We start from the raw sequence: 102502 nt of genomic DNA, 5'->3' as shown, positions 1-102502 counted from the left end.
TCTCGGTCAAACAAGGGCGGTGCTTAACAACTGCAGAATTGTAGAGTGCCCAACCATCCCTTTAATACGATACTAATCCGAAGCATTTTCTTTTTCTTAAAAGATACGGGAGGATAAGCAGCGTATAACTTGGTGCTTTGGAAGATATCGCGCATAATAAGTATCGAAACATGCAACAGCAGCAGCTCTGCTCGTAATAATAATTATATATCCTGAAGATATATCAATCTATCAATAACACAACTGTTGTACGATAATAAGGACGAGCTAAGCAATGAATCTTTATAAGCCAACTAAGTGAGTTAACCAATCAACCGATAAAATGCCCTCTTCATCTTTAAACAGAATAAGAAAAAATTAATAACCCCTGAAGTGGGGAAAAGCAATCAACATTTTCGGAGGTTTATGATCTCTCTGTACGAGAGTGTTGTCTTGTTATTGTTTTCGCCTCCTCTTACTCGAGAGATCACTGAACTTGAAAAATGCGCCCTAATGAGCCCCTTTTATGTAACGATTAGCATCGGAATCGCATTAAGTAAGCGATCGCTTTTTTTGTAAATTCAATGAATTGTGTCATAAACTAAACTTTTGTCGATTACTTAATTAGCATTTCATTCGAATTTGACTACCGCCCAGGCATAATTGTGGTGAGCGAGGGAGCAGTGGAGGAAATATTAGCAGGGTTGAAAATGTTTAGTCAGTGTTCGAATTTAAGGTTCCTGATACTGTGGGGCCCCTGGGCGAATTTCCCATTTGCTAATGCAAATATCCGGGTCAGTCTAGAAACACAATTTTTCATTTCAATAAGCACATTCATATAAATCATACTATTACTTAACAGTGTATGCACATCGCACACATTCCTCCGCGGAATTTCTAACGAATCAGTACATGTCGAAACGTCAGAACCTTCAGCCGACCACCACTGTGCTGCCAACGAGGTTCGAACCTTTAACCTCACAATGAAAGTCCAGCACGATGCCCACATGACCGCATAGCGGCTACAAGACATACAGATTGAATTCAATTCAAATATTGGTTGAATACAGATTATTATTTTTTTAAATTACACGTCATTTTAAAACCTATGTTTCAAAGACCTATTCATTCTGCGCAACTGGGCAACATACCTGCCTGCAACATACCTTTATGATCAATTTCAAAGCCTAAAAATTGAGCATAATACTATTCATTCACTAACCATCTTGTGTCTCGTATGTATGCCGTAATTTCGAAGTTTTCCTCCTAAGGATTACACTATAAACGTTTGATAAAATATCTTTTACAAAACTTGAAAAAAAAAACCAACCATGTTACATTTACTCGAAGTAACTAATGCGCTTATTGGTTGCATTTTTCGTTTCATAAAATAACTTTCATAAACTTTTGTTAGTGTAATCCCGGCCTGATGCAGTAAAAAGTTTCATATAAAATGCGCAGGGCCGGCGCCAGGCATGAGGCAACGAGGCGGCTACCTAGGGCAGCATGTTTTACAGGGATGAAATTTTTTCTGTCAGATTTGTTATGGTGGTGCTTTTTTTTTTTCTTGCAGATTTGTTCACATTAGCCCCGTTTACATGTGCAATGTTGCGCTAGCATTGGGAGTTCTAGCACCCGCTTGACACTTTTTTCTTTCGTAAGAAAAGGAATGGAGAGCAGTCATTGGTGAAAGTTCTTGAAAGGCATAAAAGATTCTTCAAAAAATATTGTATTTTGAAATGATAATCAAACTCTTTTGCTATTCAATGCTCAATTCATCTCAATACATTCCTTTCCTGCACTTTTGAAAAGTGCTGCTCGTCTCTACAAGTAGGCCAGACAGAGATAGCCGGACTATATCTTTTTCAGTTGCATCCATCTTTCGGGGAAATTCGAAATCGCATTAAGCGATAAGAACCTTAGCGCATCTTATTCTTCAGGTTCAGGTCTATATAGAAGTTTATTTCTGAAAAATTAGGTTCCTTCTCTTTTTCGTAAAGGATCTTTTTACACTTTATAAAAAGTTTTCCAGTTCACTCTCATTTTGGCTAAATCTCTCAGCAAGTTTGGATTCCTTGTTCATCTTCCAACAAATGCCCCTTTCGGCCCTATACTATACTAGATATTGACCTATCACTAGTGTGGTGCTTTTTCGGCCCAGGAATGTTTTGACAGCTCATTTTTGTATACCAGTGGTTCTCAAACTGGACGTCTCCGACTTTTGTCTGAGGCGTCGCGGTGACCTTGAGCTATTCATATGTGTCTGTTCGTTGCTTTGAAGTAGTTCTTTGTTAGACTATCCTGGGGAACAGTAGATCAAAGCTGACGAGGACAAGAAAGCGCGGGTGAGGGAAGTTTGACAGCCACTGCCGTACACCTTCAGTCTGTTATCAGAATCGTCTGACAGACTCTTCTTATACAATACAAATGCAAGTAAAAAGTCATAACAGGCAAAATACCCAACGAGGTGGCTGAGAAAAAGATGCCCGTAGCAAATATGGCTGTCATATATTTGTAAAATACAGCAATCCCCAATTAAAAATAATTACAAAAACTAAAAACAATATATAGGCAAGGGGCCATAAAAAATCACTAGCTGTCATTTTTCTGCAGCGGTCTTCACGATGCTTCAAAAATATATTATATTTTGCTTGTTTTGACCCGACTCAGGGCGCTACTAAATGCTTGGTCAGCCGGGGCAAGCACGCATTTCGGCTTATAATGTTGAAGGAGAAGTTAAAGATCAAAGTTTTCACCCCCTCTCTGGACCAGGGGCACCAGACCTTAGAGGAGGTGTAAGGGTAATATATCTCCTCTAAGCACCAGATCCGCCTGTTCCCCCCCCCCCCTAGTTGCGGCCCTGACCAACACCATCTGTAGCAGAAGGCCACCGCGCGAGGCTTGCGACGTCACTGAAGAAGGTCATCTCACCAATAGCCATTGAACATACTACAAAAAAGAGTAATGATGGCGCATGAAATCGGCCTGCTACATCCAATGTCTATAGGTGAGATGACTTCCTTCAGTGACGTTACGAGCTTCGAGCGGAGGCCTTCTGCTATAGATAGTGGCCCTGACCCAACTTTTTTCCCCCACCGGAATTTGACGGCCCAAAATATCACCAGAAACATCGACACTGTATTAGTGCCAAGTTTGTCTCCGACAAAGAACACCTTAAATTGTTGAGTTATTTATTTTCCGTGTCTGTTGTATGAGATTGGACTGTTGACATTGATGATTGCCTATTTAGTTCTTTGAAGTAGCTCTTTTCTAGACTATACTGGGGGAGCCGCGGTCGGCAAAACTAGAGAACTGGTGCCCTAAACCGCCAGTGGAACCCGCTCCTCCCTTCGGGGTCACGACCCACACCTTGGGAACCGCTGTATTATGGTAACAGATGTGAAGAAAAAAACTATTTTTTCAGACAGACTTATTTAAAGAAATTATTCGCCTCAGAAGCAAAATTTCTAGTACTGGCCCTGTCAATGCGTATATATATATTGTGGAAAGCAATTGAAACTGATAAATTATTCCATCTTGCAATTACTAAGCAAAATTCTTCTCGTGTGGAAAAAGATGAAATTTATTTTATTTTTGGAGCTCAATCACGTTCATAAATATTCATTGGCAATGAGGCAACAAAGATGATGAAATACATCATTAAACTGATTTCAGTGTGTCCTAAATGCCTGATTTTTCCGAATGAATTCCAGTGTTCTGGTCGTTTCTGCTAAACATCCAATTCAAGTCGTTTTTTCCCCTTGCATTTTCGTTCTAATTTCCATCCGCTGTTGCTGCTGCTGCTCAGGAATGCTAACGGGCCTGTAACGCGATCCAGGGCTACTGGAGATGCCTCAGCTCGTTCTAGAGCTACTGGGCATGTCTTAGCTCGATTTTGAGCTACTAGAAATGTGTTAGATCGTTGTAGATCTATTGGAAGTGTCTTAGCTCGATCCAATGCCACTGGGAAAAAACAAGTAGCTCGACCTGCAGCAACTGGAAATGCCTTAGCTCGTCCTGCAGCTACTGGAAATGCCTTAGCTCGTCCTGCAGCTACTGGCAATGCCTTAGTTCGGCCTGCAGCTACTGGAAATGCCTTAGCTCGGCCTGCAGCTACTGGAAATGCCTTAGCTCGGCCTGCAGCTACTGGAAAAAAATCAGTAGCTCGACTTGCACCTACTGGAAACCCCTTAGCTCGTCCTGCAGCTACTGGAAAAAAATCAGTAGCTCGACCTGCACCTACTGGAAACCCCTTAGCTCGTCCTGCAGCTACTGGAAAAAAATCAGTAGCTCGACCTGCACCTACTGGAAACCCCTTAGCTCGTCCTGCAGCTACTGAACATGCCTTAGCTCGACCCGCAGCTACTGAAAATGCCTTGGCTCTATCTGGAACCACTGGAGATCGATCAAATGGCCAGATTGTTGGGCTACGCTGGAGGGTCGATGTATTCGGAGCAGTTTTTTGAGCCGACGCCGAAGAAGAGCCGCTGTCTAGATTTACCACTTCGCTCTTTTGTTCGTCGGAAGGGAGTTCGTTATTCTGCCTATGTCGCCTGATTGTAAAACAGATGCACACAGAGATCACAATGAGTGGTGCCACTACGAAGGTAGCCATCATTATACCCAGTAAGGGTGAACACCGAGGAACACTGTAAATAGCAGGCGTGGTTGGTTCCGTCTCCCAGGTAAAAGGATGCTGAGGAAGCGTCATCGAAAATGTTAATTTTCACGAAAAATACTTCAAAAAGATTTCTTCACTTTATATGAGTTTGCACTAAATAGTTTATTCTGATTTTTTTTTTTTTTCAAAATATCGGTCGAAACTCTCACTGTTACAGAAAATAACTCTGCGGGAGAAAAAAAATATGCATACGTTATTAGTTTTACATTCTGAGAGCCTTATTCTCCGAGAAATAACAATAAGGAAAAGCTCACCGAATTATCGACTTCCATTGCGAACGACCAGCACATCGATGTGATCCAAATAATTTTCTCGAAAAGCACATCAGCTATTGTTGGAGGGGGAAGAAACTACCACTTTGAGAATGTCTAAAACATGCTAAGAGATCATTGTTACCCAGGCCGCAATCACGGCCCCCATAAGGGCGGGGCTGACAGGGCTCTGGCACTGGGGCCCGGGAAAATTTTCATAATTTTTTACTTTTTACACTATAAATTAACTATAAAAGAGCCCGTGAAAACTGTGACCGTGGGGGGGGGGGGGCGCAACAGATCCCAGCCTATTGGCCCTGCTGCAGGTTGTGGGGAGCCATGGCCACAATTAGATGCTTGGTCGGCAGGAGCAAGAACGCATTTTGGTGCCCCCCTTGTAATGTTAAATTAAAGGGTGAAATTTGCTCTCCTTCCTGTCCAGTGCCCGGGGCAACACACTCAACTGTCCCCCCCCCCCCCACTTCTGGCCCTGTATATATAGGTATGGTTCTCTTGGTCCCTCTGCCATGAACACCTCGTGGTGGATATGATTCTCGTGGCTCCTCTCATAAGTACATGTCATGATGGATCCTTGTAATGTTGAAGGACAAATTAAAGTAAAATTTGCGCCTTTCCCACCTCTGGTACAGCGCATGGCCACCAAATCCGCCTGCTTCCCCACTCCCAGTTCTAGCCTGTGGGTATATTATGTATGGGTTCTCGTGGTCCCCTTCGCTAACATCGCGTGATGGATAGACAGAGTATGGTTCCCGTGGTCCCTTTGCAATGAAAAAAACCTGACATATAGATATTGTTCTCTTGGTCCTTCTGCTGTGCCGCTGTAGTGGTCAAATGACCATAGTGAAGGACCCACGCCGGCGCCTAGTGGTGATCTGCTGAAGTTGGTTTTCTGTGGTTCCCTACTACGAGACGCGATGTGAGCCGATCTCTCCTGAAAAGGGAGCAACAGGCCTACAACGATGCAAATATTCAAGTTAAAGATAGAAACTTGCGCCTTCCTTGAGTCCAGCACCATTTTTTTTTCATACTATAAATTCATTATAGACGGGTCCTTAAAAAGTCTGGTCTGGGGGCCCGCTAAAGGTCCTAGCCTAGGCACCCCCCCCCCCCGCCAGGTACTACTTAACCACACATGTTCCTCAAACACATTCTTCTGCGGGATTTATGGGACCCTGCTGCTGGATGTGGAGGCATGGGGCCGTCGGACAAATATAACCTTATGTAACCACTATTCTCGCTAACCGGAGATCCTGCCCTTGGTTACGAAATCTCAACTCCCGCGGTTGCTCAGCGGGAAAAAAAACGGTTGCTCGAGTTAAACATCGTGGTCAGCTGACAAAGAGACGTTGGATTCGTTTTTCATCTTCTGACATTACTGCGTATCCACGGCCCAGCTTTGATCTGGGGGGGGGGGGGGGGGATTCTTGGCAAAGCAAAAATTTCGGGGGGGGGGGGCTGATACCTAGGTCAAAGATATTTCAAAGTCAATGAATACATGTTGTTTAAATTTTTAAGACGTTAATATTATTTTAATGGTATTTCTTCCAGTGATACACGACGATTTCAGTAATCCGGCATAAGTAACAAAACCAGGTTAGGAAACTGAAAGATGAGGACGCCTGCACGCGTAACCCTGGTGACGTCACTTTTCCAAATTTTCACGGCAGATGGCACCACTGTACTGACAAAATAATAACCCTGCCACTGCATAGTTTTTCCCAACTAAAACAGAACCGCTTAAAAAAACACAGAAAAAAATAATGATCCTTCTCCTTTCACTTATAATGAATTATTCCCATTGTTTGGTCAGTTTTATTGCTTTGCCTGGAGCAAGAGGGTTTTTCTTGTCAAAAGTAGCCTTGCCTTTTGTTACATTTAATGGCATTTCTGAAAGCTTCCATTTTGGCTTATTAACGCCTCTATACTTCTTTTTTAATTCGGCAGCGTAGGTTTTATTTATTTATTTTTTCCAGAGGTGATTTCACCATCGGAATCAGCATTAAGTGCTGTTTGCATCCTATTTTCTTTATTTCTGAATGGAAGAGGTGTAACACCACCTCCCTCCGCACTTCAGTATACCGCATTTCCGGTTGGTTAGCAAACAACGAATCTGGGAATTTTGGTGGCGATTCGTCAAAGCATATAAAAATGTGTGGGGAAGAAAAAACACACAAGCACTCATATCAATGAAGAGATGTATGCTTTAGAGTGAAAAAAAAAATTCCCTCGGAGAAAAAGAAAAATAATGCCAGGAATCTCAATAGGGAGACAAAGGGGGTGAATTTTCTGAAACTTAGGAGGACGCATGAAATATGACATCAAAAAAGGAGAACGTCTTGTAACCCTATTCTTATACAGGGTGTTCTGTTAATGGGCGTTCCGACAAACGCAGAGGGTTGTTAGTAAGCATCAAGAGGAACAAAAATCGCAACGGAACGTGGTGTCGCAAACCACGTTGAGAAGGTGAAAATCGCGAAAAACGCACTCAGGCTCTGAGTCCAGAGGAGACGAAAGGTGGATGTCAGTCGATCGCTAAATGCGTTCGTGGGTTCGCTCATCATACCTGACGTAAGCAGCGTCGCGAAACGCATGAGCTGGGGTAGGGTCACGTGCTACAGACGACGTAAATTAGCGCTGTTGTGGTAGTAAGCACGTGTAGCAGTTAGTTGTCTGTTTCGATGAGTATCGTTATCACTGACTACACGAACGAGGAATACGCTGATGTGCATCTGATTTACGGTCGAGCAGATGGCAATGGGACACACTGGGGGATCTCATAGCGCGGATTGTCGTCGCCGTTGCGGCAGACATCAAAAGCATGTCTGGCGTCTTCGAACGCGTTCGTTTTTACGTCTTTGTAGACTGTGCAATGACGTCAGTGGTCGCCACTTCCAACAACTCTTGTAATAATTCTGTTGTGTTTGGTCAGAACATGATAACTCCAAAGTCACATTTTTGAGATGTAAGCATTTTCATTGTCATTTAAAAATCAAAAATAAAACATACACATAAATACAAATATCACATCAGAATGTTGTTTAAACGTACGCACGCATTTGTGCATTTATATCACTTCTAACTAGGTATAATTAGCAAGATCCAAAAGCCATTTTTTGGAGATATTATGTTCTGACCAAACACCACAATCAAATGTATCTTTTTGTACTAATTATTTTACTTTTTGTCATTCCAACGTGACGTCGAAACGCGCGTGCGTTTTCCGCGATTTTCACCCTCTCAACGTAGTTTACGACACCATGTTGTATTGCAATTTTTGTTTCTCTTGATGTCTACTAACAGAACAGAACACCCTTTATATACCCGATTACTGAGAGCCCACTGTGTTTTCTTTTGATGTATATATATTTTTTCACAAAAGATGTAATTGTTCGCCAATCTCCCGGTACTATAAGAGCAATGAAAGTTCAGTGACATCATGGTGGTGCCATCTTTTGCAGACAGAGGGAAAGATAATTTTCACGACCAATGAACACGATTCTGGGTGTTATAGTTCCGCCAACTATGTTTTAAAATAACAAATCTTGAAGAAATATGAATATTTTTTGAACTAGAAGCCTGGCAATCTTACGTGCTTTTTTTTGGAATTCTTTCCAAAAAAGAAAATTCAAAGCATTTTTTAATACAAATTGCTAAAATATATACAATCATTTTCCCAGCAAATGGCAGCGTCATAGTTACTAACACTTTCATTGTTGAATCAAACGAGCCAGGTGATAGCCTATTTTATAAAAGTACTGTATAAGTAAGTTCGAAACAAATCGGGGACTGAACTAGATCCTAAAGTATTATGAAAGAAGCGTAAATATTAGAATAAAATCGTGAGTTTGTTTGGACCACCGTAATTAAGATACGATAAAATTGTAAAAGATTGAGCTCTCTACAAAGTCAAAGTTTAGAAATTAGAACTTAAGAGTATTATTATACCTTTAATAACAATTAATTTGTGAAAATTAACACATAGTGATGCTTTATCGTATAACACGGGATTATGTTAATGAAGGATCCATTTAAGCTTTGCACGTGGTTTTCCTGATTTGTTTACATTGCTGATGTGGAAATTCTTGGGGAGGTGGCGTTGATAATTTCGCGAATATAATGTATAATAGAAACTTTGCTGTAGGAAATTGTTAAATGATGTGCTTCGTAAATGTGTAATGTTCCTTAGAAGTTGTTGAATGAAGCCTTGACGAGCTGTCATCTCCAGTAATGGCCATGGATGTCTTTGAAGGGCAAACAGTTCTTTCAATCGAGAAATCTTTCAAATGTGATCATTGCAAAGATTGTTTTGATGATGAAACTATGAGGGAAATGCATGTCAAATCCCATGAGGGAAATGGTTCGTGCAACACTGTATACAATTGCTTCAAATGCAAAGAGTCTTTTGCGAAAATGACAGATTTGAAATTGCATATGCCTAATTGTGGGAAACCATTTTCTTGCAGAGTATGTAACCGCCGTTTCTATCACAAATCAACTTTGGAAAGACACATGCAATCACATTCTCTGAGCAAGCTATATTTGTGTGATGCGTGCGGAAAAACGTTCATTTATAAGACTTGCTTCAACACGCACAAGTGTGGGAAGGCCAAAAATCTTGGGCATGACGCTAGTCAAAAGTTATCAAAGTTGACTCCAGAGCAAAGAAATGTTACGAACACTAGGGAGAAATTATTTCTTTGCGATGTGTGCGGGAAATTGTTCTCCAAGGCTCGGAGCATGAAGGAACACATGTTGTTACACGCTGAAAGAATTTTCTCATGCAAAATCTGCGAGAGACGCTTTCCTACTGCCAAGCATATGAAGAAGCATGTGTGTAGGAGAAAGCAGATCCATTCATGTGATACATGTAAAAAGTCATTTTCAAAAAAACGCTATTTGACAAAACATGTCTTGACGCATTCCGCTGAAAAAGATAGAAATTCTCTAAAGTGTAACGTTTGTGACAAACACTTCTCAAGACATTCTCAAATAGAAAGGCATGTTTTAATGCATTGTAGAGAAAAACCTGAGTGTAATTTATGTTCAAAATCTTTCGTTACTGAGAGAGGTTTAATGAAACATACAATAATGGTTCATCTGAAAAACCCAGAATTTGAGAAACCCATCGCGTGTGAAATGTGTAGCTACAGGTGTTCCTCGATGTCGAGATTGAAAGGTCATATGGTCACGCACACTGGAATCAAGCCTTTCAAATGTAGTAACTGTGATAAGAGTTTCAGCGACAAGAGTCATTTAAAGAAACATTTTGTTGTCCATACGGGCGAAAGGAAATACCCGTGTCTAGTCTGTTCAAAAAAGTTTCCTCGTAGCGAAACTTTAAAAACTCACATGCTAACACACAATGGTAAGAAAAAACACATTTGTGAAATTTGTGAAAGGGGCTTTGCTTATAAAAACTCCCTTCAGCGACATATGATGACCCATACCGGAGAGAAACCGTTTGCCTGTGATTTATGTGAAAAAACTTATTCCGATTATAGCAGTTTGAAAGAACATTACCATGTTCATAGTGGCGAAAGACCTTATTTGTGTCATCTTTGCAATAAAAGTTATTCCCGTAGATCGACGTTGAGAATACATTTGGCCATACACAGGAAGAACGAACTGAAAAAATTGGGAAAAGAACTTGACGAAGCAACCATTATTGGTACATAGTTTGTCTTGTTGCAAAGAAGTCATTGTACATGGGTGGATTTTTTTTATTGGTGGCAACAATGCTGTAGCGATACTGTCAAATGGAGCCAGGAGCCATTGAATGTTGTTCATATCACTAGTAACTTAAATGCCTACCCTACCTAATAGAACTGCCCCCGCCCCCCCCCCTTCATACACGTGTGCAGTGATAATAGTGGGGAAAAAAGCAATTGTGAACAAGGCATCACAAAATACAGTCCCAATGTTTTCAAAGCGAGTAGAGGAGCTAATTAAAAATTGAATGTGCTAGAGATAATAATGTAGGACAGGTGGTTGCAACGAATGACAGTAATCCTTGGTGACACTGTCCTGCATTGCGACCTGTAGCTTAATCCCTTTTCAACCAGCTCTTGTGTCTGAAACATTGCAACTGTATTCTGTGACACATTGTTCACAACTGCTCTTTTTTCTGTTATCACTGTTCATGCTCATGGTGGGGGAAGGGTGAGGTCTTTTGCTTTAAGAGAGGGTAGGCATTGCCTGGCTCTGTTTCACAGAGTCACTACAGCATTGTTGCCACTATTAATAAACTCAACCTATGTATTTTTATTGTATATCAAGAGATGTTATTAGATAGATGTTGATGTGAATCTGGTCATAATACTTCCTTGTCCTAGTATGTATTGTATCGAATGGAGGGGGGACTTACATTTTGTTTTGGGGAATATTATTTGTTATCGTTGATTCTGTTCTTGATTAGCAATAGACAATGGTTACTACGAAGCTTGTATTTCACTGCAAGATATTACGGTGTAATTTTGTCACTGTAAACATAACATTCCTGGTCATTGTTTTCTTGAATTTGCAATAAACAGAAAGGTAGATATCTGTTACACCATGAATTTGAATGTTATACTGTTTGAAAGCTACTGCCGCCACCTTTAGTAATATGCCCCAAAGCAGAATATGCCAAAATCTGTGACATATGTTGCATAACAATCAGTGCCACTGCTGAACAATCTGGAAGAATTTAAAAAAAAAATACTGTGGAAAAACACTATTTTTGGGCGTTTTCATGCCATAAAACATTTCCACTTGGCCGAGAGCTCGCTGCAGAACATTGTGGAGCATTATGCTTCGAAGGGGGGGGGGGGTGTTAATATGCTGTATATAGGCGCCGGCATGAAGAAAACATTGAAACCGAAAACTTACATTTTTAATCCAGTTTAGAAAAAAAGGTTTTCTCTCATCGATTAGCTATGAATAGTTATGAGGGCTGTCTTAAGGCTGCCTCATAAGTAACCCCTGGCATATGGGCACTCACATTGGTGTACGCAAGGGGGATTATAGTGGTATTTTGCTGGAAAAAAACGTAACACCCCCCCCCCCCCCCCGAGAAAATTCTGCGTATGCCTATGGGCACTCGCTCGTAATAATGAGTTTAAGTATAATGTGCAAGAATTTGTTAATTGGTAGATAGGTAGTCAGGTAGGGGGGCCCCAACATTGTGCTTTTATGATGGCTCTGTGAATGTACGCATAAAATTATAGCTTTGCAATTTTTTTTTTGCTACCAAGTAGCAAGAAGCGGCAACTATCACAAACCTGCATTTTGAGTTCATCCCAAAGACCCCCTATGACTGGTATGTAATCTCTAGTCGGTAAAATGGGAGCAACAGACCTACAACGGTTCAATTATTACACACCATAGTTCGAAAAATAGATGGCATCACTATAAAAAAAAAAAGCAGAACTCGGAAACAAACTTTGCGTTAAGTTCAAAATAAGTACACGCACATTCAGCATGTGCCAATTCGTTAAAAGTTCCGCACAGGTATATGGACGAAGTGCGTGTGCGGTTTAGTTGTAGAGGGTCTTCAAGCCTATGAACGCTTTATTTCCCGCGATTTGTCAATTTTTCCCGAGATTGTTGTCGTAGTTAGCGTCGGATTTTGGCGACGACGATCACCGGCGTTTGAAATCCCGAATTCCCGCTTTTTCCTGGGGCAATACGGTCAACCTATATAGTATGCAATTTGAAGTCCTGTCAAATACGTTAGCTGTTGCTGTCATCTATCTAGAAATTTTAGAACGTCCTTAATGAATCACAAACAAGAAAAAAATAGGACCTGTGCTGCTGTCTACTATTTGTATAGCAAACGAAAAACTATCAACTAGTACAACTTTTGGGCCATAGATAGCAGCAAATTCATGATGGATTCTTTTTTATTGTTAGTTAGAGCCGTCTACAATGTCAACAAATATGGCTGTCGGCCTGTATTGAAAAAATACTGCCATCGATTAACAAAATTTTTAAAAACACACCAATAGTTGCCAGATAACCGCCTTGTACAAAATAATAATTCCCAGGGGAATCGGGGTTGCCGGATGAAGCCAGTGATCGCTCTATTAAAGGGACCAAGTAAAGAGCCCAAACAAACCGTGGCTTCCCATACTTTCCTATGAGAAACATCCCCGTTTTTAAAAAAACATTTAAAAATTTACTGTTCACTTTAGGAACTCTATTTTTTTCGCTCAAATTTCTGTGGATATATTTCTACAATTGAATAAGAGAGCTTTTACAATTTTAGTTGTTATTCGTTTTCGAATATTAACTTCAACATCACGGAACCTTTTGCAAAAATAACCAAAATTTACCCATATCTTGTGCCACAAAATTTCTTCTCTCTCGGCATTTTAATTTTAAAAAATTATGCCAAAACATGTAACACCTCAGTGCTGAGAGAGAGAGAGAGAGAGAGAGACAATGTTTAAAGACACTTGAACAAGCGATGTTTGAAAAAATCTGACTTTTTTGCGAAAAATATTGAACACAGACAATTTTAGATTTCAAATTCAATTCGAAACTGTGTTTTTTGTCAAATTTTCGTACACATACCACTTTAAAAACAAAGTAATAGGTACAAAATGAAGAGGAAAAAAAAAAACAGCCCAAGTGATTATTTCCCTAAATACTATAGGCCAGACTCGTCGCGGCTAGTGAAGAAAGTTTTTTAATTTTTTCTCAATACTACATCTACATAGCGGAAGGTTCGGATGGGCGGCATATATTTTAGTAATACGTATTCAAGAATATGAGAGTGGAACGGAAGAAGGGTGGCGAAATTTGTACAGCCTACAGGCAGCAAAACCATAAATACACAGTGGCGGGGGACGCTCGAGCACTTCCAGTACTTTGAGCCATGGGGAGCGAAAAAATGCTGTTTGCCCCGGACGGCTGAATCATGTTTGCCCCGGGTGGCAAAAACCCTAGCTACGGCCCTGTCAGGAAGGTGCTCGAGCACCTCAGAATTGATTCAGAAATCAAAATTCCTCATGTAAAGCTTTTAACGAGCGCCCACGGGGCTGAAACACTTTCGAAATGTCCCGGATCTATGATAATGATGACGAAGCAAAAACGCAAAATAAACAGTTAAAAGAAAAAATTTCATTTCATTGGAGCTTCATATTATTTTAGTTAATCATATTCCCATAGGCATTGATGTGATACATCAAATTTTTAAAATAAATTGAAGCACTGAACTAAAAACTTATGACGAGTCGAAAGTGATCTTCCCCTTTCAAAAAAAATTAAAAATATAACAACCCCTTACATAAGGATAAGATTTTATTTTTCCCCATTATCGGATCATGTAGATTACCTGAAGACGCATCAGAGCTGACGAAATTTTGCTGAGAAGAGCAGGGGGGGGGGGGGTTAAACATGGCTAAAAATCTGCTGACGTGTAATACTTGAATGGCCCCCCCTTAAGCCGGGGTTTCCTAGGAGCAGGTTTAAAAAAAAACCTGAATTTCAAGTTTTTAACCAATCAGCGTTTTCACGCTGCACACGGCGCAAAAGTTCTACTCCCAGGAATAGGTTTGTTGCGCAGCGTGAACCAAATTAGACTATTTCGCGCCGAGAGAAACGTGTTACGTAATCACGCTACGCGTTTGTGTTTTCCTAGCGAGGCGCATCAGATCAGGGCGGCTATATAAAGTATATGGCTTTGGCATCAGCTACTCTGTCGTCTGCATGCTCCGGTTTGAAGGGAAGGAAAAGAAAACACACAAGAGTGAAGAGGATATCGGCAAAACCGCGCGCACGACGCATTTGACTCCTCCAGAAGCAGTCGGCCAATCACCCCGGACGTAAAGCGCTGTCGTCAGGCGTATTGTGCTCTGTAGGAAAACAGTCATGCTGCTTTTCTTACTGGTGAGTGGACGGCGTGTCGCGCTGGGCGAATCACGTTGCGCGCGGAATAGGAAACCTGCTCCTAGGAAAACCCGGCTTTATGGGCATAAAATGTACACTGATATCATACCGTATACCACGGAAGCCTGCCCTTCGTCCCGCGGATCAAGACACTGCCATCTTGAGTCACGGTGGCAATGATCAAAAGCGACCAGCCACAGGTTTCAATCCGACCCTCGGATTGTGACGTACCAAAAAGACGTACTAATCCACACAACACGATTGGTGAACTAGTTTCTGACCTGAGGACTGAAAAGGTTGCGCTCCATATCCTTCGTTCCTGTGCAGCCAGACGACAAAATTAAAAATAACCAAATTTTACTAACGAACTATATAGTTTCGTTTTTGTTTGGTAGTCGATAGATGGCGGTAAAAGCTTCTTTATTGTGTCGTTTTGAATTTGACCAGTGAAATTTTGCACATACATTTTCTTTTCCACGTAGACACATTGAGATAAGCGTTTAATTAACATATTGTCACTAGTTGAATAAAATTAGGCTTGTATAAAAATAGAAATGATTCAAAATGACAATTCCTGAGAAACCAGCTGACCATACGTCATGGAAAAAAATTGGGAATCCAAATTCGGGTTGTCCGGGTTGACGCAGGGCCGTCTCTATTCTACCGTAGAATAGAGACGGCCCTGGTTGACGCCATAAATGCCAAAAATGAACAAAGTTGCCAAAATTACCAGTGACGTGAATGAAGCACCACTGCAAACTGCAGCGGATAAAAATTTATTACGCCAAATAAAACGTTTAACACGACAAATATGTGAACTAAATATTTCTATTTACAGTTTTTAGAATCGTGATATAATTTGTGAGTTGAAAAATAATTTGAATTAATAAAAATTCAAGTAGCATTCGTTGAAAATACTTGAAAAATCAGGACAGCCAAAGTTATGTAAGAATACAGGACGCATGTTCATTTCTACAGTGAACATCTTTCCATTTTTGTATCTGGCAACGAAAGGAATGTTGTTTACCTGTTGGTATGGTAACAGAAAGTAATGTTTTTTTTTAAAGTATTATGTTATGGTAGACATGAAATAGTGAAGGGAATATTTATTTGCTGTTTGTTTTTTCCGGCGTCATGAAGTTGCCAGTCGAGCTCAAATTCATTTGTTAACGTTTGGTGATTTGTTTAGATTTTTTTTGCTTTGGCCTTCCCTACCAAAGAAAATCAAATAGATTATCATCGAAGAAACCTGCGATTTGAAGTGAGTCGACGTTTCGATTTCTTTTAGATTTTTTAATCAAATACTCACTCCACCCGTTGACATGATCATCCTTTCGGTACAACCCTTTTTTTGGTGATAAGTTGGCGATTTTTTTCTTTGGCAGAAAAAAACGTCCGAAAGCATGGCGGGAAGTCATCAAAGAGTGAAATGGAGTCATGGTTTGGGATGTCTTTTTTGGCAAGGAAAAAAAAAAATCGCCAAAAAGGACAAACAACAAAAACAATACCGAACAGACAACATTATTAGCGTAAATAAGAGATAAAAATTTAAAATGTAGCATCCTTAAACCAGGTGAGGGATTGAAAATGATAACAACCAGGAATCACTTTTACATAACACAACAGTCATGATAAAAAGAAAAAAAACTTTCTGTGATTGGTTAAAACCAGTCTCTGGTTCAATAAAAAACATGATTGCGGGATTCAAATCGTAGTGGCTATGCAAAAAAAATCAATAAAAATGGAAATATACAACCTGACCAAATAAGATGTTACAGCAGGCATCTTCAACCAGTTGATCACGAGCACCACAGTGCTCGATGCCTGTGTACGGTTTCGTATCCAGCCCGAGGTCCCACACATAGAGATTGTCCGTGTATTTGACCATCACACTTCACTCATAGTTTGAAAAATAGATGTCAATCATATATATTGCTGTCCCGCCCCTAGAGGCATACAGCGGGTTGAAAAATAGATGTAAGCGCTAAAATTCACACTCAACACTAGATATGCACTCAGAGTGTTAGATATTGTGTGGGCAAACTTCCTGCACAGATCCTTTGGGGCCATGGGCCATATAACAGGGAAGTTTGAAAATTTGACACCATGATTGTCTATTGACAGTAAGTGAGTTAGTAATGAAGCACTTCCATCTAGGCAGAGCCGCAACTGGGGGGTTCAGGCGGATTTCATGCCCCCCGGGGCCTAGACCAGAGTGGGGCGCGAATTTCATTCTGAAACCTCTCCTTCAACATTACAAGGGGGCGTTAAAATGCACGCTTCCCCCGGGTGACTAAGCATCTAGTTGCAGCCCTGCATCTAGGTAATAAAAGCCTCTAAAAATTTATTTGCAGGGGGGGGGGGGGTATTTTGCTGATAAGACAGCAACGTTTGAAATGCAAACTAGCAAATAATAAGTTCACCAGGGCCTGCCGGTCTAATTTGTGTCCCGAATGGTTTTTCTCTTACCAATATTTTATGCAGAGTTTGTGAAGGAAGAGATAGAAACCTTTGACATCAAGCTATTACATAAGCCCCGATTGCGGAAAGGGGTATAAACCGTAAACATGGGCTACAACAGTAATGGCTAGGCCTACATACTGCACTTTTCATTTGTAGATCATGTGTTCAATTGTAGTTTCAGTTCTTGTTGTAGTGCATGTTTTCTCTTCGTTGGCTATGTAGGGGGTGTGGGTTGTAGACTGTAAATTATTCAAAATATGTTTTTTTTTTCATTTTATATAAGATTTGTTTCTCTTAGTTTGTATGTTTATAACATTAGGTTGGTTTTTTTTGCAGAAATCAGAAAATTAATTCGTTTGGATGTATGGCTTCAAGCAGTAAAAATGATGACTTTGATGGTATGGAGATTCTGATTGTTTACCCATGTAGCATTTCAGACTTTTTCTTATTTACGCATTAAATTTTCATTTGTTAACCCTTTAAGCAGTTTATAAAATTTCACTGATCCACCGCAGGGGAAATCACTAAACCTGTAAAATGTCACGCTTTTTTTTTTTTCAAAAATAATTTTTTTTTCTGATTTTGTGCTGGTGATAGTACTTCCTCCTTAACTCTGATAACGATGAATAGAGAAAGTGAAATACTCGAGCTGTTTCTGTTGTTTTACTTTATGCATATTCCCATGCTATCCCAAAGTTAAAATCAAACTTTGAACAAATGCTGACTCCACTGACACGTGTGTTCGCAAAAAGGAAAACCTGCTTTACAGATATCTCTGGGTCTGGCATTGCAGAAATAAGAGGGTTTTAAGGAGGCGAGATATCTCATAATTGCCAAAATCCGCTGCGAGGATTGAATTAGGATTATAAAATCATAAGAAACTGCAAAATGTTGCATTGTTAGTGGTACATAGGAGCGCTGAATGAAAAGTGTTGAATGTTGTTAAGTGAATGCGTTATTTTTACTATAAAGTAGCTATAAATATATTTACAATTACTTCAAATCAGGCATACGTGGTGATATACCTAGAGGTATATCAACCTCTAGGGGTGGGCACGCATGATTCATAGGAGGCTACAAGAATATTTTTTGGAGAAATTTTGAGTTACTAATGTTATGAAAGAATTTTGAATTGAGAGAAGTTGATTGTTATAGGTATAAAAAGTGAAAAAAAAATATGACTGAAAGTCTCCGTTAGTTTATGTGGCTCTTTTCCCCATTCTCAGCAATTTTCAAATTCAAATATCTCAGTGAGTATGGCACTTAGAAATGTGGTATTTTTTTTTTGTTGACCTCAGGAGAGAGATACTATTAATACTACTACTACTTAACCGAACATGCACCTCGTACACATTCTTCCGGGGAATTTCTAATTAATCTGTACATGTTGGAACATGTTGTGTGAGTGTATGTATGTGCATGATCCTAACATATTTATGATGTTAGAGTTATGCTTGTTTTGTGTTTTTTCCAGAGCTGTCATCTGTGTTCCATATTTTGAAGTAAAGATGGTAAATGCTTGAATTTTTATGTTATTTAAGTATCACGTTGAGTTCTGCCTACTCTCCGTAGAGAGACTTTTTCAAATTGGAGACAGCTCTTATTTATGCTTTGAACTTGGAAAAACACAGAAAACCGAATTCAGCTGACCACCACGGTGTGCCAACAGGGTTTGAACCTGGATCTTCACGATGTGAGTCCAGCACGATTTCCACACTACTGCACAGCTCCTCAGGAGAGGTAGTGCAACAATTTTTCAAAGATTAACGTTTAATCAACATATTATCACTAGTTGAATAAAATTAGGCTAGTATAAAAATAGAGTGATTCAAAATGAACATTCCATTTTTTTCATCCCTGAGGAATCCGCTGACCATACTTCATGGAAAAAATTTGGGAATCCAAATACGGGTTGATGTCATAAATGCCAAAAATGAGAAAAGTTGAAATAACCAGTGACATGAATGAAGCACCACTGCAAATTGCAGTGGATAAAAATTTATTCCGCCAAATAAAACGTTTAACATAACAAATATGTGAGCTAAACTTTTTTTTTTTTGGTCACCCTGGCCTAAAAAAATCCTTTGAAAAATTGTTGCACTACCTCTCCTGAGGAGCTGTGCAGTAGTGTGGAAATCGTGCTGGACTCACATCGTGAGGATCCAGGTTCAAACCCTGTTGGCACACCATGGTGGTCAGCTGAATTCGGTTTTCTGTGTTTTTCCTAGATTTAGGAAACAATTCGAATCATGCAGTGTAAAAATCACTGGCGATCATTTGCTGAAAATTATTGAAGAGAAAGGTTATGCACCTCAGCAGGTGCTTAACGCTGACGAAACTACACTATTTTGTAATAAAATGCCGCAAAGAAGTTAAGCAAGAGCAAAAAAAGCAAGCTTCTGGTTTTTAGGCAAGTAGAGATATACTTACTATGTTGTTTTGCGCAAATGCATATGGGTACATGATAAAGCCCACTGTCATTTTCAAATCTATGAATTCGTGAGCATTGAAGGGAAGGATAAGCCAATGCTCCCAGTATTTTGGACAAACAATAAAAAGGCTTAGACTACATAAACACTTTTTTCTGGATTAGTTTGAACGATTTTTCATTCCAGAAGTCAGGAGGTACCTTGAGAGTGAATACATGCTATTCAAAGTTCTTTTGATACCGGATTGGCCGAGGAAGAATTAATGCAGCTGACTGGTCCTTAAACTGAAGCGGTACCAGATGAAGATGATCAAGATAAAGAAGTAGAAAACAAATTCACCACAAGTAACGTAGCGGAAGGGCTTCGCAAGCTCAAATCATCAATAGATTATTTTCATGACATAGATCCCTCTATTTTACGTTCTTCTTTCACATGTAGAAAAATTAGTAGAGGAAGCCTCATCAACATACTTAATGATATAAAGAAGAAACGGTAAACAGACAATGTTCTTTCAGAAAACATAGCCAACAATAGCTGCACCCTCTTTACATTCCCTTCTACTTCTGCGTCACCCTGCTCTTTCTCATGATGTTCAATAAACAAAATATACAAGAAAACCTATGGTTTCGGTTATTCACAGATTTTCGTATTTGCGGTCACTTCCCGGAACGTGACTCCCATAAATATGAGGGGCCAACTGTACTATCTTCTGTATTAAACTCAAAATTGTTTTATAAAAAAGGAATATTAATAATGTGTTTGTGCTGAAAGGGTAATTGAAATCATGTGCCTCAGACAGTGTTTTTTTAAATTTAAGATTTCGATGTTGACGATGATGATTTAGCCGATTTGTTATATGATGACGATAATGGGAATCCTGATAAAAACAAAAAAAGTGTTCATGGATCACCTTCAACTGCGAATGAGAAAGGTAATTTTTAAATTTTTATTCTTCATATTGTTCAGTAAAATGACAAACTTGCATCTCAGAATGTAATCGCTGTTTTTGAATTATTTTTGAATAATCTATCCATATGATTATAGATTCTGAGCTTTTTAAATACAACTTCAATGCATAGCTGCACTACTACACTACACTGTCCATGAACCTTGTGAAGAATTCCCTGGGGAATTTTCTAACAAATCAGCACATCCCTGAATGTGTGTTCTGAGTGTATATATGGCCCTAACATATTTATATTATCAGAGTTATGCATGCTTCGTGTTCTAGCTGTATGGGCTATCTTTCTTCCATATTTTGAAGTGAAAAATGCAGGCGTCTGAATTTTTGTGTTTTGTAAATATTGAAGGTCACCCCGCTCTCTGCTCAGTGGAGAGACTTTTTTTTTTCAAATCAGGGACTGGTTCGCATTCACGCTTTGAAATTGGAAAACCTTGAGGTTTGGGAAGTGCTGCCATACACTCATATATTATCATATTATCTGCATGAATATTACAGAATAATGCAACACAATCATATGTAGGAACAAATGTTAGTCTTCTATTGAATATCCGATGTGATTTGTTTGTTAAAACATTTTACTCTTCTTTTAGTTTTCAACCTATTAAAAAAAACCCTGTTCATATATCGTTCCCCTCATGCCAGAAGCATGAATGCACAAATTTCTAAAATGTGGGAAATGATGTTTGAGTGGTTACTCTACCCATGTTACTCTATGAGTGTCATTTCCCTAAAATGCTTTGTTTATTCCTTTTTGAAAAACACATGTTACATTCACGTTTCTGGCAAAACTTGTCAAAATAAGGGAGTGAACCAGCTGATAAACCCAAAAAGTGATAAATTTGCACATTCATGCTACTGACATGAGGGGAACCATATGAAAGTATAGGTTATTGTTATTGCTCCAATATTTTACATGGTGTTCAAAAATGGTTCAACACCTCCAATACTCAAAATATTTAAATTTGAAAGAAAAATCCCATGTTATGTTTAATTTGAGGCAGTGGGTCTTGTTTAATTGATGCTGTAATTACTTAATTTTAGAAAATTATTACACTCAAACTGTTCCTATTAAAACAAATTTTATCTTTCAGTCATTGTTAATACAGATATCACAAAAAAATCACCCGCAAAGAAAAAGTTCAATTTGAGGGAAAATTTCAGTCTTCTTGAAAAAAAGCTAGAGTCAAGTCAAAAAGACGACAAGCTCAGACAAGATGTCATCGATGAAAATGATTCACGAGAGAGTTCACTGTTGAAAAGTCCAAAAATTAGTGAAAGCAAACCGGTGACTCCAACTAACACAAGGCCCCAAACTACCACAAAATCAAGAAATTCTAAAAGTAAAATAGAGGATCTTCTAAATGAAGAATCAAAATATGCAGATGATATAGATCTCGATCAAATCACTGCAAAGCCTGTGAGCCCTTCTCAAAATGCCCAAAAGACCTCAAGTTCTTCAGCTCCCCCTTTTAGAAGGAAAGAAGATGTGTCATTTGATGATGATGACGGGGATGACATTCTCGACGCATTGGATGAACCAAAAGAAAAAAATTCACCTGAAAAGCAAAAGAGCACAAGTTTTATGGATGACTTGTTTGGTGGTCCTAAAATATCAAATAAATCACAACCAAAGAAACTTAGCTTTCTCTTTGAGGATAAACCAAATCCACCGACATCTGCTAAAACAGGTAAAATATTATATATGTGGTACCATTTTATTTTTATTCTATGCAATTTTTAATTTGTATAATAAAAAATAAAATCTTTAAAAACTATTTCAGTATGTGATCAAACTTTGATGTTTCAAAACAATTATCATATGCTAGTCCACCTTCAATAATAACCAATACATCTCTAGAAATTTAAAATATGAAGTATTCAATTAAGTATAAAATTATAGAGGCAATGTGCACAATTATTTTTTAAATTGCAGATTTCTTTTTCAGACGATGACACAAAATCTACTGACTCAAGTCTAGGTACCTATGTTCCATCAGCTGCGAGGAACAGAAGTGCCACACCACGACGCCAGAGTGTAATGTATGTGAAATTTTTATCTGAATGAACAAATAATTTCATTTTTATTCTGGATTATATTAATGATAATAGTTCAGAAATTTCATATACATAGACATTAATCAACAAGTATTTGAAGTGCCGTGGAACTTAGGTTAATGAGCATAATTCATTCCATGAGTGTGCTTATTATACAAATCACTAGTTTATCAAATCAAACTTCCCCATAGAAAATAATGGAAACTCTAATGATTTGTTCTACTATTATTCGTTCCCATAAAAAATGACTAATAAAAATGGCGTTCAAACAATACAACACAATATAATCAATAATACAATATAATAATAACTATTTGTGTAATAAATAAATGCATCAACAAAATAAATTAACATAAAATACAATTGATGTTTACAAACTTAGTTACTCTAAATGACGAGAGAGGAGTAATATCCTTTAGGATGACTTACAGACTCACTGTTGTCTGTAAATTTCTTCAATCTGTAATCGTCTGTAAATCCTTTTTGTGTGACAGAAAAAGAACCTATCCAATGACACTTGCTTTTGCTTCCTTTTTAGGATTTTAAGGAAATAGAAAATTGCATTGTCATTGACCAGATTTATTGCTTGCAGTATTAGAGCTTTATTTGAGTGGCTCTTTTCTACAAAGTTTGTGAAGATTCTCACATTTTACACGCATAGCATCTCTAATTTAATTTGAGGTGAGGGATTCACATTTATCTTTTCCTCCTCTTTAGAGGAGATCCTGTCTATAAGCTCTTGCTGTTGCACATGATGGAGATTCTTCAGTTTGTCTGCGGTCAACTCCTGACCATGTTCCTCTACCAGTTATTAAATGTCATTCTCATTCACTTCCAATCCATAGCTTTTTTTAAAGGACACAATGTCTTCTGCAACTGGTGGCTTTTGTTCGTAAGTTAGCCTCTCAAATAATTATTTTAAACCATCCCCTGCTTGTCTTCTTTGTTTTATTTTATCATACGTGACAGTTTGCTCACTGGATCAGCTTAGAAGTCCTTTTCCTTCTCTCTCGCAGATAACATTCTCAGTTACAGTATCACCAGCTAGTTGATTTTCGTTCATTCACATGAGCAGCAACGTTCCTACATCCTCCAGCACATGTTACTGCTGTGTTGATACTCTTGTTACTACTTTTGCTGTATTTAGCCCTCTTATTTATTCTTTAATATTGTGCAAATCGTGGATATATACTTCTTATAGAACCGTACGATGTGAACTACTCTCATACTTTTCAATGATTTCTTTCTTAAGTTCAAGAATAACTTCCTACCACTTTTTTTCTTCAACCTTCATCATGGAGGCAGACCATTGTTTCTGCACAGAAACTAAAACAACAGTCGTTTACACTTGGATGCAGAATAAAAAAAAATGCTTCAAGGGCACACATACACATGGTTACAATGCTACATCTTGTTTTGTATTGCAAATAGTTACGCTTACACTGTGTTCATTTTCTGAGTGAGGCACATTGACCGGAGACTGTAGGGGAGAATATTACCCACAATTCCATAGTACCTGTGTGGGCAAAAATGATAAACCATCAGCTCAATTGAAGTAAAACTAAATAAACAGAGCGCAAAATTTTTTCCCGGAAATGTGAATCTCTGCTTATGTATCAAATGAAAACTTATTGACCATTTTTGCTAGTTATGCAGGTTCCTCATTAACCAAAGTTCCACTGCACCGTATATACTTCTGCATAAGCCCAGTTTTTTTATTCGAAAATTTGTTCCTATATTTAGGGACCAGGTAACATCAGCTCATATATAGGTTAGTTTTTAGAAGAAAAACCCACTTCAGATCCACCATTTTTTTTTATCTTGAAGCGACTCATACATGAATATGATCAATTCGATGGGGTTTCATGAATGTTATGTCTTATTTATGATTTCCTTTGTGTGAGCAGTTCACATGATTCATGGTTGCATGTTATCGTTTTATTTAAAGGTTTGAAGATGAAAAATCATCACAAAGCTCTTTGAGTACAGCAAAAACTATTGAAAGTCCCAAAAAGCTATTAAACAATACTGTTGATACCAACACAGATGGAAACTACTCTTTTGAAAAGTCACCTGGGAGACGAACTCAGAGAGATAAGAGCAACAATAGCAATGATGACAGTTGGTTAAATCTGTTGAAAAGTAAAAAACCAGAAAACGTGCCCTCACCGAAAGTGTCTGATGTGGGTGTGAGTGAGGGTAACTCTCCAAAAAACACTAATTTGACCAACCGCAGGAAAAGTTCTGGTGCTGAATGGCTTGCTTTGAAACCACCTGAAGATAGAAGCAGCATTGAAGATGTTTCTGATAAACAGAAAAATATGAAACATTCTAGAGACTCAGAAACCAGAAACACCATTCAAGAACCTAGACGAACAAGCGACGCAACGGCTAAAGCACATTTACCATGGCTTCCGCAATCTGCTGATACAGGTGCCAAAGCCGAAATATCACCTAAGACAACGAAGCCTTCACAAAAGCATAGAACTGCTGCTAATCGAGAAAATATTGAATCCTTGACATCACCTGTATCACATAGTCAGAATGTTCAGACAACGAGAAAAATGAATCCAGTCTCTCCAACTCATGTGATTAGCCATCCTGTTGGTGATGGACAACAAGGAATGATTTATCATAACCACGAAACAGCATTCCCATCCGATGGCCACGATTTTGTCAACAGAACCCAATATCCTCCAAAGAACAATGCATTCCTTGCTGAACATGCTGCTATGCAATCGCTGGTTAGTCTTTTTTTTTTTCTTCCTCATCAAAGAGTTATTTGATTTATTAAAATTCTGATGCGCATATAGGATGTTAAAACGAATTAATGTACATGCATACAGAAACATTTGTATTGCTGAAAATATGATTACTAGGCTAGATTTTATGACCTAAAAATTAATATAAAATGCTTTATAAAATATGCAATCATGCGCTAAAAACCTAAAAATATGCCCTAAAAAACTGAAAGCATGTCTTAAAAATTTTTTAAATCTGCCTTATGTGGTGAAAAAAATACCACAAATTTTCCTTTTGTATTTCCATTATTAATTTTGGCAAAATAATATGCAAGAATAAGGAATATTGATTCAATTAATGCTATTTTAAAAAATAAAGTTGTTGCTTGGACTGAAATTCCTTGATTTACTAATGTCCATTTCACAAAATGAGTAAGTAACACCAGCTGACTCAACGAAAAGAATCTTAGGATGAATTTCCAGGTTTCTTTCCCCCAGGCTATTGCTTTGTCCGAAAACTGTGAAGGTTGTGAAAAATATTGAGGTTTTGTTATCTACGTGACCTGCCCAGAATCGATTGGATGACAAATAAATTTACAGGCACACTATTGAGAAGAGAACAGGGGGAAGGGATCTTGAGGACAAAATTAGATTACAGCAAGTACAGGGCCGTTTTAAAAGTATCACTGGACCCTGGGCAAAGTGATTTTTCTGAGGGCCTACGTGGCAAATTATCAAAAATTTCAATCAAATATTATTTTTGTGAGGCCCCTTTTCCCCCTTGGGCCCATGTGTTAAGATGGCACTGAGCAAGTCTCCTGCTGAACATTATCTCCAGCTTGAAGGAAGGAGGAATCGGTTATGTCAATAGGGTGAATGTACAGATGTCCAAAACACCAGGATCAACCTCCTTTTTATCTCATCCTGTATAAATCTTTCAATAGGGTGTTGAAATGACTGGGATGTTGAAATAAGTGTGGAGTGTTTGGATTTACAGTGAAACCTCCAAAACATTTCCATTGAAAATGCTAAAATATGATTAGACATCATGCTAAAAAATGAAAATATTCCTCAAAGTGACTAAAAATAGTGAAAAATCCTTAAAATGACTGAAAATCATGAAAAAAAAGCTCTGTCACGTAAAAATAGTGAAATAAGCAAAAACATAAAAATATGCAAAGTCACAGAAATCCTAGCCCCATTGATGACCCTACTGTATACCTTGTGATTTTATAAATAGCGTCAAATCAGATCAGCATTAAAAAAACCCCAGCACAAAAACAATATTTTTATTTCTTTATTTAAAACATAGTTTCTGCTGAGAACACCCTATGGACATTCTTTGGTGGAGAAACATTCTTTAGTTAAGATTTGAAATAAATGTGGAATGTTTGGATTTACAGTGAAACCTCCCATAAAAATTGCTTCAGAACAACGGTAACCTCTGAATAATGACCACATTTTCTTGGAACAGAACTCATCCCACTAGATTAACACTAAGAATTTTCAAATAATAGCCACATTTGGACATGAAAATAGATGAAAAATGGTGTATAAGATGGTATATAAGAATAGTCCTCAATATTTGCTCTGAGAGTTTTTCCTTTGAATCCCACAAGCATAAATATAAGCATAGAGTATGAATTCTTTCTTATGTCAGTGGTTTCCAAAATGTGGTCTGCAGCCCCAAGTGTTTCACAAATATAATGGTTGATGGGTGACTAAGATCTTCATGCAAAATTCATTTAAATTCTTCAATGCAAAATAAATGTCATCAGCTGCAAAACAGCTTATTTTGTAAGCACTAAATATAATGTGGATTGCTATATAATTTTACATGAAATGTAAGTAGGTTTTTATGTTTTCCCTTAGAAGTTCTGAACCTCTTGACAATGGAAACCTCTTAAACTAGGCACAAACAGCTCATTCATGACTGTTGTTGGCAGGTTTCACTGTATTTTAAAACAGGGAATGATCAACACAAAATCATAGTAAAACTTAGAAGGATAAAGTTTCTCAATTTAGATTTTTGATTAACCACCAAATTATAAACTTGAAAAAGAGAAGAAATCAAGAAAAATACTAAATTTTATAGTTCATATACATATATATATATATATATATGTTTATTATTTGACCATATTTGCTATTATTTGTGACATATAAATCTACTATATACCCAAAGACGTACAATTGTTTTACAGATTACATCCATGCAACTTGAACGTGAGCAGTTAGTGAAATCTGTTGAATTCTCAAAGAAAACTCATGAAGAGCAACTTTATGTTGTTGAAACTAGTTTAAAGTGAGTGCTCAAAAAATTCATCTTTTTGTTTCATTTGCGTCCACTTCTATTAACTAGTTTTACTTTTTCTTAATAGTCTTTTTGAATTATAATTTGTCATTCCAGTTTCTTTGTGACATTTCTTTACATTCTTAATTTTTTTTATTTTTTACTTCCACTTTTTATTTGATTTAATAAAATTCTTCCATAATTCACATTCATAACGAACAATTTAAATAATATCATATGCATAAAATAATGTAACTTCATTATAAACTCATTTGATGGTGAAAGCTTAATGTTTTTTGGTTGGTGAAGACAATTCTGGTTATCACAGGAGGAAACCAGCAAAAAAGGCAAATAAAGGAAAACACGAAAAAAAAATAATTTCTAACGTGCTTCCCACACAAAAAATTTACTCTCTCTCAATTTTGGTTATGCAAATATACATGTGTGTACATCCATTCACTTGAAAAATTTTAAACGATTGATATCATTAGCTATCTTAGCAAAATTTTCTCTTTCAAATTGCCTATTAACTTATTTATGCTATTATCATTTTGTGGCACTGTAACTATTTTTTAATTTTGTAACATTCTGCAAAAGTAGAAATGATATGCATATTTCGTGTTTCCATAACACTGATGAAAGTTAGATACATTTCATGTAATGGTATAGTACTACATACAATTATTCAGTTTCTAACAGATATTCATTGTATTACAGGTCTCAACAAAAGACTGTAGAAGATGCTTTGGAAACAAAGATGACTAGGTATTATATCATGAATTTGTGGGGGCTAGTTAATGTAGTCATTCAGATTTCATCAGAAATGTAAAAGGTTTTGTTTTGGTCAGAATTACACACTACTTTTCTTCTATGTCTGAAGCAAACAACATTATTGAACAAAATTTAAACCATAATTACATTTGTTTTTATAAGGATCATGAAGTATTAGTTTGGAATCCATTTACAATTATTTCCAAACGATTGAGAAGTTATTCAGCTTCACTCTACATTTTATTAACATTTGGCTCTAACCCATCCACTATTTGTGAAAAGCTGAAGAAAAAAAAAAAAAGAAAGAGTTGAGAGGTTTCCTTCTCTGTATTCATGTTTAGTTTGACTAAGCATGTATATTTCAAAATCTGCAGCATGAGGAAAGAGCACGAGGCCCAAGTGAAGAAGCTTGAAAGACAGATAGACTCTTTATTGAAAGAAAGAAAAGATGTAGCCGAGAACTACAGGCAGAAGGTTGAAATCTTAGATAAAGAATATCATAATGAGGTTGGAAAGCTGAGACAACTGCATGAGTGAGTAACAAAAACATATCATATATATTTCTATCAGTACAACCAAAAAATTCCAAGTATAAACCTTGCAAAAAAATGTGTCATGCATGAATTAATTTTTCTCTCTCTGATTGCATAGCTCCATATATTTATCGCTTGCATTTTCAAAATTAGGTCTGTTCCATTAGAATGCATGATAATTCCAGGTTTGGATTGCTTGACAAATTTTCAAATATAGATTGAGATAGGATTCATAAGAAAAGGTTCATCATGTATCGAATAGATAATGCATTGTAATTAAATAGTACTTCAGTCAATGAAAGTAGACACTACATTTCATTATCGTGGTTATTAGTACTGATGGTTTTCTAAGATATTACACATTATTTAATGCAGCATTTTTTTAAAGTACATATTACTTCTCATGCGTTTTCAACTCTGGGTTCAGTACTTGCAAGCATGGCACTTTGTCTAAGAATTCAGCGGAAGGGTTAAAAGTGATTGATTGAGTGGTGGTGACTTTATGACAGCAATTCATAATTTTTTTTACCAAATATATTTTTCAAATTTTCTAAGAATGCAGCTTCATACTTTATGGCTAAATAAATAGCAAAGACAAATTAGAGCTTTAAAATGTACAAAAATTGACAGAAAAATTTCCATAAGAAATAAACATCCATCATTCACAGTATTCATTAGTGAAAGTGTTTGATGCTTTTACTGAAAATTGCTGATGGGTGTGATAATAATGAATGAAGCTTCCGAGGAGATATTGCTCATTCACTTGATATAACCCTTTTCTTTAAACACCATATTTTCTGTGATCTTAGTTATCTATTAAGAAATATCACTGTATTTAGAATGTAAAAACAAAGATTAAATCAGGGATGGACAAATTGCAAAAAAATTTAGGTGGTAAAAACTTTTACCCGAAGAAAAAGGTCCGAAACAATGTTCTTTTTTTTTTTTACTTTTTCAGGGTAACCCTCTTTCATGTTGGCAATAGCAGATATGCTGCTATAAGTTCCAGACATTTTGTGCTACTCTCAGCCTGCAATTTTGTAACTACAGAAAGAAAATTTTAGGTGCCAATACCAATTTTCTAGTTGCCATGGCGTCTGAGATTCGACCAGCCCTGGATTAAACCATACATTAAATCATCACCATATCCGTGGGTCAACACTGCTTGTGCTATCCAATCTTGCACTCATCTAGTAACTAGTCTAGGTTTCGTTTTTATTCGTTAGTTATCTTTCTACACTACTTTGATTGCCCATTTGGCTTTTCTTTGGGATGATCTGGAAAGTCAAGTATCTGTAGGCATCTGCTGATTAGATCCTTCACCATATGACTCAGAAAACTTGCCTTGTGACTTATTATCACATCCCCATCACTCCTAAGTTCTGAAAATTATAGAAGTATATGTCAGAGCACAATTAGTACAGACCTATTTCAAAAAGTATCCTTGGAGCACTTGAATACCTATGTGAATTTGATGATAAAAGAAACAGTGGAAATGATCAAATGTGTTGTTTTTTTCACTTTTATGCCCAAACATACGCAATGTTTTCAGTGGTTTTGATTATAGTTAACTTGTCTAGTTCTAAAATTAGATATCATGACAAAAAGCAAATTAATGTTAAAAAGATTAATTAACTAAATATATTGAATTTTTTTAATTTTATCTTGAATAAAACAGCCTATAGTAAAACATGGATTCGTCTTTTTTATTGCATCGTACATTATGTCCTTTAACAAAATTTTGATTTTGTTGAAATGTTTCCAGTGAAGCTACCACTGCATTAAAGCAAGACCATGCTAGTGCTCTGGAGCGGCTGAAAAAATTGAAAGATCAAGAAGTAGAAGCCGTTTCAAGTGCTCATCAGCATTCAAAGCAAGTATTCGTTTTTCAAGTGATCAAACTATAACATTTACATTATTCCAGACAATGTAAATTGAAATTCATAGTTTAAATATTTTTGTTATGAGAATATTTCTTAAAAACTTTTTTATGATGTGTGTTTTCAATGGTTTTTTCTTTTCTTTTGCAATCAGCAAAAGTATAAAGTTGAAATAATTGACAGATATTATGCTTTTATAAAGTCTTTTAACTGTAGTGAATATATTATATCTTATATATTTAAAAAATCAGAGAGTTGGAAACACTTTAGCGAGAATCTACTTCATTGTATTAGGAATGAAATGTGTTTTATTTTACCCTTTCATTGGCACAGTAGAAATCCCTACCCCCTCCTCCTGTAAAATGTCATATATTTTTTAAAAATGTAGGCTCGTTTCAGATTTTTAGCAGGCGCAAAGTAAAGGGTATGGGAGAAAGTGTTTCTTTGAAAAATAAACTTTACAAAATATATGGTTTTGTTAATGCTAAAATATGAAGTTTTAAACAAGGTGAGATATTTTATCAATGCCACTCAGAGGGTGAGTTCTGTGCTGAGATGGCAAAATGTAGTGTCACTTTTTCAAAATTTTATGAGGGCGAATTTGTAAACAATGTCATGAGAAAATGTGATTCTGTGGCTTTTTGACTTATTGCAATTTACCTCTGTTGGTTCTTCATAAACCGAAAGAGATGGACAAAATTTTGTCAGCTTTCAAAATTTTGATGAACGAGACTCCATAACAACTCAATTTCTTGGGAAAAGTGACCTGTGACATTTTGCCATCTCATCACAGAGTTGATATTTTACTTAAAGAAAGCACTTGATTCGGTAGATCAGTGGTTCCCAAAGTGTGGGTCGCATGAATGAACTGGGAGGGTCATGAGATATCCTCCAAAATAGAAACGTCCAAATAAGAAATTTATTTTATTTTTTTCAACATAAATAAAAATATCTCAAAACAAAAAAAATTCCTTTACTCAATTGAGATAATTACCACGTATCATATAATTTTATCAAATTCTAGTTCAATATATCATATTAATGCTTGTATAGAGTGTCTTAGAATAACCATTCAGTTTCAAAATTACGTATTTTTGAAAATTAAAAACACAGAATGATAAGTAATATGTTAATATAAACGGTCAAATGTCTATATATAATGAAAAATATTATTAATGCTCGATTTCAATCGAATTTGAACCAAAAGAAAAAGGCATTCTGAAAAACACTTTCAAAACACATTCACTAATAAAAACCAGAGCACATGGTCACTGTATGTATAAAGTGGGGAGCGGGGTCGAGGTTCAAAAAGTTTGGGAACCACTGCGGTAGATTACCATAGAATATGGTTTACCTTTGAGTGTTTTCTATTTGGTCAGTGCCCGAATTACCCGCTAAATTTCCACCAATATAATTATTTTCTTTTTTTATAATTTCCTGAAAACAATTACCTTGTATTTTGGTACTGGTTGCCTTTTAATACTCATTTATCATGCAAATTAATTGCTATTTATAGAATTTTTACATTTTGTGTGCGATAGTTATGAATTTGATCTGATTGCAGTTTTTTTAATCCTTAGATCTTTGCAAGCACTCAGTGATGAATTGAAAGCAAGAGCAAGTGAATTGTCTGAGTTACAAGCTAAAATTGAATCTAAACACCAGTCAGCTTTGCAAGAAAAGATTGATTTATTACAAGCTAAAGAAAAAGACCTCAAAAGTAATTATAAAATAGTTTTATATAAATACATAAACATTACACTATCACTACGATTATTTTTAGCACATTGCAAGGTATTAATTACAAATTGGAAATCTTTTATGTATTATAATTTAATTGCTTCCACTACAACAGAATTCATTAATGCATACAAGAGCTGATTAGGAAAGCTGATCCAAAACAGCTGTTTAGACGAGGATTCAAACTCATGTCACATGAACTAAATATTGGTGTACTAATAATAATCTTCCAAGTGCTATAATATAATTTGATATCATAAATAAATCTAGTACTCTTGTATTGCAATGCATGTTTTTTTAAATATCACGGATGTACTCAAATAAAATCAATATCATATGTTTTAATCTGTCATTTATCAATTGTATTAATTTATTATTTCAAATGAAGGTTACTGATAAGGTGCAATGAAACAATTAGATTTTTGATCCACAAGCACTCCCCAACCGCTATGTGAAATCTGACAGAAGTACTGTCAGTCAGTCTCAAAACACTGCTACTTTTATACCTAATTCCATAGATGGTGTGTTTGATATCAACGAGCAGGAAATATATATCAAGACCGAATATCTTTGATAAGGAAAAACAAAAGATTTGAGATTTGTTTTTAGTATTATCTGGTTCAGAAGTCCACTACACAAAACATCTTTTTAATTTTCTGCACAATATAGTCTCAACTTTATTGTACTAAGATGACATCTTTGACTTCTTCCAGATACACCCATCCTCTGAGAATGCTTTGATATCTCCAAAAGCCCATTTACGCGAGTTAAAGGATTTAGTAGTTAACTAAATTTGAAGTAATCAAGTACTTTAAAATCTATACCAACATAAAAACCTGTTTTATCATCCAGCCCGCAAGCGGCAGCCTTCCAAGGAGCTGAGGGAGCCAAAGCAGATTTGTTGTTTGGTACTTTCTGAAATAATGGAGTTTTAGTCAGTCAGGCTTGTTCTCATGGGCTAAGTTGTTCAGTGATTACTCGATTTAATAGTTGAACAGATAAGTAGCATAAAATCTAGTTTATTTTTCCGATTAAGTAGGCACTATGCGCATGCGCCAGTGGGCATGGCTTCATATTATCCGGTGGCCATTCATTATTTGGTTATGTACGTTGGGACAGATTTTAGAGTACTTGATGACTTAAAATTTAGTTAACTACTAAATCACTTAACCTGTGTGAACAGGCCATAAGACATGCGAAGCAGAGGTTTGTCTAATACTTCATTATTAATGCATTGAGATGAGTCTGTGAAATGGATTTACGAAAAAGGAAAAATTGAGTAGCTTGCATTATGTTACGATATGAAATTTCTATTTCTTTGCATCAAATAGTACTTGGAGGTAAAGAAATTAAAGTTTTAATGCCTGTATTCTGTAGCTCTTGAAACTCGATTGAAATGGCAAATGGAAGAAGGAGACCAGGAAAGAGCCAGACTTCAACAATTGGTTCTTAGATTAGAAAACAGGCTTCAGCAGCAAACTAGGGATAGTGAGGAAGTAAGTACATTTTTAAGGGAAAAATAAACTGATTTTGGACTAGATTAACATGCATATTTAACAAATTAAAACAATTTTTTTAAAGAAAAACAAAAACACACATTCAAAAGATGAATGCATATTTTGAGCAATTATTTTTTAACAAAACAAAAGTTAATTGCTCATGAGTTACAGATCATAGAATGTGTGAGATGGTTTCAACATTTCTTTTCTCATAATAATATATTAATACATAATATTTATATAAAAATGTAAATATTTTTTCTGTTATTGTAGACTATAAATAATGTGGGCATGATTTATTTTCTTTGATATACATAATAGAATGAATTTTATGTAACAAATACTAAATTCTAGGAACAATTGCATTCTTATTGATAAATGCATATGAAAAAAAATTAGCAATTCATAGCATTAGCTTAAATCATAACAATTTAAGTATATGGTCTTCAGCTTCATGTGAAAAATGAATCACTATTTCATTTGCTTTCATATGCATCACATGTTTGTTATTGATGTGATTGATTTTTTTGAGTATCATATCAATAGTGGATAACACAAACAAGTAGGAGAGACTAATAATTATGACTAAGATTTTGGAAAAACAGTTGACTTCCATCAAGATATTTTTAAAATATACCGAAATTCTTCAAAGATGAATTTTCTTCATTTCTATAGTGAAATTGATACTGTAAATTTGGAGGAGCAGTGGTTTTAGAAATTTTGAAAATTTTTTTTACAATAAGGCAAAAAAAAATAATGTAAATTTTAACCGGAATGTTAGAGGTGACTGCCTGCCTTCAGGGCATTTTTTTTTTTTTTTAAAGTAATTTTGGATAAAAGGAATGTGATTTTGGTTTAGATGTAATATATAAAATTAAGAAAACAAATGTCATTTCATGAATATTTTGGCCAAGAAAAGAAAAAATGTACTGCCAATTTTACATGTGAAATCAGCATATCTTTAGTAATTCTGCTAGACACTCATCACTAAAACCTACTGCTTGTGTAAAAATGTTCTTCCACGCAGACTATTGCTTTGATATTTTTCTGTGCAATGAATTAAAAGTTTTAGAACACTGTGGGAAAACTTTTTGACTTATGATTGTTTAAATGAAAAAAATACACATTTTTCATTAAAAATACTCGGTATTCTGAATTAAAAAAAAATCATGTAGATCTAAAAGTTTCAAACTTATTGCTTGTCTTTTAGTTCATTGCACAGCCTGAACTGTCTAATATCCAGTGGGAAAGTTTGTAAGAAATATTTTTAAAAATGCTTCAGCTATGAAAGCATTTCGCAAAGTAAAAAAAGCCAAAAACATATCTTCAGAAAATTCATTCAAATATTTCATTACCAGATTTGATGATTATATTGATTTTACTTAATCGGCAATAACTTCTCTTTTAGTTATTGTAGAGACAAAAATGAAACATTTTTGGATTCTAGAATAACTGCACTTTCAAATGAGCACATAAAATCAATTTTGAAATTCATCATTTGAATGCAGGCAGTCACCTAAATGATATAGTTCCTATAATGATTATTCCTTTTAATGATATTAATTTCTATCTTAAATCATCCTATGTGGATCCCACAACAATTTTTTAGTCTTAAAACTTTTTTGTAAAATAATATTAAGTATCAATTGCAAGAATTAAGGAAATAACATTAATAATAAAAACAGTAATTTTTATGATCTCAAAGTTATAGGCATCACATCACTCAGCAGCAATGAATTATAATTTTTTATGCATTGGTTTCAAAGTAATATTGTAAACTCTACAAAGGTGGGGGACTTTAACTGTTTTTTCACAGCTTGATCTGAGTTCTCAAAATACAAATTTTATTGCTGTTTATTCCAGAGAGCCTGTTTTTTTTTTTTTTTAAAACTAGGATCATTGGGAAATGCAGCAGCAGAAAACAAAACTGGAATCAAAGCAGAAGTTTCTGGATGAAGAACGAAAAACGATGGTCGAAAACATTGAAAGAGAGAAAGATAAAATTCATAAAGCACAGGTTTTTGCCAATCAGTTTTTATTTAAATTAGTTATTATTTTTGACCTTTTCCATAGAATAAACACCTTCATACAATTACGATCAAATCAAACACAACTTCATTCCCAAAATTATTTATACCAACTCTTTATGTATTATTACAGTGAAAAACTCCCCCTCCCCTTTTCAATGGACACTCCTCTTTTATGAGAAATTTTTTTTCATCCCGCCAGTGATCACAAAAGAGAGGAATAATAATAATTTTGAACAATAATGACCTAACCCTTCCACAGTACTGTCAGTACAGTTGCCCCCCCTTTGTATTCACAGGTTTTTTTTCCTTTATTGGGAAATTTTTCTTGACATCACTCAGCAATTGCCATTCACCTGTTTTGTTTACAAAATTTGAGTTGTGCATGTTTAGGATGGCTCATTTTTCTAGTGCTACTGATAATGCTTTGAGAAGACAAAAAAAACTGAAAACTGCACAAGACAAATTGGATATATTGACTATGCTTGGCAAAAGTAAGTCAATACTTGTGATGTGGTCAGCCATTACGGAATCAAAGAATCTATGGTGATATATATCAAGAAAAAGGAATCTGAAATTCATTCAGCCATGTCTGTAGCTGCACCCGTGGCAGTGAAAACTTTTATGCACCTCAGCAGGTGTTTAACGCTGACGAAACTACACTATTTTGGAAGAAAATGCCGCAAAGAAGTTAAGCAAGAGAAAAAAAGCAAGCTCCTGGTTTTTAGGCAAGTAGAGATAGACTTACTATGTTGTTTTGCACAAATGCGTATGGGTACATGATGAAGCCCACCATCATTTTCAAATCTGTGAATTTGTGAGCATTGAAGGGAAGGATAAGCTCATACTCCCTCATACTCCCAGTATTTTGGACGAACAATAAAAAGGCTTGCTTGGACTACGAAAACACTTTTCCTGGATTGCTTTGAATGATGTTTCGTTCCAGAAGTCAGGAGGTACCTTGAGAGTGAATACATGCTATTCAAAGTTCTTTTGATACTGGATTGACCGAGGAGGAATTAATGCAGCTGACTGGTCCTTAAACTGAAGCGGTACCATATGAAGATGATCAAGATAAAGAACTAGAAGACAAATTCACACCACAAGTAACGTAGTGGAAGGGCTTTGCAAGTTCAAATCAGCAATAGAGTATTTTCATTCCTCTATTGTATGTTCTTCACATGTAGAAAAATTAGTAGAGGAAGCCTTGTCAACATACTCCACCGTACTTGATATGAAGAAGAAACACCAAGCAGAAATTACAATGTTCTTTCAGAAAACAACACCAACAATCGCTGCACCCTCGTTTACATTCCGTTCTACCTCTGTGTCACCCTGCTCTTTCTCATGATGTTCAATAAATGAGATATACAAAAAACCAATTTTTTCGGTTATTCATGGATTTTCGTATTTGTGGTCACCCCCAGAACGTAACCCTTGTGCATATTGGAGGGGGGGGGGGCAAACTGTACTTTAAAGTACTACCCTTTTTATTAAGCATATTTGAATTAGTATTTTTTATTTTTATTGTAAGCGAATAGAGCTGACAGAACTTTCATGTACCAGGTTAACTGGATCGTTGTGTACATAATAATTTTTCAAGATTTTTTGTTTTTAGGCCTTAATTAGAACTAAAATGACCTCTACCAAAACTTTTTCATGATAATTATTTCATTTTTTCATAATATGGTACTGAAAGGGTTAAGAAAAGACCCTTTGTCCATTTCTATTGATTGAGAATATCATTGGATAAATGAGTTGCAGAGAAGTGATTATCATTGAAAAACTTAATTTGCCAATCACCACATTTGAATTGCATTCACCTTCATAACTTATTTCATGTGTGTATTTTAGGAGGCTATGTTGTGCGAGCAGAAAGCCATTCTTCTTCAAATCACTCAAGAGAGGCAAATGATATCCTCTGAAAAAATGGAACTAGAATCATTGGCCAGAAGATCTAAAAGTGAAGAGGCTCGACTGTATGCCAAAAAATTGCAGGTTTGTTGCAGAATTTTTCCAGATTTTAAAACAGCTGTGCAGTTTTTTTTCAAACTTATATCTTGGAAGAAAAGTCCCAGCTTTTGTTATCAAATTTCCTAGTCTCAGGGCGGCTAAAATTTAAAGGTATATATCCACATACAAGAAAAGAATCAAGTTTTAGACATTATGCACAGATATTTATTTCTATTGTTATCAATGCATGTCAGTCATGTGCAAGAAAATGAACATAGTGCAACCAATAACCTAAAATCAACTGATAATCAATGATTCAACTTAATTGCCATAAAAAATATTTTCTTCTGTTCTAAATATGTTCTGTTCTACTATAATTTGTAGAAACTATAAATTATTATTTTTTAAACTAAAACATGGCAAATTTTAAGTAATAAAATAAACATTCATGTATTGAAGGGTTAAAACACGTAGTTGCAATTGATAATTTTGATCCTTGAAAATAATTCCCATACATTTGTGTGTTTCAAACTTGCAAGGAAGAAAGCTCATTTGAGAGCCACAGGCGAATGATCCAGCAAGAAGAAGAAAAATTACAGCTTGAGAAGGAACTATGCAAACAAGAATTAGAGCAGCTGCGTGTGGAAAAAGAAGCACTGCAGAGGGAGAAGAAACAGTTGAGAGAGGAGCGAGAGAATATCAAAGATATGAAGCTGGAACTCAAAAGAAAGAGTTTGGAAATCGATGACTTGACTCAGGTAAGTTGTTACTCTTGGCAAGTTATTGTATCTTTTATTTAAATGTTTATAAAATCTATTTCTGTGTACATGTTATGGTCAGTGTCCCAAGTCTGGGCACTTAAACATTGGCAAAGCTATTGGCTACTTTGAACACCATCCAAACTTTAGGTTTTGTCTGTAACGTTCATATTCATACTTTGATATCTCAGATTGTTTCCTGAAATTGACACTACTTTGAAATATTAAAAACTATACAAAAAAAAAAAAAAAAAAGTAAATAAATAGATAAAAAAAATATATTTTGAATAAGAAATTGATACTAGTTGAATTTCCCAAAGCAATTAGATTTTTGCTGTATATGAAGGTAAATTATCGGTATTGTTGCTATTTTGTCAATGTGAAATATTGAATTGTGATTTTGATACATTGAATTAACTAGGATTTTAATGATCACAAATGCATAGCTTTGCATATGTGCAAAGGGCCCTTCAAATGTTCATTACTGCAGCCAGTTTGCAGATGAAAATTCAGAATCGCCTTTGCACATAAGGTGAAGTTATATTCTTGCCATTTTATATTTTGAATTTGCTGATAAATGTCCCAATTAACGATAACAACTATTTGTTAGTTACAGAGCATGTGTGGTTGTGGTTTCATTAATTTGTTAAAATGAGGAGCATATTTTCAAAAGGGAACATTTCCACTTTTTTTTTTAAAATATCTTTTTTAATGGTTTCTGAATCTTTGGGATGAGCTCTGTTGAATTATGAAACAGGGTTTATTCAAACAGGAATATGTTTGCAGAAACTGCAATGTAAAGCCAATTGTTTCTACCAAAAAGGAACATATCCACCTTATTCATTCACTTTGATATTTTTCATTCGAAAGGAAACATAACAAAGCAACACAACAAATGTATGCTTCAAGGGAGAAATATTCTGTTTCCATAGCTTATTTGGTAGAGCACCCGTCTGGCAAACGAGAGATCAGGGCTTGTGTTCCTATGGTGGCAGAGAGAAATTTTCTTCCTTGTAATCATCATCTGCAGAAAGTAACCAGTCTTTCGAGGAATCTTGTAATAACAAAGCAGATGTCCTACTGAGGCGCATTAAGGGATTTTTTTTTTAAACTTCACATTTTTCAGAAGTACTTTCAAAGTCACATTTTACAGTAGAACTTCCCGATAATGGACACCCATGGATGCGAAAATTTTGTCCACTAATGAGGAGTGTCTGTGAATCTTTGGAGGATAATATATCTTTTTCAGGATAGTAAAATAGTCTTGTCTACGTAATTAAAAAAAATGTCTGTTAGTGGAGGCGTCTGATATGGGAGGCTCCACTGTAAAATGATCGTGTTTTCTATGTAATCACGAGAGAAATAAGGTTACTTTACTTGGCTATGTGAAACATTTATCAATTGGGGATGGGGGGAGGCAAAGAAATTTCCAATTTTTCAGACTAGACCAGCTCCAATTTTAATCAAAGGGTAATATTTTCATTAAAAACGGGACATTTCCAAAAGTGAAATGTAGATGACCCCCTTGAATGTTGATCAAGAAACATAATAGGCATTCAAATATTCTTACACCACTCCTGTATGCCACGTTTTGGGCTATTTTCAACTTTTGTAAAAGCGGCCCAGTCCAAAGAAAAAAGTTTTTTCACTTCTACTGTAAGTTGAGTAATTCTTGAAATGTTCAGTTTTGAAAATGCCATTTTCCATACCATGCAATCCATTTTTTTTTCTCACTAGGCCTATAGTTTGAATCACAAAGAAGGTAGTTATATATTTGGAAGTAATATTACTTCAATGCATTTATTGAATGTCCGATTTTTGAGGCCCCGTATAAGTAGTAAAAAAGTCAAAAGATTTTTTTAAAATGATTTTTTTCAGCTCTCTCTCTATATGTGTCAGTAACTATGGAAAAAAAAAATCATGCATTTAAGGGTTAAGTTTTATGGGGGTAGATTTTGTTAATGTTGCTTGCACTTATACAAATGAGTGTGTGATTTTTCAAAGTATGGATAAGTTATATGGCTACAGAGCATTTTTCCTAGTATGAAACCATTTTAACTTCGTTCTTCACAGCTTGTTGATCTGTTATACAGCTGTTATTAAATGATTGCTCAAAATGACAAAATGTCTATTTCACTCTGAATCTTATTTATACTGTTCATATTCCATATACAGTGAAACTTGTGTATAATGATATATATACTTGCCTATAATATTTTCTTTAGTCCCAGCGGAATTCCTATTTAATATGAAATTGTGCAAATGCTTGAACTGTCTACAGTGATAACCTGTCTGCAGCAATATGCTTTCTAGGCCCTTACAGCATAGGAGTTCCCAGGATTTTCTCCGGGGGTTTAAATTTTTTTTCCTCTGAAAGGAGAGGGGTTTACGTTTCTTTCTGCAAAATAACACTATAATCTCATCTCAACAAGGTGTTGTAAGCCCGCCCCCGTATACGGCAATGCCCTAAAGTATTGTGATAGATAGGCTTTACAGTATTAGTCATTTCAGCAGTGAACGACTCCCAATACTTAGATTATTGTTAAATAATATCTTATGCAGAAGTTACTTTTTACTCTTGAACAACCTAAAATTTTGATTTCAAAATTTACATGATATTTCAGCGTGCACTCAGTGACAAAGAACAAGGCAAAGCAGCTCTGTCAGCTGCCCAAAAAATTGAAGAAGACCATCACTCGAGATTGAACGAACTTGCAAAGCAAATGGAAATGGTTATGGAGAAAGAAAGAAGATTATTACAGGTAATAAATTCTGATTTTATCAAATATTAGTTTTGAAATTTGACTCAGATTTATAAAAGATGCCATATTTCTTCACTTTTTCTACCATTTTGTTCCCCCAATATACTGTCGAGTTTGAATATTTTTTATATAAAATATGTATACACGGGGAGAGCGCCTTTATTCTGAAAAAACTCGCGAACCATTGATCTTAGAAGCATAGTTTTAATTGGAAAAAGAAGTGTCCAAATAACATGTAAACCTCAGATTCGTCATTCATACTGCAAGGGGTTGTATAGTTATTAAAATCAAAAATAAACTTTTTAATATGATCACCAGTCCTAAAAACCCAATTAGAAAATTGTTGCCGTCTCTAAAAAAATGTATGTTTCTCAGTGGATGGTATATTGACTGGAATATTTGAAGTAAAAAAATCGCTAAAAAGGTGGGAAAGAACAGCATGATGAGCTTTTCCCTTAGTTTATGCCAGAGGTTCTCAAACTCTTTTGTCACTCATCGCTCCCCAGAATACTTAAGTAGATATTTCTCTCATAAAAGAACCACTCCACAGAAACATATGAAGAGACATCAATATTTCCAGCATTTGCCTCAGACAAAGTTGGTGACGCCCCCAGGAGCTGCAATGCACACTTTGAGAGACACTGGTTTATGCTGTTGTTTTCCTCAAGGATTTATGATTCATGAGTATTTCCATAGGATTTATGTTATATAGGACAGAGAGATATTTATATATGTATCCTATATATAATATATAGGACCTATTTTTCCATAATATTAGGGTAAAGGGACTTACCTATATGCACCCTGCCTAAGCCAAACTTGCTTATAATGAACAGAATTTTTATATAAAATCAACCGGAGGTATCTGTTAGCAACATTTTTAAATCCTTCTACAGTATGTAGAAGTTTGTTTTCTGTGGTTCACAACTTCAGGACGAGAATGCAAGCTGATTTCCGTTAAAAAGTCTAGCCTCAGACAGCAACAGGCCTACAACATAACTTATTCAATCATTACTAGGGTCACCGATTTGGGAATTCTCATTGACGAGCGACTTAGGTTTTCTGAACATTGTTCAGCGGTGGTCAAAAAAGCGAATAGAATGCTTGGTCTCATTTTCAAAAAGGTCTCTTCGTGTTCTCCTAAAGTCATTCTTCCGCTTTTTCGAGGATTAGTTCGTCCTGGACTGGAGTATGCTGTAAGGTTTTGGAGACCATACCTACAGAGGGACATAGAATTGGTCGAAGGGGTGCAGAGAAGAGCTACGCATGTCCTTGTTGGCATACAGGGCTTGAGTGATGAAGAGAGACTTCATTTTTTGAATATGTTTACATTGGATGAACGTAGGTGTCGAGGAGATATGATTGAAGTGTTCAAAATTTTCAATGGGATGGATAGGATGGACCATGAACTTTTAGTATACCGCCAATCGACTGCTTTTACAAGGGGACACCAGTATCGATTGGTGAGGAACAATGCAAGGTTATGGTGTCGCAGGGAATTTTTCTCTAATAGGGTTGTTAATAAATGGAATAGCTTACCCCCGGAGGTAGTAAATTGTAACACAATTGACACGTTTAAAAAGAAATACGATAAACATGTTGGGGTAAATCGAGAAGCTATCCATTCTTAGAATAAGACAACCATAGGTATTCTTTATGGGCATTGTATAATATTTTATCATGTGTATATATTGTTTATAATTTGTGTTAATTGCATTTTTAATTGGGTTGCTGTTTTTTTTTTTAAATATATGACATCCATATTTTTATGGGTATCTTTTTATCAGCCACCTCGTTGGGCATTTTGCTTGTTGTGGCGATGTATTTGTATTACACTTCACTCGTAGTTAGAAAAATTGATAGTAGATGGCAGCACTACACATAACAAGCATTAAAATAGGAACAAACTTCGCAACATGTACATTCCAGCATATACCAATTCATTAGAAATTTTGTAGAGGAATTTATACGAGGTGCACGTACAGTTGAGTAGTAGTACAGTTAATACCGTAACTAGCCAAATGGGCCCTGTGCAGGTGTTATGGCACTGAGTACAGTAGAGCCTTCAAAATCCAAGCCCCTAAAATTTGAGTTTTTGGATAATATGAGGCACTGAATGTTTCAAAGTTCATTCTTGGTCTTTCTCTCTTATTGAATTCACTCCAGAAACCCAACTGCTTTATTTTTTTTTTCTCAGGAATACATCATAGTGTGTATGTATTGCACAATAATTTTCAGTATGAAAGGGACTAGGCAGCCCCCGCCCTTGTAATAGTAACTGGTGTGATAAAATATTAGACTCTCTTGAGTGGACGTAGAGCATTTTATATTTTCAGGGGGGGGGGGGGATCGTGCTCCTCGTGCAAAAGAGGAGTAAGTTTGAAAGTTTGACTGTTTTCTTCGAAATGGTGGACAATGGCATGGCATTGCCCTCTAATTGCTTAAGTAAAATCATTGGAAAGGCAGTTGCAAGCTATCAATGTTGTTCATCCTCAATCACTCTTATCTTTGCACCCTTTTCACATTCATCTTTTGAAACGCATCATTAGCCATCTATATCTTATTGAAGAATAAAAATACAATACACATGTCAGTACAGCTTTTTGCTCGTCTTTTTTTTAATGTACAACATTTAAAGTCTTTTTATGTCTTCTTTACATCTTTTTTTTAATGTACAACATTTAAAGTCTTTTTATGTCTTCTTTACATCTTTTTTTTAATGTAAACATATTAAAGCATCTTTTATTGTTTTACGGATAATTCAAGTTTTCCGATAATCTGAAGTGGCTTAAGTCCCATTCACCTCGGATTATAATGACTCTACACTGTATGTAGAATAGCTACACATATAATTTGTCACAAGAAATGAGAAAGTGATAACATTTCATGTAATAATAAACATGAAATCTTTCATCATCTCTCAAGGAACGAGAGAGCTTCATGGAAGAAAAGAGAGAATTTCACAAAACAAGAAATTCGATTTTGTGCAGCAATTGCAAGTTAGCAGTGGGACTTCCAATGACAGGTAAGTGAAAAATTGTAATAAAGTTTTTATCAAGGTTTTCTCCTCCTATACTTCTTCCTCAATCTCAACTGCTTGAACTGCAATTTATTTTCAGGCAGCATTGCTCAGATATACAATTTCATGGTGAGTTAGACTTGTCATTTCAGAAGGGGTTAATTTACATCCCCAAAGCAGAATGTTTAGCACTGTTCTGTGACGAGCCCTCAGCTGACTGGAAATGTTCTGCGGTAAAAATCCCCAATACCATGTAATAATGTTTTTTTGCACTTTTTCTTAAAATTCTTCCAAATTGTTCCGCAGTAGCGCCAATTGTTCTGTGTCTTACATCGCAAATTTTACCACATTCTGCTTTGGGGATTTACATACTAATTTATCTCACTAATATAATCACTTAATAGCTAATAATGAAAATTGTTTTCCTCACTTATTAGAAAATTTAACATGTATAAAAGGTATAATTTCAGAATTCCCTGCTTGTGATGTAGTGTGCCCGAGTGGCGTGGTGGTAAGATGCTTGTCTACCATCATGAAGGCTCGAACCAGGGTAAGAATATTGGTAACAAGATGTTTTCCCAAATAGGCTTGAGGTGGCCACCGATAGATGGTGCCTTCATTTCAAACCCAACATGTTATTGGAAGTAAATTTCAATACAGCCGTAGTTGTTGTGTGATGAATTGGTGCTAATGATGATTAGCTTTTTTTATTATCAAAAGCGATTTTATTTCCATATCAAAAAATTTCACGTTGAAGTTTTCTTGCACAACTATTATATAGTATGGCTTCTATAGCACCATATTAAGTGGAATCCATTGTATTGACAAATTATTGTGTGTGGGAAACAATCAAATGATTCGATGTCTTCAAAATTTATCAATTCAGGATAAATTACCTAAATATAAATAAATATGAGCTGCCTGCTCATATTTATTGCACATGGCTTAGTCATATAATCTAGTTCTTTCACAAATCATGAAATGACTTATCAGCCTATTAAGCTACATAAGGGATAATTCTCCAGTGATTATCACCATATGCACATACCACAACATTCATTTGAATGCTTGCTAAACACCCATAAATGAACAGAAACTGATAATTTCCATAAGAAAGATCTGGAAATGGGAGGAGAAAATTGTAAGGCATATAGATCAGACATTTTTGAAAACTTTGAAATAAATTGTAAATTTCTTTAAATCGTAATGTAAAAAGAAACATGTTTAGATGAAATTATTTGACATTGATACTAAATATTTAACGAGTGTATATAGCTCTATATAAAAATTCACACAGTTAACTAACTGACAGTTCATAGGTCTGGTAACAAAAACAGTTGATCCCATTTATGTTTTCCCACTTCGTACGACTAATTTTCGTGATCTCAATACTAATTAATTCACATTATATTTCCCGTCTAAAGTATTTGTTCACGATGGTTTTTGAAAAACATAAGCAGGATCCACTGTATATCTCAAAAAAGTTCAAAGTGTTATGAAAAAATTACTTAAAAATGCTTGATTTCTTCAAATTAGTCCTGGAAAATTTTTTCATCTTTCTCTTTCACATCACAAACTTCACTTTGAATTTTTCAAATATGATCTCGTGAAATTTTAAAACTACTCTCACATACACATGCAGAACTGTTTGAAAGAAAAAAGTAAATTGTATCCAAAAGGGGATGCCCTTTAATCAGGAGTTTCAAATGCATATTATTATACAAGGGAAAAGAGGAATGATCTCGGGGGGGGGGGGGGGGGGGAGTTTTACTATACGTGTAAATCTGTTAAGTATTGTGAATTTTTTCTCGCTCTTAAACTGAAAGATTGAAACAAGACTCAAGATCTGTGACAGCTCCTTGAATTCTATACATTCCTTTTCCTCAAACCTTGCCAAGATTTTGAATCAAACAAAGCTAATTAGTGAATACAGATAGAAAACTTACTCGCTGATACATTACAAGATTCTTATATGGAAAGCTGTTCAATTTTTAAATTCAATTATATTTCAATAATTAGGATTATTAAAAATATATCTGCTGAAAAAAAAGTATTTTCTACTATTAAATCAACATTAAAAAAACTGCTTGATATAACTTGCATTTAATTTTTTTTCCTAGTGCTTCCTTCAACAGTTGGCCCAATAAGACAACCTGCTCCGATGCTTGCTCTGAATTCCAGTATTCCACCGCACGTCAACACAGATCCTAACTTGATGGTATGGTACATCACTGCACAGAAGGTCAATATTATACTATAATAAGCTTGCATGAGCCATAAACAAAACAAATGTAATACAGTCGAATCCTGTAATAATGGACTCCAAGATACCGGAGAAATCACTGTTATAATGAAATTTCATTATAAATTCCAGGATTTTGCATTGTTCCTATGTAAACTTATCTGGGGATTAGAAAAAGTGTTCATTAAAACAAGATTTTTGTTAAAACAGGATTCAGCTGTATAAGGAACTAAAGCTTAGTTTTAACTGACGCTGCTTAGAGTTGAAACGCTGCACTCAATTCATAGCAATGATTAGTTTATAGAAACTTTCATAATGACACGATTTGACCTTGATTTGCGATTTAGTTATATAAGGACAGAGATGCACTGCTGTATATATATGATCATGTGTTGTATTTGATTTTAATTTCCACATGCATCCATCTTTCTATATCTCTGGGATGTGAAGGAAGGGAGCCTGGTCCTTCGATGTTCAATGCTTTTAAGAGCTCTTATTAACTGAAATTGTTTAAATAATTTGTTGAAACTAAATGTATCTTTTTTTCTTCTACAGGATCGAGAATACCTTCAAGAAGAATTAGAATTCCTACAATCTCTGAAAGAATTTGGAAGAAAATAATCAAATACAAGAACCAACACTATAGACACTTTTTATTGGTGTATTTATAGAAAAATATACATGTTCAATGATTTGCTATCAATGTGAATACTCAAAATCATCATTGAACATCATGCAATACGGACGATCATAAGTTATCACTGTTAATAAATTTCGTTAGATTTTCAACATCTTGTATATTTGAATTGGAACAGAAAAAAAAAAATTTCCCCCCCTCCTTGTTCAGAAAATGGAAAGACAGCATCATTAGGATCGTCACTTCAAAATTTTAACATATATTAGACTCAATTCAAGCAATAAACATTAAATACAAATTCTTTAACAAAATTTCTTGAAACTGAAAACAGAGTATGAATTACACATCTGAACGAAATGAATACAAAATCTCTTATGACAAGATATACAAGCTAAAAAATAAAACCACCGGAAAGATCCATGAACATGAAAATATCAATAGTGAGCACAATTTTGATTACATTTTTCCAACTCTCTTCCCTGTGACTGTTAATGATTATCTGATAGATAAACATATGAAAATTAATGCAGCATAACAAAAATTACTATATTATCAAATGCTCATTATATTACTTAACTTTTTACAAACATTTTGAAATATTTTTTATGGTGAGATAACTTTTTATTGTTAATTTGGCTATTTTTTTAGAAGAACATATGTAAGTAAATCATTAACATCTTCCAACCTCATGAATCCAGAAATATGTCTATGAAAATTTATTTTCAATTCGATCTATAGAATAATTCTGGGAAATGTGTTAAGAACAAAAATACAATGACTAGTGTGCAGAGCAATAATTTCAAACTATATACATCATTTAAAAAAAATTGTAAACTATGAACATTTTAATCAAATGGTCCCAATGTATTGTTTCAAAAAATACAATCTAATAATTATATGAATTGAGCTGCATTAATTTTTGCTTGCATGTGTTGAAAGATCCATGTTTATATAAGGCAGAGTAAACAGTGCTGTAACAAAATATAATGGGAAGGAAAGAAATCCCAGAAAAACTTGTTCGACTTTTTAACTCACAATTTTGATCATTTGAATTTTTTTTCCCTTTCAAAAGTAAACAATAAAAACATGAAGAAAATCTAATTAAAAATTTAAACTTCAACAATTTATCCAAAGTTAGTTTTCATTTCAATTGAAAACTGCGCCACAATTGGGACATCTCCTCTGCATCATACTCAAGCAACACAGGATACCAAACGGGAAGCACAAAATAGCCAGGCATACACCCAAACAAGTGAAATCATCTTCCAGTACGCCCACCTGTGAGAGAGAAAAAAAATATTTAAAAAATGTTACCTTAAAAGAAAAATTACACACCTCTAATGACGAACTTTGGAAAGTGAAATAACCACATTAACTACTTATTCTAATGTTTTGAATTAAACACAACACAAGAGATTTCGATTGTGATATCAATTATTAGAGCTCCTCGAGAAATATCAGGCTGACCTATCCAACATTTTTTCCAGCAGTAGTGCTGCTTACTGTTATTGCTATAATGCTTTGATATCTCCCTGAAATGGGAAGCAAGGCATGTCCGGTCCTTCAATATTATCGCCATGGAAATTCCCTTTGAAAACTGTTCTATTTTATCATCGTTACAGTTTTGTTCCATTTTTTAAACATTAAATGCAAAAATATGTTGTTTGCTCCGAAAAGTTCCAATTCATATTTTAAAAAGGATTCAGAATGTTCAGATTTCCTGCCGATGAAGATCAGTGGTCTCCTCTCTTTTATAGATGCACCTTAACCACTACTAAACTATACATAAACCTCCAACATTCCCCAGGAATTTGTAATGAATTGGTAATTGGAGGAAAGTACTTGTATGTACATCCCAAAGGTACTTGTGATCTTGAGGTGGGTTTGTCATGTGTTTGAGAAATGCTGTTATGTAAATTGGAAGCGAAAATTGCAGATGCCTGAATATTTGCATTTCCAATGCATCATGTTACTTAGTTGTCTGCTCTATGTAGAAAGCATCTTATGAATGGGATTATAATATGATTGCCAATTCATCTTTCATGGAGTATTTATATTAATCCTAGTTGAAATATTAGCCAGCAAACTGTAAAGTTTGCCCTATGGTCAGGGCCAGAACTAGAGGGGAGAGGCAGCTGCTCTATATGACAAATTTTAGGCAGGAACAAAAATACTATTATAAAATCATTGAACTTTACATTTGTGGGGACAGCACAAACATGTTTGCTGCCCCTCACAAAAATCCTAGTTATGATCCTCTTACAGATTATATAAAGATACAGATGCAGTAAAAATAAAAGATATTTTCATTGCACTCTATAGCCTATATAAAGAAACCTCGATATAATGATACCCTGCGGACTAAGAAAAAATAACACTGGGGAACAAAATTTTTTATTGCATTTATACAAGCACTTGATCTTACCTAATATGAGCATGCCGATTTCAAATCTGAAATTAGTTTTTTTTCCTTATAAGCTCTAGATTTTTTTAAAAATAAAATTTTTAGTTTTTTTGTGAATTAATTTTTTTTGGCACTTTGCAGGCAAGAATTTGAGCTTATAATTCTTGCATTCCTGGACTTCACAAGGAAAATCCTGTTTGATGCTCCAGCAGTAGTCCACCATCCCATTTTTGTCCCAGTGGCTTCGGTAGCATTCTTCCATCGTTTTGAAATCTTGATGAACGCGCTCTCTGTTCATCCCCAAGATTCTTGTGGTGGTGGGGGGGGGGGGAAATTGATCAAGGTGGCTAAACAGGAAACGTAGCTTTATGCTCATGTTGCACCCGAGCTCACAAAAAGCCAACAACATTCTAGTAATCAGAATCTGTTATTTATTTGTCTTTCTGTTACTAGAAAATTTTGTGTAACTGCCTTAAAAAGACAGCCACAAGCTGACTTATCTTTTTCATTCATTTTCGTGACAAATTAAGGATCAAGCACAAGGGCATGAATTTGAGGTTCATCGAACACGCTTGCTTGATCTTCTTGAAAGACAGAGCAGGAAAAGAATAAACTATATATTCGAAACATTCGCCGTCAACATTCAAAATGCCTTTTATTCAATATGCCTGATTTTATGAATCTTTTCTGTTGGCCAAGTAGGATGTTAACCATTTTCAGGTCTATACTAGTGATCCAATTATGTACAACTAATCTGCAAGAACTAAACTAGTATAAACCGTTAGTTGATAGCCCGGGGCCTTTACATCCTGTGTACTGATACATGGCCAAAGTCAAGTCCTTGGACATCCTTTATCTTTTGAACTGTTGGTTATAGAAGTATACATTCAATAAGAAAATTTATCCAAATACGTGTCCACTTGGATATGTCATTTATTTTACTAGGGGACGTAATGTATCAAGATACAAAATTCAATTTTGTTTATGGTCATCCTGTCCCCCAACTTCTAATTAGAAAGGTGTTGCCCTGTCTCTTCTGATCAAATAAAAAAAAAATCCCATGTACAAACATGGGAATTTTTTTTGCAATATTCATTCAGACATTCGAATTGGAAAAGTGGAGGAAATTTGGGGAAAATTAGCTTTGAATGCGAGTAAAACGGGTTTTTTCGCATTTAACACTGTGTTTTCCCCCTCCCCAAATATTTCCTCCATTTTTCGAGTATCTCGATGAATATTGCACTTGGAAATGTGGAATGTTTTTTTTGGGATCAGAGGAAGAGGAAACAAGGCGACATCTTTCTAATTAAAAGTAGAGGAACTATATAAAAAAATTAAATTTTGAATCTCGATACATGTACAGCCCCTAGTGAAATACATATCTGAGATGGACATGTTATTTGGATACTGATTTTAGTTGAAAGCATGCTTCTATAACTAATTGTTTGAAAGATAAAAGGTGGTCTAAGGAGGTGATTTCACACTCTATAATATCAAAATTGCATAAAAACTATAGCTTGCAGAGAAAAATGGATTTCAGATTTAAAATCAGTGATAGTAAAATAACTTAGATCAGTTGAAAAATCAACTTTGTTCCCCAGCGTAATCGTTATATTGAGTATTGTTTTGTAGCGATGTTTCACTATATAAACATTTCTTTATTATATTGCAATTTATCAGAACACTAGCTATAATACCCGGCGCTGCCCGGGTGTTAAAGCTGGGAGGATTGAAAAAGGGACAAAACATTATAAAAGGTATATGCATGTCTGAAACACATTGCTAAGGAACCACGGTAACCAAAGTAAACATTCCGAAAGTGATTATTGGGGCTCGGAAACCATTGCTATCTGACAGGTTTTTTTTGCCCATTTCGGGCATTTGTCTAGCTCTGATAGACTTTTAATGTAGCCTGTCATTCAAGTCTGGTTCCATTTAGTATATATGCAAAATTTGGCGACAATAGATCTAAAATTGTAGATTTGTGTAGAGAATACACACAGAAAATCAATTTTATATATATATATATAATGGAACATAATATTAATTCACACAACCCTTCATCTCAGACAGATTTGATTCGATTTTTGCACTGATACTTATGCAAATGCTTCAACTGTGTGTATGAGCATTATTTTTATGAAAACTGCTGATGCAGCAATCCTACTACAACTTTACAGCTTTAAAGTTATCACTTAGAAAAACGCATAAACAGACACAGCACACAAAGCTAATAAATAGAAACAATAACCTTTTATTTCAAAGAAACAATGTGATCAGACAAGTACAACCAACACTTGTTATAACCATCCCCATCGAAAACAGATGCTATAATGAAAAGAAAACATATCGTCCCCCTCTCCCTTATGCCAGAAGCATGAATGTGTAAAATTTCCAAAACGTGGGAGAGAAATGATATTTGAATGTTTACTCCACCCATGTTACTCTAGGAGTGTTATTTCCCCTAAAATGCTTTATAACATGTGTTTCAATAGGGGATATACATTCAGGTTTCTGGCAAAATAAGTGATCCAAACACAGCTGATAATAATCAAACGAAAAAGTGAAAATTTGCACATCAATGTCTTTGGCATAAGGGGGACAATATAGGATAATCATAATATGAAAACATTTGGAACTCATAGTGGTCATTGTAACAGAACAGTTGTTATGATTTATGGTCCTTATAATGAGCATCAACTGTAGTTCAGCTTAAATTTTACCTTAAACTTACAAAAGATGTTTTATTAGAAAAATTATAAATTTGCCAATTTTTAAAAAATTCCAATTGATGATTTTAAATTTCATGTATGTAATGTGTATCAGTTACTTCCAGTGACATTTTTTACGTGACTTGTTAAATGATTAGAAAAAAGCATAAAGTCAGCACATCAGATAAACTAATCTAACTAACTCAGATTTAACCCCTTGAACTGAAACGAGTCCTGCTCGTAATTTTTCTTGAGCGAACTGACAATGACGAGCTGCACTCGCCAGGAATTATATTGACTGTTGAAAATTTTTGACAGAAGTATACGTAAGTCATAGCGAGTCTATTGCTTTGGTACATTTGTTTGCATGCTTCTAGTAGCAGTTTGCATGTAATTTGCATAAAAGTTGTAAATGATATCGAATAGCACTGCATCTTCCAGTGTTTTTTTAGAAGTATCATGCATTTGAAATTTATTAGTATTTTTAAATAAACCCAAATATTGGTGAGGATAAATATGTGTGTTTGAATTTGTTGCAAATTCATTGGCATTATGTTGAAACATACTTTTTTTTGTTAAAAAGACTAGAACTGCAATATTTTTGTTAAACATTACTGCAGAATATTTGGACACTAATTATAGTTCCATTATGTATGTATAATAACATTCATGTAAATGTATGAAGCACATATTTTTACTAATTAAAAATTATTTTAGTCACAAAACTAGGTTTCTATATCAATCCCTCCTCTCAGGTACTGCCTGAAAATAAATTGTAGTTCAAGGGGTTAATAAATATGGATATGGTGGCAACAAAGTTGCAAAGAAAATGTGATTGAGAATAATCAATAAGTACAGACTTTGTTGGTATCATTTTAAATTTTATTTCAGTCAACTTGATATTGGCTAGTCTTTGACACAAATCAACTATATCTTTGGTCAACAATTTAGACCAGCCACAGTGACTTCCTTCACATTCATGTTAAAAATTATCACCATTATAATGTGACAGAAGATAATCAATAAATATCAATTAAATTATCTGATCAACTGAATTTTACAGGTCTAGACTCCAATTTTCATGAAGTAAATCAGATCCATAAATGGGTCTTTTTCACAAATTGGCCTAAATCGTGTCCCTAACAATTTATGTTAAATATATTTGAACCTTTTGGATCAATTTCAATATTTAGGATTTCAATTCTTTAGGATCAGTATACTTTTATATTTCATCTTTCCCATAATTTCAAATATTTATCATCAATAGCTTTTACCCGAATGAAAATTTTCCCCAGCACTTTTTTTCCTATTTGTGACATTTGGAAAACATGGGTGGCTAAGCTGTTTTGTAGAGTTTAAACCAATCAAATTTTGTGTTAAGAAGAATGTAGCTTTCACTTGAGCTTTCTTTCAAATTAATTAGAATTGAAAAATTTTTTTCCCGATTAAATCTAATTTGGGAAGTAAAGGTGAATATTTCTATTAAATGTCTTCCTCCTGCTGGCTACTTTTCTTTTTCATGAGAAATATATATGTTAAAATTATTTTCACTTCACATTTCAATTTAGAGACTTCTACTATATCTGAAAAGCACCTGTTTTCAACATTAGTTTTTAATCAGTGTTGCAAAACAAGTAAAAATATATTTCTCCTGGCATTAGGCAACCAGAAGGAAGATTTCGTCATAAGTTGAGGAGGAGAGAAAAAAAAAATATTAATAACACACACACACACACACACACACTCACTCACTCACTCACTCTCTTTGACCTTTGAAGACCGAACACACCCTGCTTCCCATCTCATAGATTGGATTTCTTGACTGCTACAGTAATGTTTCACCTGAAGACTCTGCTTTGAGAATGTAACTTGTGCTTTAGCAAACCAAAAACAAATTATAAATCTGTGGTCCCCATAAAAATTGATGAAAAAAAAGGAGCCAGAAACAAATTTAAAAAAGAAATAAATATGCAATTGCTAAAAAAACTGTTCAAAGAATCAGTGCTTGTCCAAGTTGAATATTAGCAACCAAAATAGATAGAATATGTTGCAAGTGTCAAGCATACATATCAAGTAAAGTCCTGAAACAGGCAAAATATCACATCATATTTGCCTACCCATGGTTAAACTTAATTTTTTTTCAACATGAATTTTAAACACAATTTGCAGCTGACTGTATTTCATTTATCAGCACTTAAAGCAGTATCTTTATGAATTGTTTTAAAATATTTGTTTCTTCCTCCTATTTCATGCGAATGACCAAAATGCACATTATGCATATGTAAATTAAATTAAATTTACACCTAAGACATTCGACTCAGCTACAAAAAATAATATATTTTACCAATCAACAAGACATTGTTTCAATTCACAATTTTATAGCAAAAGGGAAAAAAAATTACACTCACCCTACATGCCGGGCAGCCGCCAACCAATATCACCTGTGGAGCAACTGGTGGCGGCTGCTGCACATAAACTGTGCTCCCATATGTGGTAAGAGGCGGAGGACTCACAATCTGATAGCCAGGCGAAATTCCTCTCGATGCAGCGGAAGGTGGCAGAGGATAATTGCTCTGAACATACGGGAACCCCTGATAGCCTGTAGGTTGAGCTGCTACAGGAGGAGCTAGAACATACGAAAATTGTAAATTTGTCCAAAGTTTATCAAAAAAATCCTCTCTCTATATTTGAATTCTATTTTTCTTCTTAAAACAAATTCAATTAATCTGTAACTTGTGCACTGTAAATGCAACCTGATCATACTTCTAGTTAACCATTGTCTTAGTAATGATCTACATTTTGTCTTATCTTTAAACAACACATATTTAATATATACTATTAAAAATAAAGATAGTCGAAGTAGAAGAACCTTTTAAATTCTTATCAGTAATTTTTCATGCAAAATCTTCAAGAGTGAATGTTAATTTTTGAAAGGAGTGAACTCTTAAGCGAGATTCACATCATGGTACAACAAATCCAGGGCACTAAGTTGTCTTGGCGACTAAAAAGTTTTATGCCAACCTTTTACAGTAGGTATAATTTTTAGTGACATTTTGAAGTTGACTAAAAAGTTGGTATTGACCAGGACATGACAAATCAAAAAATATTTAGGTGCCAGCCTAATTTCTTAGAAGCCGAGCATGGTATTTTGCTCAAGAAAAATGATCTTAAATAAGGTGTAGTGTAATGAAATCAGAAAATTCTGTGTCACCCTTAGACTCTCATTTTGAAATTTACTTCAATTCAGCAATCACATTTAGAAAATTTTGGGCATCAATAAGATTTTCTAGTCGCCATGTCAACCTAGCGATAGGGATTTGTCCAGCCCTGGTATTGACATCTAAAATTTTCTGAATTTGAATCTGGAAACAAAATATTTACATAATTTACGTCACATGTGCCAAGGCAAGGTGCATACAGTATTGCTTGATGTATTTGTCCAGTGTGGAATGCACCTTCTCTCGAGAAATGAGAAAACGTCATAGATTCATACAACTCAATGATGCCAGTTAAGACTTTTCACCATGTCCTATCTAAAAATCCATGATCAAGTTTTTGTAACTGTACATACAGCAGTAAATTCTCATAAAGGTGCAAGGTATGTTGGTCCAAAGCAGATGGCGAAACATGTTTAAGCACTCTTTTCTTTTCCTCTTATCGAGACTTTTTATTGGCAACCCTATGAACAGGAATTGTTTTTTTTTCTTTTATCTTAGCACTGTTTTTGCTTTTTTTCTTTCCTAGCTAGTTTAATGAATAACAAAAGATATACATACAGGGTTCATAGGTAACGACACATGACATTTCACTGGCAACCGTTGATCATAGAGGCATAATTCCAATTACAAAAAGTTTCCAAATAACGTGTAGTACCCAAGACATATCATTCATGTTGCAACTGGTTTGTATAGTTGTTAATTTTATTTTAATAACTAACTATAATACCCGGCACTGCCCGGGTTTTCTTCAATGAGGCTTTTTGGATCACGTGACATCTCTCTTTCTTTGAGGGACATACAAACGGTGTCTAAGTTAACTAACATGGTGCCTTCTTGTGCGACTCATGAAAGAAACAAATCTAGATTTAAAGAAATACAGAAATGAATATAAAGGGTGTTTCAAAAAGAATCATCCGATTTAAAAAAATCCTAACTATTCATCTTTTAATCCATTTTGATTGAATAATGTGTAGGTAAAACGAGGGAAATCCAGAGTTTCATGCAGTTGCCAACAGGTAGCACTAACGCTCTTCCTTCGGCTGCCATTTCAGTGTTTGCCAAGATTGGCTTTTCCCACAGTTAGAAACCGATTCGGATGACTTCATTTTCCAGCAGGACGGGCCACCACCACACTGAAGCTTGGGCGTTTGAGAATTTTCGAACAATCACATTCCTAAACTATGGATCCGCCATACGAGACCTGACGATTCAGTTAAACATCACTGGCCTCCGAAATCGCAGGATTTCAGTGTGCGATTTCTTCTTGTGGAGGTTTATAAAAGACTGTTTATGTGCTTCCCCTTCCAGCTACATTAGCCAAACTGAAGACACGCATAACAGCAGCAGTGGATGCAAACACGCTTGCAACAGTTTGGAACAAATTTGACTAGCGTAGACATATACTGTGCATCCCAAGGTGGACATATTAAGCACCTTTAATTTGGTTTGCAAAAAACTTTGATTAGTATAATAAGATTAATCTTGTGTCTTATATTCAATATTTTTTATAATATACACATTCCAAATCGGGTGATTCTTTTTGAACACCCTGTATTTTTTACGGGTCGCTAGGTATTTTGATTCCCCCCCACCCCAAACTTCAAGTTATAATCCATCTGCTTGTTTCTGCTTCAAAAAATGCTGAATTAAAAAGCTGTTGAATTTAATAAATAAATTTCATATTTTTCAAACATTCATATATTACAAACAAATGTCAAATCTGAACTCACAATTTAATTTGTTGATACTTATATGCTATACAACAAGAGTCAGACACACACAACAAGACATAATATAATTTTTCCGTCCATGGATCAATACTAGATATCAGCAAGCTTTATTGCTTGTTTGAAATATCTAGCTTTTCATATCACCATGGACACAAAATTATACAGTAAATTCCCATCCATAATTCATGCTCATGTGTAATTCACAAATGTTAATTTCAATACTTTGGTGGGGGGATTTTTGTAATCTGCACATTAAAATTCAAGGTAACTATTCAGCAACACCTGAAATAAAATTCTAAAAAATGGAAGGGGGATAATTTCCTATTTCCTTAAAAAAGTTTTGATTCTTCCACTCCTATATTTTTGCAGGCTGAGATATCTTTAAAAAAATTTTTTAACATGATTTCATACATCTATTTTTATTCCGATCCCCAGGAGGGGGGGGGGGGGAAGATGTGCAAAAATGATACGTAATGGTCTATAAATCTACACCAACCAATTAAGATGTTTGTTTAGTCTATAATCTACAGATAGGCAGGAAGTTACAGCATATATCAGAAAAATAATTACATTTTATCAAGCACACAAAAAGGTGAATTTTTTTTGCAATTCTACAAGCTCAGTACACAAAATTTTCATAGGAAAAAAAAGACCAGAATTTAAGCATTTGACTGAAAGTTCATTTCAAAAGTTAATCAGCTGCTTCATCGAGAAAAAGATTAGGATAAAACCTTAAGCCTTCAACACTATCATCACGACAAGCAAGACCAAATCTCTCAGCAGCAATAAGTCTTTCTTTTGCGAGTACAACCGTGGTATTCACAAGGATCGACAATTCGTCTGCAGTCAAGTTTTCTTTATCTTTTAAAAGCTGACCAGTTTCAAAAGCTTCAGAACGTTCATCTCGAGACTGCAAAGCAATGATTCTCACTCCACTATCAAAACAGAGAAGCTTCACTGGCAACTTCAACTGCTCAAACATAACACATGCATTCAATAAATCTTCGGGAGATATAAGTTCCATGCCCCTAGCTCTGTTCACTCTGCAGTACACATCTGTGAGAGACAGTGCTCCATCAGACTCCATCAAAGGCACTAGCAAGAACTCTGCCAACTCTTTAGCAAGTTCAACATGGAAAGCACTCCCAGAACCATAACTAGCTTTTGTAACAGGATCACTTATGCCCAAACTCAAGAGATGGGATTTGAATTGTAAAGTTTCATCTTCAGTGATGCTTCCTTGTTTATCTTTAAGTTTTTGAGTGATACTCTTGGACAAGGTGACCATCTCTTGCGCCATCTTCATCAAATGATTCAGGTCTTCGAAAGCAACATTTATATTTGCTCCAGTAGCTTCATTTTGAGCCTTAATCCGACGTTCGATACCAGCAATTCCTGCTCTGTATGTCTTTCCTTCAGGAAATGCTGCTGCAGGGTCTGCCCAAGGCTTTTTCGCCAAAACCTCATTAAGAGCTTTGAGAAATTGTGACTGTCCGCCACTTCTGAAAGAAAACTTCACATAGTTATTGGGACTACTCGTAACAGGCCTCTGTCGATTATCAACTTCTTGTTCAGTATTAAGGTGAGCGACCAGTTTAGCACTCTTGGTCCAAGATGCACTTTCTTCTTCAACAAACACAACTAAAGACAAATTTAAAGACAAGTCTTGCCTTATTCTTTGACTGTCTCTCCATATTAAACGATGAGTTGTTAGGATGAGTTGACCTGCATCAAACAAAGTTTTCACATCACCATCATAGAGACGAACATTCGCCTGAGTTATCACCAGCTTTTCACCACTGATCAGAGAGTTCGGTTCTGACCAATAGAAACGATTCATAGTTGATAATCTTTTTTTCTCTTCCGAATGGGACAGTCCACAAAAGCTTTCAGAGAAAAATAATTTCAAAAGACGACTATAAGACAAACACAATATGCTATCAGATTATATCAAAGTCGCATCTTACCCTCGGGTGAATAAGGAGGTGGTTTCTCAAATTCATTCATGTCCGATTTCCAGTATCATAAATGGATTATTGTATACCTTATTCACAGGATTCTGTAATGAAAGATAAAATTAGTTCATACAACATACACAGAATATTCATCACAAATTCATTTCAAATATCACAAATTTGTTACACTTACTGAAGTTACAGAGGAAAATAATTATGAGATATAAATAATAACTATAATACACTAGGCCTATATACTATATACATATTCAATGTTTTTAGTGAAATTTAGTTTTTTTTTTCACATTTTGATTCAGATTTAACTGTAGATATTTTCAGTTCAATAGTAAACTTTAAACAATTTAAAAATTTGACGTAAATGTCGCTCTCCACTTGTTAATACAAGATATACAGAAGACTGGATGTTGTGAAGATATTTATTATTTGAGATGTTAATTTTTTAAGGAAGGAAAAAACTCATCTCTGCCTCTACCGGGAGTCGAACCCAGGTCCCTCGATTGCCGGACGAGTGCTCTGACCACTAAGCTACAGAGATAATAGAGATTTTCCTTCGCTAGAGCGTATATATGCCGAACGAAACCGTGCAATGGACGGTGAAACCGATCAGCTAATAGCTCATGGACGACGAGCCACCAGAGGGCTATATATATGACGTGAATGTCGCTCTCCACTTGTTAATACAAGATATACAGAAGACTGGATGTTGTGAAGATATTTATTATTCGAGATGTTAATTTTTTAAGGAAGGAAAAAACTCATCTCTGCCTCTACCGGGAGTCGAACCCGGGTCCCTCGATTGCCGGACGAGTGCTCTGACCACTAAGCTACAGAGGAGATAGAGATTTTCCTTCGCTAGAGCGTATATATGCAATTTAAAAATTGACTGGCTTTCCAGTATTCAGCAATGCCTTTGTACTTCCCCATATTTGCATACAAAATTTCTTATATTTTTCTTGAAATATGATCACCCAAAGCAAACAAAAATTTTAACATTGATACATTAACACTAAAAAGACTGGTCGGGGAACTATACTTCAGAGCTTGACAAATTGGAAAAATATTTAGACACCAGCCCAATTTATCAGGAGCCCCCCAAAGCAGAATGTTTTGCGTTGTTCTGCAACGAGCCCTCAGCTGACATAAAATGTTCAGCGGTAAAAATTTACATGTACATAATAGCATTTTTCTACACTTTTCTTAAAAATTCTTCCAGATTCTTCTGCAACAGCACTTGCGACGTAAGTCACACATTTCGGCATATTCTGCTTTGGGGCAGGAGCCGAGCATGGTATTTCACTCAAAAAAATGATCCAAAATAACGCTCTCTTTTACTTTTCCCATGTTAAAAGGAGCAGCGTAATGAAATCAGAAAATTTTATGTCACCCTTCGACTCCAATTTAATAACCACTTTTAAAAGATTTAAGGTGACAATACCACTTTTCAAGTCTTCATTATGACCTAGGATTTGACAGGCCCAGCTATACCTAAAAAAATAGTAGAGGTCTGTGCGGTCCCATAGCTTCTTTTCTTTTCTTTTTGGCAGTTTTTAAATTACTTTAATATTTTAAATCATATATTTCTTTTAATGACAAAACAGAATTTTTACACAAATAATTGTGAAACCATTGATCTAGTTATCCATTTTCATTATTTAGTTTTTAACCCTTTGAATCCAATACAATTTGTGTAATTATTGATGTGACGGAAAACATCACTAAATTTCTGAATTTCTACAGTAAAATCTGCCATTCTAACACTGATTTCTATGGGGATCATCCTTTGCCTGACCTTCAAAGTGACGCTGATGATGTCTATTCAAAAAGCCTCATTACTGGGTGGATCAAAAAGTGACAAACTATTGTAAAGGTATATGCACCTCCAAAATGCATTGGTAGGGAATCACGGTAACCAAAGCTACATTCCATGCAGTTGAAGAGAAACCATTGTTACCCAACAGTTTTTCTGTCCATTTCGGGCATTTCGTCAGCTCTGACGAATTTTTGAAGTACGCTATCATTCAAGTACAGTCTTATTTGGTATATATGCAAAATTTGGCGACGATCAGTCCAAAATTATAGATTTGTATAAAGAACACAGACAGAAAATTAAAAAATTATATATATATATATAGATTCAATGTTTGGGACTTTCCTCACAAAGTGGAATTCGAACCAAGACATCGACACTTTTCATAGTCAGTGATGGGATATACATGTCCCAGTCGAAGTCAATGCCGTTATACATATGAGGGGAAGGTATGATTAGAGATGAGAATACTATCCTGGATGTAAAAATTGAAGAATAAAGAATATTCATGTTTCTTTTAAATAATTTAAATTTTTTTACTTATTTTGTTTATACTGTGAAATATAAATCAGTTTTCATTGCCTGAAACATTTACAACTAAACAATTTTTGGTATAATCACCGCCCCTCCCAATGACAACTTTAGTTCGAGAATATTCTCCAGGTCATGATGAGAGGTTTTAAAAGTTTGGTCATAAAGATTTTAGAAACCTTTAGATTAAAACCTTAAAAAATTATTTTAAAATTAGATAAATTTTCAGAAATAAGTTCACAACAAAAGAAATTAAACTAAAGTTGTTTGATAAAGGAAGCTATTCTTATATAATCACCTTTATTTTAAGATGCAGAACTGCTGTTCTCTTCAATGCACATACATTTAAATTCTGTATCACTCACATTTCTTTAAAAGTTGAGCAATTCAGCCATGTTTGTTTATTTTTTTTGCTTTCAAACTTTACTATTATGGTCTACAAACTTTAAATGTAATATTTTGATGGGAATTAAATGTAATATTTTAATATTCTTGATGGGAAGAGAGACAAGAACAGAGTAAGGACTACTATTATAAATTACTAGAGAATATTCTTATCAAAATAATTTATTTATCAAGATTATTTATTAGAATTCATTACATGTATTCTTGATAATTACTGTCTGGAAAGATATTTCCGAACTGAAGAATATTCTCATCGAGGAGAATATTCTCTGGAAGGACTAGTATTAATAACTTCAGAATGATTCTTATTTTCTATATATTCCCCAGTAATTCATGAAAGTAGTCCTTCCAGAGAATATTCTCAAGGATATTATATGTAACTTTTTCTCAGCCACCTTGTCGGGCATTTTGCCTGTTGTGGCGTTGTATTTGTATATACTATAAACAACAGGAGAATTTATAACTTATAAGAATATTCTCAAGTTATTTATAATAGTGTAGTCCTATCACAGAATATTCTCCGAAAGATTATTCTAGAGAATTTTACATCTCTAGGTATGGTTTTCAGCAAGGTAACTGCAACGCTTTCTGAATAAGTAACGATAAAGCATGAGCAACTGGTACGGTTCCACACTTGAGATATATTACAATTAGTGTCCCAGTATTAATTTTTGAAATCTTAGAAGTGCCTATATATGCCTGCCAGTAGTTAAAGCAGGACCTTCAACATGGTGCTCCCTGAAGTACCCATGTCTTGTTTGAGAGCACTTGATCAACGTCCCAATTAATGTGCCCATCCACCACCACCCATGTGGACCACCACATTCCACTTAGACTGTTCTCATTTCCTCTCATGAGCAAAATGTGGAAAAATTTAATACCAAAAAAAAAAAAATCAAATAAAGACATTAACATGAAATTTTTTTTTCAAATGAAAGATACGCTCCACATAGATAAAGAGATACAGCTACAAAACCTAAACTTTATCCTTCAAGCGAATAAACAAGTGTCATACATCATGAACGATTATGGAAACTTGAGCAATATAGAAAAGAAGAGCTCTATTTGAAATAGCTACTACTTGAAATAAAAGATTTAATGTTTACCAAACGCGATGAAAAATCCTCCGTTCAACACACAGTATAGAAATCTTTTACATTTGTCAAGCTGTGCGTACAATGCGAAATGAAAACACGATCACATGACTGGAAATGAATCATTTAATCAAGGCGATCCCGTCATCTACACACAAGGAAGAGGAGGGCTGAGCGGAGACGACTTTTTTTTGAGCTTGTCCCCGCAGCTGCACTCGATCAAGTTTACGCCAGCCCTAAAACTTGAAAATATGTGGACCCCGAAGCATAAAAACCAGGAGGGAAATCAAGATGTATAAATCCCTTTTATTGCTATCCTTGTAGTTGAGGGAATTCAATGTCCTCTACATCCTCAAGGCAATATGCAAATTAGATTGATGTTGATGAAAAAGTAATTTATAAGTAACGTTCATTCCCGAGATTACCATATTTCTACGAGGACAAATACAGGGAATCAAAAATTCAGGAGATTGTCAATTATCACCAAAAATGTTGCCAAAAGTGAACGAAGTTGCCAATCATTGCAGTCATGGTAACCTCTTCCAGCAAAATTTCCCTCAAAAATTTCCCTTTTGACTAGGCTGACCATATTTCTTCGAGAGAAATACGGGACATTGGTATTCAAAATACGGGAAAATACGGGACACCGCCAATTATCGCCAAAAACAACGCCAAAACCAAACGAAGTTGCCAAATATTGTTGAAATTACGCGAAAATAACAATGGCGGGAAATGATGCATCGCTGCAAATTGCCGTAGATTAAAATGTATTCCACGAAAAACAAACGTTCAAGACAAATGTGGGAGATTAATATTCTCATATATAGTTGCAATTATCGTAAAATAATTTATGAGTTGAAAAATAATGTCAATCTTTGACTTCAATAAAGAATAAAAATTCAAGTAGGCTTCGTGTAAAATACGGGAAAAACCGGGACACTTTTGCCAAAAAGTCGGGACAGCCAAAAAAACAGAAAATACCGGGACTGTCCCGGGAAATACGGGACGTATGGTCACCCTACTTTTGACTAAATTTTTCCCATGCATTCCGAAAAATTTGCTGCCGTCTAGCGGGGAAAATATGTAATCAAGTATTTTACAATAGAAAAGTATTGCACTGCATTAATTTCTTTATTTTTTTCAAGAAATTCTTTTGTTTGGTGAACTCTTAAAATTTCTCACAAATGCTAAGAAATTTCCCACTTGGACAAATTTTGGCCAATTTTTCCCACGAATGTGGGAAATTTCCCACCAGTTACCATCACTGAATCATTGCTGGAAATCCCCATAAATCCTGCCAATCGCAAGTAATGAAGCCCTAAATTATGTTATATGTAACGTTTAAACGTGAGAAATGTGTGAGATGAATATTCATACTTATAGTCATTAATACGAAAATGCAATTTGAAAATTGAGAAAATGACTTTAACTCAGTAACCTCGTCCAGCAAAATTTCCCTCAAAAATTTCCCTTTTGACTAAATTTTTCCCATGCATTCCGAAAAATGCGCTGCCATCTACCGGAAGAAATGCGTAGTCAAGTATTTTTGCAATAGAAAAGTATTGCACTGCATTAATTTTTTTTATTTTTTCCAAAAATTCTTTTGTTTGATAAACTCTCAAAATTTCCCACAAATGCTAAGAAATTTTTCACTTGTACAAATTTTGGCCAATTTTTCTCATGAGTGTTAGAAATTCCCCGCGAGTTACCATCATTGCTTTAACTTCTGCAATCCTTTTTCCCCTTTAATATATTCCAGTCAAGTCAAGTCAACTTTTTTTGCAGTGAACAGTGGAAGGATTCATGGCAGCTTGAAAATATAGTGCTTCATTAATACACGATTTATTGATTTATTAAACAAGCCCAAAAACAATTGAACATGTTAAAATTCATAAAATTTTAAAGCGATAACACTAGATATTATATTTCATCACATATGAGTATATATTCACGACTCATAGTTGAAGGCTGGCGGAAGGATACAATGTAGAGGTGATGAGTGATTCGTCCTCTTTAAGTCCGGTCGCCATATTTGTCACACTTGTCGACGACGCGCTAATTTAATTGTGGTTATTATTATTAAAATATTCAAGTAATATGGCAAGCCGTGACAGGATGGGTCGTAGAGGGTGAGTAATTATCAATCTAAAAACTAAACATCTACTATAATTCGATATATTATTATTACTATGATAAGCTAGCCCTTGATTTGCGAGGCCCCGCTAATGTTTACTGGTAAAATGAAATAGGCTATCGGGATATTATTTTGATACTTTTAAATTACACGTGCATCGTAGCTGATCATCTAAAAGTAATTTAGATTCTGTTGAGCTTGGATGATCCATTTAATTGTTTATCCTTCAAATTTCAATATGATGGTCGATTTCAATAAGCTATTATGATGCCCGCAAACACTACTTCAATCCCTATGTTTGGTGGTTGTGATAAATGTTAAAATGGGAACGTTGATTTCTTTGTTGTTGTGTCAAGATTCAAATTATTGATTTGTGCGCTTGGCTATACGGTTGGCAGTTGAGACCAGGTTCGAACCCTGTTGGGGGCTGAATAGGAGGGAGATCGGCTCTTCCAAGAGCCGAATAATATGGGGGGGGGGGATTTGTCTGTCCTATTAAATATGGGATGAACCCACCTAATAAATCGCATCTCGCGACACGTTGCGATGGATCCGTGCCTGGTCCCTCTCCCCGCTCCATTCCCAGCTGAAGATATCTTGCTTACACTTAGGTGCAGATCTGGGGGGGGGGGTGCAAAAGCACCCATTGGGGTAACTAAAGGGTTAATAAATGAATTCTCTGATTTCTGGGTTAATTAATGATCATAAATTGAAGATGGCTGACAAAGAACACATACAATCGCACAAAACATTTACTTTATTGCATGAAATATGATCTAATATGCAGTAATGTGTGATAATCACTCAAAATATGTGGGAAAACTACGAAGACATGATGCACTAAAAAATTGAATTAATGATACATGTGGCTAATTAATGCAGTTTGATAAAGGGGTGTAAAAACTAGCAAGCACTGTATCAGCTATGGAGGTTGAAAATTTTGGCGTGAAGAAAAAGCTGCCATGTTGGCGCTGACCACGCTTGTGGAAAATTGATCCGAACGAAGGTGGTACTAGTGGCATTTTTGTAGAAAGAACGCGAGAGAGATACGAGAACCCAGCGCCATTATGTCGGCCAAGGGAAGTGGTGGATTATACCAAAGCTGCTCTGCTTCATTCGTAGCTGAAGATGTCTGCTTTCTGTTAGGAATATTCTCACAGTGGAGAATATTCTATGGAAGGACTATTATTAATAACTTGAGAATAATTCTTATTTTTGATAATATTCCCGATAATTTGTAAAAGTACTTCCAGAGAATATTTTCAAGGATATTATATATATATATTATAAACTAGCTATAATTCCCGGTGCTGCCCGGGTTTTCTTCAATGAGGCTGTTTGGATCATGTGATATCTCCCTCTTTGAGGGACATGCAAACTGTGTCTAAGTTAACCAATATGGCGAGTTCATGAAATAAACAAATCTAGATTTAAAGAAACGTAGCAACAAATATATTTCCCCCCCTTTTTTTTAAGGGGCGCTAGGTATTTCGATCCCCCCCACCCCCGAACTTTAAGTTATCCATCTGCCTGTTTCAGCTTTCAAAAATGCTTAAGTGAAGCTGTGGAATTTCTTCGATGTACTTTACGGGCCCATAATTAATTTTAAAACATCCTAAACTATGAATTTATGCAGTTGAATATCAAAGACAATACGGAGACATTAATTTTCATGCTTGAGAAGATCTAAATAAAAAGTTGAAATCAATGTTATTGCATGAATGTTCAACTCAAAAGTAGGTCCAGCTAATTATTTCATATTTAATCTCCCGGGCTTTGTATATCTCTAATCGAACTCAGTATTTCAGAAATCTAGAATTCAATACAATTTTTAAAATTATTGATGTGACAGAAAACCCCACTAAATTTACGCATTTCTACAGTAAAATCGGCAATTTTAACACTGACTTCTATGAGGATCACCCTTTTCCTGACCATCAAAGCGATGCTGATGATGATTACGACATCATTCAAAAAGCCTCACTACTGAGAGTATTGAAAATGTGGCAAACCATTAGAAAACCATAAATATTATACATATACTGACAGCGGTGAAGAAATGACAAACCATTGTAAAGGCATATACACGTCTTAAACGCATTGCTCTGGAACCACGGTAACCAAAGTAAACGTTTGGAAAGTGATTGTTGAGGCCCAAAAACCATTGTTGCCCGACAGTTTTTTGCCCGTATGGGCATTTGCCCCACTCTGACGACATTTTAAAGTAGCCTATCGTTCAAGTCGGGCCCCATTTGGTCTATATGCAAAATTTGATGACGATCAATCTAAAATTGTAGATTTGTATAATAACACACACACACACACACACACAGAAAATCAATTTTATATGTATAGATAACAGGAGAATATTCTCATCAAGAAGAAGAGTATTCTCAAGTTATTTATAATAGTAGTCGTTCCAGAGAATATTCTCGAATATTCTACTCCATGAGAATATTCTCCTAAAGATTATTCTAGAGAATTTTACATATCTAACCATCACCATCCAAGGCTGTGACGGATAACCGAATACGTATAACAGAAATCTCTTTATACATATGTACAGTGACGTGATTTTACTGCAGGCATGGGACAAAAATGGAAATCCTCCAAAGGTGGATAACACATACATATTGTGGAACAGCTTTAATTTGGCGTGTCCCTTATACCAAAGCTGTTCCATTGTATTCATTCGGATAAAGAGGCATGTTATTTGGCCATCATTTGAGGATGGTGATAATCACTTTTGAGTTGAAAAGAACTCGATTGAGGGTGTGTCGGGCATTGTCCATTAACAGCAGTGCTTCCTGCGACAACTGATTTTCGGCCATATGAGCTTTAATTTGAGGCACGAAAACTTTGTGGAACCATTCTGGAAAAATTGTTTGGTCCATTCAAGCACTTTTGGGCATAATAGTTCACATGCAATGCGTTCATATTTAAATTTTTAAAAGCACATGGTTTTTTGGATTTATCAATTATAAGCTATGGCAATCTATGATTGCTGGTGGTAAATTTGCACAGACCACAGCAGTGATCCAATCTTTTTGGATCTTATAACCTGCGGCTGTTTTTTTTTTTAGATGACGGATAACAAACTGATGGTTAATCAAAGTTTTATTGCATTTGCCTGAAGATTATGTTTGTACAAACTTCATCCCTGTACACAATGCTATGATGGATTCAAATTTCAGTTTGTCTGAAAATATCCTCAAACTTTCAGACTGTTGTTAAAACTTCAGTGTTTTGTTAAACTTGGTCTGCCCAGTCAAAATTTAGATCAGTTTTCTGGATATCTCACAAAATTCCAGATCTAGAAAGAAAAAAGATCATTCACGAAATGCTTATTAACGAAACCATGAATTTGACATTTCTTTTTGTGAAAATGAAAATTGTTTCACTTCCCTTTGAATATCTGAAGTATCTTTTGATGCTCATTTTAAAAAGTTTGGTACCGTAAGAAATACACAATTTTAAATCTTGTCACAAAATTGATAAATTATTACATTGTTTTGTATCCGGGAAAATGTTCATCAAAAAATTTCTGGAATCTCCCTTGTAAGAAATAGAGGATCAAGTTACAGAGACATGCCACTAAGGGAACTGTGTAACACCTTTTGAATTTTGTGGTTAAGTTGGTTGATTCCTGATAACTGCTTACCCTTTTATTGCCAAGTTTTCAACTGCCCGAAACTGAGATATATCACCAAAAACTATGACATATTTGAAAATTGTTTTTTAATGTTTGTATCATCCCACTGGTAACCCTATCAAATTGTGCCTGGCAGTGTAAAACCCTCGAGAAGAGTGGTATACTGTACATTGGGAATTCACCGCTAAGTTACGTGAGAGATCAGTTGGAGAAACGGGTCACCCAAGGCTGTTAAAGAACATATGTTCGTAAAGAGTACTACAGAGTTTATGAAATAAACTGGCTTATCCTTTCCCTGAAATTTCTAGTATTTGACACACATGATATCACTGAGCATTTTTTCTTGTGTATTGATTTCTTCTTTACTATTGAAAGGAATAAGAAAATTAGGAATCGTAATTATTACAAGATAACTGTTCTGCAACTTATTTTTTACATTGTCCGACCCAACTTGCTGATAATTGCTGAGTTTGATGGTGGGTGGGATAAGAAACACACACAGTATTGTGACAGTGAGGTTATGAAGCATGTTAAATTGAATTAATCTGCTGATTGTGAATCAGATTTGTTTCTAAAAAAAAGATTGAAACTTTGGTTATGAAGAATGCACTGTAATTCATTCAATTACTTTTCAGAGTTGGAAATGACAGATTTGGTGGACGACGAGGTGGAGGTGGTGGTAGGCCCATGTCTGGAGGTTTTGGGGGTGGCAGAGGCGGTGGCGCTGGAGGAAGAGGTGGTAGCCTCAAGAAGAGAGAACATGGCGAACGTTTGAGAAAGCCCCGCTGGGACATCAGTAAGCTGATGCCATTCCAAAAAGATTTCTACCAAGAGCACCCGAATGTCACTCGGAGATCACATGTAAGTTTTTGTCCTGTATTGTTGGCTATTTGAAACCAAAATCACGTGAAAATTTTAAGTTTGTATTGTGATGTTTTGTTCTGATTTTAGTTCATTAGATCAGCATTATTTAAGAACGCTGTTGATGCATGTTCAGTATTCTCCCCAGAATTTTTTTTAAATTAGGTTTTAAGAGAAACGTATATACAATGGAACCTTCCCTAAAACGGACATTCCATGTTAATGGACACTTTTCTAATCCCGGTCCCGTGGAATAGGGCTTTAATGTGTTTCACTTCCCGTTAGCTGACACTCTATAGCGGATAGTGAAATGAAGCAAACTTTTAATTTTTTTTCTCAAACTCTAATTTATTAATTTTTTGTTATAAATTGAGAATTTATCTCGTCCAACTGAGATAGTTTAATCTCAAGCTTGTGTTAGTATTATATGATAAATTGTTGATTAATAAACTGAACATAACTGTAGTCCAGGATGGTGAATTTGAATGGTAATATTTGGTATTGTTTGTTGATACGTGTAAAGAAAGCCATAATTACAAGACTGATAACGCTGCTATGAATGTTTTCATCTAATTTTAATTTAATTTTTATTACAAAATATGTGTAATGCATGTGTCTTGTAATGTACTTAGGAAAAATAATTGCTTTAATCAAGAGAAAAAAGGTTGTATATATAAATTTTTCGATATTTTATCAGACTTTCCAACTTTATGTGCAAATTATGCATAATTGCTGTTAACACCCTAAAGCAGAATGTTTTGCATTGTTCTGTAACAAGCCCTCAGCTGAATGGAAATGTTCTGTCGCAAAAATCACCATAATAATGTTACCTACACTTTTCCTTAAAATTCTTTGATTTCATCATATTCAGCTTTAGGGGTGATAAATAATGTGAAATTTAATCAAACTTTCTTTATCAAGACGATTAGTGATTATGCATAACCACCTGCGTATCACTTTCACACACATACATATTGACATTGAAATATACATTTGACATTAAAATACATAGGAACCCCCCAATTGTGACAGAGTAAAACATCGTATAAATGTGAAAGTCATTTAAACTAGGTTCTACCATCATACTTCCCCATTAGTGGACAAAATTTTTTGTCCCATGGGTTTCCATTATCATGAGGTTCTACTGTATGTGCAAAACGGCTTGAGAAATTTTAGGGAAAAAGTTGTTCTTAAATAATTTACTGGGAAAAAAGACTGCAACATTTTTTTTTAAATCCTCAAAATGACCAACATAAATTGTGGTCATTTCATCAAATCACAAAAAATATTTAATTTTTGGGAGGGGGGAACTAAATTCACCAAACAGTGAGCATCAGTCCAGCCTTTGAACATCGGAAATTGACGAGATTACTTGTATCTGCCTTGACCATATGTTCTGTTAAACCTGTTATGTCCCGTTTCTGTCTGATGGCGATTTTTTTTGTTAGCGAGATTCTATTTAAGAGTTATAAATAAAGGTAATTTAATCCACTGGTTGGTGATGATATGCAACTTGGCTCTAATCGGCGATGGCTTGCATGCTGTCACGTTTTTGCAAAGAGAAAAATCCCTACAATATTACTTTTCTCTGTGAAAAATCCCTTGAACATTTATTTTTGTACGGGAAATCGGACCCAAGTGAAAACCTTCAATTCTCAATCTCCAGAGTTGTCAGCTATGACATATTGTGCAGGGTTTCTTGATTTACTCTGTGTACAGTCAAAGGGGTCTTGCACATGAACTAATTGAAAAACATATTATATTGACAATATTGTTTTGTACACAATTGGGAGATGCATTTATTATGTGTTTCCAACTAGCATGATGCCGTTTAATAATTACAATTTTATTCTTCCATGGATTTAACAGATTTTGGTAAAAATAGAGGCCAACTGTAATAATGTTGGTATAACATTTATATTCTTTTCAATCAACAGTAAGGACTTAAAATTCAGTCTTTAAACAAAAAATAATTGCCCTGTTCTTTTATTACCCAACTTACCTCAAAGCTCAAAAGCAGAATATGCCAAAATCTGTGACTTACGTTGTAGAACAATTAGTGCTACTGCAGAACAATCTAGAAGTATTTTAAGAAAAAGTGCAAGAAAACAGTATTATAAAGATTTTTACCGCAGAACATTTCCAGTCAGCCGTGGGTATGTTGCAGAACAATGCAAAACATTCTGCTTTTGGGCCTCAAAGTTACCAGTATGCTTACCATGGACATGGAAAATAATCTTTCAACAGATGCAGAAGTATGGCTCTTTAACTATATAGTGCCCAGATCAGCCGAAGCCGACCGAGTAGGTTAATGCCCATAACCGCCTCAAGTCAGCCCAGATAGGAGGTATGGGTATGTTTTGGTGTGCTTTTGCCACCAACGGGAAAGAAGATGAAAGCTCTTGTCAGAGGCGGAAACGGAAAAGACATCTGCAACGCCCTATCAATGGGATTTTAAAAGCTGATGTACTAGAATGTTCCTTAGGGTACACAATGCATGTTACAAAGAGATAATACTGTGAGAAAAGGGAATGTTTTCAGTAGACAAATTATCTCCGAAAATCCATTGCAATGAAAGGGTAGTATGAATAGAAACTCATGGAGAAAGGGTGGGGAGAGAGAAAGTGGCCGAAATTTGGACGAGTCCACTTCAAACACAAAAAACTTGGTATTTTCACAAACCTCCCAGGTCTTCTATCTGGACATTAAAGAGTTAATCAGCTGATTCACCAACCTTTAATTAAATAAATGTGTGTTGCGCACCAATCTGTAAGATATGTCTGGGACAAGATGTTCTTCAAAGATGAAATCATGAAATGGATTGGCCAAGATTGTTTGGTTTAAACCACGATTTAAATCTTGGTTTTAATCAAGTGGTTTTTTTCTTTGAAAAATCACATTGAAATAGTTTTAAAATTTTTTTCCCTTGAAAAATATATTGCAGGACTGGACAAATCCCAAGCGCCAGGTCACCATGGTGACTAAAAAATTGATATTGGTGCCTAAAATTTTCTTTGTGTAGTTACTAAATTGTAGGCTGACAGCAGCACAAAACGTTTGGAATTTATGGCAGTATATCTGCCAACATGAAAGGGTCACTATGCCCTGGAAATTAAAAAAAAATCATTATTTTAAACTTTTTTCTGTGGATAAAATCTTTTTTGGGATCTAGATTTTTTGAGATTTTTTCCAGCCCCGTCATATTGGTTCATTTTTAGCCGAAATTTTTCATTCTTACCATACTTTTAATTTTTGGGGTAAATTCTGATGGTATATCTTTTAAATTGTATATGATAATAGCTATAGTACCCGGTGCTGCTCTGGTTTTCTTCAGTGAGGCATTTTGGATCACGTGATATCCCCCTCTTTCTTTGAGGGACATACAAACAGTGTCTAAGTTAACCAATATGACGACTTCCTGCGTGACTCGTGAAAGGAAACAAATCTAGATTGAAGAAACATAAGAAATAAGCCCCTTACATCTGCCCCTTAAGTACGAAGACCAGTGTACTAGTAGTTGAATTACCTCATTTTCTTTTCATAAGAAGCAGCACATCTCGTACTGTATATCATCACCATGCTCAATATTCAATGGTTTTTTTTAATACTTTCACCATTACCCCAGGATACAGGATGATTATAATTAAAGTTCTGATTTCCAAACATTGTATAATAAGAACCATACTGGTCAGAATGTCTTGAAGATTTTCATAGATACTCCTGAAGCTGATCTAAATCGGCAAAAAACCGATTGATCTAACCCTGGGCAAATCAATGAAAAATGTAGGCAACAGCAAAGAGGCCAATTTTTTCTTGTGACAAACTCATAAATATATACTTTTCACTTTTCCCGGGATTCTGTGACAATCAGGGTTTAAGCTACTGTTGCATTTTTTGCAAAATACGAAAGAAAATCGTAGAATACGGAAAAAGTAGTGGCCACTTTCGTAAAAATGCATACAGGAGGTACGCAACGAGTAGACATCTAACCATCAATCATTACATTAGCATTTTGCTAAAGCTTTTCCCCCCATTTTCACTTTTTGGTGGGAATTTTTTATCCATCTTAAACCCTGGTGACAGTGCAATGAAACCAGAAAAATATTTGTTGTCCTCAGATTCAAATTATAAAATCACTCTTAGAAATTTTAGGCGCCAATACTGATTTCCCTAGTCGCCCAAGATTTGTCAGTCAGTGACATAAAAGCGTGTTAGAAATAGCATAGCATTTCCTGAATTTAACAATGAAATCCTTGTCAGGCAGGTGACTAGAACTGCCAGGGAGTTCTTCAAGTGAAATGACTTGAGGGGAGAACAACGCATACATCATTAAATTTATTCAAATCTGTTATGTTTGAAGTGGAATTATTTTTTTCTTTTTCAGAATGTTAGTTCTTTTCTAAAACTGAATTTTTTGTTTTAGATGGAGATTGAGAATTTCAGAAGAGCTATGCAAATTACTATTAGAGGGCATAACATACCAAAACCAGTCTTATTTTTTGATGAATGTTACTTTCCAGGTGAGTGAAACATTTTACAGTTCACGTGAACTTCTATGCCTTCAGTAGGTGTGACTGTGTGAAACTGATTTTTGGATCATAATTAGATTTTATGTATTGGAAAAAAAATCTTTGAAACTTTTTCCTGGGATATCGTCTGTGCTATATACATATTGATGTTTATATGAACCCATGCAGTAATCAATGAACTGTTCTTACAATTTCCAGATTATGTGATGGATGCAGTGAGGCATCAGCAGTATGAGAAACCAACACCTATTCAAGCACAGGGTTGGCCCATAGCTCTTAGTGGAAGAGATTTGGTTGGCATTGCTCAGACTGGATCTGGAAAAACTTTAGCAGTGAGTTTTTTTTTCTTAATTTGAAAACTTTTTTTTTTGTCGAATGTAATTTTATCAGTGCCATTACACAAGCAAGTGCATTTTTTTCCTGGATTTATAATTTTCAAGACTATTGTTATTTTTTGTAATCCTCTGTGATAACTTCATTAAAATAACTAGAAAGAGTTACAGGACTTTTTTGTGTGTGACAAATCCCAGGCGCAGATCGTCATGGTGACTTAAAACTAACACCTGGAATTTTCTGTATGTAATTGCTAGATTGCAGTTTACGATATTGTCAGTTTTTATTTGGTAAATTTCTGTGTGCGAAAATAAGTATTATAGCTCTATGTGTTCAGACTAGAGATCTTAGAAATTTAACAATTTTTTTTTTCTTTTAGTACATGCTACCAGCTGTAGTACATATCAATAATCAACCACCTTTAGAACGAGCAGATGGTCCGATAGTAAGTACCCCTATGGAAAAAGATACAATTTGATTTGCTTTACTAACATTGTGGTTGCTTAATCAACTCTTCCTTTTATAATTTTAGGCTCTGGTTCTAGCACCAACTCGAGAACTTGCACAGCAGATCCAGCAAGTTGCTGCTGATTTTGGTCACAGTGTACGAGTCCGTAATACCTGTGTTTTTGGTGGTGCTCCAAAGGGACCACAAATAAGAGATCTTGAAAGGGGTGAGTTTTTTAACTGATCATAATTCAGTATCAAGTCTCACTTTTTTTGGAACATTGCAGTTGAAATGCTTTTGGAAAAGGTTTCACGGTTTGAAGCTGTGGTGCAGTAAAAAAATTGACCTCCTGTAAGGTCTCCACAACTGGTGGTGAATATCTTCAATAGAGACTGGAACACAAGTTGATGTGATTCTCTCAGCAATCTAGAGACAACTTGGAAGATTTTCACTGTTGCTGTTTATAGACTAGATTCTTTTTTTTTTCTTTTGAATGGAGGCCATCAGAGTCAAGATTTTTGTGGTTTTTGAAAATATTACTTTAACATCAAACAATTATTGATTTCTTTACAGCTTTGAACAATTTTATGGGTATTAAAAAAAGTTATTGCTTAATGGCTTCAAATTTCAAGCATGTGGCAAATTGTTTTTAAAACAGAATATCACAAGAGTTTTTTCGATGATGGATTTGTGTGGTATTGAAATGTAGCTATAATAAAATGTTTGCTTCATAGGAGTGGAAGTTTGCATAGCTACACCTGGTCGACTGATAGATTTTCTGGAAGCAAACATAGTGAATCTGAGGCGATGTACATATCTGGTGTTGGATGAAGCTGATCGCATGTTAGATATGGGTTTTGAACCTCAAATAAGGAAAATTCTGGAACAGATAAGGGTGAGCATCAAATCACCTTTAACAATTTTCAAATGTTCATTCTGTTCATGACAAAATTTTTTTTAATGGGTTAAGGTAATAGTCTGATAAATTTTAATTAATTGCATACTAATAAACAGAATGGTTAAAATTATTTGTAGGCGATAGAGAAATTTTTTTCCCGAAGCCAAAGAAAACATGTTGAAAATATATATTCTCAATGGTTGCAAATTCATCTTTGATTTACAGTACTTTGTTGGTTTTGATTCCTTAATTTTTCTGAAGGATTTATTTATAGTTTGTTATTACAGACTTATTTGTATTATATAATTTTTGTCATGTTGCCTTATTATCACAGTATCCCTTATATGTTCACATGCTGGTGGAATTGAAGATAAATTTGAACTTAATTTCAATTTATATTTTTCTCCACATTTAACAGCCTGACCGTCAGACACTAATGTGGAGTGCTACTTGGCCCAAGGAAGTTAGAGCATTGGCTGAAGATTTCTTGAAAGACTACATTCAGATAAATATTGGTGCCTTGGAACTTTGTGCGAACCATAATATCATGCAGATTATTGATGTTTGCCAAGATTTTGAAAAAGAGGGGAAGTAAGTCTTTTTTTTTTACATACTCTATAATTATATAGTACATAAAATTATATATTATATGAATTCATAAAATTTCTATTTAAGTTCTATATAATTAAGAACATTTAATTTTTGTTAACATAAGAAGCTTCAAGAACATTTAATTATCCCATGAGTTTGAAGTTCTTTATTGCAAGTTCTTGATACGTATATTTTTCAGGTTGGTGAAATTGTTAGAGGAAATTATGGCCCAGAAAGAAAATAAGGTAGGCTCATCTCTGTTTTTCATTTGTGCATTAATAAGGTACAGTCAAACCCAGACCTGCCAACTCTCCCGATTTTTCATCCTTCCTCCCACTCTCCGGATTTGTTAAAATTTCTCCTGATTTTGGCTGAAAATTAGATTTTACGTGAGCTTTCACGTTGTCGTGGCATCGATGATTACCGTCGTCGTTATGGAAAACACCCATAGAGGACAGCTGTAGTCATTTCCATCGAGCAGCCTTATGACAACATTTAAGCAACTGGCAAAGACGCGACTTCGTTTCCGTAGCGTTTATTGGCAATCATTTATCAGGGGCATGACCTTGGTTGCCGAAATTCATGTATGATCGTTATTGTATTCCATTAGCCGTGCGGTAAACACGTTTTTTCGTTGGCAGCTTTGTAATTTAAATTTTAATTGTTTCTTCGGATTAAACATCTTTAGAAAGAAAATATAAAACTTTAAGCTATATAATGCGTTCATATACCCAAGATTATCAATCACTGATAGCATCCACGAAAGGAAACACTTATGTTTTATGAACAGTATGTAGATGTGATTTCTCTATTGTGCATGGAAAGACTGACATGGAATTATATTCTGCTCAGGGGCAATGCAGAACTTCCCTTGGGGGGGGGGGGGGTGTAACTTTTTCTTATGAACTTTTTTTTTGATCAAGTCTATGAGTGGGGGGGGGGGGGCCCTCGGGAGAATCTCCAGATTTCGGGATTTTAAAAGTTGGCACGTCTGCAAACCCCAATTCAACAGCACCATTTATTTTGTAAATTTCTGGCATTATAATGAGTTTGGCGTAATACGGAAGCATATGGTTGAGCCCCTGTGCAACCCCTTTATGTGGAAGATTTGCTGACAATTTTGGATGCTAAGTGGGGTTTGCGTGACATGGGGGACACTAACAGATTTGACTATTTATTGTTTGATCATTCTTGAAGTAGTCTAAATTATTGTTGGTTTTTTCCCCTTTTTCTTATTCGCATGCAAACATTGTGACGCATCTTGTGCTTCTGGAATGACTTATATTTGTGATTTTCTGGCGGTTGATTAAACTGCTCACACGTTTAGAAAAGTTTTTCTATCCATATTTTCCTTTTAACTTGTTCTATGATTACGTTGGTGAATATGAGAAAACCATACACACACGTATAATCACAATTATTAATAAGAATCCTGAGTTTTATTCAGTTTTATAGAACTCTTATAAAAATATGAATTGTTATTTTGTAAACACTCTTATCTAATACTTCATTTTATAATATTTTTTTTTGATTCAGATTGAAATGACACTTATTGAAATTCCTAAAATTACTTTTTTTTTTATCAATTCATAATCTGAATTATTTTGCAGACTATAATTTTTGCTGAAACAAAAAAGAAAGTAGATGATCTAACTCGAAGGATGCGAAGAGATGGGTAAGTTATGAAATGAACTTGGTGAATTCAGTTGCATCTTGATAAAATGACACTTATGAAATGCACTAATATCAATATTCTCAAACATTGAGATTGTACATATTTGTATGAATCTTAACAAGCTTGTATATGAAGTTTTTTTTTTCCTTCCAGGTGGCCTGCAATGTGTATCCATGGTGATAAGTCCCAGCCTGAGAGAGATTGGGTGTTAAATGGTCAGTAAGAGTTCTCTAAATAATTCATGAAGAAAAATTTCGTGCTCTATTTTTTTGTTATGCATTTTGTAAAATGAAAAAATTAAATTTTGAATACCATTTGTGTGTAGATATAATCTTGCAAAAATGCTCTGATAAGATCAGTGCTACACACAAATTGAGAAAATGCAGTTATTAATTAAATTCTAAAGTTTGAGAATTGTTTGAAAAGTATTTTTCTACATTTTGAACTTGTTTATTTTAAATTCATTTAAAATCAATTAACCACTTAAATTTCACATTATAGAATTTCGTACTGGAAGGTCTCCTATTTTGGTGGCTACTGATGTTGCAGCACGTGGCCTGGGTATGTATATGAGGATTTTATTTTAGTATATCAAATGATGAAATGAAAATTAATTGTCAAATGAAATAATTGAAATTTCCGGGTTTGGCATGACACTAGAGAGGTATAAATGTGTGTATTTACTTTTATTGGCTCCTATACTGTGTTTAAACTTTGAAGCCCCTTGTTTGGTCTTCTGTTTTTAGTACAACTTGCAGCATGCAATATCAGTGTATACTCGATGTTTTTCCCTTTAAAACCAGTTAAACAAAAATTAAATTATATTTCTCTGACTTTGGGAAAATACAGAATTTGATTCATGTGATCCAGACCTTGGATAATAAATATATTGTACCTTCAGACAACATAAATATTATTCAGTTATTAAAGAAGCAATAACAGTAGAGCATCAACCTAGTAATTTGTAGTTGATGCATATGACAGCTCACAATTATGACAGGACCTGGGCTGTGCTGCATTGAATGGTGTGACAATATCCCAAATTTGGTGGCACTGCTAGGCTCAAACAGGCCGGGTCAGAACTGAGAGGGGGCAAACTTTTTTTTGGTCCAAAGAACACAGTGGAGAAGGTAACAAAATTGTTTGCTCCTTACAAAATTCCTCGTTACACACTGGGTTTAAAGACATGTTTTGGTTCATCTATGATTCCAGTGTGTTCACGGTGTTCAGACAACAGTTAAAATACACTGTTGAAAATGTTAACACAATTATTTTTCATTTATGTTGTGATAATTGTAAGCAATTTTATATATATATATGCACCATCTGCATAATTAGTAGATTCATTCGGCCTATCAGTCACCCTGCCTAATGTAAAGGAATGTCCAATCTGCTGCGAATGACATTTCGTAGGCAGCCACTTTAAACCTGCTTGTGTTTGGGTCATCCTGTACAAACAGTAATAACTGTAGAAAAAAGCGGACAGAAAAATAATGGATTCCAGCACATTCGCTTTCGTTTATGGTTTTGTAATTTTAATAATGCATTGCACTATTCTCTCACTTACTCGAATTCCATTTCTGTAACTCTTAGTGCTATATTGTTAAAGACCACAGCAGTGTCTCGTGAAAAACTACACTTCATATTTAATTTTTAACATCAGCAGTGATGTATGTTTCTATTTTTGAGTGACATTGCTCAATTCTCAAATTTTTCCCCCCACCTACTATAGTTAAGCAGTCTTAAATGATCAGTTGAAGATGCATATTAATGAAATATGAATGAATGTGGGTTTTCATGAAATGAAAAAAAATTAGGCGTGACTTGAAGTGTTCAGCATCATTATGAAATGTGTTCAGTCACTAAAATAGTTTGAAAAGCATTGAGCTGCAGAATTTCAAATATTAATTGCCCAGCTGCTTAGTTGGAGTATGGTTAATAAGTAAAACAACTAAAGTTCTAATAAGAGAAACATGATAATTGCAGGGGTGGGAACTCGGTGCCAATTGCGCCGCACTGCGCCAAAACTAATATCTTGCGCCATCCTTCTCCAATAGCGTATTTTCGTATTTTTCTGTGCCAAATAACATTTTGTTTCAGCATGCCCAGAATTTTGGAAAGGGCGCCAAAAAATTTTTGTTCCTGCTAGCCACGAAACGTTTTTTACGAGAAGAGCGTGTTTTATTCCACTATACTTAAACTATCGGCCCCTGCCTCGGGCTTTCCATCACGAAATCCCGATATTGTCCGTGATCGTGGAACTGAAGATGGTTTGCAATGCCTTTCAGCTTTAAAGTGCAAATTCGAGTGTTTCCGTTTAAAAAAAAAGTCGTCACTGGAAGCAGCAGAAATTACTGTAGTCGATTGTCATTGTGTTAAATCCCGATGTTTCGTGAAAAAAATGTTCATTCTGGGAGTAAAAAGCGCATGTCCGCTGAATTACGAATGTTAGTTTAGAAACTTTGCCGAATAGCGAGCGGTAAATCGCCAATGTTGCCGAATAACGAGCGTTAAATCGTCAATATCGCCAAATAACGAGCGTTAAATCACCAATCTCACCAAATAGTGAGTGTCAGATCGCCAATCTCGCTAGATAATGAGTACTAAATCGCCAAACATCGAGTTGATTCTTCTGAAATTCTCTCCCATTTTGCAACAATTTCTTTCCAAGTATAAAAAAATTAAAAACTTATAAAATTTTTTTAGCTCATTTGAAGTGCTGCTGTTCAAGGCAGCAAATAGTGTCGTCAGTAAGCAAAAATCATCTTAAATAGACAGGTGCAAAAAATTTTATGACAGCCGCTCTTTCAAACAAGGTGTCAAAAGCCTAAAACACCAAAAACAAAAATCAAGCTGACGAAAAGATGTTTGATAACAAAAGACATGCTGCAGTTTTATTTTGAAAAGGGTTGAGGGTCAACGAAAATATTCTTGTTAATTTCACTGCTCCAATTTATAAATATCTGCTCCGAATCCCATATTTTGCTGCTGCAAAATTGCTCCAAATCTCGAATTTGCTGCACCAAATCCTGAATTTGCTGCACCAAATCCTGAATTTGCTGCTCCAAAACTGCTCAGAATCCTGAATTTTGCTGCTCCGAAATGGACTTAGTCACTTCCCACCCCTGTAATTGTTATTCCTTGAATTAAAAATGAAGCTAGAATTTTCCGATTTTTACATTAATGTCTTGCTTTTTAATTTTCATTTTCATTCGAAAAGTTGTCATAGTTTTTTCTTCCATAAATGTAAATTGTAATAAAATTGCAATGTCCTGAGTTAAACTTATTTTCTGTGTTTGGAATATTATTGGAATTAGTGGGGGATTTGTTTTTGGAATATATGACAAATTTATACCAAAAGTGAAAATAGATATCTTATTGGAAAAGTTTCAATGATTTTTTATATCTATGTTTGAATACATTGTTTGAGCTCTTTTTTTTGTGTTGAGTGTACAAAAGGTATTAATTTTTTGTATTCTGTATTTTTAATTTATTGTCATTTTTGCTACCAAACAAGGGGCTAAATTAATCATTTTTATAATAGTATTTTCTATTTTTGGTTATAAAAAAATATTTTTCTTTAAAGTTATCATATTTACCTGACATAACGTTCTTTCTCTTTCTTTTTTTGCAGAGGCACTGTAATAGGCAAAAATTTGTGGTGCCTCTGGTGTTGTGAAGGTGTTATGCAAATAAAAAAGAGCAGCTCATTTTGTCGTCACATGTAGACTCGTGGGCTACAGGTGGTCCTTGTCATCCACATCCACCTGGCTCCCAGGAGACAAAAAATATCAATCTCCAGAGATATTTTAGGGGGCAGAGGGTACTGATACTTGTGCCTTTTGCGTTTTCTAGTGTAGACGACGTGCTGCCTCTCTTAAGCTATAAAGCAAACTGTCATGTCATAACCCACAAACAGAAAAATGGAAAGAAAACTGGAATGTTGGCATGTGGTCTGCGTTACCTGTGGTTGGAAACACTAAAGCAATTCATTTTTAATAAGTGAAGAAAGTTTAGGAGCCCCGGAGCTTTTTAAAAATATAATTGATTAGGTAATGGATTTCAACATCCCATGTTATTTTCTATCAATACTAATGTTCATATTTTACTACTTTCTAAAAGTTAAGTTAATGCTATTTAGGTAAGCCTATAAATAAATTGACTGATGAAATGATACTGGTGGGCGTCGTTCTATGTCCATTAGGTGTTTAAAAAAAAAAGTTATGGGGGAGAGGTGATTCTGCATTGTAGAAATAAACGTGGCAGTTTCAAATTTCAAGGTATATCAAATCATCAATTATTGGAAAATCACAAAAAAAAATTATATATATATATATAAAATGTGCTACTTTTATTGTTCAAACAACAATTGGTCACACAAACAATCATTGAAGTAGCAGGGAGGGGAACAACAGCTTGTAGGTTATATGTATTGTTTCCAGTTAAAACATGACTTGATTATTCAGCTCTTAACATTAAGCTTCTAGGTCCAAGTGGTCATTGATAGTGATTTGAGGGTCGCGTTGCTCTGGGGCTGAAGTACAATCCATGGAAGGCTATGCATGCAGACTTGAGATTGCACCACGGCCAGCTGTTACACAAAAACCCCTGACCAATAGTTTTGTAAAAAGCTCTTGAGCCTGCGAAAAGAAAAGACCTTATCTTCGTCCTCCATCGATCTGCAGCTGGTCTCCATGGATGTCTTCAATTTGACTTGTTGCTCATGCACACATTCATGTGTAAACAAAGCCATGAGATCTCGAATGGGTAACAACTTGTGACTGAAGAATAGCTACCAACCGCAGGTAAACTTACTGGCAATGCTTTTCTATATTTTCTTTTTGTCCGTTGAATTTTGTCAGTGCTTTCCATTTCTCGGTCAGATTTTCAATTTGTAGTTAATAGTTAAAACCAGCATTCATCATGCATATTTGAGATGTAAGTTTATACATTTTAAGCAATACATTTTTTGCTTGTTCTTACTTATTTCTTTTTCAGAATTTAATAATTTTAAACCAATAGATCTCTCCAGTGATATTCAATGCACCAGATATCTACATTTCATGTTTTACAGTACATCGAATAAATGTTTGGTGGTAGTGAGTTATGCTTGAGAATAAAATTTGGCATAAAATATTTCATTTGTTTATTTGTATAAAACAGCATAAAATGAAGTCTCCTGTATATATCAAGAGAAAGACATTAATTGGCCTAATTTCATTGTTTTTGTTTTGAAGTAAAAGTTTTGAATTAAATAAAAATATCTGGTATTAATCCTTAAATAATTAAAATTCAGCATGTGTGTGATTTGACACCAAATTATAATGCCATTATCTAAAAACTTGTTAAACCTGTATTTTTTTTTTTTGCTTTAGCCAAAACTAAGAAAAAATGAATCTATTTCAAAGAATCAAAATCTCACACACATGCTCTATTGCATTTTGCATCCTTTATTTTAAGTATCGGAAGTAATGACCAAGTTTAATATAGGGCTCCCATTTGTCTTAGTTTTTTTTACATTTTTATCACAAAACCTATCAATGAAATTTGTATAATTGATTTTAAGTGAGGAGGGAACCATCGATATAATCCCAAATAATACAAATGTAGTGGATTGCAATTAATGATTCTGCCAAAGCAGAAATTTTATTGTTTTCAAAGTTATTTGTCGGGGTGTATGTGTACCATTTGGTGGTTTATTAATTTTTCATTTGTTTAGTTTGAGGGTTCAACAAATAGAGTAGTCATTAAAACTTCTGCCTGGTTGAAAAAAAAAAAGTAATTTTGGTAAACATACATCATGGTCTTGGACAGTAACTAACATTCATCATTCAAAATTATGGTGCACATTTTGTGTGTAGGTGAAACAACAGTTTGCATAACAAAGAGCAGTTGGGTACATAGGCCTATTCTAGGTTTTGTGACTGATGATACCTGATAACATTCAGTTGTCTTCTGTACTTTTATGGCATGTAGAGGCATAAACAATATTTACAATGCTCAGGAAAGAGCTAGAAATTAAAGTGCTTCATTTGTGAAAAACGATTACACTGGCATTGAGCGTTAAAATTTAAACAAATTTCTTTAAAAAAGGGGGTGGAGAACGCATTAAAACCATCCAGTTCATCTTAACCTATTTACATCAGACCTTGTAATTTATACATTTTGCACTGTGCTTTTGAAAGTGGTCTCGAAGGAGCTTCATTCTTGAAAAATGTATATGTCTTCATAATTTGCTGTGCATTGTCAAAGAGAGTTGACAGACTCTGCACTTTGGAAGACTCCAAAAGAATAATGTGATATATAAGGAGAGAGAAGATTTATTTGTGGTTGTAGTTCAGTGTTTTGGCCAAAACTTGTTTTTATAACCAAGTCATTTGTCATTTTGCTTTGGCTCAAAGTCAATCTTACAGGATACTGAAATAGTGCTATGAAAAAAGTTTTTAAAATTTTTTTAAAATATCCTCAGAGAATTTTTTTATGCTATGATTATGTTGTGTAAGAGGGGTACCCTCCCCGTCCTAATTTCTAATTTTTTGAGTGGGAGCCCTGTAAATTGTGTACAGGTTATCTGATTTCAGCCATTGGTAATAGTATGTACTGTAGGATCCACACTTATATCAAAGCTGCATTTAGTGAGAATCTGGATATATATTGAGAAAACTAATAAAATTCATGTTATTTTATTTGGTACATTTGGTACAATGCAAATTGTATTGAAATTCTGTGACATTTGAAGAGTAAATTTTCTCTGCATTTCTGATTTAATGAGAAAATTAGAATAGGGAACTATAAGGAAAGAATATATAATTAATAATTACCAGTTAAAAGATTCTAGAACAGTAGTTGCTATAAGCACTTAATTTCTATAATTTGATATTTTTGACTCAAATATAGTAAGTACATTAGTAAGTGACCACATTTACTGATCATTTTCCTTGGTAACAAGCTTCTCACTAAATGTGTTTTCTACTGTAGTTTCAGTTTTATTGCAGGGAGTGGCAGATTTATTTATATTAAATATAAATATAACATAACTTTTCTTTATTTGTTAGTCCATTATTTCAATGCATAAAAATACTTTCAAATGTTAGTTACGGTTAATGGATTATATTTGGGTTTAAATATTGTGCTTTCTATGATCTATTTTGTTTTCTATGAACGTGGTCAAAAAAATTAAGGAACATATTGAAATACTATCACAATGATTCATGCTGATGTAATTATTTTGTAAGATTGGTACAGGCCAATATCAAATAAAAATTTTCAAGGGACCTGATAAAGTTATCATTAAAAGGGATTCACACACACATACACATTGTTGTAGATGGAATTTTATGTATATTATCAATATGGGAAACTTCTTATCCAAAGAGTAATTATATTAATATAGGTAGTGTAGTTATATGCTGGTTTCACCCTTCTTTTTTATACAATCTTCCTTATTCAAGAGGTTAGCTTTGATGTCAGCAATGTATATAATATAAACATAAAATTGAATAGTGTTAATCAGGCTACAAATATATTTGATATGAATATATGAATGGTTTCATGTGGAAGAAGGCGGAACCAAGGTATCTATGAATCTAAAGTAGGAAAAATGAAAATATTTACATATTTTTATGTTATTAGAATAAAATTCTGCAATAGTTATCAAAAGGGGCGGGGGGTAAAAACTGAACCATTTTTAGTCAAATATTGATAGTCTAGCATTCTCACTTGTGACTGGCTCTACTTTTGAATTCACTAAATTTTGCATCAATTTGCTAGTGAACATTCACCCAACAGTCATGAGGCACTCAAGAATAATGAGTTATAATGGATTCAAAAGTATTCATTATATTTATTTCGATTACATTCAATACAGTTACAAATGGATTGTTTTAATCACAAGCATTTACAATGAGCTATACCTAGGTGAATTTTGGACATCAATGCAATTTATTTTTCAAAGTTTCTTAAACTTCTGATGGATAAATGCTCTCTATGAACTTGAATATATAGCTGAATGCATTTGAGGTTGAAAACGCTTGATGTCATTGAAAAACTTAGTATTCTACTTTTACTTCACATAGTAGATAGTAGTAAAAAAATAAGTAAGAATATTATTTCATTGTCTTAGAAACATTGTTGATAGATGCGTGGAAGGGAGTGGGGCACTATGATATTTTTCCGATACAATTAAAAAAGAAATATTAGTTTTAGATAGTTGGCACATGGTTTTTTAAAAAATGGTGCTGGAAAAAAATAAATTCATCATTCATGCTAAGGGAAGTTATATATTGCAAAGATATTAAATTGCTTGGTCAAAAGTCTATAGCTATAGCTGTTGTTTCAAACTATTCAAATTGAGAAGTGATGGGAGGGGAGGGGGGAAGAGTTGGAAGTAATTTTTCTTTGTATGCACTAATGAAATTTTTTTCCCCTTCCATTTATGCAGATGTTGATGATATAAAATTTGTCATCAATTTTGATTATCCGAACTGTTCCGAGGATTATGTGCACCGCATTGGCCGAACCGCCCGTAGCAACAAGTCTGGGACAGCATATACATTTTTTACGATGGGAAACATGAAACAGGCGAATGATTTGATATCTGTTCTTGAAGAAGCCCATCAAACTGTCAACCCTAAGCTGTACGAACTTCATGATATGGCTAGAGGTGCTGGTGGAAGATGTAAGTCACGATTTATAAGAAGATTTTAATAAATTTTGCACTCAAAAGTTCATGCTTGTAGCATTTTTTTTTCTTTTTGTTGTTGGTGGGGGCAAAGAAAATGAGCACTAGCTATAAAAACTTTTCAGGGTTGGGTATTTATAGGACACCTAGCTTTTTGAACATTAATTGTTGAAATATTCAGTAATACGAATTCAAGGGTTACAACAGGCAAATTGCCCAACGAGGTGGCTGAAAAAATTTGGCCATAAAAAATGTGGCTTTCCATTTGTTATATTTTCCTCAATTCCTTCAGTTTGAAGTAAAAGAATTTAAATCTAAACCTGTCAGGTAAATGAATTAATTATTATAATCTAATGACTCAATCCATCAAATACAGCAATGTTTTTCAACCTGCTGTCAGTGAGTACTTTGTAAATTGTTCATGGGATCATTTTCATTTATTACCATTGCATGAATGACACATTTTGTGAAATAACAATTTATTCAATTTTTTATATGTAAATTGTAAAAAAAATATAAATTTTTTGGATTGTATTTTTGGGGGATCTTGAAATTTACGTTCTGATGCTATGGGGGGTCTGCATTGCATATTGACCTTCACTACAGGAGCATCAAAAAGGTTGGGAAAAACTGCAGTGCAAGATTTAACTCTATTCAATTTGGTTACACCTTTACTTTTTCAGTCATGTCATATAACAAATATTTTGTAATTTTAACCATTTTAATTGTTCAGTTTTCCCCCCTTCGTTCACCCAAACAATCTAGCAATAAAATAATTGCATTTTCTCAAATGGATGATATAAAAGTTTTACAAACTAGTGCTGAAGGGTGTTTTGAAGTAATCAATTGAGCATTGTCACATTTGCATTTTTTTCTTATCACCTCCCTCCCTGTGGAAAGAATAAATGGCCAAACTGTTATTTATCAATCCCTATTTCGTAGCAGCAGATCCAAAGCCTGCTAGTATGCCTTGTATAAAACAGATGTTAAGCAACAATTATCGGTCATTGATTTTCAAGTCAAATTGCATCTAAATTCAACTTCATTATTTTCAGTAATCAATATAGCCATTAGCTAAGGAATTCTCCAGGATTCGATAGCAAATAGGTTCAAGTACTGCATTATGGCTTTGAGCAATGCCTTTCCTCCGAAACAAAATACCAATAATCTTGTTTGCATGTTTAATTGTTTTATAATGAAGTGTAGTATGGATTAAAGTATAATTACATTAGGAAAAGAAAAAAAATGAGCAACTTGGTAGGTATATATGCAGTGTGGAGCTCGTATTGTATTTACCAATTTTAATTAGCAACTCTGTCGAATGTGTGCATACTGATATCTTTTAAGGGGCTAGGCAATTATTCGTATTCATTTCCGCTTTGGGCTGTATTTTGAACTCAACACACACACACACCTTAGGCAATCGTAAAGTAAGTAACACTTATGTATGCAATACTTTCTGGCATGCATCAATTTTTTTAGAAAAGATGCATGCAGGGGCTCCCATCACTTTGTGATTTTGAAAAGACTGGAAGCATTAATGCTATCCAGCCATCCTGCAGCCCAAGAGAGCAACACACTCATGCATAACTGAGTATAAATCAGTCTTGAAAAGTTGCAGTAGAAATCGTAGAAAGTTGGTGCTTCCCCTTGGGTACGAGTCTATTTTTGCATTTACTTCATGGAACACCTCTGCCCAGAACTACAGGATAGCCTGTAAATTTTGTTTGGTTCCACCAGATTTTATTTCACAGGACATCTTGAAAGGCACCATGGAAGCATTTTTTTTTCTCTGACGGTGTGCCTAAGGTAAAGGAAACTTGAGGAGAGAGAGACATCATTTACTGGGAGCACCAATGTCAATATTGTCCATTTTACATATATTTTATTAATCACCTATGTGTGTACTTCTATTTTATAGCCATAAAAAGTTATTACAAGCACTCACTGCCTTCCAGTTTTGATTTTGAAGTTGGTAGATACAATATACTCCACCCTTGTTGAAGAACCTCTTAGAATGAATCCAATTAGAACTAAGAGTTTCCATGAATGACCCAACTGCAATTTTTATATTCGTAGTACCAGCTGCAGACGCAACACCTGGCATCGCTTAACAAACCGATCCAAAACTTGTTTAATTTACTTTTTGTTTTTAATATTTTCTTTAGCATTTTTATTTTTCTGTAAAAACCCGATATCTTGTCCAACAGTTAACTCTTAATCTTTTTTTTAAACTAAAAAGTAAATTACAGAATGTGCATTTTATTAAGCTTTGATCTGTAAAAATGAAGATTATAAATATTTGTTTTGATTTTTTTTTCTCAAATGTAATTCAAAAACATATTTTATTACCAATGGAATGTACCTGAATTGTAAGACAATAAAATGTATTGAGAAATAACTTTTGGCCTATTTATTCCTTTGACACTTTGGGGGGTTCATGGAAGTTAAAAAAAAAAAAAAAGCCATGTTATAATTAAATACTCAGTATTTATATAGTGGTAATCAAAATATGCAGATGCAAAATTTTTATCAAACAGTATTTTTCCCTTCAAAGTTTGCAGTGTTTAAAAGTTGTCTGCAGACCTCCAAGAATCTGTGAAGGCTGTTGTAGGATGCATTTTAGACCAACGGAAATTCATATTAAAATATAGTGAAAAGGTATAGCATATAGCTCTCTAAGTCCTCCCGCCCCACCACTTTTCAGGGTTCCCAGTAACCTAGAAAGTCAGGGAAATAAAGAATGGTTAAATAAAGTGAATATTTCTGCAAAGTCAGGGAAATATGCAAATATTTGATAAAAGTCAGCAAAATTTTCTGTGGGGGGAAGGAACCTCCAAAAACAAATTCAAAATTTATGAGGTTAAAATTTTGAATTATTTTAATTTTGGAGTTTTGGTCAAGGTAATAATCAAGCAGATCTTGCTGGCAATCCTGCCTTTGATATTTGATCAGGAAGCCCTGGAAGAAAAACTCATTGGATTAAATTAAAAGATAAGCATATAACAAATTTAGAAAAAAGAATTGGAAAAGTGTTACAATTTCAGTTTTTCTTCTGTGTTGGTGGATTTTTCCTTTGGGTTCCATTACCGTAGGTTCCAATGCTTGATTTTTTTTTTAGCCTCATTAAAATCTTCCTGTCTGAAACCAGATTTTTCCACTTTGTCTCTTGGAGCAAACTTTGCCACTAAAAAAATCCGAGTACTTTTTTCAGAGTCCTTGCAATCCTGGGCTTACTGTGTTTTTTCAAAAAAATATTGGGAATTGAAATTTCAAGTACAGGAAATCGGCAATTGTGTGTGTTTCCGAATATTATGCCAAGAGTGAGCAAAGTTGCTAATTATTGCTAAAATCACCAATGGTGGGAAATGAAGTGCAACTGTAAATCAGTGTATTAAAATAAATTTTACGATGAAAACATGAGTTATATGTGTGTGAGATATTTACAGTCAATTTTCTTTCATGAGTTGGCAAAATAATTTTAAATCCTTGGTTTTTCAGTGAAGGGTAAAAAATTCAAATAGGCTTTGTTGAAAATGTGGAAAACTAACTAGACGGTAAAAAGTATGGGAAAATGGGCCATATGGTCACCAGACGTCCCAAAAAATTGTCAGTTTTGCCTTTTATTTGTATTAAAATGTTTCTTCCATGCAAAATTCATATTTTATCACCATACACTACAGATTTTTAGTCTGGGAATTTGCACCTATGTATTGGGATCAATCCAGTGAAATTGGATAGAAAATACTGTGTTTAGCTGATGGATGTTTTGTTTACTTCTTTGTATTGGATTTAGCATTGCTTTATAATTTTTGAGTGGATAAATTGCAAAACAAGATCAAGGGTTGGCAGTTTTGAATCATTGCTTTTAACTCTTAAATTGTACAATGAGTTAGAAATTTCCCCTTGTGTTGCGCCAAACATTAATAAGCGATTACAGCAGTATTAACCTCATGTACAAGATTTGAGGAGTTTCAAAGTTGAAATGTGACATGATTTTTAAATGCATTGGGTAAAATGTTATTAGTGAAAATTTTACCAACTGAAATAAAAGTCTGTTACGGAAATGTGGTTGGTAAGGTATTCAGTTTCGCCCAAGAAATCATCAGTGGAATTCTTTTTTTGGGTCAAAAACTGAATAAGCCGCTGAATACATGTTTCTTCTGGAAGCACATATATATCCACATGGTACCAACATAATTTTGATTCACTTTTATAACACAACTATTGGTAACCTCAAAGTTGAAAATTTCGATGGGCACGAGGAAATTCTTTTGTCATATTAATTGTAATAGTTGTAAAAATCTTTCACTTCTCACTCTAATTTTACATCAAATTGTTAAGAATTTTCACTTCAAAGAGCATCAAGAGTTATTCCTATTCAAATTCAATGTACCAATATAAAGGAAATAAATTGGTTAATCCAGAAGGAAGCCAACAATGCTAAACGAACATGGGAAAAAAAAGTTTGCTGCTCAGGTGGCAGCAAAGAGGCAGAAAAAATCATGAGTGTACTTTACTACACGCTTTTAATTTCAGACATAATTTTTATCAATTTCTTTGACTGAGAAACCTACTTGGTGTCCCAATAACATATTTGTTTTTGATATTAATAAATGAAATCAAATTTTACTAGACTAGAAATAGAAGGAACTATTAAATATTTTCCGTATTCTCTCTGGGAAAAAGGTATAAATAACTGTTCAGGGGTGCAATGGAAAAAAGACCTTGATTAATGTCTTGCATGAAACACATGCATTGCATTGAGAAAATCATTAAACATAACTGATTGAAATTTGAGGAAAATAAATTGTAAAAATTTTTTTCCCAGTTATTCCACATTTTTACACCATTTACAGTCAGTCCTGCTTATAACTAAATTGGAAAATATTCGTTAGCATTAATATTTACATAGAGTGAAACCTTGTTACAAAAAAAAAAACAATGGATAAATCTCTCTACAATTTTTTTTAGTCTTATTTGGAAATGTCTGAGTTCTAATCTTAAACTATTGCCTCTTGATATATATAACAAGAATCCCTCATACAATACTACTTTTTTTTTGGTCAGCAAAGTATTGTATCAAGGTTTCACTGCATTATATATCACTTCATTATATCCATACTGGCTTGAGCATAGATAAGCAATACAAAATTTATGGAAAATAAAAATACACTGTTCTATGTGAAAATTCGTAATATCTGTTTGTTATAAGCGAGTCTCTGATTGCATTAAGTCTCATTCAAGAATGAATTTCCAGAATATTAATTTTTTTGCCATAAAAATAATTATTGAAAGAAAGAATTTTTGCTTTCCACATGAGCAAATCATTGACCATATGATCTCGGTATTTGAAATGGAAAAACATTTTTGAGCATTTCCCTATGAGGCAAGTTTATTTTTGGGTTGTATTTAACAAGAAAAAAAAAATATCTATAGGCTTATTAATTGTGTTTATTTGAACAAATCTCTCATCCTGAATATTTTTTGCAACAATGTTCCCTGTGACCTGGAAAGTCGGAGAAAATAAGGGAAATGAAAAATAATTAGGCGAAGTGTAAAATATTTGATAAAAGTCTAGTAAAAATTCCGGGAAGGAAAAAAAACATTTTGGGAAGGTCAATGTTTTGAGTTATATGTCTTCAGGAGTTTCAGTTGGGAAATTCTTGAGCTTTGTTCTGAAAAATGATCAAGCAGATTTGAAAAACTCTTAAATAAAAGAGTGTTCTGAAATTGTTATGTAAGTTACATTTACTCAAATTGAATACACACCTTATAATGTATATGGACTTCAAAGCAGAATATGCTGAAATCTGTGATGTGCTGCTGCAGAACAATCTAGAAGAATTTTAAAAAAATGCACATAGTGCTCTTTACCTTCGGCATACAGATATTTGAAATTGTTATTTTCTTTGATGCATTATTTTTCAAATGCATAATTTTTTCTATCTCATTGTTCTTTTTATTGTTACAGCACGAAACAGACGAGGTGCTGGTGCTGGTGGCAGAAGCTTTCGTGATGATTTTCGAGGTGGGCGTAGAGATGACTTTCGGATGAGTGGTGATAGGTCTAGAGGACCTGGAGGAGATAGTTATGGACGTAATGATCGTCCAGACATGCGTAATAATCGAGGTCCAGACATGAGGAATGATCGTGGACCAGATAGGGCAGGAGCTCGGATGCCAGATAGTCGCCAAGGTGGACGACACGGTACTCAGTCGCAACGAGAGCCTTATGGGAATCAGATGCCTGATGGTAATGAATATGGAAATAGAGGTGCATACAGTGATGGCACTAGGGGAGGTGCCGGTCAGAGGGGTCGAGGTGCTGGCTCATCATATGGCATTCCAGCTAATCAGGGCAGTGGTGCTAGAGGACCAGCAGGGCTGTTGGATGCACCACAACATGATATGTATGGCTCACGTCAAGGTCAGGGTATGGAAAGTGGACGTGCTAGCGGTTATGGTGCACCGCAGATGAATGGACCATCAGATCGTGCTCGTCAACAACAGATGGCTGGTCCACGAGGTCGACCAGATCATAACATGGATTATGAGCAGATGAGAGGACCACCAGGTAGTCGACCGCAAGGTGTAGAGTCCAATGGGTTGCATGCCAGGGCAGAGCGCAACTTGCCTCATGATCAAATGAGAGGCCCTCAAGGTCGCTCTCAGGGACCAGATGTCACCGGGCCACACAGGAGAGATTTAAATGGATCTCAGGTCAGGCCAGATCGAGGAATGCAGCATGATCAGATGGCTGCACAATCAAATCGTTCTTATGGCATGCAACAACAGGATGCAAATCGTGCTGGTGGTCGTTCATATGCCCAACAGTATGGTGGGCATCAACAGTCCCAGGCAGAAGATACTGCCTTGCTCTTTAGTTCCATCAAACAGCCACCTCCTCCACCCCCACCAGTTCCTGGTGACGGGTATGGTAGCAGGGGAGCCTCTAAAGTTGGACAACAGCCGTTATTAGGCGGTGCTCCTGCGATGAATGGTTATTACCCACAATGAGGAGAGATGTAATTCACATTTCGATCACATGTTGAAGGATTCCATCTGCTGGCATATTTATTTCAGTGGTTCTTTTATTTTGTATTAATCGAATTCACAAAGAATTGAGTTTTTTCTTTTTTCTTTCCTTGTTGAACGAACGGAGATGGTCGTAGATTTGACTGTCTAGTTAAAGCATATACAGAGTTAGATACGAATAGAAGAAACAAAGAATTTGTTGAGGATCAAGAAGAAGAAGAAGAAAGCATTTTTCTTGTTTTATGGATTGTCTACTTTGTTTCTCATCCTTTTATTTTTCTTTTCTTTGGTGCATGTGTGTGTATATATATGAGTATTGTATATGTGATGAGCATCTCCCCTGTTTTTTGTTGAAAGAATATTCTCGTACAGGAAATTTTTTTTTGAGTTTTTTTTTTGCAAAATTAATCGATATGTTGAGATCAGATCAAGGTTATCAGTAATGAGAAATAGTGTGCAGCACATTTCTACAAATGCCTGTACGATTAATAAAAGTCCATTTTTTTTAAAAATCTCATTTTTTTTGTGTATTCATTTAATATTTGATTACTAGCCAAGATACCTTGTGCTGTGTCCAGCTTGCCTATAAATAAACCTTTACATTCTTAGATACATTAGAAGGAATTTTTAGCACATCTTGTGATTTGTCACGAGTGAGATGAACCATTACATCACTCATAGTAAAATACTTGGTGAAATTTATATGTGGCAAAGTGGAGTGGTTTTTTCCCCTCTATCACTTTATGTTCTCATGTAGTTAGATTTTTTTTTTATTGTTTTAAATTTCATTGTTTTATTTCATTATTTTCAAAAAGGCTGTTTTAAAAGGCCAAATTTTTTCAATAAAGTTGCCATCATCATTTGTGAATAAAATAGTGTGGAAGACGCGCAGCTTCACTGTAGCATCAACTAAACAGTGCTTAGTGAGTTGTTTCATTTCGTCAACATTCAGTTTTGCCAAAAGCTCCGCTCCTTATGATGTCTTGCTATCTTTCTTGCTCGTAATAATCAATTTGTTGCCTCTTCTGCTACTAAGAATGTGAGGATTGTAATTATGAGTTCCTCTTTTCGGTTTGAGCATTGAGATATAATAAACTGTTGTGAAGAGGTCTGAACATGTCTTTTAAAGTTACATGCCTAATAACGTAATGCAAAATCCAATGCAAAGTAATACATGCTCAAACCAGTAGTTTATATGCGAAATATGTGTGATGTGCGTCTTTGATTCAAATTTTCCTTTGAAAGAAAAATTCTATATGTATAGTAACAGAGAATTTATATATATATATATATATAACCATAATTTCTAACGTGCATACCGTTATATAGGTATTCATGGGAAAAAGCAAATTCCGTATTTTCCTTATTTAAACATTTTTTGAAGTTATTGCTCAGATCGGACACCGACTATAAGATTAAAATAAACGAACCAAGCATGACCAGGCTCTGTATCCCGGAGGGCATGGTCGTGCCGGGTAAGCGAGGGAACTAACGATAGGAAAATAAAAGGACTAGAGCTGTGGGGTCTCGGCCTCTTTTCTTGTGCAGCTAGTGGGCTTTTAGCCTGTTTTACCCTTTTCGCCTGGTGGTATAAGTGGATAATGGGCTCTCGGCCTCTTTTGCTATTATGTTGCGTGGGCATGCAACTCTTATTGGGCTAACTTGTGAGCACCATGTTTCTTTTCCCTGTGGTCCAGTTAGTGGGCCTCTGCCTCTTTTCCCATTTTCTAGATTTTCTATTTATGTCGTTGCCAGCTTCGGATTCTCTATCTGTTCTCCGACGAGGTAGATATCTCCGTGTATCGGCGCTTGGTGACTACAAGACAAATTTTTTTTCCCAGAAGATCGTAAACGATACATAGATTTTCTGATTCCAAATGGTCTCCATGTACGGCATGCGTACCGGCGTTCCGCATTCTAGCGTTTTCAAAAGTTTCTCACGTCACACCGACAACATAATTTCCGTTTGCAGCTTGTACCTGCCACCATGGCCGTCTTAAGAGTATCATGGGTCTCCGGCCAAGTGATTTTTCTGAGGCCCTGCCTGAAAAATTCAACTACTAATTTTTCTGAGGCCCCTCTTCTCGAGACGCCGGGGTGGGCCCATGCGTTAAGACGGCACTGCCTGCCACATCACTTGACGTTTTCGGCATGTTCAGAAATTTAATCATACGGAAAAGAACAGCATAAACAAACGGACAATGCTGTTTTCCCTCATTCATGCTGTTATGTTCCTCGTTTACCTGGTTTTAGAATTGAAATATAGACGAATATTGCACTTGGAAACGTAGATTTGTTTTGTCGGCATCACACAGAGAGGAAAGAAGGGCAACAAAACTGGGTTTTTGAGCACGGTGACCGTATAAAAAGTTAATTTTTCTATTTTAATAGCTATAGAACGCCTTGTAATATGAATGACGTATCTCAAATCTGCACGTTATTTGGATACTTTTTCAAATTGAAAGTATGGCTCTAGGATCAATGGTTCGCCGCCTGTAAAAAGTGGCGGCAAGGGGAATTATAAAATTACTGTGTTGATTGATATTGGTCTTCTGAATGTATCATGCTATCCTTATCGAACCTCGCTTTTTCCAGCACGTCGGGAATAAACCAGACTTACCGCATTAAAAAAAAAGAAAGAAAGCAGTGTCTCCGGTTTTTACGGCATGCCGGCTGATGCGGGGAAAACGGTAGCTATATAAATACGGTCGTGCTAGACTCGCATCGTGAGGATCCCGGTTCGAACCCTGTTGACGCATAGTGGTGGTCTGTTGCTGTTGGTTTTCTTTCAACTTTGAGGTGTGAATGCGAGCCGTCTCTCTGTAGAGGACAAACAAACTTGGAACAAGATACTGCCACGTCACGGAAAATTCAAGCATTTACCATCTTTACTTCAAAAACTGGAAGGCAGGTGGCAGCACCAGCAAGAACACGGAACAAGCATAATTCTGACATGACAATTTGTTAGAAACTCCGCGGAGTAGTGGTTCCCAAATTATAGATCACGACCCCCCTGGGGAGGGGGGGGTCTCGTCAATGAACACAGGGGGAGTTCGCGAGAGATTCTCCAAAGTAAAAACGTACAAATAAGAAATTAATTTTTATTTTAAAAATATGTCAAAGCTCAAAAATTTCTACTCAGCTGAGGTAATCACCATGCATCATACAAAGTAATTTTATCAAATTCTACTGGGGTAAAATCTGAATATATCAAGTTAATATAGAGGGCGACTCAGAGAGAATCACCCGATTTCAAAATTGTATATTTCTTAAAAATTGAAAACACAGAATGAGATAAGTAATACATGTGAATATATATAGGGGAAATGTGTGCGTTTTATGAATAATTTTTTTTAATGGTAGATTTCAGGTGTAGAATCATTTTGAAATCGGATGATGATTTTTTCTTAATCACCTTGTATACGAAAATCAAGAAGCATACTCTTCGCTACACTTCCAGCTTGCATAAGGGACACTAAGTACATAAAAAAATAAATATTTATATAAATAATTAAAAAAAAACATTGAATGTCGTTAAGTCCTAATACAAACTGAAGAGCGAAAAAAACTGGTACAGGCATGCGTATGCAAATAAAGAGATATGGAACCAATCAGAGTACGGCGCTGCGGTCGGCAACGCCTATATAACACAACAAGTGTCTGGCATAGTTGTTAGATCGGTTACTGCTGCTACAATGGCAGGTTATCGAGATTTAAGTGAGTTTTAACGTGGTGTTATAGTCGGCGCACGAGAGATGGGACATAGCATCTCCGAGGTAGCGATGAAATTTGGATTTTCACGTACGATCATTTCACGAGTGTACCGTGAATATCGGGAATCCGGTAAAAAATTAAATACAATACAACGCCACAACAGGCAAACTGCCCAACGAGGTGGCTGACCCAAGAACATCATGGATCCCCGAGCCATTTTTTGGAGGCCCTACCTACTACTGCTACACTACACATGCACCCCGCCTACACCCCCCCCCTGCGGAACCCCCAAAGAATCGGTACATGCGGGAATGTGCGTGTACGTGTAGTGAAACCTGACGTGAAGTTTTTTGTTTCTCTGTAATGTTTGTTATGTGTAGTGCTGCCATCTGCCACCAGTTTTTCTAACTATGAGTGAAGTGTTATGATTGAATGATTTATCGTTGTATGACTGTTGCTCTCTGTGGCGAGACTTTTTAACGGGGAGATCGGCTCGCATTTGCGCCTTGAAGTTGGGAACCACAGAAAACCAACTTCAGCCGACCACCACTGTGGGGTTCGAACCCGGATCCTCGCATCGCGAGTCCGTCACTATAACCACTCGACCACCACAGCGGCCGACATCGTTGCGGCCGAAGAAAGATCATGCAAGAACGGGACCAACGACGACTGACGAGAATCATTAAACGTGACAGACGTGCAACCCTTCCGCCAATTGCTGCAGATTTCAATGCTGGGCCATCAACAAGTGTCAGCGTGCGAACCATTCAACGAAACATCATCGATATGGGCTTTCGGAGCCGAATGACCACTCGTGTACCCTTGATGACTGCACGACACTAAGCTTTACGCCTCGCCTGGGCCCGACAACACCGACATTGGACTGTTGAGGACTGGAAACACGTTGCCTGGTGTCTGACGAGTCTCGGTTCCAATTGCTTCGAGCTGATGGACGTGTACGGGTATGGAGTGAATGAATGAATCCATGGACCCATGGACAGTCCCCATGTTAACAGGGGACTGTTCAAGCTGGTGGAGGCTCTGTGATGGTATGGGGCGTGTGCAGTTGGCGTGATATGGGACCCCTGATACGTCTAGATACGACTCTGACAGGTGACAGGTACGTAAGCATCCTGTCTGATCACCTGCACCCATTCATGTCCATTGTGCATTCCGACGGACTTGGACAATTTCAGCAGGACAATGCGACACCCTACACGTCCAGAATTGCTACAAAGTGGCTCCGGGAACACTCTTCTGACTTTAGACACTTCCGCTGGCCACCTAAATTCCCAGACATGAACATTATTGAACATATCTGGGATGCCTTGCAACGTGCTGTTCAGAAGAGATCTCCACCTCCTCTTACCCCTACGGATTTATGGACAGCCCTACAGGATTCATGGTGTCAATTACCTCCAGCACTACTTCAGATATTAGTCAAGTCCATGCCACGTGGTGTTGCGGCACTTCTGAGGGCTCGTGGGGGCCCCACACGATATTAGGCAGGTGTACCAGTTTTTTTGGCTCTTCAGTGTATATATATACATACTTATTAATTAAAGCCGAAACAAGCGTTTAGTCCAGCAATTTGTGAATGAACCACGGCAAAATTGCAGCAGAAGCTTTTTAAATTGTATTTTATTCAGTAATCATTACTGAACAACATAACATATCCAAAATCGGACAACGGGATCATTGCTAAAAACGAATTTTAAAATAGTGGAATAGTTTTCCCGATTTAAGGCAAAGGCAACTTGATGTACGCTTTGAATGGAAATAGGTTGCTTTATTTTCACAACTAAAATTGAAGTACCTTCAAACAGCACACAAATGTTCACTATTCCTTTCAAACTACTGCTAAAAAATCTTTTTTTAAAAATTCAAATAGTTTATTGTTATTATTTATTACCATACAAATACCATACAAATACCATACCTATAAAATTACCATAGCATTATGAGAGAACAGTTAAAAAAAATTTACCAGGGGGGTCAAGAAAGATTGACCGAACGAAAGAAAGATACAGAAATGTTCCAGTGAAGCAAAACAACTTTAGTTTATCGTTTTTCACCACTCTCATTAGATTCATAGTTAGAAGTGAGCTTGTTGTTTTTACATCCATTGATTTGGCACACCCCACAAGCTGTTGAACAGGGCAGTCCATTATGCCGGCAGACGCATCTTAAAGTAGCGCAGTTTATCTTGCGGGAATGTTGAATCATATTGAATAGATAATCTGGAGCTGGTGCAGGGCCTTCAAGAGTATCATTGATCAAGTGATTTTTCTGAGGCCCTACCTAGCAAATTCTCGAAAATTTCAACCGGTTCTCATTTTTGTGAGGTCCCCCTTCTTTTGAGGCGTGCCGGCACTGGCTGGTGGTAAGTCACAGAGTATTGAGCAGTATAGCATGAGTTATTTTTTTTACATACCAACCCCATTCTTCTGGCTTGATTTTTTCTTCAGTAGCTTTACAGATATTTATATTATATATTGTAGAAGGATCCGTTGAGGGCAGACGTTCAGATGTAACAAATGATTTTTTTGTGGCTACCTTTCCTATCAACATTTGCTGACGCAAAACTAAAAAAAAAATGTTTGTTAGTTTGTCTATAGATTCCAGTGACTGGCAGTCATAAAACAGAAGCATTGCTTTTCTCCCAGTGACAGCAATATCAGAATGTAGGCATGGATCAGAACAAAATGTTTTTGCAACAGAACGGAGCTCTGTCTCCTTCATTAGTTTTACAAATACTGAGTATTTATTTCCCCAGTCGAAAAAATTCTGTATGTGGTATCGCAACCAGTGAAAGCATGCAGAAACAGAAGCAAGTTGTAGTTTTCACACAACCTAATAACATTGAGGATATCACATACTAGAGGGAAGTTGACCCTTGTCTTATATCAATGCGATAGTACAGCTTGTACCCATTATACTTTGCGGGATAAAGAAGTAAAATCAGCAAATGCGTGTATCCCTTATTACAGTGTATGCACATGTTCTGAAGATGAGACGGCAGCATGAACAATGTCCACATCGCCGTCTGCGTTGTGAACAGTAAGTACATCCTTGGTTCTTCAGCAATTCACCTATGAAGGAAATCATCACTTGATTGTTTTTTTCATTGGCCACGAACTGTCTTTTTTTCTCCGGCAAACTGCATGCGCTGGTTGAAATTAATATCTCTACTGGTCTTTGTGTAGCGTCGTCTGTGAGTCAAATCCTTGATTGTAGGGGACCCAATGCAGCCATCAAAAACAATTATTGGTTTTCCACACATTTTTAAGCATTAAATCAACGTAAGACATTGGAATGTTTTCATGTGTTGTTGTTACATCACGGAATGCGATTTAAAAGAGATCCTCAATCCAAAATGTATCTTTCTGTGCTTTCCATGTTGTCACATTCTTCATTGTGCAAATGTTTGCATTAATAAGTACTGTGCAGTTCTTATTTTCACATGTTCTGTGATTTAGGTTTATGTTTATAAGTAAGATCAACAAATTTTTCAAAAAACAAACAGTGAGTAGCACTAGAAACTGGACCCTCAATTACCGTATTTAGGCGCATATAAAACGATCTCGCACATAAGACGAGGTGTGATTTTAGAGATCGAAATAAAGTATAAAACTACATAGATTTATTAATTCAACTTGTTTATTATTTTTCAACTCGTTTATTTCGTTTATTCACATATAATAGCATAGGATTTTTAGGGCAAGTTGACATAAAAGCGGGGTGACGTTACTAATTGTAGAGGGGTTTTATAAATAAATTCTGGGTTGGGCGCGGGGGGGGGGGCTCAGAATATTGTTAAAAAATGCTGTGGGTGCTTGTGCACCCCTGGATCTAATGTCACTGTGTCTGGCCAAGAGCCCTGATATAAAACAGCCCCCCCCCCACCAAAACTATTGAAAACTTTCACAAATTATCTGAAATTGTCTTATTTTCTGTCAAATTGTCCTTCATAAATTCTGAATTTTCATTAATTCTGGAACTATTTCTCTCATTAGTTCTCGATTGTTTTTCCCATTTCTCATTTATTTTCTTTTGTCCTTTAGTGAAATTTTTTGGTTAGATATTCGTTCGCGCATTATAGGACGACCTAGGTTTTTAAAGCAGTGAAAACTGAACAAAAAAACCCCGTCCCACGCGAGTAAATACGGCAAGCGAACATTTTTCCTTGGTATTTTTCTTCTAGGCTAGCCTTCTGTTTTGTAATTTCAATGCCCTTTTTATCAGTAAATGTCTTCCGACGCAAAACATGCACTCTTATTCCAGCAATTGCAAGTACATCGGTTTTACGGCTGGCTTCGTTTACACCATCTGCTGACTTTTGCGAAGCTTTAACTACGTCAAATTTTTTTTCAGAAATCACACAAATATCAGTGCTAGCCCATTTTTGTGCAGGAAATTAGTAGTTTTAATACTATAAATGCACAAAAAATTAGAAAAACTCACAAGAGTATTGAAAAACATAACTTAACAGGACGCATCACTGC

At 35.4% G+C, this 102502-nt stretch overlaps 4 protein-coding genes across 9 annotated transcripts; 2 read left to right on the top strand and 2 right to left on the bottom strand.

Moving 5' to 3' along the window:
* Positions 1-15808: 15808 nt before the first annotated feature.
* LOC149090247 (uncharacterized) lies at positions 15809-47720 on the top strand. Of its 3 annotated transcripts, none has more exons than XM_089233255.1 (19): positions 15809-16063; positions 17602-17663; positions 20512-20625; positions 21750-22346; positions 22605-22698; positions 24662-25457; positions 27659-27759; positions 28465-28512; positions 28893-29051; positions 30817-30924; positions 32512-32651; positions 34049-34167; positions 36065-36187; positions 38052-38195; positions 38690-38908; positions 41533-41670; positions 44596-44695; positions 46810-46931; positions 47487-47720. In XM_089233255.1, the coding sequence occupies exons 2-19, from the start codon at positions 17630-17632 to the stop codon at positions 47550-47552; spliced, it is 3222 nt and encodes a 1073-aa protein (XP_089089381.1). In that variant the 5' UTR covers positions 15809-16063; positions 17602-17629; the 3' UTR covers positions 47553-47720. The 3 variants fall into 3 exon arrangements, with proteins under 3 accessions (XP_089089381.1, XP_089089390.1, XP_089089401.1); XM_089233264.1 differs by having other exon boundaries at positions 15815-16063; positions 46810-46907; XM_089233275.1 differs by lacking the exons at positions 41533-41670; positions 44596-44695; positions 46810-46931; positions 47487-47720 and having other exon boundaries at positions 15815-16063; positions 38694-38833.
* On the bottom strand, positions 47568-63925 carry LOC149090245 (uncharacterized). Of its 4 annotated transcripts, none has more exons than XM_089233300.1 (4): positions 63457-63925; positions 59599-59690; positions 55092-55309; positions 47568-48846 (listed from the first exon to the last, which is right to left on the bottom strand). In XM_089233300.1, the coding sequence occupies exons 2-4, from the start codon at positions 59636-59638 to the stop codon at positions 48715-48717; spliced, it is 390 nt and encodes a 129-aa protein (XP_089089426.1). In that variant the 5' UTR covers positions 59639-59690; positions 63457-63925; the 3' UTR covers positions 47568-48714. The 4 variants fall into 4 exon arrangements, with proteins under 4 accessions (XP_089089426.1, XP_089089444.1, XP_089089435.1 ...); XM_089233318.1 differs by lacking the exon at positions 63457-63925 and adding an exon at positions 63366-63410; XM_089233309.1 differs by lacking the exon at positions 63457-63925 and adding an exon at positions 63327-63403.
* On the bottom strand, positions 58177-59590 carry Vps36 (vacuolar protein sorting 36). Its single transcript, XM_089233288.1, has one exon. It carries the CDS (start codon positions 59469-59471, stop codon positions 58323-58325), a length of 1149 nt encoding a protein of 382 aa, XP_089089414.1. The 5' UTR covers positions 59472-59590; the 3' UTR covers positions 58177-58322.
* A 1304-nt stretch (positions 63926-65229) lies between the features above and the next one.
* Positions 65230-94800, top strand: LOC149090244 (putative ATP-dependent RNA helicase DDX5). Its single transcript, XM_089233247.1, has 14 exons — positions 65230-65573; positions 69866-70091; positions 74515-74611; positions 74819-74952; positions 75333-75398; positions 75486-75627; positions 76136-76296; positions 76718-76890; positions 77090-77135; positions 78501-78565; positions 78719-78780; positions 79067-79126; positions 87006-87242; positions 93220-94800. Exons 1-14 carry the CDS (start codon positions 65542-65544, stop codon positions 94263-94265), a joined length of 2547 nt encoding a protein of 848 aa, XP_089089373.1. The 5' UTR covers positions 65230-65541; the 3' UTR covers positions 94266-94800.
* The last annotated feature ends 7702 nt before the right edge of the window (positions 94801-102502 follow it).

This window comes from Pholcus phalangioides, unplaced genomic scaffold, assembly GCF_987345545.1.
Source record: "Pholcus phalangioides strain wild (caught in Gottingen) unplaced genomic scaffold, Ppha-v1.0 ptg000001l_1, whole genome shotgun sequence".
Lineage (NCBI taxonomy): Eukaryota > Metazoa > Arthropoda > Arachnida > Araneae > Pholcidae > Pholcus > Pholcus phalangioides.
Note: the sequence above shows the minus strand (reverse complement) of the source record. Positions and strands in the feature narration are given on the sequence as shown.

Coding starts and splice junctions, on each gene's coding strand:
- Vps36 (XM_089233288.1), bottom strand. CDS start 59,471: ATGAATCGTTTCTATTGGTCAGAACCGAACTCTCTGATCAGTGGTGAA.
- LOC149090244 (XM_089233247.1), top strand. CDS start 65,542: ATGGCAAGCCGTGACAGGATGGGTCGTAGAGG. Junction 74,612..74,818: donor TGATGAATGTTACTTTCCAG/GTGAGTGAAACA, acceptor TACAATTTCCAG/ATTATGTGATGGATGCAGTG. Junction 75,628..76,135: donor AATAAGAGATCTTGAAAGGG/GTGAGTTTTTTA, acceptor TTTGCTTCATAG/GAGTGGAAGTTTGCATAGCT.
- LOC149090245 (XM_089233300.1), bottom strand. CDS start 59,638: ATGAATGAATTTGAGAAACCACCTCCTTATTCACCCGAGG. Junction 55,310..59,598: donor ACCTCCTTATTCACCCGAGG/GTAAGATGCGAC, acceptor CGTATGTTCTAG/CTCCTCCTGTAGCAGCTCAA. Junction 48,847..55,091: donor GCGGCTGCCCGGCATGTAGG/GTGAGTGTAATT, acceptor TCTCTCTCACAG/GTGGGCGTACTGGAAGATGA.
- LOC149090247 (XM_089233255.1), top strand. CDS start 17,630: ATGGCTTCAAGCAGTAAAAATGATGACTTTGATG. Junction 17,664..20,511: donor TAAAAATGATGACTTTGATG/GTATGGAGATTC, acceptor TTTAAATTTAAG/ATTTCGATGTTGACGATGAT. Junction 29,052..30,816: donor AAGCTGAGACAACTGCATGA/GTGAGTAACAAA, acceptor AAATGTTTCCAG/TGAAGCTACCACTGCATTAA.